Genomic DNA, 106,169 nt, shown 5'->3' on the forward strand with positions numbered 1-106,169 from the left:
AGATAATGGGTATCTAATGAATCCAGGTGTTCTTTGAAGTGAATATTTGTTACAGAACAAAGAAAGACAACAGTGTGTATATAAAAACGGCAATCACTATCTTAAGCTTGTCGCCCGCTTGTCCGCCGGCACAGCACGGCCCGTTCCGTTAAAATATGGATAGGATTGGAACAATGAAAATGAATGGACAACCGCCCACTACCCCAGCACGGCACAGCCAAGAGCGTCCGCCGCCGGAAAGAATTCCAACTCTCCGATCCTGACCGGCAAATAACGTGCTGTGACGGACTGTCCAAGTGAGCGCGTCGCTGGCCAGCGCTTGCCGGCATCAATTTGTCCAAAAGTGCCTGAGAAGTTTCTTTATTTCTGTTGTGCTATTCCATCAGTTGACAGCACAGTGTCAGACGGTACCTATGAATGGACTAGGAAAAATTGAGTTGCTTGTTTAGGCAGGCTCTAGAATATCCAGAAGTTCTGAAAATATGCCTGGAGTCATTCTGAAATACTAGAAAAATGTCTCCCTGTCTTCCTTCAGATCGTTGAAAAAATTATGAAACTCTCCCAAATTTGCCCTCTTTTGAATAATGGAATGGACCCACAACATTCTTTTTTGTGACTATTTTCTTCTACATTCAATAATGCGGCAACTATAATGACGACTTTTTCGTCAGAATTCCTATGATAGACACGTTTCTGTCACCGTTCGATGTCAAGTGAAATTCCCTTGAAATCGAACAAACAGCACCTTCAGTATACTGGTTGTAGTTGGACAAGTGAGCGATGCTACTACCCGTCGCCATCAGGCGACGGACAGGGCCGTGCTGTACTGTGCCGGACAAGTGGGCGACAAGCTTTATCCGATCTTCGACTTCTGTGGCTAAGCCTCGATCTATTATTAATTAATTTCGAAACGTACACCCGCCAATGCAAATAATTTTTGAAAAGAAAGGAATCAATAACAGTAAAATATAGTTGTCAAGGAAACAAAATAGTGTACTTACTCATTACATCTAGTGTTGGTTATGAACGAAAATGGATCGACTACTTTCTGTGTCGACTATAGAAGGACTTAATGATAATCCAAGGAAAGTTATTTTCACACTTCCTGGAACAAAAGACGAGTTAAACTAAATGTGGGTTGTTCCCAGGAGTGGATTTTATTAGAAGCGTTTCTTTCACCACCGTTTGGATGATGCACTGCTCTTGTAATAGTGGGCTTTGATGGGATTAACGCTCAGTGGCGACTTTCTTGATATATTGATGATATTATATTGAAAACTGAAGATTTGACTGAAATCCGTCAAAGTTTCTGGCTCTAGCTATAAAAGGAAATTTTTCGTTTGTTTGAAGGTGATTGACAATGTTTGAAGGTGATTGACAATGTTTCATGATGAATTTCATAAAATGATTTGAAATCCCTGAAACAACTAAAAAAGAAGAATTGAAAATGAATAGCTGAAAATAACATTTATATTAACCAAAATAAACCTGAAATGAAATAATTGTGGAATAAAATACAAGTAAAAAATAGAACAATTGAATAAATAAAAATAAAGAAATGAAAAAAGAAAATAAAAATAAAAAGTGGAGAGATTTCAAGTCACGTTACTTCACGACGTTTCGATTGTTAGTATCTACAATCGTCTTCGGGTGATGACTGGACTGAGTCCTCCGAGAGATGACTATTTATAGGTCCTTCGAGTACTTTCACTTATCCCCGCTTTGCATTTTCCGCTTCACTGGTTCCGTGGGAGATGACCGTTTTGGTGGGAGTTGGCCATTTTTCGCTTGATGATGGGTTTCCATATATTGCGTATTTCTACGCTGGCTTGGCTGAATACGTTGTTGGACAACATGTATGCGGCTTCCTTGAATTTTCTCCTGAACCAATGTTCCTCTCTGTGCAAGATCTCAGCTTGGGACCACACGATGTTGTGTTGATGGGTCCAAACATGGTCTGCTATTCCTGATTTGCTGGTTTCCCCCCGCTGTGTGTGTTTCTTGTGCTCGGCAATGCGAACATTCAAGGGCCTCTTAGTTTCACCAATATAGGATTTTCCGCACTCACAGGGTTTTCGTGAGGCTGCTACGGATAGTGTTACCGGATCTGAAGCAGGTTCTGATGTTGTACTTGGAACCAATTCTTCTTATCCTCTCCGATAATCCTTTGATGTAGGGAAATGCAAGCACTGGTTGTGACAGCTTCTCTTCCTTGCGAGGCTCCTGCTGTCTTCTAGCCAAAGTCTTTTCTACCATCGCTTTGGAGTAGCCATTTCGTTGAAGATAATTTTTGATGATGTCTAGTTCCTCCTCGAGACCTTCCTTCGTATTACAGAGCCCAAAAGCACGGTCTAATAGAGTCTTGATGATTCCTCTTTTAGTCGATTGATGGTGGTTGGATTCGTGTCTCAGATACTGTCCCGTATGAGTGGGTTTTAGGTATACAGATGTTTCCCACTTAGTGTCGGTCCTCTTCACCAAAACGTCTAAGAATGGCAATTTGTTGTGGATTTCCTTCTCCATTGTGAAATTGATGGAAGGTCTCACGCTGTTGATGTGTTTCAGGAAGGCGTCTAGTTCAGTATTCCCATGGTTCCATATTATGAAGGTGTCGTCAACATATCTCAACCAGATTCAAGGTTTCTTGTGGGCTTCTTCAATGGAGTGGTTTGAAACTCTGGCCATTCCAAGAATTGCATTTACCGGATACCCTGGAGGTGCGGAAAATCCTATATTGGTGAAACTAAGAGGCCATTGAATGTTCGCATTGCCGAGCACAAGAAACACACACAACGAGGGGAAACCAGCAAATCAGGAATAGCAGACCATGTTTGGACCCATCAACACAACATCAAGTGGTCCCAAGCTGAGATCTTGCACAGAGAGGAACATTGGTTTAGGAGAAAATTCAAGGAAGCCGCATACATGTTGTCCAACAATGTATTCAGCCAAGCCAGCGTAGAAATACGCAACATATGGAAACCCATCATCAAGCGAAAAATGGCCAACTCCCGCCAAAACGGTCATCTGCCACGGAACCAGTGAAGCGGAAAATGGAAAGCGGGGATAAGTGAAAGTACTTGAACGACCTATAAATAGTCATCTCTCGGAGGAATCAGTCCAGTCATCACCCGAAGACGATTGTAGATACTAACAATCGAAACGTCGTGAACTAACGTGACTTGAAATCTCTCCACTTTTTATTTTTATTTTCTTTTTTATTTCTTTATTTTTATTTATTCAATTGTTCTATTTTTTACTTGTATTTTATTCCACAATTATTTCATTTCAGGTTTATTTTGGTTAATATAATTGTTATTTTCAGCTATTCATTTTCAATTCTTCTTCTTTAGTTGTTTCAGGGATTTCAAATCATTTTATATAGTAGACAATGGAAGTCCGAACTAGTGAAATTCAGGAAATTTATCATTTGGTGGTCAATCAAATTTTGACTTCGCAACACACCGCTATTTTTGCCGATTCGTAGATGACTTCCTCGAAGAAAAAAACTCTATTGTATTACATTTTTTGTTTTTCTTTTACATAATTTCATCAACTGAGGAACACATTTGTTATATGGCCTTTTGAGGTTCCTTATTTTCTATCAATATAAAAACTACAATTTGTTGCAAAAGCGGCTTTAGTTACTGATCAATGTGATTTTTCTTCTCAAATTATATATGTGTATATATATTTTTTATATCTCGATTTTGGATAACTGTTGTAGACTGAGACTGACAATCACATTCCAAGAGTGCAAACTTGGAAATTGTGATTCAAGACCACTTGTTTCTTCACCAACAGTATTACTTTTGCGAATTTCATGGTGACTGCAGTTAGACCTTGCGCCATAAAGCATGGATGCAGCCAAAAGCCAACTGGGAGGACGAATTACATATAAACAATTCGTTCAGAGATGTATGTGATGTAATATTTCTATTCACCGGCAAGTACAAAAGTTATCAATATTTCATATGCACCATATGCAACTTAAAAAAATCTATCGAAAATGTGCCTATACGTAAATAATTAACAAATAGGTACTAATAGAATCATGTTGAAAGAAGTAGATTGACTACTGAAGTCCTAGAGAATCGATTAGAGATTGTACTTTGGCCACATAAAGTTCCTTGGCTTTATCCTGAGCCAATCCTTTTCTTCCATTCCAGGCATCCCACTTTGCTTTCCCCTTTAGATCTAATAATCCGGGACGATCTGAAAAATTTAAAAAAAAATGTATATGAGAATGGAGCTTCCTATATATATAACGGGTTATTTTTGCTTACATGAGAATAACAATAATAATATAATATTTTATTTGGCCATTCAATTTGAAATATACAATAATCTTAGTTAACGACAAATAAATATAATTAGTTTCCACAGAAGGATAAACCTGTGCATATTAATATACAATAGATTATAATGAATGAAATATAAAAAAGTTTCTCTCAGTATGAACAAAAAAAAGCAATAGAATATTTTGATATTTCTACTCCTCATGATATATATATATATATATATATATATATATATATATATATATATATATATATATATATATATCGAGTTTTTGAAAAAACACAAAGAAGTTTTTTTAGTATTTGTAAAAGGAAACAAATACAGTTATTGGGTAATTTGCGGTAGTCGTTCAGGAAATTATAATTGAAAATTACATTTTCAAGTTATTCGTTTTTACAGAGAACAGTAAAAATATTGTAACTATTCGGTTTTTTATTTGCAATCTGTTCAAAGAAATAAGATAGGTTATCAATGTCCAAACTATATTAGGTATATAAAAATTGTAGGATATTTTTAGTAGAATTCTTTGAGAAAGTAAAAATCAGAACTGGCATATGAAACCTAAGTCAAAACAGAAAATAGTGTTGAAAAAAACCTGAATTCCACTGGCCCAAAACCCGATGCATGTCCGGCTTCGGCTCGTCGCCCGTATACGCTGTTAAAGGGCGACCAAATCGTTTGCTGAATGACGTTAAAACTTTCGTCAAATAGAGGCAGAGCCCGTTTAAAAATGCTAGTTATTCAAATAATGAGGAAGTTTGAAAATTCTACGAGGCAAATTATTCAAGAAAATTAGCAAATGGGAATCGTACTTCTATGGCTGACAAAATATCAAAATTCACATTCATTTATTTAATCGTTTTACGGTAGATATGAAATTTTCTTTGAAGTTCCATTAAAAAATGGAAGGTAGGTAATTATTATCATGGATACTGTTATTTATTTGCATCAAGTAACGAGTATTCGAAAAATACCCCATATTAAAATTTAGGTTTCAGTGTGAGAACTTGATTTTCTCAGCAGAGATAAGGTTCACCTAATAAATGTCGAGTCCTCTTTAATTATTAGCTACATAAGTTTTGTCTTTGATGATTGTCATTTGTAGGATGGCAGTTTCCCTTCAATTCTCATTGACATGCTCTATAACTCGAAGAATCTGACACAAGATATTTACAGCAAATCTTTCAAAATAGGATATTATGTCTTCGACTGAAACAAATTATCAATTCATATTTGAAATTATCACATAAAACATGAATCGTTTTTATCCGAATCTACTCAAAATGTTATCAGTATGATCATACCAAAAACACTCGAAAAAATATAAAATACACCTGCGATTTGACGGAATTTTCCAGCAGAAAGTAATATCATGAAAGATAAAACTAAGACACATAACATTATCAGTAGTAGTAGTCCAAGGACATATTTATCATTTATAATAATAGCGAATTCTCCATCTCTCTTGTTTTTGTCACTAAAATAAATTTTTATAGAATATAATCTTATGAATCTTATATAATCATATAAATTTATAGAAGGTATGTTTAAGCACCGAAAGTTTAAAACCATAACTCTTTTTGTTTGCTCTTCAGAATCATTTATGAATACGATATGAGTGCATTCAGCAGTAGAATTACTCAATAGTCTACTTGAAACACATTTTATAAACACTGGTTGACCATAAAAGGGCATTAAACATTTCTGAATAAACTTAATTAAAGTATACACGTCATTAAAGGTTCGTTAACTACACCTCATAAACATAGTTCAAAAACTATATTCTATTAAAGTTGATGATTTTCATCCAGGCGTTCAATACAAATACTTCGAAATTTCGAGTTTTGATTTTTTTTCATGTCGTTTCCAATATAAGAAATCCATCCTTTAATCAACCGCTATCTGGAGGTTACTTCGAGCCCAACTGTAGGATTTTGGAATTCAACTGCGTACCGTCCGACCGTGCTAAGAATTGTATGTTGAAAGGTAGGAGCTCGTTAATCCTTAGCTCGCACCAGTTTACACTTCTGAGAGTTGTCTTTCGTACGGGACAACAGCTAGCTAACGGAAAAACAGATTTTTCAACAGATCATGAAAATATGAATACGAGATTCCGTGAAAACAATCTGAAAAAATTTGACTCTCCTTTGCCAAAACCAGTAAGCGATATCTCTGATTCCGACATACTCAGCCAGTCTCGGATATACCTACACCTGGCTTGAACATTCAAAGTTCATTTCTGCCAGTCTTCAAGCATAGCCCACTGACTAATAAGAAAATTTTTTGTCCTAATTCAGAGGAATCGGGCAAATTTCGGATATGCAGTTGGTTAGTACCTCGTCCACTAGATGGAGTGACACTTTTGTTGTTCGTTCTAACTCAAGACGATGAATTAAATACTCTGAAAGAATTTCGATTTTCAATTATGGAATATCACTGACTTTAGGTCGATGACGGTCACTGTCTTGCACTAGCGAGTGGCAAATGAACCCGAAACCGATCTGCAAGTGTCCCGTTCCAAAATTGAGGGTCGACTCTTTCAGTTGTATTGCCAATTGCACGTGCAGGAAATTTTCTGTGAAGATTCCTGTACTGACGCCTGTCGGATATAATCCAACGCCGTTCGTGATATTAGCCAGTGGAGTAGTTGTTTTCTGATAGGCGTCGGTCCATTTAACCTACTGTGTAGGTATATCCGAGACTGGGTTGACAGTTAGAGTTCATTTTTTAGATATATGAAAGCGTTTTCAGAGGGCATTAGTAAAGTGTTCAATTGAAAGAAACCTTCCTAGATCTGGAGAATTGACTACCATAGAAATTTCAGTCATATATCACAAACAAAATTGCTAAATTTGCAACAAGAATAACAATGGTACTAGTGTCCAAAGTAAAACAATACATCACTTGGGGCTAGAACGGCTCCATTTAATTTTTAACACCATACAATATAATATTTGGACATCAGTGTCAATTTTGCGAATCGTATACTGCATCACTCACCGTATCACATAAACGATAATGATTCTCTACCCTCTACCCTCCCAAATGACCGTTAGTGTTCAGCTGTGGCTACCTATTTGATGATCCTTTTCTTCATATGAAGTAATTTTTTATAAACGATATTTCAGTACTTTCAATGTGTTTCTTAAGAATGAACTATCATCTCGAAGGATCCAATAATGCAATATTACCTATTTCGAAGGAACGAGTCCCAGAAGTACCCAGCCTGACCTAGAGATGGCGGTAGTTGATTGAAGAATATTAGAAAGTACACAATTAATAAAGCATATCTATTAAGTTTGAAGACGCTGCGTTGTTTAGTATTTGTTTGGCAGCCATCAGTAGTGAAAGTTTAAGGTGAATTTATGAAAATGGAGAAAATTGGTCATCGTTATGTGGTACAACACTTTTATTTGAAAGGCCTCAATATAAAAGCCGAACTGGATTCTACTCTGGGTGTTTCTGCTCCTTCGTTTACAACAGTAAAATATTGGGTAGCAGAATTTGAATGAGTCCGTACGAGCTTCCAAGACGAGCATCGCAGTGGTCGACCAAAGTAGGTGACGACTCCAGAAACAGTGAAGATAATCCACAAATCGATACTGGATGATTGTCGACCGAAAGTGCGCGAGCTAGCAGACTCAGTAGGCATTTCAAAAAGAGCGGTACATCGTATATTTTCTGAAAATTTGTTCCAAGTGAGTGTTCATCGAAGTTTTACAGCAACAAAGCAGAATTCTTACGTCGTTTCATAACCATGAATGAAACATGGGTCCATCATTTTACACCCGAGACAAAAGAAACTACAATACAATAAACTAAAAAGTTTACTGTATAAGTTTGAAAATGTCCGTGTAGGATGGAACTGCAGTAACGTTAGTTACAAATAAAAGTGGTAAAAAACATAGAAATTTTCATTTCTCTTTTCATAACGAATTAAACTTTGAATTGCTACTTCATTCACCCTATTCGCTACATTTAGCCCCCATGGATTTTTTTATGCTCCCAAACTTGAAAAAATTGCTCAGTGGGCAAAGATTTTCCAACGATGAAGAAGTAATGTCGGCAATTTTTGGCTATTTTGAGGTGCAAGACAGTTCTTATAAAAACGGTATCGAACTCATTGAACGTCGTTGGGAAAAGTGTATAGAGCTGCAAGGAGATTATGTTGAGAAATAAATACATTTTTTTCAAAACTTTAGTGTTTTCTTTTTTGTTCTGGGTACTTCTGGGACTACCCTCGTAAATGAGTTGAATGTAACAGACAAGTCAATAGATGTATCTGTCGACAAGCAGAGTTTTAATTTGAATACTTAAATAAAAACAAAATCAATTAGTACACTCTAATCCATTGAAGTAAATACATTGAGAAAAAAAAAATAATCAGGAAATAAAATACGTTACTGTACCTATACATTTTTATTGTCCTATAGCAGTTGATCATTCTTTTAATGTACAGGATTCTTATTGTTGGGAATATTCATACAATTGTTTTGATATTCTTTTTTACTCTCCTTACACGAATTTGTTTTATAAGTAGTTCATTTTGTCAAGTTCGACAAAAAACAGTCTATTTATTAACGTAAAATTCATACATATGCATCTGAATTACAACAGTTCTCACCTGTATTCACGTCTCCAACGGTAGCTTGCTTAAATAGTCCATAGATTTCCAATAAATCTTGATCAGAGGGTTTCGACTTCAACTTTTTTATATCTTCTACTGCCTTTTGAAATTTCTGAAAACAAGATTGATACAATGATAAATGAAGAGCTTTCAGTGATAGGCAAGTATATATATATATATATATATATATATATATATATATATATATATATATATATATATATATATATATGTATAAGCGAGGGTTGCTATTATTAGGTTGACACAAAAGTTTTGCCAATTTAAAGTTATGTTTTTTTCTAGCTCCACATCTCAATAAATATTTATTTTACTGTGTCGTATGGTCAGAAAGCTCGAAAAATGGATGCCCCACGATTTAAACGATCGACAGAAATTGTCACGTTTCTTCTTTGGTTTTGCGCAACCAAAACGATCTTTTTTTGGATCGGATCATCACGTGTGATGAAAAGTGGATCATATACGACAACAGGAGACGTTCTGTTACTGCAACTGTATGGTGGTGATTCGTTATAACTTTCTGCAAGCGGGATAAACCATCACAGCAGAGTCTTATTGTGATTGAATCGACGACATATACATAAAAATGCGTTAGCAGCAGCCGGCACTGGTCAACAGAAAAGGTCCGATCCTGCTCCACGGCATCGCCCGTCCCCACGTTTCACAAATCACTGTCCGAAAATTAAACGACCTGAGAGCCGAAGTTCTGTCTCACCCACCATACTCCCCAGACTTCTAGCCAACTGACTACCATCTTTTCAAGCACTTCGATCATTTTCTCAGCGGTAGAACCTTCGTCAATCAGAACTAGGCAAAAACGCCCATCGTCGACTTCTTCGAATCCCAAGCACTCAATTTTTATGCTCACGGAATTAATCGACTTGTGTTACGTGATACAAATGGAGCGTATTTCGATTATTAAATTGAATAAGTATTCACTGAAATATTACAGTTTGAAGTAGACTCATAAAAACGGACAAAACTTCTGAAACAACCTAATATATCTCCAAAATAATAAAAAATGGAGTTGGTAGTTTATATCAGATTTTCAACACGAAATATTTTTATTGTGATAATCTTTTTGAACCGGTCCAAGCAATTTTTTTCCAATTCCATTGATTCGAGAATGAATAGCCACGATTAGGACGTTCAGAGTTGATCGAAACAGTATTATCCATACTAAGTAAACCGGTTTTGTAATGAATCAAAGATACATGAAAACTTTTTACTGTTAGAAAATCTAGGAAAACCCAGGAACTGAAGTCCACGCTAACAAACTTTTGGGCAGCAGTTGGTTCCAAATGAAAATGACATCGGATATATTTCAGTGGCATAAATTATGTGTGAAACTACACTTTACGTTTCCATCATTGAAGTTGAAGCTAATTACAAAGCCAAAAAGCTGATCTATCCTAAAAAGATTCCCCTTTCAATTCAAATGGGATTTCTATGTCTCTTCCGGTGACATAAAGTCGTTATGGAAAAAATGAGTGATTCTTCTTGTAATATGATGTATCCAAAACGGTGCTGTTGAATTGATAAGACAAGTGTCTTGTCCCTAAACTTTGAAGTACACCATTGAGAATGATAGTGTATCATGTATGTGATATTCTATTTAATTACTTTTTTGTTGTTTCGAGACAATGTTTCCTTTTGTGTATGCTTTACATGTCTTTCAAGATAGTTTTTATTGTAGTTATTTTTTATCTGCCTTTCTTTGGGAGTTTCCCATATTTATTATTCAATGATGGAGAAGCAGAAAGTCAAACACCTTGTTTTCCCAAAAAACTGATCTCTCATAAAAATATTATCTTTTCAATTCACTGTAACGGGTGATTTTTTAGAGGTATAGGATTTGATTTTCAAAACAACACAAAAAAATTGAAAAAACTGATGAAATCTTTATTGGAATCGATATAACGATCCATATTATTTAATGTTTGAAGATGATTTCATGTAAATGTTGTCCGCGGCTCCGCTTTAGATGGTCCATGCGTAAGGTCCAATTTCGGCACACTCTCTCTAACATATCAACCGGTATTTCACGTATATGCTTCAATATTGGCTTCCAGAGCGTCAGTCGTTGCTGGTTTATCCCTGAAGATATGAGCCTTAACATGACCCCACAAAAAATAATCAAAAGGCGTTAAATCACACGATATAGGCGGCCAATTGACGGGCCCCAAACGTGAGATAAACTGCTCACCGAAGGCTGCTCTTAATTGGGCCAATATTTCGCGTGCCGTGTGGCATGTGACACCGTCTTGTTGAAACCACATGTCAGGCATGTCCAATTCTTCCATTTTGGGCAACAATAAATCGTCAATCATCACACGGTAGCGCTCGTCATTCACAGTAACGTTCCGGCCATTGTCATATTTGAAGAAGTACGGCCCGATGATGCCACCGACCCATAATCCACACCAAACAGTGACTTTTTCGGGATGCATCGGTAGCTCTTACAATGCTTGTCGTTGGTCTTCACTCCAGATGCGGCAATTTTGCTTGTTAAAGTATCAGAAATGAGCCTCGTCGCTGAACACAATTTTTCGATAAAAATGTGGAACTTTCTCCAACTTTGCCAGCGCCCATTCACCAAATGTAAGACGTTGTGGGAGGTCGTGTGGCTTCAATTTTTGCACCAGCTGTATCTTATCAGGTCCTACACCCAGATCCTTTCGCAAAATTTTCCACGTAGTGGAGTAACAGAGGCCAAATTGCTGCGAACGGCGGCGAATCGACATTTCACGGTCATCACGAACACTGGCGGATACAGCCGCAATATTTTCTTCGGTCCTCACTCTACGTATGCGTGTTGGTGGTTTAATGTCCAATAATGTAAACTGGGTTCGAAATTTAGTCACAAGCTTCCAAATAGCTCCCTCAGTAGGCCGACGAAACTGCCCATAAATTGGAAGGAGTGCACGATGCACTTTCTTCACAGAGCATGAATTTTGATAATAAAATTCAATAATTTGCAAGCGTTGTTCATTCGTCCATTCATGGTTAAATTATAGACCAAACTGAACCAGTTTGACAATGACACAAGACACGAGTCACGCGTGATCTGTCAAAAACAGTGTTGCCAAAAAGATACCAGCAAAAAAATCACTCATTATATCATGTATTCACTTCTCATTGTCAGCTTGCATTGAAAAACATTGTTGATTGAAGCTCCGGGAAAAAAATCAGAATAAAATAATTCCAATTCGTTGGATACAATTCACAAGAATAGTTTAGAGCTCGGAATATTACGTATTCATGTAGTTAAGTAATAATTATTAGATTGATGCATAAAAAAGTAAAATTAGATCGAAAAAAAAATTACTTGAAGCTAATTAAAAAAGGTTATGTCATTTCGTAGTTCTCATTTATGATTTACCAAAAGATACCAAATTTCGAATAAAGCAATTAGTCACCCTTAATTTAAAGGAATATTGTGTCGCACCACATCCAGATTCTTGCCCGATTTCAACGGAATTGAATATCTTTATACAGATCATTATTATAAATAATCTCTAGTATTACAAATGGGAAATCATTTTACATCGCGAGAAAAATGTTGTATTTCTAGTCTTTTTACTTGAAAAAATACTAGAATGAAAATAAGTTAGTTTGATGTTAAAAATATTACACAATAAATTTCAATGCATATAGTTTTCTACTATAGATTACCCTTCAAACTGCCAATTCCCTATCATAGTAAATTACTATGCCTATCGAAAAACAATGGGTTTATGGAAGTTGTCAACAGTTTTACGTGTACAAATGGAACATTTCTTACTAGCATTTATGTTTGAAACTTCGTTCTGTATTATTATGTAGATACATCCATTGTTATTCGATACAGTCTGAATCAGGCGGTGAATTTAAAGAAGGAGAAATCGGAAGAATACTTACCTCTTCCAACGACATCTTTATCTGAAAATAAAAACAGATTAATTTAGTTAAATTGTATTACGAGTCGGTGAAAATTATGACATTTTACATTCGTTGATGAAAAATATGCTCCTCTCTGTACTCCAGAGAACCAGAACCAGAAAAATTGTGAAATTATACACAGAGTTACACGAAACTATCTGTGTAGCTTTTCAAAGTGAATTTAAGACATTGTAAGCAAAAAAACGAACTCTCTGAATACGAGTTGCTAGAAAAATATCAAAATTATTTCTTTAACGAAATGAAGTTTGCGTTGATCTGTTTTATAACCACATATGGCTAATATTGCTTTTTTGCAGTTCAGCGGAATATTTTTGCACTTCTTTATGTTGGACGTAAAATGATTTTCAAATTAAGTTCCTTAGATAAGTATAATATTTGGTTGTTTTCTGGTGTGTGTGTTCTGGTGTTAACTCCAATTCAATTTCCTATGTTTTCGTAATGTATAGTTCACAAATTATTCATTAAAGTTTTACAATAACTGGCAGAACAATATTTAGCTGTTATTTAGCTCTTTCACATTTTTTTCCTAGGATTTGACTTACAGACGTAATTATTACCAATCTAAAGACATAATGCCAGAGTTTGAAAGATTTTATACACTGAACAATTTATTACACTCAAAAAACGTCATTAGTCTTTTGAGAAAATAGTTTTTGTGATTATATGAAAAATTTAAAATTGGCACTTAGCTTCTTTGTGAAGTTGATTCTTCATATGAAAATCGCCGACATTGACGTCTCGTTTGGCATATTCATAAATCAATATATTTTCATATAAAAATAGTGATATTTCTTTCGTATCATCATTCCTACATGAGTAAAAAATGTAAATTGTTATCAAATAATGATCATGATTGTTTGACAAGTTCCATAAATGACACAATTGTGTCATTTATGGTTACCAAGTAACTTGGTAACCATCAATCAGAACTTAATTCTGTAACGAGTATTTGAAAGACAAGAATTATATATTTTTTGTATTGAAATGAATGAGATCACTTATTTGAACATAACATTAACTTACTTTCAAACATACTTTCAAAAATCAGAAATCACTGTGATGGTATTCAGACTCTGGCTATTATTTCAAAAAAGAAAAAAAAAGTATTTTGACAAAGAAATGTATCCGCACTATTATCACAGAGGCAACAGTATTTTGACAGTTTTTACATTATGAAACATTAAAACTATTTTAGGTAAAATCAATGTCGTTATTCGCCAAATTTTGTCATAATGAAAAGACAGTTATGCTAATGAGCCTTTTTTCTGAGAATAGTACAGCGGACGTGTCATGAGAGGCAGCACTAGTAGAAGGAACAAACATTAACTATTCCCATGTAAAACAGTGTTATTTACGTATTATTAATTTATTATTCTATTAAAAATATAAAACTGATATTAAAAATTATTTTGTGCTAGTATAATGCCAACAAAGCATTGCTGTTTTGTGAATTGTACGTCGTATAATCGATATCCGGAAGAAAACGTGTTTTTTATACCATTTATAAAACCTCATATTAATGAGGTTAGATGTTAGAAATGGATACATGCTTCGAGGAGAGTGGTGCAAAAAATAAATAAATATTCATATGTATGCTCTAAACATGAAATGAATAGTAAATTTTTCATAGTTAATTACCATTGATTTAAATGAGATATAACCTCAATCGTTTATTAAATCATATTCATTTATTATATTTCATTAAATTTATTTCATTTCCATCTATATTTGATTCATATTTCACTCGGAAATAAATCTGAAATTCATAATTATTTTTAATTTCATTTATTACAATTTGAATCTACCGCTACTCTTTTACTAGAGTCTGTATACTAACCTGTCTATCAATTCACTTTTTTCCAGTTACTTTTAAATTACGGCATGCAAGCCAACGTTTTAATGTTACAACATTGTTATCCTTTACAGTTGCAAATTTTAGTTTTGCTCCAGGAACATCTTCTTCTGTTTAAAACATTCGTTTTTAATTGTACTACCATATGTTTATATGAGGATTAGGCAGTGTTTGTCCCTACCGAACTACTAGCGCTGCTAGTGAGTGATTTTTCGTACTTCAGGAAAAAGGTTCATTGAAAATGTAATTTTCATTGAAACTTAACGATACGGTCAACATTGCTGTGTTTCCATAACAAACTAAAGTTCCTAGTAGATAGGCGATGAAAGTTAATTTCAGTATAGATTTGTTTATTACATTCATGTACAATTAATGTATGTTGTGTCTATTTTGATATTATACAAGGTTCTTCTGATTATTCCTTGACTTGTAAATAAAAAATTTATTTCAATGTTTTGTTTCTTTTGTTTGTTCATGTTATCAGTTCTGCAACTACAGTTTCGGCCGATATTTGTGTAACAATAAAGGTGATTTTTACAGAAAATCAAGTATTATTGTTAGCGATAATTGCTCCAAGTTGTTGGCTACTATTCTGATTTCATATCAGCACTCAAGCCTTCAATTTCACAGCCAGGCAATTCACATTCAATAGGAAATGAAAAATAAAAGGGAAAACTGGGACATCTATCGTAGAATAAATCCAAAACGAACACAGAACTGCATTACTCTTCTCGACGCGCTTGTCACCAACCAAGTTAGTGTCTTCAAGATGTGAAGGAAACTGATGATGAATATTGCAGTTCTGGACTAAAAAAGAACCTTAAAAATGATCAAAATTCTGAAAAATATAATCCATTATTCCTCATTGATTAAGTAATAGATAACAATTATATTTCTGATGATATTTTATTTCAATTCTGTTTGGTGCTGATTTCTGAATATTAAATATATATTTTTTAATGGAAATTGTCAAAAAAAAATTGAACCATCAAAAACCAGCCCTGTGAAATACTTCACATTTTCTCTCTCGATATTACGTTCAATCAAAGCAAAAAAAAAGTATTAACAATATTAGAACTTTAATAAGTTATTAACAAAAATGGGCGATTTAAAAATAAATAAATGGAAGGGCAATGTTCCAAATTTCTTAAAAAGTTGTCTGTTGAAACAATAAAGGTTCAAAATGAACCTGGTAATACGTTATCAATTGAGGTAAACAGAAAATCAAAGAAATTATGAAAAAGCACATTATAAACAAAATGATTCAGTTAACTAATCGTCTGCAGGTGCCGGTGTTGTTAACTTTTATAGCAAATTATTTCAGTAAAATGAAAAACAGTTGCCAAAGAACCAATAATAATCATATATTACCATCTTCAAAATAACATATTAGATAAGCAAATTACAAATAGACTTGGTAAGTCTTCCAATAAAACTATTCCAAATGTGAATTAATATGCTAATTTGCAACGTTGTCTAGACACGTTTTGATTGGTCTAATATTCAAATTTGCCGGTGAATTTCGAAATGAAAAACCTAATCTACTACTGATAATGTAATATTTCGAAAGATAATACTGATTCAATATTTACGACCGCTCCAATGTCAATAGATAACCTCAAAATAAAACCTGTCGGAAACGATATTGAAAGTTGTTAACATCATTGTTATCATTATCGCAATATCTTTAATGAAAAGCTGGTAGGAGAATGAGTGGATCAACTGAATCAGTTTTTTGATATATGAGGTGATTATGTCACTAATAAATGCCTATATATTCCCTGGAATACGGGAGTTTTGACTTCTACAGTTCTCATTCTAATGTTCTCATGAATATTTCAGGAGTTTTTGGTGGTAGGATCAATAAATTTATACAATATTTTTTTCTCGCCATAATTTACCGGGCAAACAAAATCATTGTTCACGGCGCGATTCATTTGTTTCTGGGATAAGAAACTGTAAATTCGAAACAAACGTATGGTTCCTTGAGTCCTATATCTAATGAAATCACAATTGCAAATTATTTCGCAGTGTGCAATTATTTCGTTGTCACCCGATATAGGTAGTGATTACGATTGGGGTCGTAAATAAAATATTTATTGGGCACTCATGAAGAAAATCGTACGTGGTCAAATGTTTGATTTATCCAAACCTCCCAGAAATTTTCGAATAATATATATATATATATATATATATATATATATATATATATATATATATATATATATATATATATATATATATATATTATATTTAAATTTATCAACCACATTATAGACACTAAAGGCCACTTAATACCACAGGGGCAAGAATTTTTATTCAATCGTTTTTTGAAAAGTGAATCAAATAATTCGTTTACATATTTTTCAACTATTTTATTAATTTTGTTTTTGATTTTATTATACGTACTTTTTTCTAAGACTGAACCGGTAATTTCCACAATATAAACATTTCTTCAGATATCTTTACACACTGTTGATGTGTAGACTTATATATTTATTAGCCTTGCAATTTAATAAGCATTGCAAATACATTATTACGTAAACTCATTTTAATGAATACTGTAAAAACTCAACGGCTTCGAAGATCATTGAAGGTTAACGTCGTTTAGAAAAATACTGAATATGCGGTACACCGAGAAATTAGAGAAAATAAACTAGACTAAACTTTACATAACACAACCTTTGTATTTTTATGTGAATAACATTTCCTCAGCTCCACTCATCAATATCGTGATGTGAAAACTAATAAAATGGTTTGAAAAGATCCAATTTCAGTTAGAAATTCTTGTTGAGTGATAATCAAAAGCTAACCTCGATTCTCCCGCAAATATACATATGTTTTTTCAATATAGACACTGGTAATTGTGCTTTATGACACCGTCGAAACCCCAATTTCCCTGGTAATTTTGCTGCCCTCTCAATTTATAATCATAAACACCTTTATTTTGACTGTACAGTTAGGTTAGGTTCTGGAAGCCAAAATGGCGCCAAGAAAATAACTTTCTGGGCGCCATTTTGGGGGTGAATAAATAAAAAAAATCCATGTCCCTTTTCTAAGGTCGTAAAAGATCGACGAATAAAATCCACAAATATAAACCTTCTCTAGGATACCTTTAGAATTCCAATTTATGCTCGTTGGTCTGATGATGACTCAAATGACAGTGATCTGTAAGAAGGCCTCTTAGACATCGTAGCTCATCTCTACTGTAGTACAACAACTGTTTGGTATCAAGCTTCGAAGGGTGAATAAGCGCCTTGGAGTGAGCCAATTCTGAAAGTTTCTGCCAGAAGTCCAATAATATTCTTGTCATCTAGGTGTTCAATGTTTGTTTGGCAAAGCCTAAAGCGATGCCAATGAAGCTGCTTGCAGCATCCTCCTGTGCAAGGGAGGCAGCAGCCTCATTGCCTTCCAGGCCAGTATGGCCAGGAATCCAGACAATCATCACATAAATCCAATAGATTTGTTTGGGACCTAAACCCCAAGTTTTACCACAAATTCTTCGACATGTCCGTAGGGACAGTCTGGCTTTGTATAAAACTTTTTCCAGTGAGTTTTCCAGATGAGTTTTTCACCAAGGACAATGCCAAGATATTCCACCTCCGTTCCCTCAGGCATCAACTGTGAAAACAACGTCCAACGTGCTTTGGAAGATATTACAAGCTACCCTTCCCGACGTGGAACTTGCCAAGATGACCTGGTCATCTGCATAAGCTTGCAGATCTACTTTTCTTCCGAACCAAATATTTCGTTTATATATTTCACAACTATTTTATTAATTTTGTTTTTGATTTTATTATACTTTTTTCTGAGACTGAACCGGTAATTTCCATAGTATAAAAATTTCTTCAGATATCCTTAGACACTGTTGACGTGTATATATATATATTCATTAGCCATGCAATTTGATAAACATAGCAAATACATTATTGCGTAAACTCATTTTAATAAATACTGTAAAAACTCAACGGATTCGAAGATCACTTGAAGGTTAAGGTCGTTTAGAAAAATACTGAATATGGGGTACACTAATCAATTAGAGAAAATAAACTAGACTAAACTTTACATAACACAACCTTTGTATTTTTATGTGAATAACATTTCCTCAGCTCCACTCATCAATATCGTGATGTGAAAACTAATAAAATGGTTTGAAAAGATCCAATTTCAGTTAGAAATTCTTGTTGAGTGTTCCGGTTAGGTTCTGGAAGCCAAAATGGCGCCAAGGAAATAACTTTCTGGGCGCCATTTTGGGGGTGAATAAATAAAAAAAATCCATGTCCCTTTTCTAAGGTCGTAAAAGATCGACGAATAAAATCCACTAATATAAACCTTCTCTAGGATGCCTTTGGAATTCCAATTTATGCTCGTTATTTTTTTTAAAGTAAAGTGCACTTGAAGACTTACGAGTTTAGCCCTATAGTTCTGGTCGGATTCAGATTTATGACTGCAAAATGACCAATTCAAAAAAGTCTACCAAACCTGATATTTTGGCAAGGCTATCTACAAAGAAACTGAATCTGCATTGTAAACACTGTTTCTTTCATCAGTTCGGACTTCCATTGTCTAATATAATATAACAATCGAAGTCCGAACTGATGAAATACAACATTGTCAACCACCTTCAAACAAACTGTTTTTTTTGTTATATCCGAACACGTTTTCCAAGTTTCAACAATATTTCAAGTGTTTAAAAACTTGTACTATTTGTAATGATTTTATCTATTAAACCCCAAAGGTTGAATCTCGCCATTATATTTGGGGAAAATCGGTTCATTTTCGAATAAGTTGTCTAGGTTAATGTTCTTTAATAACTCTTCCAACAGCTACTACAATACTACAAGAACATTCTATCTTGATAGAGGAAATCTTGGGAATGGAGTAGGGGGAAATCTAAATTGTCGAAATTATGTCTACATTATTTTTGGCGTTTCTGTGATATAATTATTTTTAGTATACCGGAATCCTTTGGACACCAAAAAATTAATTTTTATCACTCATACCCACCAAAGTAGGTACTAATAAAACTGGATAACATATTTATGACAATACAAGATTTCCAATTTCGGTACCCTTGATCTTAATATTGTTTACAGCATTTTTTTTAAAGTTCGTAAGCATTCCAAGTACCGCTTTTTTAAAATAATTGTTTCCTTCAAACCGATAAAATTATATAAAATTCTCACAGCGCTCTCAGAGCGGTGCCTGTGCGAAAGTAGCGATTTACATTGGATTTGAATCGCTGGAGATTAAATCCATTTGGAAAAATGTTCTCAGGAAGTGTATCCATATAAACGCCGTTCTCCAAATGAAAGAGTTCTTAAACAGAGAAGTTCGGGGTGTACTGAGTTGAACCTCAAATCGATGAGCAGCCACAGTTCGTCGCGTATACCTATCTGATGTGTAGGTACCGCTCTTGGTGGAATCAAATGTGCCAAGTCACTTGAACACTTCCCGTGAAAGTATCTATAGAAGAGAGACAAATCTATTTCCCTACATCCTTGATACATTTTGAGGTCCTGTGGTATTACTTTCAAAAGAGTGCCTGTATTGGTCTTAGCTTTGAACTAGTCTAATAGTGTTGCCAGTTTGATATTTCCAATTCTAATCAAGTTACACAGTGGTATGGAAATAATGAAATCAGATTTTGGTTTACATTGAATAATAACTACTCGCAATTCAGCTCGACAAGAAAATGATTCAAAGATCAAACATTCCTATCATATATCAACACTTTATGTGCATTATCAGAATCCCAGTGGATTGGAGGTTACTTCAAATATTGTGTTGACACTAATCGCACTGTGGTTCAAATATGAGAAAATCAATAAAACCTTTTTGAAATGGTACAACAGGTAGCTATTTAGTTTGCGGTTAACAGTTACAAGTCATGGCCGGCTATATTCAGATCAGAATGAGAACGGAATGTTATTGTTAGTACGTTTTACTGTAAATAAATGTATACTCACAAGTTCCGAATAACTGAATGTCACACGAAAATAAACGTATTCTCTACAGCACTCAATTCAATGATCTAGGACTACTATGACTCTCCCTGCGACGGTGGACAGTTATAAATTACAGTACCCACTTTACGTTGTTTGAGCGGATTGGTCTATAAAACCAACTGAGAGAATCAAACGGGAGTATGACACGGTCGGATCACGTTGGAGTTGCGACAGCTTTAATCCTTCCTTATTTAAAGGTTAAAATCGTAGTTTGCTGTGTAGCAAACGGTTATCTTCCGTAATTATTGAGCCGAAACGTGCCGAATGGGGGTAATGAATACATTTTTAAAATTCAATGTGTTACGTGCCGATTACTTAAACGAGGAGAAAAGTGTTTCACGAAATTGATTTTAAGTCAAGTAGGTACTGTATATCAAAAATTATAATCGATAAAATGTTTTACCTCTCAATAAAGGAAAAAGAAAAACAAATATGTTTCAGAACAAAAACTAGGTAAATAATGAATTTAATCAATGACGCTATTTTCCAAATGACAAATTAATGAATTATATATAACCATAATAAAGATACATGATGGAACGTGGAGTATCCAAGATGAAAAGTATACGTGTAACTTGTCTTGTAGTTCTTGTCCCAAACTTTATATTGGTCAAACGGTTTGAACTGTCACTTCAGAAGAGTAAAAGAGCGTAAAAGTGGTTTAAAACTCAATCTTTTGGAATTCATAATAAGTTCAAAAACTTGGAACATTTGCTAAATGAATTGAATCATCATAATCTATATCAAGTATTTTATATTTGAGGTCTGGAAATTATAGAAGATACGAAAACGTTCAAATTGGAGCAATTTTTGACAACGCTGGCCCTTCAGCTGCCACAGTTGTTTGAGATATTGTTAGAATGACAATATTGAGTAAGTCACGAGGTATTAGTTGATTCATTAAAAGATAGATGATGGCACTGACATAAAAAATAAGGGGTGGATATATTCTTGAAAAACCATTATTTTTCAGCCTTCCAAATTTCACGGTTCCGACAAATGAGGTACCTATCATAATAGAAAAATTGTAGATAGGCCAAAATCAATTTGTTAAAAAAAATTGTTATTTTCAGATTTTGGAAGATTGAAAATCTATAAATTGTTGACTGTACTATCGTAAACCTTTAACGAACAAAATATTGACTTTTAGGCAAAAGATTTACCTATATAATTCTTAACAAAAAATACATCCTTACATGAAAAATTACTTTTTCAATATTCAAAAAAGATAATTCGATAGAAACAATTTTATTTTATAACCCAAAATTCAATTGAACACTTTTACAAATATAATAAATATAAAGTAATAGATATTCAAATCTAACTTTTCTAATATATTTTGCAAAAATTATTGAAAAACATCAATGAAGGTTCTCAAAAATCTGAATGAAATATTTTTATGTAAAAAAACGAAAATATCTCATGAATAATACTGGAAAATGTGAATTAAAATTTTTAAAGCCAAAAAATATAACAAAAAAAATTGTTCCCAGCCCAGTTTCATTAGGCGGGGAACAATTCCCTTAATTGTCGAATCATCTGAAAATGGAACTTTTAACGGGTGATGATCAACTGTATTGCCAAACGCCAAGCCAAAAATGTGCCAAACTAACAGACTAATTAATATAAAAAAACAAGTATAGATGAGGCACCGGTCAATCTAATAATGACACTGATGTTCTTCAAACATGACTCAACCTCTGACGGATGCACCAAACTCTTACGAAAGTTCGAAATAGATGAACACTTCAATCTAGCATACCACTATTATAATCTTCATGCAGTCATTGTTCACTGTGGTTCTGGCGTTGAATCAGGTCATTATTGGTCAAAGACTAAACAGACTGGTTTAAGTTTAACGATAGTCGTGTCACGAAGTGTTCTGGCGATGTTTTAAATTTATTGGAGCCTCTGGAGACATCCTACATTTTGTTTTATGAAATAAAGAGGACATTGGCAAATCAAAATCTTCAGATGATGTGGTGCTGCAGGTTTTTCTGGGTTTTCCTGCAGCTGAAAAAGCAAATTCGCCACCGGAATCAATGAAGTCGCCCCGGAGCGCCAATTAATTTTTGTTAATTTATAATTTCATGATTTGTAATCTTGTGGTGGAAAACTACTAATTGAAACACAATTCACTTGCCAAAAATATATATTTCACTTCCGTACGTTACAAATGGTATCGATAGAATGAATAACTTTCTCTCCTTTTGTCGTGCCTATGACTCAACTCCCTGATTCCTCTACCACATAAAAACTATAATAGATATGAAAACGAATATATACATCTATTGAGTGGTCGCTTATCATGGGATTTCTAACATTCGGCCATCCTGCATCTTCCTTGTCCTCAAGGTGTTCAATCTGTAACAAAATCAACGGTTTAAAATTGCAGCCATATAAATTTATTCTCCTCGATTTCTGCAGGATTGGATAAGTTTTCCAATGTTTCAGAAATATGAATGTCACGCATAAGTAATAACAATTTCTACAGGACTGTTATCATAAACAGCAGTGTTTTAGAAATTTGTCATCACCCACCATAACAACTTTCTACGGAACTCCTCTTGTAAGAGCGAGTGTTTTAAAAAATTATGATGAACATTTCTACCGGACTGTTCATGTACACTAAGCACATGCACATTGTTTTATAAATGTGTGTTCCCTATTTCTTGATGACCGTTTCTACGGAACTCCTCTTGTAAGAGCGAGTGCTTTAGAAATTTTGTCATCATTCACCATCACAAATTTCTACGGAACTCCTCTTGTAAGAGCGAGTGTTTTAGAAAATAATGATGGATAACCGTTTCTACAGGACTGTGCTGTTGGGCAACCGTGTTTTAGAAACTATAAACGGCTTCATATGTTCTGCTGCTATGACGCCTTCGTAACGTTTGCCTGTTTTACATCTCTCTGATCCAAGATCATCCTTGATTTTGTACCTATCATTTCCTATAACTTCTTGCACCGTGAATGGCCCTTTGATTTTTTCTCTTAGCTTCTTACTACATCCACCACTTTCGAAATTCATTACTTTTACAAGTACTTTATCACCCAGTTGATAGTCAGGTGATCTCATACGTTTTTTGTTACAGTATTCATCTTGTTTCTTTCTATTGTCTTCTAGTCTTTTTCTAACTTCTTCTCTCAGTTTTGTCACATCAATTGCTGGTGTCTCTGTGACATATGATTCACATAACGGTCACCTGTTGCATTTAATTTGATACCGAAAAAGACTTCGGCTGGTGTGCTTCTGATAGTTTTGTTCACTGTACTATTAATACCAAGTTGAATTCTATCGATATTTCTATCCCACTTATCGGACTCGATATTTGCTCCACTTGCCGCCACCGCATCAAGTATGGTTTTATTAAAACGCTCCACCTGACCATTAGCTTTAGGCATAACTATAGCCGTATGATAGTGACGTATCCCCTTTTCAGTGCCCAATTTTACCACAAATATGACACTCATATTTTGTCTTCGTTTGAGATTTATTTTGCGATTTACTTTGGAATTTAGTTACGGTGGAACTGCGAGAATTTGTTTCATAATTTAAAATAGACTCGCTAGTACTTGCACCATCGTGCGTTCGATCTTTCAAATAATTAGCCAATAAATTTAATTTATTGATACCGATAGCTTTCACTGAGGAGATTATTGTTTCATTGCCAATTGCACCCAAAATAAGAAAAATTTTGTCTGTTTCTGAAAAGGCTGCCTTGAGTTTATTTATTTTTGCAAGGTGATCAAAATAGAAAGAATAGAGAGATTCTCCGTAATGAGGTTTATGGTAAGCTATGTCCATAAACAAAACGTACGTATTTCGATCAGCTTGAAATATCCCATTAAGTAATTTCTTCCATTTTGACCATGAAAATTTTGCCAATCCAATTTCATCTTTAATGAAATCATGGTACCAACTTTCAGCAATAACTTTCAGTTTATTAAGGGCTTGAAATTCAATACTATTTTCATCCCACCCGTAGCACTCAGCATGCTCTTCAATAATAGTTAATCACTCGGAAATATTTTCCTTGCTAGGGTCAAAATCTGGTATTACTTTTGCTAGGACGTTACTGGTATTCCTTTCACGTAAATAATGATGTGCAGTATTCACCCCGAATTCAACCAATTGTTTTTCAGATAGTCTTATTCTTTTGAATCCCCTCGAATGTCTCGACTTTCTGGAGCCTCGGGATGATTATTTTGCAGTTTTTCCTCCACGACTTCTTTGGCGATTTTCTCTAGATTTGAAGCTTCGTTTCCGTTTGTTTTTCAGCATGATCACACACTTAACAAATTTACTCGATGATGCAAAAAACGTGTACGCGATGTTTAACCCCACTTCTGAGTTGTTCGAAAACTAACAATTGAAACACAATTCACTTCCCAAAAATATATATTTCACTTCCGTACGTTACAAATGGTATCGATAGAATGAACAACTTTCTCTCCTTTTGTCGTGCCTATGACTCAACTTCCTGATTCCTCTACCCTACCACATAAAAACTGTAATAAATATGAAAACGAATATATACATCTATTGAGTGGTCGCTTATCATGGGATTTCTAACACTTGTGAAAAGTGCCTATTTCATTTATTATCAATGTAGCTCTCATTATTTTTAAACCTTCCAATGACTAGAATCTTCAGATTCCATAGATGAGTAATTGAAATCAGGTCGGAATATCCCTGATACAAAATGGAAGTCCATAAGATACTTGTCAATGGACTTGAAAGGGACGACCAATAGACCGATCCCTGTTATTGTTGAAATAAAATAGTTCGGTTCCGCAAAATTTATCACATTGAAATTTCCGTAATTAGCACAGTATCGAATTTATGCAACCAAAATGCCACACACTGAATATCTGGCTTCTCTTCCTCTAGACACAGAATATCTAATATACTAATATGTACTTCATATTTCAGAGCAATATTTTGTTCTGCGCTCCCGATGATTCACTGCTTCAGATGGCAGATGCCATTTGAAATTAATGTCATTTTTATGTTGAGGTTTTTCATATGCCCATTTGAATATTTTTCTGACTGATTGTTATATAACTTCATTGTCTAATCATAGTTCACTCTGTATTGTCTGTAACATGTTACTCAAAGTTATTTATTTTTGCTAAGGTTTAATTTATAATGATAAAACTTTATATTTTGTGTCATGGAAAATTAAATATTCGGTTACTACTCTATCATCAGATAATATATCTAATATTGAACGAAAGTAATTTTTCGTGGAGGAAGTCAGAGTTTTTATTGACCTTCTTTGGGTATTTTCACCTTCCACAATCTGAAAAACATGAAAATTATAGAAAACTTGATACCTACACATGTAGAAATAGAAAACTTTTCAGTTCTCCCCGAAAAGTTCTTGCGTAAATTCATAGTATTTTTCAAGAGGAAAAATGTTATAGTTAATTTTCTGATTGATTCGGCCGTTACGTAATGAAAGGTGTATTTTCATGAATTACACCTTTCATATTAGCCTCCGAAACGTTAATAAGTTTCGGAGACTAATATTTGCCTCCTTCTGGATCAAATCTAAATATAATAACAGTTTTTCTCTGCTTATTATCTCTTTGTTTCTGAAATTCCTCCACAATTGTGAAAACTACTTTGATTTTTTTTTGTGAAAATTATTTGAAGTTTCCCATTACAATTTTCATATTTTTCAAAATGTGGAAGGTGAAAATACCCAAAGAAGGTCGATAAAATATATATAATGAGTCAAAATATGAACGGACTTCCCTAAAACGCTATCTAACATAACTGTCTGACTGTATTAACCGCGTGATCCAAGTTGTCCTCAAACTTGACAAATCCTTCCAGGAAGGAAAAAGCACTGCTGATCAATAATTTTTTTCTGCAGCAAATTTATAGCACTATTATTTCAGGGGAGGCATAGGCAGTGGTATTCTGTGATTTTAGTAAAAACTTTTGATTATGTACATCACATAATAGTGCTGGAAAAACTCTACCACAAACAATATGTGACGTCCACAGTTGTTTTTGAATTTACACTTATAAGTGTAAATTTACTGTTACAACTGTGAATTTTCAAAATCACAGTTGTAAGTGTAAATGAGAACAACGCAGTCTCATCACATCTCAACTTTGCACTCTACAATCTGGCACATGTACCCTCATCTAGCAAAAAATATATAAATTTAAATACGTGATATGTTTTTGAAGTTCCAGTTGCATTAGTTGAATCTAACTTCTGTTAGATTGGCTTTGTTCACAGGTTAATTTTTGTTTCATTAAAAATTATTTACCAAATAAATTTGCAATGAATGTAACGTCCTGACATCTATTATATCAAGTATAAAGCGTATTCGCAAGGAATTTGATGACTAAAGACGCTGATCATATTTACAATCATAAAACTGGACTTTGTACTACTAAAGTTCAATGAGTTATTATAATCGTAAATCGTAACTTTATCAACACTTGTTAGTGTGAAGTGTAAAGAAATAATATACATTTTTGTGGCCTTCTACGCTTTCGTTCCTATATGCACATAAAGCACAGAACTTAAAGTTTATGAAATCTGTCAGTACTCAGTTATTCTGCGGCATAAATACATTTTTGGTGTCGATATTCCTGTTTGCCGTTTTATAACGTGCAAGCATAAATTAAAAAAGTGTTAATAAACATTGCTTAAGTGTTTTTAAATAAAAAGTGCTCCCATTCACGGCGGTTTGAGGCCGGGTGGACCGGATCCCACGTGAGAGTGCTAAAGTGGAATAATTATATAATACCTATTTCCATTCACGCCGGTTGGAGGCCGGAGTGGACCGGATGTCTACGTGAGAGTAGGATTGCAACCAATAATCTTTTATGGAGAAGATGATAATTTTATATATATGTATATGTTCGTCGATGAGTAAAAGTTAATAAGAAATTTAAATAAAAAATATATAATAAAAAGAGCACTGGTCATAATAGCGCCATCTGGAAGCTGGGACCATAATTAAGCAGAAGAAGAAGATATTCCTGTTTAACAGGATATTTGTGTTCTGTGAATGTTTTTTGACATGTTTACGGAATTATTTTCCTAGTTGGTGTTTTTTTGTCGTGTAGCTAACAGGAGTTCAGTGAATTTATGACTTATGCTAGGTAGGTGGTGAGAGTAGGGACAGTTATTATATCTTGTGAACAATAACATTTAAAACTTTTGTGATATACTGATTTTGGATTTTAGTGATTTGTGCTTCCGTTTGGAATCACTCATTATATGATAATGTTATGGCAGTGCTATGAATGGAAACATTGACAATTGAAAAATATTATTGTGTTGTAACTCCACCAGTAGCGTAACGTTTTTTTTCGGATAACTTTCATTCCATTACAGGTGAGTTGAAGTTGCAATTGAGTGCTATTTGTTCCATCGTTTCTCAAACTTCAAATCTGGACGGTATCTTTCAAAATTACAAGTGGGCAATTTAAATTCCAATATCAATTAAACACATGTTTTGATCCATACTCATAGATAAAATATAGGTACGTTCTTATGTGAAGCTTTCTAAAATGAAATTTACTCTTCAGGCTTTGTATATTTCACTAGGTTCATGAAAATCAATGACCCGACCTTGAATTGATATAGTGGGTTCGTTCCTGAACTCCCGTTGAAAACTGGCTACAGTATACTATGTTTTTTTCTACCTACACCTAATATTAAAATAACGTTGGAAAGTGGGTACTCGTAAGTGGGCGTGAGATTTTTATTTTATGTTCTAATATATAAAATTTTGCTTGAATGCATTTATAAAAAATGTTGAATTAGATTTTTAAAATTTCGTTTGCAAAAACAGTTCTGATTTATGATTCCAAAATGATTTACCAATATAAAACTGAGCAAAAACTACAGTTCATGAACTAGGTGGGTATGTTGTTATTTATTGTTAGACCTGTGAATCATTTAGTAGTAAGGCACCAGCTTGATCAATATTTAATTGATTTATATTAGTTTATTGTGGTTTCAGGGACACATTTGCTCAACATGAATTCAATTTAAATGATACCCAACCTATTGTTAATGAAGGAAATTCACATAATTAGATTGATTTAATACATCCATTTGGCACCTGTTGAGTCAGTTATTTGAAAACTATATGCTGTTTTAGATTTCGTATTGCTGTGTAAATTTTATCTTTAGAAATTTCTATTGAAATGTCTCATGTCACATTTAATTGAAGAAGTATTGTTGCATACCCTCATCGTTCAATATTCCAACAAGTTCTCAACCTGTGTCACTAAATGATAATTTATTGATGACAGCAATTGAAGTCAATCATCAGTAGACAAATATTTACTGATCTGTCATCAACAAAGTGCAAGCTCAAGAACACAAAATTCTTCCTATATACATCAGTATTTTAATATTTTTATTTTCGCAGGGCTCTTCTTCAAAGCTGGGTTATAAAGATCCATCAGGTGGCACCAAAATGGACTATTACAGAGTCCTTGACGTGCCCAAAACTGCAACTACAGCTGAAATTAAAAAAGCGTGAGTATAAATGATTGCTTTCAAATCTTGATGGTGAATGTTTCTAATAAGGCGGTCTTTTTGTTGAGTTTTGTTCAATATGAAAATTTTCAAAGAGTTGTCATGATGATATCCTAAAATATTGAACTGGAAACCCCACTTTTTACGAAAGGTTTTCGCTTCAAAAATAAAAATGAAGTTAAACTGTATAATGTAATGGTTTTTTGAAGAAAATTTACTTGATTTTCAGTAATTTGAACTATTCATAATTTATTTTCTCATGAAAGTTGCTCATTTATTTTCTGTTACTGAACAGATATATGTGAAACCATGATGCAGACTCTACAATTCTTGTTTATCTATTATTGGTATTAGTTTATAATTTCATGAAATGCTCCCTTGAGCTGATTACAATATGTGTGTAGAAACTTCAGTTTGTGCTTAGTAATTTTATGTAAATACTTTTCCCACAAAGTAGTACTCTTTCCGAGTTTCCTTAAATCACAAAGTCCTTCTTCATCTTTTGATGATCGCAACTTGGTTTGGGTTCCCCGCAGTTCTTCTACTTATTTTTCACCAGAATTTCCAATTCTGCAAGTAGGACTATTGATTTTTTTTATTCATAATAAGTTTCCTTGACACCAGTTATCCATTTTTATGCTTTAGTAATTTTTGTCATGACTTTCCCAACAGAGAGTATTGTTTTATATCTGCTGTTATACAGGGGTGAGTGGAATTTGAGTCGATGCAAGGGATCTCAAAATTGGTGAGAGTCAACTTTGCCGCCTTTTATTCGTCTCTGTAACATTTACCATTTTTGAGATACCCGTGCATCAATTTGAATCTAACTCACTCGGTATAGCTGCCATTTATAAAAAATGAAAATTTAATTACAAATAATAAGCTTTTTAGGATTCTTTTACATGTTTTTTGAGTTCTGCTATTGAACTTCTTCAAGACAAATATTACTTGAATATTTCTAGAACATGGCCTCCTGTAACTCAGTAACTGAGCTTTTTTAATATAAATTCATTTATTTATATATTTACAGCATTGCCTATTTTTTACAAAATAATTAACAAATACAAACATATGTAAGTATTGTAACCATAATATATAACTATCAGGTAGATGTAAGGAGGAAATATTAAAAAAAAGAAAGGCAAAAATAAACCAATCAATTACAATCTATTTGGTCTTTTTAAATGATTCCAAAGGAGAATTGAAAAGTTCTAAATCTAAACTATATCCATCCAACAAAAAAGCAACCTAAATAATAATAGATGTGTGATCAAAGCATGATCACCACGCACATTTGTATCTATTGGGTGAAATTAACAAGCCTGCTTACGCTGGCTAATTAGATTCAACTGCAATCGACTGGAGGAATTCATTGTTACAGTGTCGGAGTGGTCAGTTACGTTTTAATGTCTGTGGTATTTACATCTATGGTATTTTGAAGTTTGAAATTTTTTAAATGTTATGTACAGTTACGGCCGAAGAAACTGCTAGTTTGTGTCCCTACATTCCACCTATCAAAGTATTCCTATACCCAGCCGCATATTATAAAAAAAATATGTACAAGCAGCCTTGCCTGGGAGATTACTTGCACTATAGATGATAATGTTTTGGAGAACTGTTGCTAGGTTGGACAGAGGATACATTGTATGTGTTTACAAGTCTCAAAATTATAGACTTATTCTGGCCATAGTTGGTATGGTAAAAAAGTATTTGTGGATTTCTGTCATTCTTATTCTCTTTGTTATTACTCGTATAAGGGGAATTGATCTGATTCCAATCTTCTACGAGCCAGAGTCTTCAAATTAAGAATGTCCAATAATTTTATGGTTATATTCACCAATGTGATATCCCAGTTTATATGTAGAGTACCTCAAAAACTTGTTTTGAACACTTTCAAGCGAATCAATATTCACATTATACGAAGAACACCAAATTGTGTGAACTTATTCGATTATTCAGATGAAGGTTTCCAAAAGTAAATCAAAATAAATGATGCCAGTACTTATTTGTTTTTCACAAAACCACATTTTTTTTAATATTGAAATGTTTATATTATTGAATTCTGTGAGGTAATGAAAATACCATTTGAATCAGTTTTATGAATCCTAGTTATATTTGAATATTTTCCGAAGTAGTCATCCGTTTTATTTTTTGCCACTTCAGAGACATGTTTTTCAGTCTCTATTAAATACTTCATTATTATTTACTATTGAGAAGTCATTAAATTTTAGCATAATTTTCACTTAATATGAACTCATCAGACACTTCCCATATTTGTCTGATATGAGTGGAAGCTAAGTTTATATTATTAGTAATATTGTATTGTCTTTATTATCCCAAGAAACATTTAATGTTTATGAATAGGAATTAACTAAATTAAGTAAAGATACAAATCCAACAAAATAATGAAATATTGAACAAGAAAACACGAAGTAAAATAATAATATGAATAAACAGTCAAGTGTGAAATTATTCAGATATAATATAAAAATATTCAGATCATTCTGGCTATATGAAAAATAATTTTTTATTTAATTTATTGAATAATTCTTCAGTTGATTTTTAAATTTTGGAGCAGTTTTAGTTTTTTTATTTCTTCAGGAATTCTATCATGTATTATAATTCCATCAGGATAAATTGATTACTATTCAAAATTAGATTTGAAATTACTAACTGAAAACTATTTTGGTTGAATTTTGTATACACTATTCTTTTTTTTTGTTCTTATTTATATTCAGTTTTTTATAATCCTCATAGTTTATAAGCTACTTCCATGAATGCATTTTTCTTAAATTAGTTTTGATCTGCCAGAATTCTACTGTGTTTTAAATTATGCACAATAAATGACTTTCAACAAACTATGATTCCTTGATTAATGGTTATTATTTTTCCCAATTAGCGATTTCGAAATTTTTGGAATATATATTGAAAACTCTCCTTTACAAGGAAATTTAGTTCTCAAAATCATGATGGCTGGAACTACTATCAAAAATCACGAGAAAAAAAAACAGTTTATGTTGTAGTAAACTGATACTTTGATGTGATCGCCAACTAAACTACCTCACACAAAAACTTTCTTCAATAGAAAAAACAAGCAGAAACGAATGTGTACATAATATGCTTCACTTACTGGCTGCAAGTACCAGGCTTATAAAGGAAAGTAGTGCTCACGCTCAAGCGAAGCTTTTGGGAAGTTTTCACCTGTAACACTAATGTATGTCTAAACATATATTACTTGTGCAAATAAAATATGCCTGTCAGTCTTCCTTGCCAGTGCAACTTTCACATACTTCAAGGTTTAGATTTCCTAGTTTGTTTGTAAGTTGTGCTATGATTATGCTTGGGATCTGGTAGATATGCTTTTGATAATCTGTCGGATGTATAATTAGTTGTAGCATCACATGCAATGCTGTTCTTGTATACATCTCGATTTTCAAGATGACTTCTATCGATTAGCCTTGGTGATAATGATGAAATTGTTCTTTGCCGTTTGTAGGTGTGTGTATGTTTTGACTTCGGAATATTCTCCCACTTTCATGTTTTGTGGTTGCTCCGTTGCCTTTTTTTCTCTGGTAATATTTTTTATTTCTGATCCAAAGCAGTTTTTTTGCTAAGCAGAAACCTACATTTTGACTGCTAGGTGATGTATTTATTATATAGGTTCTTGCTTTGTTAGTGTGTGTGCTACATGGATTTCTTTTGATAATTAGATTTAGGAAAGGAAGTTGTCTCTTTTCTTCTACTTCAGAGGTAAATTGAATGCAAGCTGTTCATATTTTATGAAAAATGGTTCATACTAGTTATTGCTAACAACTTCATTCATGTGGACTTCAGTTTTTGGGTTCCCCAGATTTTCATCGTTTCAGGAAAAGTAAATATAGGTTGAGTGACACTTACCATGATACATTAGCGAAAACCGTATCAGAATTGGTTAAGCCATTTATTTACGCTCAAAAGCACAGATGAACAGACAAAAAACTACAAATTATTATTTTAGAGTTTCATTGCATGAATAATGATCCCCAATAATAGTTTTTCTCAAATATCTTCCATTTACAGCCGATAATCAGTTATACTTTTATTATACGAATTGATGAACTTATGCCTTAATTTGTTTTTCGAAAAATAAGATATTGAAGTTTTTGTTATAAAATAAATGAATAGAAGATTTAAATTGTTAAATGCTTCATTTTTTTTGTGATTAATTCACTATCGGTATTTTTTCAAGAATTTCATCTCAAGTGTTGAATTTAATAATCAATGTTAACTTGATTATTCCAAGAAAATATAATACAACTTGCTGAAAAGTTTATTACACCAAGATTTGGGTTTCTTGATAAGAATTTCTCAGTTCCCCCACTGCAATCAATTTACACTAAATATCAAGAAAATTAAAACCCTGGTTGTCACAAGGGGATAAATATAAATAGACTGTAGAATGTAGATTTGCTTAAAAGGTCATAACTGGTGACGAATCATGGGTATATGGTTATGACATCGAAACCAAAGTCCAATCGTTCTAATGGAAAATCCCAGAAGAACCAAGACAAAAAAAGCAAGCCAAGTTCAATCAAATGTCAAGGTTTTGCTCAATTAACGTGGCACAGTGCATCTGGAGTTCTTGCCACACGGTCGTATGGTCAATAATAAGTATTATCTTTAAGTTATGCGCCGCCTGCGAGAATCAATACGAAGAAAACGTCCGCTATTGTGGAAAAACACTTCAAGCTCGCAACACAGTAACCACCGTATTCACCAGATTTGGCCCCCTGCGACTATGTTTGAAGAGACCCATGAAAGGACGGCGTTTTGCGACGATTGAGGAGATGAAAACCGAATCGCTGAGAGAGTTCAAGGACATACCAAAGAATGCATATCATAATTGCTTCGAGGATTGGTAAAAACGCTGGTACAAGTGTATTATATCTGAGCGAGACTACTTTGAAGGGCATAATAGAAATTGATGGATGAATAAATATTTTTGGAGAAAAACGAAAATTCACCTAATTTTCTTTCGGTCGGTAGCCAGGCGGTTCGACGTGGGTGTTTTGTTCACTCACTCGAATTGACTGCTGTGTTGTTCGGTGGTTCAAGCCGCAGGCAGAACGATCAATTTTCACTTGCTATCGTCCAACCCGTGTTAGGAATCACACGTTAAAAGGTAAGAACTCGTTAATTCTTAGCTCGCACAAGTTTCGACTTCTGTGGGTTGTCGTTCGCAGGGGTGCGACAGCTGGTTAATGGAAAAACATATTTTTTTTAACAGAAATGATTAATATTTACACAGTTTTCACTGAAATGCTGATTCACATTTATATTTTTGTTCATATTTTTGTTAATATTTGTATTTTTTTGTAATGTGCTCAAGCGATTGTTTAACGTAGAATAATGATTATATTTGCCATTTATATTTTTAGAAAATCGATGAGAACTTTGACTTAGTCAAACAAAGTTGCTTTTGGTTTGTCAAATGTCTTACAAATATCTCGGAATATCGAATTTGTCTTTATTGTATCTCTCATATGAATTTAGCAAGGCAATAAGTTAAAAAGGGCGACATTGAGTTCAACATAGCACATGAGCCCGACAGACCAGTTCTAAATTTAACTCTAACCTATCTACATAAATAAACAACATTTATTCCTGAATGAAACAATATTGATCGAAGAATACTTTATGGATCTGAGTATCTAAGCATATCAAACATGCATGAATGAAAATTGAACCAATTTACATGAATAATAAATTTCACTATACAGAAATTCTCATGTGGATCAAATATTGTCAACCACCTTCAAATAAATATTCGAACTTCAGAATCATATATATTATTATTTTTATAAACATATAATGACGAATAACTTAACACTTAACAATCAGTCATCTGAATTGTTTTGATTATGAGAACATAATCTGCCCATGAGTAAACACAATACATCTGTTTTTGGTTTCAACTCATTGAACTTAATTCATCTAAGATGTTTTGAATCATTTTTTTGTCACAATTCTATTTTGTACACTGATGTAATTAATATCCTGTGCGATAAAGTTATTCATTATTACTTTGAAGAAACATACTCTTTACACATTTAGTTATTTCAACTAACTAATTCTACACTTGATTTCTACCTATAAAATTGTCAGCAAATGTTTATAAAGAATTATACCTACAAATTAATAATAGACAAATATAAAAAAATCAATATGAACCAGATAAATATTTCTATTAATGATGAAAATATAAAAGTGAATAATACTGTAAAATACTTAGGGTTTCAACTGGACTGCAATTTCAATTCTTTTTCAATGCATACATAAAAAAAATTCGAAAAAACTATATTTTTACTCTAGAATTTCAAAGCATCTGTCTTTAAACACAAAGATATTAGTCTATAAAACAATTATACAACCACACTTTGATTATTGTGCTTCGATTTTATACTCTTTCAATTTGTACCTACAAAAACTACAAATAGAGGAATGAGAATTATATTGAGAGGAAACCGATATACTCCCATAATTACAATGTTAATAACCCTAAATTGGCTTTCGGTATCCCAGAGACTTTTATACCAGACAATGATATTTGTGCATAAAATTGTTAATGATTTAACTGGAACATGTCTTAAAAAATATATTTGTTTTAATTATGATATTCACAAATATTACACTAGACATCATCTTGACATACATATACATAGAACTAATACCAAAATCAGTATGAACTCAGTATATGTCAAAGGTTTTGATACATACAACAAATCGCCTCATTCAATTAAATCAGCTTCAACTTTAAAAAGGTTTTAAACTGATCTATTGCATCAAATTTATAACAAATGTAACTGAAGGTATTACTAATAAGGTGATAAATCATGATCTTTGGAATATTAATCAATTAATTGTTAGTTATAATTTTGTTATTGTATATTAGGAATTAATCCTACTTACCAAATAAATGTTACTATATTATTATTATTATTAATGAAAACATTAAAGTATACATCTTTAAATACTCGTATATATTTTTATAAAGTACTAGCTTTTACCCGAGGCTCCGCTCGCATTTATGTCATTAAATAAATGTCAGTACAATGTAAATGAATCAATATGAGAACTATATTTTAATGCTTGGCTGGGATTATTAATTTTTAAAAATTATTACATATGATGAAGTTTCGAAAATTTAAAATATGCTTTATTGAATTGAATTGCAATAACAAATGTTGAAATATATCTCAGTTGCTGATGGTATATTACGGGCAAGTGGAGAGTCGTATGCGCGATGGTGTTTGTTTCTGGGGATATCAACCACGTCTAAAGAAGTTATCATTGCACAAAAAAAATTATCAACTGCATCATGAATGTGCCTAGTACCAAGAGCTGTGAAAGTTTTTTCAGCAAAAATGAAATCTTAACAATTCCATCTTTATATAAGAATATACATCAAAAATATTCATTTTTGAATTGTGTTTCTATATTTTCAAGAATAGAGATAGTTTTGTGAAGAATTCTGATATACATCAAGTAAATACTCGTTCTCAAAATCACTTCCATATACCGATTTTGTAAAAGTAGAGTACATGTCTGCTCTACGGCTAATGATGGCTTACGTGCATTTAATAAATTACCAAATGAATTGAAAAACTGTTCTTCGTTATTGACTTTCAGAAAGCAACTCAAAAAATTACTTGTTACAAGATGTTTTTATTCAACAGATGAATTCTTTTTAGAAGATATCTCATAAGAATATTGTCATTAATGTTTCTGTTATATTTCACATATATAACATTTTTATATGTTTAGAATTTTTAACGGTGGGTCTTTGTCGCGGTCACTCTTGCTGGTATTGTGCTGTTCAATTTTTTCAAACCATTCGCTTCAAGCATTGTATCTAAGTTTTCCTTTTGAACATTATTTGTTAAAAAGTCAATATTTAGATCTCTCATTGTATAGCATTTTTTGTTTCCATTATTTATGAGTTCCAGTTTTTCTTCCAGAGAATTGATAAACATTTCAAGATTATAATCTGTTGGTCGGTATATCCCACACAGAATTAAGTTTACTTTCTCTATATGAATGAATAATATTGAGCAATTATCTTCTTGTCTAGGTATTTCTCTGTAGTTGTCTCTAATCAAGATTTCAACTCCTCCTCATCGTTTGTCTCTGCTAACAAATATAGCTTAATATCCTGGTATATTATAAAATTTTTCATCAGCTGGTTTTAGCCAGGATTCACTTATAATCACAGTATCAGGATGAACAGAATTGTTGATCAGTATTTCTAGCTCTTCCATTTTATTTTTTATTGACCCTGTGTTCAGATACAAAACAGTAAAGTTTTTATTGTCCCCATTATTGTTTACATATTCCTTAATGTTATTATAAAAACTAGTCCTTGGTTTGAGTATTTCTGCCATTTTAATTGAGTTTACATATATCATCCTCACTATTTATGCAAATTACTGGTGCATTCTCATCCTTTCTAATGAGAACTTTTCCATCTTTGGTCCATAAAAACTTGTACTCCTTCTCTCTCTCTCATACTTGTATGCCATATTGAACAGTTTTCTGTTGCGAGTTGTCAACTGTTCATTAATGAATATTTTGATTTTTGCTTCGGTATTATTCTTGTTCGTTTTTAAAATTGCAGAATCAAGGCTGCGTTTCTTTCTATTTGCTAGGACTTAACGTTTTATTTCACAGTGTGAAAAATTTGCAAGAAGTATGTTTCCTTTTCTTGTTTTCTTTATGTAACACCCTGTTATATCTTCGTTTTTTAGTTAACATTCTAATAAGTCATTAGCGATTTCCTTCATTACTTTCATAGAATTAGATTCTGCCTGTGTCCCATGGATTTCCAGGTTACAGGCATATTCTTTACACTTCAGATAATTAACCCTATCATCCAATTGTGTTGTTATTTGTTTCAGATAACTGTTTTCTTTTCGAAGCTCTCTAACCTCTTGTAGCACTTTTTTATTTATTATTATTATTTTTCTTATTCAATACGACATATTTTATTGTAGTGTTGTAGAAAAAGTAAATGTGGTAGCGAAACATGTGATATTTTGAAAATAAAGTTTGTGCAGATCAAATCTATTCCGGTATAGTTTGTGAAATTACTATGGATCTTCAAGTAACGGCCAAGTCAATCAGGAAAATATTTGATCTCAGTCTTTGCCTCCCTCCCGATCTTCTCAAATGAAATTATCTTTATTTCTGATTGTTATTTTTAAAGCTTACCTGTCGGTGGAAAAAATTCACTAATTATATTTGATTTCAGGTATCGAAAATTGGCATTGAAATGGCATCCAGATAAAAATCCTGATAATATGGATGACGCAACTAAAAGGTTCAAAGAAATTTCTGAAGCTTATGAAGTATTATCAGATGGTAAGTTCATATATTTTTATCATATTTATCATATTTGATTGCAAGCAAATGATGGTAAGGATAAATCTTGACTCCAAAGGTAAGGAGTTTTGTACAAAAATGGGGAAACTGATCCATTACAAAAATTCAAGCAAAGGCAGAATACTTTTTGGCATAATCTATTCAATATATCTGAAAAATGGACAGATATCATACACTGAAAAAGGACTCGTGCCAGCAAATTGTATCTAATGTACGACATATAAAAAATAGAAATATGCTTTGAACTTGAAAGTTTCTTATTTTCGAGGACATAAGAAAAAAGTATCATGTAATAGTATAATACAGAAGTATTCAAACTCCTCTCTCTGCATGGGGATCTTGTTAAATTGCGGCAAAGTTGCCTATTGAAATGTAGTGCTTTCGAAAGACTATTAGAATATATTTGTAGAACTTTTCCACAGATTTGGGTTACCCTCAACTATGAAATTTTATATAATGCAATGCAATGTTTATTAAAATTCAATTTTTCCCAATATTCAATTAAGCTTTGGCTGTAAATGGATTTGTCTTTTTCAATTTGAAGCTCATACAAAGTTCTTGTATGAACTTTGCTCAGAAAATTCACCAAGATAAGAGAAAATAGCAAAATTGAATATTTAATTTTATTTCTTTGGTATCTTCGAAAGGACGAAAATGACTTATCAGAATTCTGTAATTTCGTCTATCAGGATTAGAGGAGAATGAGATCAACACAAGCAAATTTATAATTTCAAAGTTGTGTTTTGAATATCTTCTCTCGCAAGTATGCCTTGAGTAATATGTTCTCAAACGTCAAACTTAGTAATTGAAGTGGCTTTTCGTTTTGAAATATTTATCCATTTATATATAGTCTTCATCAAGAAATAAGAATGACAACAGAAAATCATTACTTGATAACAAAATGAGAGTGATTAGAAACTTGAATAGCTGAATGTCATATCAGTAATCATTACATTGTTTGATTGTTGTCATACTTTAATGAAATTATTTTCAAACTCATTCCAATGTTTCAGCCCTAGTACTTTCAATACTTCTTAATTTATATTTTCTCTTAGATTTCAAATCAGTTGAGTTTTTTGAACATTCACACGAACATACTAAATTTATTGCTGATGTAACAATTGAAAATATCATTCTTTGGATATTTGTTTGATAATTAAATTGAGACCTGGAAAAATATTTCGTTAAATTCATGGGAATCGAATATTACGTATTCCAACATCAGACAGCACTGATAGGTGGTCTACTCAGTGGTACTAAGCTGAAACATGAATGCATTGTTGGACTGTATAAGTAAAAAAAATCTGTGGAAATATGTTTTTTTGTTAACCAGCTGTGTAAGTATGTACATCTCTCCTTATGAAGACACCATCTATGGGAAGGCAATTTTTCGTTTGACAGTATTGACAATTTGAAAGAAGTTTACCTTTTTCTACAACTATTCTTGAAGATGGTATGTGCTGGTGCTGCCCACCCGGCATCACCCAGTGAGATACCATCGCAACGGCTTGGGCAGCGTGAGGTTGCTTTGGAGCTAACGTTTCGTTGCTGTGCCGCTGTTTCCGGTTTCAAGGGTGGGAAAATAAGGAAAAATGCATAATGGCGCTACCCTAAGGTCAAAATACTCCGGAGGTAAAATAGCTCCCCAATCGGATTTCCGGGTGGGGGCTGATTCAAGGGCATCATCCTGCAGAAGTTTTTCGAAAACCACTATTTCTGACAGTCAGCAGGGTCTTTCTAACATCAGTCCACACAGGGAAATAGCATGGTAACTGTAGTGGCTAAGAGGCCCACTAGCAACTTCAAAATCGATTTCTGCAAGATCAGAGGACTGAACTCAAAAATATAAACTCAATGCACCAACATCTGCAATCAAATAGTCCTCATATTCTTCGTACACTCGTAGAAACCAAAGTCATTGCTTCAACAAACCCCGTCAATTTTCTATATCCCGGCTATGATTTCCACTCTCGATTCAGACGAAACTTTGGAATATCTCTTTTTATCAGAAGCGATCTTTCCTGTCAACGAGAGGAAATGCTGCAACCCCGAAACTTTGATGTTATGTGGTTCAAAATAATATCACAGAAGATCACAAAATTCGTATGCTACGTTTATCGACCACCTAGCAATACACAATAAAGGGCACTATTCTATTCACTTGCAAACACCATTGACTTTCTGCAAATCAATCATCCCAATGCCGAAATTTCCATATTCGGTCAATGTCCACAAAATCGAATGGCTCAAATGGAGAATGATGGAGAATATGCTAGTCTTCTGGATCTATACCTAACAACCAATCTAGAAATTTACACAGTCACCGTAAGGTCTCCATTGGGATCTTTTAACCACAAACTCATTTCAGGGTTGAGTGAATTACCGACAAATGTTGGGGAACAATCTAAGCTGCGCAAAGTTTGGCATTACAGATCAGCTGGGGGTTGAAATGGACATCAATATGTCTTGGCACAATCATGTCGCTGGAATTGCGAAGGTTGCTTCTCAGAAGCTTGAAACACTGTTCCGAACTAGAAAACTGTACACACCTCAGCAACTTTTGATGCTTTATAAAACTCACATCATACCTTCTGGAGTATTGTTCTCATGTATGGAGCTCTACACCCAAATATACCCTGAAGTTGCTGGATTCCATCCAGAAAAGAGCCATTCGCCTGATTGAAGACGCGAACATCACTTGCATCCGTGATAGTCTGGAAAATCGAAGAAAGGTTAGAAATGTGTCTCTCTTCTATAGATACTTTCAAGAGAAGTGTTCAAGTGACTTGGCACATTTGATTCCACCAAGAGCGGTACATATCAGAAATATGCGACGGACTGTGGCTGCTCATCGTTTGGAGGTTCAACTCAGTACACCACGAACTTCACTGTTTAGGAACTATTTCATGTGGAGAACTGCGTTTATGTGGAATAAACTTCCTGACAACGTTTTTCCAAATGAATTTGATCTCCAGCGATTCAAATCCAATGTGAATCGCTACTTTCGCACAGGCACCGCTCTGAGAGTGCCTTAAGGAATTTCCTGTAGTGCTTGTGTTTTGTCCTTAAAAAAAAAACATATTCTACAATAAGTTTTTTTACCTTTCAACTCATTCGATTGGGATTTCATAAATTCCAGTAAATCGGTTTTTTACGTGTTTACAAGAAAACAATATTTTTATCCATGGGCATCTGCATTTCTAGGGAAATTACAAAGAATCAATAAATCGATGTAGTGTTATTCAAATTTGAAAAAAGTTTTAATTCCACAATTTCTCGTAGATTCTAAACGCAAAATATACGACAGCCGGTGCAACCGAAGCAATCCGACGAAGTCATCTAGGTCTCACAGAAATCATTTCGACTACAACCCCTTCTCACAGCGATATTTTGGTATAAATCAATGTAGTATTTCTACGAGTGTGTTTGCTTGTTGATAACATTGTTCGCAATAATAACAAAGTTCCATTAACCCAGAAAGCGCTAATACAATGTGCCTTTCAGATAACCTACGGAGAAGAAAAATAGTAGGTCGTGCTTTTTTGTAATATATTGGATTTTGTTCAATTCTAACGTGCATGTGTGTTTTGATTGTTCAGTTTTTAATTTTGACAGCGATTGTGAAATTCTTCGTCATCAAAATGAAATGTACACCAGAAAAAGATTTCAAGAAAATATTTACTTTGTGGTATTTCCAATCGTATTTAAGCTTTTTTTGGATCAACTCAATTATTTTTAAGTAATATAGTTTTTAGTTCCTTTTTCGAATACTACAATATAACCCATATGAGATGAAATGTCTACTATACAATTGATGAACTTCGTGTTCTAATTTCTTTGAATTTCATATATTTTGTGAGTGGTAACTAGTCATACATGTTTTAAAACACTGTACATGTCAGTTGAATTGATTAAAACAAAAGTAAAGAGATTCATATATAAGTGACTTACATAATGGATTATAAATACACGTTGAACTGAATAAGAAAAATTGTTTTTTGTATAATTCGATATTCATATAAAAGTATTTTTTTCAAAAGTATTTTTTCTTTCGTGTAATTCAATATTTATATGAAAGTAGTTGTTTCGAGAGGGCTTTTTCTTCCAGTTTGTGTGAAATTTACTACTTTTCATGATCTTTTTAAAGAGTTTATCCTTAAATTAATTGCTTTCTTCCTTTCTTTGGAAGATTGACCCCAATTTCGATAAGGTAAAATTAGAACATTTCTTAAGCATTACTTTCTTCATGACTCCAACAACTCCACTCGAGATAAAAGAGACAATACATAAAGTGTGTTCTAAAGAAGCCGCTGAAATTGATGAGATAAATGGTAAGTGCTTGAGAGCTGTTAGTGACACAGTATGTTATTCTTTGTGTCACATAATCAATGAATCATTCAGTACAGGAAAATATCCTGACAAATTGAAAGTTTCAAAGTCAGTACCGATATATAAGACGAAAGGTTACAGGGAAGACATCAACTACAGGAATGTATGCTTACAAACTCAACTAGCAAAAATAATCGATTATTGCTTCAATTTCCGTCTAGGAAATTTCTTGAAAAATAATAAATTATTGATTAATTAATCAGCTGTGAACGAACTATGTATATGATTTATTCTAACTTGAATACTAAGGAATATCCTATTGCACTATATTTTGATCTCAGTAGAACATTCGATACTGTAAATCATGAGCTTCTATTTCAAAAATTAAACCGTATTGGAGTTTGTGGAGTAGCGAATTTACACTTCCTATTTACAAAATAGAAGTCAGATTGTCATGATGAATTCATTCAAATCAAATTCAACCAATGTTTCTATGGGTGTACCACAAGGTTCAATCCTTGGTCCACTGCTTTTTATCATATTTATTAATGACATGATTTTATCATGTGGTTCCCCGCAAAAAAACCATAATTTATGCCGACGATACAAATCATATGATATCACAAGATTATCTGGACCAAATCATTCATCTGAGTAATTTATGCGCTGAGGAATTCTTTCAAATGTGCCTGAATAATGGATTGATTTTAAATGCTTCCAAAACATTCTTCATGGTTTTTCAACAAAAAAATGTCAGCTGTGACGCAAGCCCTCTTGTTAAAGTAAATCATAGGTCAATTGAGCAAGTATCAAACATAAAATTTCTGGGTGTAACAATTGATGAGAAACTGATATGGAGAACTCTGGTAGGAAAATTGAGTAGTATCAATTTTATTATCAGACAACTGAAGGACACTGTATCTACAGAGGTTCTCATATATTATATATATATATATATATATATATATATATATATATATATATATATATTCAGATTTCATATATATATATATATATATATATATATATATATATATATATATATATATACATCCCGATATCAATATGGCATCCATACATTGAATGCGCTGATAGGGCGTCCATCATAATTTGAAGAATTTACCGAATATATTTCATGGTAAGTACTAGAAAACTGATTTCTGTAGGCTGGCATGACATTTTTACCACCATAAAAAAATTGAGTTCACTATTGATTCGATAGTAGAGCGTCCGTCCGTCAAACATTCATAAGAACTCCTCAGTATACACCATCATCAGACATCTGATTGATAATAGGGAGTCCAATAAGTATATTTTCATACATGAAATAGATTATTGGGAATCCTTACAACGTTGCCAATATTTACCGCATTAAATGTAGGCAGCAAGTGGGTTTTAATTTCTTCACATCTGTTTTTCAACAAGCGTTGTGCCAACGACAAATTGCGTATGGATTTCAGGTAGCCGGTATGTATTTCATTTTTACATAGGTACCAAGTGATATTGACTGATCATGAAAAGTTTATTCCATAACGAAATTTTCAATATCATTCGATAATTTTTGTCTTGGTTGGCATATTTCCATTTTAACACTGTATGATATTTAAGCGAGCCGAATATAATGATAGGAGAAGTGAAACCGACACATGCATGGTGTGATTATTGAAAGTTCAACTTTAATTACAAAAAGTTCATTGTATATTTCCATTAGAAAACAGCAAGAATTCAAAGTATTCAAACTAGTTGAAGACGCCAAAATGACAGACGATAGGATAAATAATATGAATTACCAAAGAATGTAAATATTCACGGCCGTAGATGACAGTGTAAAATCTGTTTTCAGCGTTTGCGTGGTTTGCAGGTTTTTATGCCTGACGTTTCGTCTACTACTGCGGTATACATTATCAGAGGCGATGTGGTAACGGTTGCAAAGCCCGAGTTCGTGGTCGAGTTGTTGTTCCCGTTAACTGAGTTATTGAGCATTGAAAAATTTGGTTGTTGAAAATTGGACGTGCCTGAGTGTTTTGTTGAGCACAGTCATATTTACTCAGTGTCATATTTATTCCATTTGGCTGATACACACTACACAGGATAGCCATCTAGAAGGCATCAAGACCTGTCAAGATTCATTTCCGTGTATGGTATACGATTTTTCGAGTCATGCATTTTTCAATATTTCTTTAAGGACTGACCTAAATATTTTTTAATTTTTTCTAGAGTTTTTCGTTTTTAATACGCTTTTATTAGGTCGACCTGTATGTATGTATGTAACTATGTAGTCAAATCTAAGAAAACTAATTTAACCATCTTTTAAAGATCGTAGCGTTATGAAAATTGGCAGTTTTATGTGATTTTGATGACAATATGGTAGGTACTCTGGAGCTGATCTGATGATGGAGCCGGAAGATAGGCACTAGGATTCCATGATGAAATATCGTATCATAGTCGTGTTTGGTCTTGTAATGAACGTGAATCTCTTTTTATCAATGTGCTCCACAAGATCACATTATAAAAGTTCAAAAACATTATATTTTGTTCATTATGATTTTTTTTAGTAACATAACATATTGTTTTAATTTTTCTATATATTTATCATTATATCCTGTTTCTGTATCAAATAAAGACATTCGGTAAGTTGAACAAACTGTTTTAGCGCAATTTGTTTATAAATTGTGTATGACCGTATGGGAATTCAAAAAATTTTTATCTTCATAATATGATATTCAGAAAAAAATACGATTTTTAATTGTTTATGAACGTTTTTTTATATATCTCGAATGTTCAAATGATTATTCGGAGAATGTTTTCTATTTTGAAAATCATAATTGACATTTCTCTACAAATTGACAGAAACATTTTTCATAATTAATTTTATCATTTATTACCAAAACAATTTATTATTAACTCATTCTTAACCGTCAGAGTTAGTATCTGAGTTTGATACGTAGAATGCCTGAATCAGTTTTCGATATACTGGATGGTTAGTATTTTGTTGATCAACAATCATGCCGTACTCGAAGTTGAAATTGTCATCATCCCAACAACATCGGATGCACTCATCACTGTTTTTCTACTGCTTTAAGTTTTACTGCAGTTAGATACCTACTATGCAACTACAATGAACTAGTTTCAGTAATTCTAAACCTGCCAATGATTATGGTGTTTTCATGGGCAAAAACAGAGTCTCTGTTTTTTCTCATCCCCAATCTGTAGCTGTTGAAAGATTGTTAAGCTATGTTTGAACTTGACTAATCTGATCAAGAAGTGCTTTTTTCCGAACTTTCTTCAGCAGTCTCCGAAAATTATGGTTGAGGTGTCATTCGATTCGGAATAGCGTCTAGAAAGTTTTTGAAAACGGACGACTTCCGAAAATGAAAATAGCAAAAGTTATAAACAATTTAGAGAATAATAAAGAATGGATTTAATTTTTTGAAAATATTTCTAAAACTAATTGAGATTTTCAAAATCGAAAATTCGAAAATAGGAAGAAATTTCCTATAAAAAAGTTTCAACTCCCGGAACTGTAGGACCAATATATATAATTTTCCCGAAGCCCTGAAAATGAGCTCGAAATCGGCTGTCTGGCCGCGCGTGAGCCGTGCCTGTTTGGGCCATTTTTACTAAAAAAAATTTCAGCATTTAAAATATATAAATTAAGGAATGAAAGAATTCAGGCATATACTCAAATGATAAATGAACAATAATCTGTCGGTAAAAAATGTTTATTGCAGTTATTCGATTTATTACGCTATTGTTAATTAACAATTTTCTATCGCTCGATCATCAACAAATCAGAAGTTAGATGAACATATTTCTTTAAAATTTTCATCACTCATTGTTTAAAAATTTATTATAAACAAATGCATTGTTTATAACATGATTGAATTTTTTTTGGATCTTAATTTTTGATAAAAATCATGATTTTTTTCAATTGTCTCTTGAAGAAATTTTTACAATGCAAAAAAACGCATTTGTTGAGTAACAATTTTTTTACCACCAATTAATAATATTAAGAAACCAATTTTTTAAAATAATTATTCATCTTGTTTTTAATTCGGAACAAAAACAATTTAATTTTTAAAATTCTCCATTGTGTATTGAATAAACAATTTGTTATAAACAAATGAATGTTTTCATTTCATTTTTGTTCCAGTTGCAATTGATGAATGAAAAAAACCATGCATTTTTTTATTCACTCCATTTTTATCGAATTTATAACAAAGTTTTAAACAATAAGTGATGAAATAAAAAAAATATTTTTATGTAGCTTCTGATTTGAAAAAAAAATATACTAATAATAATAATCAAAAAAAATTGTTCTTCGATTATTTAATAAACTTTTTAATTCAAAAATGCAGTAAATGGTTAATAAATAACTGAAAAATAATAATTTTTCAATATTTTGGAAGTAAATCAATTCCTAACCGTTATAATCATAACTCTATGGAAGGAAAAAAATTCCACACTTTTAGTTTGAAAAATATCACACTTGCAATAATGATAATCGAGTGATAAAAAATTGTTAATTAACAATAGCATAATAAATCTAATAATTGCATTAAAAATTTTTTACCGACAGATTACTGTTAATTTATCTTTTGAGTATATGACTGAATTTTTTCATTCCTCAATTTATATATTTTATATGCTATAAATTTTTTTTTGTAAAATTAACCTAAACACGCACGGCCTACACGCGGCTAAACACACGATTTAGAGCTCTATTTCAGAGCTCCGGGAAAATTATAAATATTGGTCCTACAGTTCCGGTAGTCAGGACTTTTCGATAGGAAATTTCTTCCTCTTTTCGAATTTTTTTTTTTCGATTTTGAAAATTCCAATTAGTTTTTGAGATATTTCCAAAAAACTGGACCCATTTTTTATTTTTCACTAAATTGTTTATAACTTTCGCAATTTTCATTTCCGAAAGTCATTCCGAAACATTGGCAAATGTTTCTCTGAAAATAGCTCAGCATTCTTGGATTATTCTTTCCTTCAGTGGCTTTATTGAATCAGATTGCGTCGTCTTTAAAACAACCTATTTTAAGTAAGTGGCCCAGAGGAAAAAATCTAGAGGAGATAGATCCAGGGATGTGAGAGGCCATTCAGTAGAATCTCTTCTTCCAATACATTGATCAGCATAATTATTATCTAACCATTGAATAACTGGAACTACAAAATAATAAGGTTCCCCATTCTGTTGAAAATGTAATACATTTTCTTTCAAAGATAAATTGCCGTGTATGTCTCTGTGATTCTCTAATTCATGAACTATCCGAGGTTCGATAGATCTTTCTAGCATGTGATCATACATTTCGCCATTTACATTTTCTTCTATATACAGTGTGTAACAACGAAAACCTAACAGAGCCGTTTTTGAATATAAAAAGTAAGATTTTCAAAAAAGCTCGGACACGTCGATTTCTAATTGAAGGGGGACACCTTTCAGACTAATCAGATTTTTTGTAGTACGCACCCCCTCAGAGAGGTGCGTCCGACGACCTTTATTTAGATGGGGAAAGTAGGTCGAGTGGCACCTTGTTTTAAAGGTCTTTCGAATACCTTCACAACTCTGTTAAAAGAAAATTTTTGTAACGATTAGTTTTCGAGATAATTTGAAGTTAAAATTGCCATGTTGATAATACATTAGACAGACCACTCGGTAACTTGTATGCCTAAATAAAAAAAATTTTAAGCAGTTCTTCTTATCAATTTTTTGTTAAATAACAACGTTCGATTGTTTTGTTGAAACGGGTCGTGTATTGTTATTTGTTTAAACATTTCTTTCACTACTGCCGAAAGGGTTTCAGTTATTGCTTCATTTTTTGGCAACGACCAAAATGCTAATAAAACATCAATTTTATTTAACGAGCAAAAACCTGGTAAACACCTAAGCAGAAATCACGTTCTGGATTTGGTCACAAAATTCAGGGAGACAGGTTCGGTTTTAAATGAAAAAAGTGATGTTCAGAGAAGGGTAGTGAATGACGATAATGCGATTGTAGTGTTTGGTCAAGTCATCGCCAATCCCAGGTTAAGTACCAGAGGTTTATCCGCAATGGCAGGAATAAGCCATATGATCGCATGGAGAATCCTTAAAAACCACAAATACCATCCTTACAAAATTAAACTTGTTCGTGAACTCAATGAGGATGATTTTGACCGAAGACAGGAGTTTTGTGAGGGCATGAGTGAAATATTAATGCAAAATCCCGAACTGCTTTATAACATCTGTTATTCGGACGAAAGCTCATTTTATTCAAATGGTTGCGTGAACCGTTACAATTGCCGTTATTGGTCGGATGAAAACCCAAGACAATACGCAGAAATACATACCCAACATCCCCAAAAGTTGAATATCTGGGCCGGAATATTAGGCAATCATATTATAGGTTCATTTTTCATTGATGGAAATTCAACCGGTGATTCTTATTAACAACTTCTTGAAGAGGCAATTCAACCTTCATAAGTAGGTGCCACTCAATTTACCTAAAATGTAATGGTGGTAACCAACCCCATCCCCCGGAGAAATCTCCTCGTAATAAACAAATAATTCGACATCAAATGGACACGTATTAGCAGGTTGTCATAAAAAGCAAAAATTTATTTTTTTTATGAGAGTTCTGAACGTAACTTGCACCTTAAAAACAATTTGATTTATTTTAAAAAGAGTTGAACTCAATGCAAATACCTTTAAAACTTCAAATTATCTCGAAAACTAATCGTCACAAAAATTTTCTGTTGACAGAGTAGTAAAGGTATTCGAAAGACCTCTAAAACAAGGTGCCACTCTCCTTCCCTATCTATCCCTATCTATTATCGAGACGAATAAAAAAAAATAGAAGAGGCGTAAAATATTCAAGTCTTAATATTAATGCTACGATGGTAAAAATCATGTTTTTGAAAATTTACTAAATTAATAATAGAAAATAAAATTTATTCTGAATGAATTCTTTTATTTGATGAACCAAAACTTACTGCATCGAATGTAGCTTTGAAGAGTACCATTGAAGAGCATATCTTAAGAGCTTTCAGATAATGTATCACAAGTAGGTGGTTGCCTTTCAAAAATATGAAGTTGTGGTGGCTGGGGGCAAGGGTGTGAGAGAAAAAACAAGTTAGTCATCACATCATTTGTTTCTCCCTTTGTATTATGAAAGTTGTTTTCAGCGATTTCTTATATTTTATTTGGTTGCTCAGAGATAGACCTTGTAAGTTTTCAAATTGTCACCCTGTGTATGAAACCGGCGCCGACCTACAAACATACCAAATCAACGATATTTCTAACAAATCATTGAGACTTCCCTCTCGCAAAAACTATTGCATTGTTGTCAGTTATATGGACGCCTCATAATCGCTCACATGTATGAAAAATATACGGCACAAGTATACGCGTACCTCCCGAGCGCCACCAAAATAAAAAAGACTCAACTAGAATATACGCCAATACATATAATTTTGACAATGAAATTGATAAATAGGCGCCCATCTGAAATTTTGTCAGATGGAAGATAGGGAACCTCTGAACTGCCTGGCATGGTGAAACAATTCGGCGTCCATATATGGACGCCTCATTGAAACCGGACGCCCGATTGATAGAAAATTGTAAATGTACGGAAGCTCTATTGATAGTTGGATATATATATATATATATATATATATATATATATATATATATATATATATATATATATATATATAGGCAAACCGCGGACACGTGTTTCTGGCTATTGGCCTCATCAGCGCAGTGTAGCCAAGTGCAGAGATGGCAACACTTGGTTGCCAAAATCGAGAAAACAGTACAAACGAACGGAGTCACCAACAGGAGCCTACCGCACATTTGTGATTTCAGTTAGGAGACCTAGAATTTCTAGGATATCCTAACATCACCACGGAGGCAGCTACAGCTACCTGCGTGATTTCTGGGGTCCAGAAACACGTGTCCGCGGTTTGCCAATAATTTTTCTTGAGTGCTGCTTGAGTGAATAAATTATCTGTATCTGATTCCCACCAGATGTGACATCATCGACGAAATTATTTCAAAGAGGAAATAGAATGTTTTCAAACAAATTCAAATAATTTCATGCCTAAATTTGACTTATGTTACTATCGGACTTAAAACCAAAGCTAAAGTCTAATTTCATGTTCGTCTGTTCTAAAAAAAAACGGTCGTGAATAAGTCGTTATATTTTTGGGAAGATTATTATTCAGAAAAGTCTATTAAAAACAATTAGTTTGAATGGGGCGAGCGGGCATGTGCGGCCCTGGCAATCAACTGAAGGCATGTTTGTATTTGTTTTGAAATATGTAGTTGACAATGTTTCTTGTTATGAAAGCTAAGAGACGATAAATGAATGATGTGTTCAATTTTATTTGGCTGCAGTTTAAATTTTTCTAAATAGCAAGTGATTTTGCTGTTATTTCTTATCGTGTGATTAAAAATTGTAATGATTCTGTATACTGATAAATATCATTCATTCAGCTCTTTTCGTATTTCTAAAAATATGTAGTCCTACAATGAACATAGTCATGTATGATCTCACTGGCCAGTGGGAAATAAATGAATGTTCTTAATGAGTATGGGAAAGATACAGAAAAATGATAGTTTTTATCAAATATCGAAAACAACAATTTATCATCTGATTAAACCACAGAAATATAGACTAATTATCTGGAGCACAATTCATTTAGATGAAGATGACTCATTAATCTTTGTTTACTTTCATTACACATCATGTAAGTTCAATTTGTTAATTTTAATCAGATTGTGTATCAATTTTTTTTCGTCTCGTTTTCATACAAAAATTACATAAGTTGATATTATATATCATGTGTTAGTTGAAAAAATAGAATAGGTTTTTCATAACACAAAGAAAACCAATCCAGTAAAATAAACTGCAAAAAAGTTTTCGAAAATTATAATTGCAGTTTGAAGAGTGCAGAATGAGTTTAACAGAAATTTTGTAGATAATGATCTTTGGGAAAAATATTGAAATTTCCTCTATTTTTTCAAATGAACTAAAATTATTATAACTACAAGAAGATCCAATAATGTTTGTGAATACTGTGAAAACTGTCTTAATAGTCACACCTCTAGAAATATCAATATCCAAGAAATAAATTCAACCGATTTTGGGGGCCTATTTGGGGGTCAAAGTATCCATCATTAAGGTCAGGCATTTCATTACAATGGATCCCGTAAAAGGAAACTTCCAAAATAAACTATAAAGGTTACTAATGGAACTTGAAAAGATTTTAGACAACAAAATAAATGACAATTCATTCGTTTGTATAAGTCACGGTCGTCACTATTCTTTAGTTTAAAAACCTTTTAAAAAATCAGACGCCAAACTGGTTCGTCGTTTGGTTCAGGTCAAATGAATCCAAATTACTTTTAATTGAGAAATGTATGAATTATTCCGTTATAAATAGTAATTACGTCCTTATATTAATTATTTTATGACAGAGGAAACGAGAAACTTGAAACTTCGATAATAGTTTTTATTTGACTGATTCCCAGTGGAAGCAGATGACTAATGTATTGTGAAAATCTATGTGAGATGTTATTGAGCAATATTCAGATGACTAAGTTATTAGATCTTATCCAAACAATTAACTGATTCAGTATTTTTTGAACTACATCTTTATATAAATATTTATATCATTGCGTTATCTTTTTTATTCCTAATAATTCGCGATTCCAAGGACAAATTATAATGAAAATAAGAAGTGTGTAAGGTAAATAATTCATCAACATCGAGATATAATTTGTATAGGGTGTCTGCCAGATACTCTACTGACAAATTTGTAGGGGCCATATACTGAAGTAACTATTCAATATTACAACGTTAAAAATGAAAACAACAATAAAACTTAATTGGCGCTCCGGGGCGACTTCATTGATTCCACTGGCGCATTTGCTTTTTCAGCTGCAGGAAAACCCGGAAAAACCTGCAGCACCACATCATCTGAAGTATATGAAAAATTAAAAATATAAAACTTGCGTCTGGATACGAAGTGCTATCGTTGAATCAACAGGTTTTTACCAAGATACACTAGCCCCTCAATTGGATCTCCAGGTGGGAACTGATTCGAGTCTCCCATTTCTGCAGGGGTGCTTGGAAAACCACAATTTTTGACGTCCTGTAAAATTTCTCTGCCCACACTACGACTTCGTTTCCCGATTTAAATATCACCTTGGAATTTGTCTCTTTGTCGTGACCGCTTTTATCAACGAGAGGAAACACTAAAACCTCAAAACTTTAATGTCATATAATCTAAGATAACAATATTAAATCACTTAATTTATGTGAAAGCTATTTTCTGGGTTTTTTGGCGGGGTGTGCAGATTTTTATTACTGGCGTTTCTTCTACTACTGCGGCAGACATCAGAAGCGATGTGGTAAGGTCGCAGTGCCCGAGTTGTTGTTTTATATTATTATTAGTGGGCATGGCATGGATTTGTTTCTCCTAATTGGATTACCTGAGCTTGTTTGTGTGCCGCTAAGGACAGGTCGCCAGATCTTATTAATGTTCATTGCCTCTTCTTTTTTATTGAAATTATTCTTGTGTTTTTGAATTTCCATTGCCTCTCTATATATTCTTGAATAGTAATTTTGTGTTCTATTGAGTAATACTGTATCTTCAAATGAGATAATGTTAGTGCTTCCTTTGTCGAGAGCATGTTAGGCTACAGTTGATTTGTGGATTTATCCAAGTTCTCTGGAGCACTTAGCTAGTTTAAGACTTTGTCTGATAGTTTTTGTTGGCCTAAATTATGATTTTATGTAGTGTTTCTCTAAGATTCTCCCAATCCGGTCTGTAACATTTCCAACATATAGAAGGAAAGCTTTTCCCTTGACCATCATAGCTGGAGTTACTTTGGTGGTCTCCCTCCTAGGTCTTGTGGCCTGCTCGAATTTTCCTACGCTGTACCCATTCCCTTTGAAGCCATTTTTCAAGTGATTTAGTTCCTGAGGACCTGAGAGTCTTTTTTGCACAGAAACAAGATTCTTTATGTAAATTGAACTTTCATAAAATATTCATGAAATAAATATGTTTTATTATAAAATAGTTAAATCTTTCGACAAGCTTACATATCATATGAACTGTATAATATTGAAAATTGATGGGTTTGATTCAACTTGAAGATCATTTTCTTTTTTGTAGAGCTGATAAAGGAAAGCTTATACTTGAAAATGTTTAATAAATCTTTGTTATTTTATGTGCTTCATTACTTTTGAGTTTCTCACTTTCACTGTGAAAAATAATCAAGGTAACATTTTTTTTTTTTCAGAGAAAAAGAGGCGAGTGTATGACCAATATGGAAAAGATGGTTTATTGAATGGTAACAGTCGTGGACGAAGCAGACATGAAGACGACTTTGACTTTGGCGGTTTCGGATTCTTTTCCTTCAGAGACCCAGAGGATGTTTTCAGAGAATTTTTCGGCGCCTCAGTATTTGATCTTCTTGGTAAGTGAATGAAACACACACACACACACACACACACACATACATACAAGCCCATAGGCATGCATCCCCACATCAAACTATTACATACAGGTACTAAATAACAGAACAAAGTGGTCAGGGAATTCAACTTGATAAAAATGCTGAAAATGCTGTATTATATGTTTTTTTGTATTATTTTGCTGGTAGTTTACTTTTTTGTATTTGCTGTCAATATTATATCGCTAAAAATTATAACAATTCTTGTTGTTTTTGCACGTTAGTTTCAAATTGATTCATCTCAATAAAAGAAAAAGTTAAACCTCCTGGAACTACACAAGCATTTCAAAGTAAACTCTTTGTTCTTCCCTGAAATTCCACTTTCCTATTTCAATATTTAATGTAAACATAGCAGTGCATTAGTATTGATGAACTCTTTTATCTAGACCCGCATGGAAGAGATCGAAGACGACACCACAGACACTCCCATCCCCAAAACGCTCTTAGCAACGCATCTTTATTCGGTCCGTTTGGCCTGCAGATTGGTGGAGGCCTCATGGATGACTTTTTCAATACTGGACATTCAGGTGGATTCACTTCATTCAGTTCTCTCAACGCCTCATTCAATGGTGGAACTCCTGGCAATGCCAATGTAAAGAGAACGTCTACTTCTACCAGATTCGTAAATGGCAAGAAGATTACTACGAAAAAGTAAGTTTGATAATTTATTGTATTCCAATTTATTAATTATTAACTTCTGTTTTTATCTATATCATACATTTTCAATTCCAATGAGGGATAAACTGAAAATCTAATATAGATGAATCTTTCACCATTGGAGACTGAAAACTATTAGAAGTAATTCATAAAAAATGCAAAAGGGGCAATCACTCAAGTGTATCACAAACAGTTGATACACTAAAAGAAGAAAAATGTTTTGAGGAAACTAACAACAAATTGTCAATAACCTGTTCTAAAGTCGGATACAGTATGATATAAAAATAACAAAAACAACAATTTGTTCGCATCTTCAAAACAAACTAACACGTTTCAAAAGGCAGGTATATTTCATGTTTAAGCAGAAAATCTATGATCATAGATTATTTCAACTAAGTTTAGACATCGTGAGGGTTTCCTGTGCTTTTTTACTTTGTTCATTCAGTTACTGGAGCCTATGCAGAATCCGTTAGTTATGTTGATATTAAATAGATGGCAGCATGTTTAGGTTTGAAGTGCCGGATTGTTTTTTGTTATTGATCTTCATTTTGTTATTTTGTGTTGTCATGTCAGCTTCACAGCTTTTTAACTTCATTGCTAACGATGTTTTCAGTTTTGTTGATATAATATATATTATTGATTTGTTGATAACCTAATTCTATTTGATTAGAGATTAGAAATCCATTTTCACAACCAACACATCATCAAAATATTACGAGATATTCAATCATGATGGTGAAATATATCACACAGAAATGCATTTGGATACTTAAATTGGTACAAATTGATATGATTAGTGCCTAATCTTTGCTGTCTTTAATTGATCAGTGTCCAAAAATATCAATAAAAGTTTCGATACCTAGATCTTTTATTTTGTTGGTTCTCAAGCAGATAATATGTTAAATTGCTGCCTTGTGCATGCGTTGTATGTGTTTCTACTGAAACGTTGTATCTGTTCACCAAAATTAGCATTTTATAGTACATTGCAGCCACTTTGGATCAGAAATAATTCTTTACTGAAGCTTAGTGAATGCTCCTGAACTAAAAAAATGTTTGAAAGCAAAGTTTGGGTGAAGTAGTCCACTCTGTCCTCATTATCACATAATCATACTTAATTGATTGACAAAAAAATTGTACCACCAATTTCGATAATAAACGAGCCTCCCAAAGACGATCTGTTACATCAACTGCAGAAGAAAATTTGTCTTGTCTTTCGTTGCAGCTTCAATTGCAAAGGAATGGGGTAAAAAAGTCATAAACTCTTTTTCAGTGCTTCATTTGTCATAGACATTATTGATAGATTTTCAAAAATATGCTATGACAATTAGGAAATAACAAGTTTTGAGGAGATAGCAAATCTCTGTTCAATCAGTTTTTTGTAGATGCTCCAAAACGGGTAATATATGAAATACCACAATCATTTTGAATTTCGAATACAATCTCTCTTCAATGATAGTTCTCCCAATTACAGAAAACAAGTGTTTTAGAAACTTGGAAATAGTAGATGAAGAAGAATATTTTGAAATCTTATATCAGGGAAAAAACTCAGCTCCAGGGCATGACTATATCACAAGAAACATGTTGAGAAAGCTGAATTATGAGATTCACAAGTAGGTATATCATAAAAAGCTATGAATTTTGCCTTAAAACTCATTATGTACCTGACAATTGGAAAATGGGCACAATAATTACAATTCCCAAACCAAACAAGGATCACTCCCTTACAGACAGTTATCGTCCGATTACTCTCCTGTCTGTAATTGGCAAAAACTTTGAAAAACTTTTACGAAACCTTTTACTCCAACTGCTTAATGATAAAATTCCAAGCTATCAGTTTGGATATAGACAAGGAAGATCTACTATACATCCTCTAACGATTCTCACAAACAACATTGAAACAACCAAGCTGAACAACAACAAAATGGCAGCGATCTTTCTGGATATGAACAAAGCATTCGGCACAAAGTTCTTTTATTCAAACTGCATCAACTGGGTTGTCCTAACTATCTAGTACATACAATTAGGAATCTGCTAATTGACAGGAAACGGAGAGTTAAAATATTGAGTAGTTTTTCAGACGAATTTATCCCAGAACGGAGAGTTCCACAGGGTTCACCGCTCTCACCATTATTATATAATATTATATAACTTATACAGCTCTGATGTTTATCATCACCAACAAGGCAATATCAACCATTTCAGGCATGAAGCATATATTCTCCAGTATGCAAATGACACCGCTCTAATTGCGCTCGATCAAACGCTAGACAAAGTTATTAACAATTTGGAACATCTTGCAACAATAACAAATAACTGGTTCAATAAATGGAGGCTCCAGCCAAACCCATCTAAGTCTCAGTTCATCATATTTAATCATCGAAATTCCGCAGCTTCTCCAACAATCAACGTTTTCCAACACATCTTACATGCCAAATCGACAGTTGATTACTTAGGTGTTACGCTTGATTCCAGACTAAATTTCAACAGCCATGTCAATAACAAAAAAAAAGAAAGTGATTGCAAGAGCCGCACATTTCACAAGTTTGACAAACCCGGGAGCAGGTGCAAACATATCAACAGCAAGCCGAATATATGAATTAATCTGTCGTCCACTCATTGAATACTCGCACCCACTGTTTCTCAATATCAAACAAAGGGCCTTGAAAATATTTAAAGTATCTGAAACAACGGCTATAAGGAAAATAACAATACCAACCAACCAACAATAATACCAACTCACTGGTATTATCCCTATCGGGAAAAGACTACCGTCACTTACTCAGAAGTTTGCTAGAAAAGATGACAATGTAGAAATCATTAGAAAGTATGCTGTGACAAGAAATCCCCATGCAAGAGTACGACATCGACACCCAACATAAACACTGTTAGAAAAATTAACGCAACTTTATCAATGAAATTGTTTTGTTTGGATAATTCGTGTAATATTTGATCTTTCCTATAACGAATCATGCCGAGATACTTTCATACGGAACAATATCCCTACTTTAACTAGTATATATCTTATGAAAATCCTAATGTATGTCAAAACAAACATCAATTACTTTGAGAAAGTCGGAGATATTTCAAAGTATGCCACTAGAAATTCTAAAAATTTGCGACTGGGCAGGGTTAATCACGCATTCTTTAAAAAAACTGGAATCTACAGAGGATGTTCTTATTTCAACTTGCTTCCTCACAATATTAAATGTTCGTCCATAATAATCTTCAAAAAAGAACTGAGAAAGATTATGAACAAAGGTTGCTTCTACAATATACAAGAATTTGAAAATTATTTAAAAACTATAAATAGTAGTACATAACCAATAAATAAACCTTGTTGGCATCATTAGTGGGTATAATTGTTTACCTGCCCTCTAGTTTTGTGTAAGGTCAGTTGGTATATTGTAATGTTATCTGGATCTGTATCTTAATTGCGATTTTCAGTTATACATAACTCACATCTGTGTATACTAACACACAAATAGTGTATCGGTGTACACAGTGTATTAGTATATACATGGATTTTATCTCCAGTATACTAAGTTTGTATCTGTTGTATGCTATTTAATTGTACACAATTCATATTTTATGTAATTTCCATAAGCTTACCTTGGTTTATATCTCGGCCTTAACCATGTCCTCGGAAAATGGAATTCCTTTTTGTCCTAACCAATTCTGCATGTCTGCTTTTCAGGTGGTCATAGTTGGCAGCTGTTTAACTAATCGGCTGTGATAAGAAGCGTTATTCATTACTATTACCGAATTTGGCTCGACTCGTGAAAGAAGGGATTCAAACCATCCTTCAAAGCGTTGGGCGTCCATGTCTTCGTGATAATCCCCCGTTTTTTTGGATAAAAAAAATTAGTGCACTATCGTCTAAAAAGCCACTCTTGTTACCTATATGGGCGACAATTAGTCGTTGCCCTTTACCTGTTGGTCCGCGTAACCCTGTTGATAAACCGTCCACAAATGCTTGACGATAACTAGTTACAGTAGTATCTTGCCAGATCTTAGATACTGTGTGACCAGCATTCACCCACGTTTCGTCCAGATAATAAATATTTTTGTGAGCAGAACGTATTTCTCTAATAGAGCGAAGGTATCTACGTCGCCATGAGACTATATCTTCTCTTTCAATTAAGACAGACTTACGGTATCGTTTGGCATATATAAATTTTAAATCTTCTTTTATTATTTTCCTTAACTTCTCTTTGCTCATTTTTAGAATGAGATCATTATCCATTCATTCTCAAAAAAAAAGAATGAATGGTATAGCGTACAAAGTTTTTCTGGTACTTGACCAATTCAATTTTTTTTTACCACGACAATGTACTTTTGGAGCTTGCACAATCCCAGTCACCTTTTTTTCACGTACAATGCGTTCAATTGTTGACACGGATATGTCCGTTAAAAATGAACTACAGCTTCCACTGTACGGAGTGTATTTTTTAAATTTTCGTACACTCTACAGACAATCTGTTTTTCTTCTAACGACATAAACTTCTGCTTTCTTTGTACATTACTTGGACCTGCTACGGCATCCATCTTGATACTATAAAAATAATAAAATTCAATCATAGTATTCAGCTATTTGTCAGTTGTTTACTTACCTCAAAAACTATTTTAAAGTTAATGTATTCTGAAAAACACTTTATTGTGAGATTTTCACTAGAACAGATTAACAAATCTGCAACACGTGTTTCGCTGCACAGTAGCTTTTTCAAGCGTGTTCACTAACAAACTGAATTCTACATACATGGTGATTTATATATACTTTTTGAAATATTACTATCTACCTAGAAACTAATAATATTCTAGGAACTAATCAATGATAGTTATACCTGAGTTTTACGAACATTTATACCTGAGTTTAATGACTAGGTCAACTAATTATCTCACAATAAACTGTGAATGTGATGAAAATCTATGATAATGTATTTTGAAAAACAAATATCGGTTAACTCTATCTTATATTTCAAAGTTAATAAACATAACAGTCTATTTAATAAATATAATAAAATATATTTAATAAATACAAAACAAAGTCACCTTCACAAGAAACAGAATACACTACGCCTATGCAGATAAGGACGCTTGATAATGAAGAAACCGAATGACTATTTATGGCATTTTAAGGACTCAAATATAATAGACCTGCGAAGTGTTGACCAGTTTACTGATGTTTCCAAAGTATTTAACGAACTGGTCTACCTATTCGCTCGTACATCCTATCGATATTCTGAAGCTATCTTGTTACGGGGGGAAAATTTTATGGAATCATCTTAGTTTTCAATTATTTACAATGGCGATGCATAGACAATAAAAATGACCCTGGTAAGAATTTAGTTCTAACATTTAACATTGTTGCTGTTACCTCTCAGTTCAATTTGTATATGAGTTACCTTCAGTTGAAAATTGTTATACTATAGTAATATGATGAAAATTTTTAATATCAATCTTTTTCATATAAGATGTCTCCAAAAGGTGTTGAAACATTAATATACTAAAAAAAATATTTTACTAAAATGGAATGTCTTTCATATTGTCGTGGGTAATGTCTTCTTCAGCAAACAGATTATCTATTTAACAGAAAAGTGTTTTCATGCAATGATGAATGCAAATCAAAAATAGGTGTTCGGAGACTTATTTGATAGGTTGAAACTCTACCACTCTGCTACTTCTTTTTCACAATAACATCCATAATTAATCAAAGAGGCCTTGCAAGAATCTCTATACTACTCAAAATATATCACTCCGTCTCTAATGGAATTAGAATGTATAACAGCATATCTGCAAATTTTCTGGAAGAAACTCGACCTTATGTTCCGAAATTATATTTATTGAATGGACTTCTCTTATACTGTGTAGGAATTTCTGTCACAACATACTGTGTATGTACATATATATTTGTGTGTATTTTTATATGAGTGTAGACAAATATATACTTTAACTTAAAATATAACGTGCTTTATACCCTGGGGTCTTTTAAATCAAGTACTCTTTATGTTTCTTATTGACTCATTTCTTGATCTGGTACTATACCAATCATATAATTGTAATAATAATTTTTTTTTCAGGGTTTATGAAAATGGACGAGAAACTGTTTTGTCTTACGAAAACGATGTTCTGAAATCAAAGACTGTGAATGGAATTTCTCAGAGTTTAACATACAGTTAAATACCACTGATTATATATAATTTTGTCCCTCTGTTAGCCTAATTGTAGTACTTACTCCCTTCAGAAACATTATAAATGTGATTTGATGTATTGTAGACCATTTCCAGGCTGGGCACACACAAAAATCCCATATATTTTGACTACTTGCAGTTTATTCAAGTTAAATTCGGAGAGATGACATGATCATAATTCAATCGCAGGAAATTACAATCCCCGCTTTTATCACAAAATTATCATACCTAATGTTAACAACACATTTGCCAATAAAATGCTAAATAAAGCTCATAATTTCATTACAATTTGCCAACATTCACTCAGTTACCTTGTAAATTGTATGCAGCATGATTTTATTTACTGTCGTGTTGCAGACAAGCATTTCATTTGTTTACTTTTACAAAAGTTCTAGTAATGATGGTTCAAGATGTACAAAACTGGAGCCATATTTATTTTCAAATGAAATTTCTTTCTGCAACAAAAATATCACGGTCTTACCGTGTTCAATAATGTATTTTAGATGTTGAGATTATGGAATTGTAACCAATATTTTGCTCAAATACAAAAAGCCAAATATACAAATGCCCTAATGCCATATTATATTGAGAGTAGCTTTCCATGTTTGATGATCTTTCTTATTTAAATGTTGCTATAGGACAAGTGATAACAGTATTTGTACAACTGCACGTGAGTCTTTCCGCTTGTATAAACATGTTTGTAAGAGAGAATTTGATGTATTGCACGTTTTCATTAGTTATTTTGTTTATTTGAATTCAAAATATTTCCTGGAAAAATTTGCTCAGAATGGTATTTTTGTTTTTGGATTTCTATTACATACTGAGAGTATTGAAGACATGAGGTACTGCACGTTAGTCTTTCCTCTTGTATAAACATGTTTGTAAGAGAGAATTTTATGTGTTGCACAACTTGTTCATCAGTTATTTTGTTTATTTGAATTCAAATTGTTTTTCTGGAAAATTTTGCTCAGAATGGCTTTTTTGTTTTTGGATTTCTATTACATACTGAGACTATTAAAACATGAGGCACTGAACGTGAGTCTTTCTGCTTGTATAAACATGTTTGTAAGAGAGAATTTGATGTGTTGGACAACTTCTTCATTAGTTATTTTGTTTATTTAAATTCAAATTATTTCCTGGAAAAATTTGCTCCGAATGGCTTTTTTGTTTTTGGATTTCTATTACATACTGAGAGTACTAAAGACAAGGCACTGCACGTGAGTCTTTCCTCTTGTATAAACATGTTTGTAAGAGATTATTATATGTGTTGCACAATTTGTTCATCAGTTATTTTGTTTATTAGAATTCAAATTGTTTCCTGGAAAAATTTGCTCAGAATGGCTTTTTAGTTTTTGGATTTCTATTACATCGTAAGAGTTTTGACATGAGGCACTGGATCAAGGAGAGGTGGTTGATTGATTGTGTTTCATTTACTTTCACTTCACAACCAGCTTTTAGTATCGGAGCTGTGATATTGACAAGTTTAAAATCGTTTTTGTGCTTGTTATCAATAACACAAAATGGTTATTAATAGTTGGGGACAGGCACAAAATCAAATTTCAAGTATTGTCAAACCTTGAATGTGAACTTCTTTTCATTGGGTAGTATACCAATTGGGTTTTTCTGAACAAAATTGTTATACATATTTTCCCATTCAGTGGCTCCTGTCTTTCATTTTCAAGTTCATTGTAGGTGTAAAATTTTTCCTTTTCAAATCCAACAAATTGGGTGGATATATTGGCAAAGAACTACCAATTTTAACTTTGTTGCTCTATCCGGTGCTCATAATAACTGAAATGGAAATAAAGATTATTAAACTGCATTAGCTTATTATTTTTACATTTATTTTTATTTAAGTTATTAAATTCATTATGATTTATAATTTTTAAGTTGTAATAAAAGTTGAAGAATTATTATTTTCCTTTCATTTCTTTCCCTGGCAGAGACAAATCAATGGTTGTCTATTTTCTGTTTTTCCTTAGTTTTTTAGTATTTTGCAATAGTGAATATCTTTTTTTAGAATCAATAAAAAAGCAATATTCCTACAGGGATGTATATGAAGACAATTCGAATAGAGTTTAAATCACCAAAAACCGCATGGGAGCTAACACCCAGTTCTTACGTCATCCCACGTATCGTTTGTGATGGGTCAGGGTCCTCAAATCCTCGTCTTGGACTACTGTAGGTCGCAAACCAACGTCGAACAGAGCGTTCATTAACACTATCATTGCTAAATACCTGGTTAATTTTTCGGGCTCTTTCGGCAGCGCTTCGTAGAGAAAAATTGACCGATAATAGCATAATGACATCATATAGTAATAAGCTGAAGAAAGGCATAAAATTAAATGAATAGCATCAATGTATGTATTAAAAAATTCCTTTTCAATCAGTATATACCATGACACAGTAATACATATTTATTGAGCTACAAAAACACTGACATTAAAACAGACAAAACAACCTAAAACCTTCTGAAAGAATTACAATCAACATTGATAGAGATCTTTTCTGTAACTGGTGAACAAATAACTAATTGTCATTACATAAACCAAGTGGAAAGGATGTCTTTCCCAATAAATTTCTTTCCTGGACACATTTGTTTTTATAAGTATCTAAAAATCTGTGGAAGATGCGATATTTTCAATTTGTACCTAGTGTCCCGAAGATTATCTAGAGAGCTTACGCCTTTTGTTACCTATTGCAGTTTTTTTAAACAACAGGAATTTTAGACAGATCGTATTTAATAGTAAATCATGCATGGGAAAGAAAGGTTTTGGCTTTCTACTTCTCCATCTTCATATAAAAAATGTGGGAATCTCCCGAAGGAAGGAAAAGAGCAATACATTTCTGGTTTGTGTCTGAAAGTTATTTATTTGCACAATGTGGGAACACATCTTTGTGAAGAGTTTATTTCGAAAGGTATTGCTTTCTCCCTTCTTTTGGAAGATTCCTACATTTTTTTGTATAGATGGAGAAGTAGAAAGCCAGAACCTTTCCCAAAGTGCATTTCAATGTTTATAGGAAAGTTTGTGTTCGAAAGTTACTTCTTTACATGAACTACACATATTTGTATAAAGTTTATTTTGAAATTAATTGCTTTCTTCCCTTCTATGGAAGACTTCCACACTTTTTATGTATAGAGATGGAGAATTAGAAAGCCCAAACCTTTCTTTAACGAAAATTGATCCCTCATAAAAATATAGACCTTTCAATTTATAAAACAATATCCCAACTACAATTGAAAAATGATTGCAGTAGTACAAACCTAAAGGTTAAACTTTTAAAATCAAATTCATGTAATTTTCTTATTACACGTGAGGTGTAGTTTTTGAAATTCATATAATTATAATTGTAACCATTAAACACACTAAAATGGAAAAAGCTAGCTTATACTGAAAAATATTACAGTTCTGACATCTAAAATATAACCTCATACTAACTAACTTTCAATGTGGAAACACCTAGTTGGGTATTTCCCAGTGTAAACTGCTCACCCCAGTTTACATTGTTCAGAGATTTTCTAAAAGCATTGTAGGAGATGCAAAAGTTCTTACCATTATGTCTTAGGTTCACAATATATGGAATAGATGGACGGCAATATTTGTATCTACATAGGAGTAGTAGTTTATTTAACCATATGATGTAGTTAATACATAAAAGTTGATGAATATAAAAAAATACGAAAAATTAAAGTTCACATATATAAGCAGACTATAATGTTTAGGAAAATGATATAAATAGAATTAAGACATACACAAGTTTTTAATCAAAATGCATTATGACATACACAAAATTAAGACATATTTTAGATGGACGAATAAAATTAACAATTCAGCGAATCATTTCTTTTTATGGCAACATATCTGTTCGTGTTCTTGAATATCTTTAACAAATCCTATAATTTCACAACCCTTCAATCTGTTAATACAGGATAAAATTGCATTTTCAGCAAAATGTTCTAACGAATCATTTCTCAATTTGATATTTTGACATCTGCTAGACAGGCATCGCTTGTTGTTGGACCTGCAGTCGCTGCAAACGCTGTGGCCTGATGAACAAAGAAAAATTGGTGGACTCATGATGTTTCCACAAATTTGGCATTCTAGAACACGATGCTCGTAGTTGGTGTCTTGTTCGCCTTTCTTTTCATTTTTTACATTGACAGAAATTATGATTCTATCCAGCGACTGCCCAAGGAAAATTCTCAAATCATTTTTTTTCACCACAGTATCTATCTGTCTGAAAATTTTTGAAGTTATTGATGCGAAATAATCCGCATGATGCGTATTTTGACATGTGGCGATCCAACATTTTTTGCATTCACTGTGTACGAAAAATGGAACAACACTCTTATTATACAAAGTAACACATGAAGACGTACTTTTCAGACTAACTTCAAATACAAAATCTGAGTTTTTACCAAGAGAATAAACACCGATAGCGAGACATTCAGTGTTTTGAAAAATAGCCAGAACGAACGAATTGTGACCAACTGTGATAAAATGAGTGGAAGTTCTTTTTTCAATTTCATCCAAGTTCCATAGTTGTGGCGAAAATCTTAGTGAGTCATGTGACGAAGTCAAATGGGCTTGTACTGAATCTGCTTTCAATCTATTCTTAGGACAAAATGGGCATTCAACTAGCAGTTTAGGACAAACTTCTTCATGCTCCGAAACCTTTCCCCATTCCATTCTTTCCTGACAGTCCTTATACATACATGGAAATATAGCACCAGTTACAAATCTTTCATAAAGTTCCGCTCTTCTACCTAAGTCAGATTTTAGAAAGATACACCGACCGCATCTGTAAGCATCATGTTCCTTTGTGTAGTATATCGGTGGAACTGAGAGATAATTTTTACAATTCTCGCATTTGAAATCTTCAATTTTCTCTCTAGTTATCGTTACAGCTTTCATATTTTCAATGCCAAACTACTGAAAAATCAAAATAAGTAGAAAACTTCTAAACTACACTTGATATTTGAACTAACCACGATGTGAACACAAAGAAAATTTGTTCTACTAATTACTCTGAATTTGTTATCTAAAATTTATATATCATTTTACATGAACTTTTTTTTATTTTTATTATCAGAGATAAGGTGAAAATTATCGTCGATAGATTTTGCATAATTCATTTCTAATAAAGAGAACAAAGGAAAATTATTCATATTGATTAGTGATTGTGGGTTTTACAGAAATTAGCAAACTAAACTCTGAGATTAATTCTACTTTTATAAAGGGTTGAAAAAGGAGAATAACATCCGTTTTTTGCGAACACCGGTATCTCGGTGCCTCTTAGGCCATGAAAGAAGCTTCCTGTAAATGAGGATTATCAAATTTTAGAACACGAGTTGTATCAACTCTAGAGGAAAAACGGCTATCTTTGAAGCGCATACGGCAGTGGCGATTCTAAGCATAAAATTCACTCTGAATGAAATGAATTTATTATTACAGGTTGTTTTCATTTTCTATGATGAACAAGCCAAAACGTTTTTTTTACCAAAAAAACTAATCTCATCTTAAAAATTCTTTTTTCAGTTCAAACATATATCTCATTGCCTAAGTGTAATTCTCACTTCTGTGCTTGAAGAAAGCTCTACTTACTCCACCTTAAAACAGAGTGAATATACAGGGCTATTCAAATTCGTTTCTGTACATGGGGATCTCGTAAACGATAAGTGATAGAGTGTCGGTTAAACTGTGGCAAAGTTGCGTATTTCAGAGACATATTCAATGATGTAAAGAAATTGAATATAACTCTTTTGGTTCTGGAGATATACAGGAAAAACCAAAAATCCCAAATTATTTTTTTGCCTATATCTTCTTTATTCGCAGACATATTAAAAATTTGTCCACATTTTGCTATTGACACTTAATGTGGGCTCTCAGAATATATCCATGAATCTTTTATACAGGGTGTCATCTGACTTGGGCCACCCCCATCTTCAAATTTTTAAATACGGACCTGTATTTTTGTTGTAGTTTTTGGATCGTAGATGTTTACTTCATACTGAGAAATTAAATTAAATTTTATATTTCGGGATGTTTCGGTAATATTCGATTATAATTGTGTGAATTATTCTCTTTTAAATTACGGCCCTGGAAATTGGTTGACTGAGTTGAATAAAAACACAATAGCAACTTTCACGTCTCCCTATGTACCGTAGAGTTTTTTTCATTTTTAGGTACCTATTCATATTTTTTCCATTGCTCTGAGCGTTTTTTACAATGAACTTCAAAAAAGAAAACTTTTTATGATTATTTGAAACATATCTACATCAAAAATATATTATATGTGTCGAATTTAGAAACATCAAAGTCAAAGCCTCTATTATGATAAGAATTAATTTTTTTTAATATCTCCAATTTTTCGAAAAAGAATGATAAGTTATGATACATCAATCAAAAGGTAAAAACTTTCTCAACGGCATATTGTTAGTCAGGTAAATGCACAACTTTGCCCCAATTTAACCATCTTCGTATCTCTCATGATATCCGAGATCACAATGGTGAGGATCAAATTTGAAACACCCTGTATAAACATATCAAAAATAGATTTCAGAAATGAACTTGAGTGAAAATGTTATCGAAATTATTCTAAAATGGAAATCGATCAAGTTCTTTGAATTATAAGGTGGTGTTCTACCTTGTGCAGTTGCAGAATGTAGCAATATTTGGTTCGATCGATGACCTATTTATTTTGTGGAAATTTATATTGAATAACAAAAGTTCTTCACTCTATCCTATATGTAACAATATATCTGTAGCTGAGAAAATATAAGAAGAAATTTGATTGAATTTATACATATGAAAAAAGTCCTCGGATCCGAAATTTTTTTTCAGGGGGACATATTTTACACATTGATTTCAACCCCTTAGCAGTAGCAGCATACTTTCCATCTTTTGAAAGGACAATAAATTGACTTTGAAATGACTCTTCGTTTCTTGAATTTGAACTGCGGGTTTTCGAGAAATATTTTATTGAATAGTGATGACCTGTTACCTCCACACAATATTGGTACTACCAGTATTTTGATATTGTGAAGAATAACGCGGGTGTTATTTCTTGGTGTTCTTTAGTGAGGAGGTACCGTTAATCTTCTAAGAGTTCAGGCTGGATCGTAAATTTCTCCACAAATTTCTTCATATGTTGTATTGATCTCATTGAAAATTATATAAATTATCATAATAGCTGATTTAGCAAACGTTATGCCATATAAATTATTTCTATAGGGTATCAAAGTTGATGCCAAATAAAGAAAAATCTTCAAAAAAATTATCTTCTCAAGTTTTGGGACACGTCCCTGAAGACGCCAATTTTGTTGATGTAACATTGAGAAATTCAAAAGCATAGTTTCATCATTGCTGTGTTTATAACCTGAAAATAGAGCAGGAGCATGTGTGTATTTTCGATACCTTTCAAACAATACCATAGTTTCAGTAAAGCCAAATTTATCTTGAAATATATTTATTTCACTTGTTGGATTAACAAAAACATTTATAAAAAGTATAAAATCATATATATCATCAAGTTAAAATACGTAGGAATATATATTTGCACATGTTTCATCTATTTACATCTCGTGTAACAATATGCACATGTCATTGGGTCATCAAGTCATTCTGCAGTTATACGTGAACGCCAAGAAGTGATCAACGCTATGTATCGAGGAAGATCTTTTCGACATTTATATACACGTTCGGAGGTCAGTCTCAAATCCTAATTTTGACATATCGAATCACAATCAATCATCATAGCCTTCTCTATCTGCTGAACTTTTAGAAAGATACCACTTTTCTTTGAAAATCTTCTGTTTATGTGTCACAGGAACATGCTGAGACTGTTTTCCTTCAATACCCTCCTGGTCGGAGTCTTTGGAATATTTGTAGGATTTATACCGCATGCTTTGTTTCTTGGCAGAGCCTCTAGGGTGCTTTTTTTCTGGGTACTCGTATCTACTACCATAGATGATCTCATCTTTTTTGCCGGATTTATAAAACTTTTTAGGGTACTTATTTACTTTTGTGACATGCCTTGTCGATCCTCTATTGCTATCGTCTTCATCATCATCCTCTATATCATCATGATCTCTCAAAGAAAGATGGTGGTCCTCATCGTCATCGTCAAATGAGTATCTTTCACGTTCCGGACCCTCATAGTTATCAGAGTCATCCTCATGTTGGTAGTACTCTTCATTCTCTTCATTATTTTCCTCCTTATCTTCTTCCTCTTTATTTTCTTCAACTGGTTTTTCTTCTTCCCTATGTTCTGGTTTCTTTTGCTGTCTTCCAGTATTTGGCGGGGCAGTAGAAGGGATATTGATGGGCTGTTGTTGACTTTTTGGAGGGGGTTGGAATCTACTTTGAGTTAATAAAGGATGAGCTGATGGAGGTACTAAGTTCTGTCTAGGTACTCCAGGGTGATTGTAATTTACTATTGGTTGCCTTTGAGGAAATTGTTGACTGGAGTGGTAAAAAGTTTGTGGATTTTGAAAATGCGGAGTATTTGGATCGTAAATGAATCTGCCGTTCACGTAAATGTATTTCTTTGGTCCAGCATACTGGGGTTGAACGTTGTACAGAGGATGTAGTTTAAAGCTGTTAAAGGGCTGGAGGTTGTTTTGCACGAGATGACCGTGTTGCACAGGAGTGACTATTGTTTCTGATCCTACAACACTAGGGGCGTTGTTTTGAAGAATAGGTTTATATGCTGGTACAGTTACACCTGGGTTGTAGTTATTCTGGCTCATGACAGTGGCAGCGGTGTTTTGTAAGAGAGGCTTATATGCTGGTGCAGCCAACTCTTGGTTAAAGTTATTCGAGGCCACGACATTAGAGGCGCTATTCTGTAAAAAAGGTTTGTGTGCAGCTCCTCCTAACATGTGATTGAAGTTATTCTGGCTCAAGACGCTAGGTGAGCTGCTATGTAGAAATGGCTTGTACCCTTGTCCTGCTATGTCTTGATTGAAACTACTGGTGCTCACAACGTTGGGGGCATTGTTGTGGAGGAAGGGTTTGTACGCTTGCCCTGACAACTCTTGGTTGAAGTTTTGCCCAGGTTGAAAGAGTTGCTTCAACTGAACACTGGGACCTGCGTTTGTTGGTGACTGATCAAATTCATTCAAAACTTGTTCAGTAGACACCTTCACCAATGAACTGGGTTCCTCAATTATTGATGCTGGCCTCACGTTGGGAAAGTAAACGTTTGCGTTTCGAAGTACCAAGGAGTGTTTATCGGGGTTCAGCCATACTATATTGGATTCGCCGTAATTTTGGATATCGCCTGATAAGTTTCTTTTTGTTTTGTTTTTGGCCTCTGTGATGTTCGACCCTTCCACGATCCAAAGTGAAGATAACACAAATATAATCTGGAAACAAAGGAGAGTGCTGATTACATAATTTCTTGATGTTGATATGAGTATTGATAAGCCAATATTGCGTTCATCCTCGTTGAAAATTAAATCATTGTTGATGTGTGCATGTTTAGAAACAACACATTCAAATATTTCATGAAATCTGAATTTGCTGTTTGTTTAAAAATAGTTTGAATGCTAAATACTATTTATTATTTTGCTTTTATTACTATGGTTTTATATTAATAATTATTAATTTTGTTTGGATAAAAACTTTTGACACGAGAACAAAACCTTTTTTTACTTTCTAATTCTTCTTCAATATATAGAAAATGAAGAACTAACGAAGGAAAGGTTAAGTAAATGAATCGATAAAAATATAATATTATTATGTTATTATATAGGTTGGACACACAAAAAATACCGAAAACCAATATCATTGAGAGAATTTATTGTGATGTTCTGTTTTGCAAATGAAATGTCTATATTCTTTCTTCTTATCATTCGAATGATTGTCCGCAGATGTACCTAATCCATGTGTTACAAGATAAATCACCTGATAGCGAAAGGCTTCAATATATTGATAGGTAGAATTTGGAACCTCTGGATTCTATTGAAAACATTTTTCTCAGACCAGAAAAAAATAGTGTCTTTCAAAACGTGTTTCGCTTACCAAGTTAGCATCATCAGGAGATAACTAAGACCCTTGGTCATCTCCTGCTAAAGCTCTTAATCCTAACCCTTGGTTAGCGAAACATGCGCAGAGAGTTGTTTCATAAATTCAAAAGTGGAGACCTACACAAATCTGTTTGTTCATTAAGGGTTCTATATTTTGAGTTTTAATTGATTTATTGATTTCCATGGCTTCCAACAAATTCATTTTCCTTCCTTCACTACATGTATGCCAGACCGGGAGAAATTTCGAAGTAAGACTCCGTGAACACATCGTTTAGACAAAAAATATTCTGTGTACGAACCTCTACAAGAAACAAACCACAAAATAAGTAAGGAAAATCTCAAAATCTTACATACATGTAGTAAAGGAAGGAAAATGAATTTGTTGGAAGCCATGGAAATCAATAAATCAATTAAAAACTCAAAATATAGAACCCTTAACGAACAGTGCATTCATAGTGAAGGTTGATCAAGATATTCAATTTCTAATGAAATAAAAGAATAAAAAATATCAAAATAGAGTTTCGACACTGACTTGAATAAAAACCCAGCGGAAAAATTAACAGCATTTTCTTAATTTTATTTCATATAATGAAGCAGTTCTTCAGTGAAAGCAACGTATTTGGGTAATTTTTGATAGGCAATTAAATAAATTAAACCAACAAGCAGGGAAGTGCAGTCAAAACCAAATGCATATTTGGAATGCTCAGATTGAAAATGTATATAAAAGTAACACAGAATGGTTTAAACGATGGGTGAAAAAATGTACAGACCCGATGAAAAAAAGTGAAATAAGATAGAAACACTTATGTAGGAAGTAGGAATCCCAGTCACAAGAAATAATGAAATTAAACAGCTAATACAAATAAATAATAATAAATAGAAAAACCAACAAAGTTGAATTCTAGAGGAAACAGATTCCTCATTGAAAGGATATAAGATAGATATGAGCAAGTGGTGAAATGTAAGACCGACTGGGGCAAGGGAAAATAAGGCGCAAAATAAAGGTTCATACCGTAGATAGGATCTTATTTTGTCAACAATAATTGCTAGTTTATTCAAACTAAAGAAAACGTCTCGTGAAATATTTTTTTTTAGAAAATAATGAAGTACTTACAATTGACGACTTCATGCTCTTTATGCAAAGATCTAGTTTTTACTGATGAAAGTTCAGATTCTTAGTCGACTTATATATACTTTCCCTGCTGTGATCTGTTGGGAAGGAAGTGCATTATAATTTTTTCAATATGAATATTTTAAACGAATTTTTCCCAGTTAGGTGAACACAAAAAAGGTGAATGTGATTGAATTAGTTGCCAACGAAATTAGAATGAATTTATTTGATAGCATTTCTGCGGTTGTCACACTTTTTGATTTCCACTTGGTGTTTGTTTATTTCACGCTTCAACTGCTTATGTCCGCTGAAACTGAGGGTCAAACACTTTAAGGTGCCCGCGAAATGGAATACAAGTGCACTTTTTTTCCGTTCCGTTATTTCATTTAGGAAAATAGCAACTTTGCTTCGTCTTGAAATTGCATCGCATTGTAACAAGAAATGAACTTTTTTAAATCATCAAACTACGGTTTGGTACGCCAATTCAGAGCGATTTTTATTTTTTATGAACCACGATTTCCCGTTTCGAAAATTAATTGTTATTGGAGGTTTGTGAAATTACATCATTCTTGGTAACGTCTTGTAGGTACATAATTTTTGGAGTTGAAATATGTAGCTCTGTTGTGCCAGCGACGCAAAGTACTGAGTTCCTATAGAACGTTCCTCAATAAATAAGGGAAAGATAATAAAGAGTTAATTAGGTGATCATTAGATATTTATAGTAAACCTATATTCCATAATTGCTATGGGGCTCATGGACCTGAAAACCACCATGACTGATGTACTGGGTTCTTATAGTACGTTTCTCAATAAATATAAGGGCAAGAGAATAAAGTGTCAATTAGGTGCTCACTAGATATTTATAGTAAACCTAGATTCCATAATGCCTATCAAGCTTATGGATCTGAAAACCACTATGACTGATGGACCGAGTTCTTATAGTACGTTCCTCAATAAATAAGGGCAAGAGAATAATTAGGTACTATGGAGCTTATGGACCCGATAACCACCATAGACCCGATAACCATCATTTGATTCAACATAAGAAGTGTGAGATTTTATCTTAAACAGACTAAAGAGAAGATTTAGAATTTTTATTTTTTTACTATAATAATAGCAAATATTTATCCTCGCAGGTTTTCAGAGCTTCATACATCTTCATCTGTTAGGTCGACAAAAAAGGATCAGAGCTTCTTTAATGAGAATTGAACTGCCGACAAGAACAGAAGCTTCAAAATTTTATTCAAAATCATTTTCGTAGTTCTACTGAAAGAAAACGAAAAAAAAAAAACAGGTTTTTCGTGTTATTTAAAAAGAACACTATAAATTCAGTGACCTCCATAAAGAGTTTACATATCGAGCTGCACTTCTGAAAGAATTTTTGTAACATTCTAAAAAAAAATTCTATATGGTAAGCGAAAGACTGTTTTTATTGGATCACTCCATTCATATAGACGAACCAGTTAAAAGTCATCTTGCAAACGCCCATTTTTTTTGTAAAAATGAGGATCAATTCTTGACATTTTCATAGAAATAGATTATTTTCAGCTTTCTCAGACGTTCACTAACGAAATGAATCAGATACCAATCCAATAAAGAACATCAACCACGGAAATTTTTAGTTCAGGTGTTCATCGAACACCTGAGTTCATGGAATTCACCTGGAACACCTGAGTTCATGAAAATCTAATGAGTACCTGATTAGCACTTTATTCTCTTGCCCTTATTGATTGAGGAACGTACTGTAAGAACTCAGTACATCAGTCAGTCATGGTGGTTTTCAGGTTCATGAGCCCCATAGTAATTATGGAATCTAGGTTTACTACAAATAACTAATGAGCACCTAATTAGCACTTTATTTTCTTACCATTATTTATTGAGAAACGTACTATAAAAACTCAGTACATCAGTCATGGTGGCTTTCAGGTCCATGAGTCCTATGGGCATTATAGAATCTAGGTTTACTATGAATGTCTAGTGAGCACTTAATTAGCACTTTATTTTGATTGTCTATGTATGAGTTTACGAGCATTTCAAGACTTGATTGTATATTGTTAATTTTTTTTCTCAAATCAGGTATCCCGAATTTTTTTTCCGCTTATTCACGGTCGTTTTTATCTTAATTTCTTGCAAGCACCTAATTAGCACCTTATTACCACGCTTAGTTCATACCTGATTGAGCATTCGTCCTCGTTTTCGAAAGACCTGATTCTTAGATCTGTCGTTTAGCTTTTGTTTATTATTCACAAAATTTTACGATCCTCACCATTTAGCACCTAATAGTGTTTCCTCAACATTCATTATTTAATTATTATTTTCATTGCGTTGTTAGCATTACATAATGCTAGCAACGCAACTTTGAGTATTGAGTTGCGGTGTAAGTTACAGAGTACCTAGTTTTTGACTTCGGTACCTAAAAAGCGCCTAAAAAGTACCTAATTATGGCATTTTTAAATGCGATTTCCGTATTTTGCGTCGCTGGCGTAACACAGCTAAAATATGTTTTTCTAGAAAACTAGAAATTTTGCTTGGGATATTAGAAAAATAGAAAGAGTTGATTAGAATATTATTTCAAACCCATAAACTGAGTTTAATAACAAAATTTGAATTGTTTGCAAAGATCAGTGGCAGTGACAGACATAAGACGAATCTCTATCTGCAGTCGATGTCGAAGCTTGTCTTTGCAACTGACCGCTTTGAAATGCCTCACTTATCTTTTATATTCGAGGATTTTATTTTCTGTCTTCAAAACAATGAACATTTTTTCTTTAAAAATGCTGATTACAAGTTACATTTTACATTACATTACAAGTTACATTATATGATTTTCTTTACTTTTCATTATTATCGTTAAAAAAATTGTGCAACCAAAAAAACTGCAAAAAAGGCATTTAATAATTGACTATTCATTTCTGTCAGTAAATATCAAAATCAAGGAAACATTTTTTGTACGTTTTCATACTACTTTTTTCTATTCTGAAAAAGTATATTATTTTTTTATTTGTTTATTTGATTTTCAATTTGAATTGAGCAAATTAATTTTCACACAGTATTTTCATTAGTAAACCGACAATTATAAATAATAATTTTTTTTTCAAAATACAAAACAGCAGTAAAAATAATAAATTTACCAAAAAAAACGTTCTTTGATATTTATAATAATTATTAACAGTGTTTTATGTAATAATTTTTTGAGCTTTCATTTTTAATCATTATTTAATTATCAGATTCCCAAAAAATCCAATTATGTAATGTACAATGCATTTGTTTATAACAATTTTTCAACAATAACGGTGAATAATTAAAAAAAACTCAATAATCGGAAAAAAATAATTTAATGCTTTACACAGGCTTTTTTAACATATTTGATTTTTCATAAATAAATTGAAAGTTTTTCACTTTTTTCTACAAAAATTACCCCTAAAGAATACTTCCAAGGAAGAAAAAAACTGCAGGCTTTTATTTTGGAAATCATCAAAGTTTTTATGTGAGCCTGAAACCTGAAAAAAATTGTTGATGTACAATAAAGCACAATTAGGAGAAAAATTACGATAAGAATTTTTCGCCAAACCATTTTTATTCTTTCATTCCTTGGTATTATCATATTTAATGAATTAAAATATATACCATGGAATGGCCGATACTTGATGAAAATCCATGACGTATTCGTAATTCATTCAAGTAACATTTAATTGTGAGATTTTCACTGAACATTACTCCGTATGTGATATTAGGATTCGAATGACTTTCTTGAACTAGACTACTTACTAGGCAGTTGCCTTGGCCTGGGCCTCTTAGTGTAGGTAGATATTAAGAAAAGTAATTAGATTATATAAACGGTAAAGGTCAGTCATTTTTATTTCATTGCGTTAAGTTCTAGAATCAATAATGACAAATTTTAAACAGTATCATTTTACGAAAAAAACTTATGTGCCGCCTTTTATCGGACTCGTTAATCGTTTCCAAAATAACAAACGTTTCCTGAACTATAACAAATGCAGCCGAAACTGTAAAGGACACATTTGTATATCTGAAGTAATTTTAAATGAAATTTTCCTATTTTCATCGATTTTGTCTATATATTGAAGGTAGATAAAAATTGTATTTAACTGTTTTTTACGGAGAAATTACTTTTCCATTTTTCGATTTTTTCCAATAACTAATGGGATCCAGGTTATGAAGGACGACAGAGTTACCAAAAGGTTATTGTTGATTCTGAACAATTCTCCATTTCAAAATAAGTATCTGTTGATGACTGATGGCCATGGTATACCTAATGTTCATCGTAATACAAAAACTCAAGTAGAAGATGAATGTACGGTGTGAACCTTTCAAAATAGAAACACCCTAATGAATTTTATATATTTCAATCGATTGAAATCATTATTGTTTCTTCAGGTTGACATAGAAGTCTACTGAAACATCAAATTTCACAAATGAGTCTTCAATTTCATGGCCAACTTTTATTAAGTATTTTTTAATGATGAAAATCGAAAAAAAAACATTTGCATTTTTTTTCATCTGGCCACACGTAGTTGTGGAATTATTAATGTTAAAATTACATAGAAAAGCTTTCGTCATTGAAAAAATTATAAGGGAATCAAATTTGAAAACTATGCCCTTCCTTTTTTGACAGCAACATCAATTTCGCAAGCTTCCTACAATTTCAATTGAATGAATTATCGTACACACTCGATGAACTCTTCTTTGCAGAAACAACAAATTTGTATTTGCAGTTATATGGTTTTTTTATACATAAGAGTTGACTGAATCAACTCGACATGGTAGTGAATTAATTGGATGACCACTTAGATCACCGGACCTAACAATCCTCGTTTTTTTATAGTTTCTGATCTTGAACATAATGTCTATAAATAATGACCAATGGAATCGAGTGGTACTATATGCTCAAGAAAACATAAAAAATGTTCGTAAGCGATGCGATATGTTGAATGCATTGGATTGAATGGTGGTTTTGTGAAGGCCACAAAAGTTTAAATTGTTTTCAATTTCATGACTGAGGAGGCCATTAAATTACATCCGTTCCTTCAGTCCCACATTTTTCCATATTCAATATTGTGCGTGATAGGTCGTAATTGAAATTTTCGTTGAATTGAAACTCTACATATCTTTTTTCCAACCAACAAAGACAAAAACTCTATCTGGACACTTGTACGATTCTGTCTCCATTGCGTTCATTTATTTCAATAGTTATCAAGTACATACAATTTCATGATCGTACAGATTTTAGTAATAATTAATTTGAAAGTCATTCAAATTAGTTGGATCAAACAATCAGTTTTACAATTCAACGTTTTTTTGCTCTAGTGAAAGTTTTTAAATGGAAGGAAAGATCAATAATTTTTGTTCCGCCGTACAAAGTTAACAATGGTAAATGAAAATTAAATATCAAAAGACAACACAAGAGCTCTTCATTGAACATATGGGTAACCTATCCATTCTGGCTTTCTAAGCAAAATCTTTTTCCAGATTTGCGTGGTATTGTCAAAACATACCTAACAGAAAAAGTGGTTTTGGTCAAGTCATTTTGATTATTGGAAAAAAACCGTAGAAGAATCTGATACACTTTGAAGTGAAATTGAGCCTCTGAAACAAAGTAGCGGGATTAAAATGGGGTAGAAAATGCGTAGTAGTATTTGTCATACTTTTTTATATTGAATATTTATTCAGGGCTGCTATAACAACATTGAATTTTTTTTAATAAAAGTATGCAAAACGTAAAACACCATGCCGTTGAATATGACACTCAAGTGCATGAATGACGTAATGCCAAAATGTGGATCTCTGTATCATTTTTCAGTTGTCAGAGTAAGTGTTCTCTCTTCAATGCCCAGTCCACATTATAACGTCACTGATTATCAGTGAAATGTATACCAACGTAGTATAATATAGTTTACTGCTGATTATCTCAGTCCATAATATGAACTGACCATTAAAGAGAGAACATCGACTCCAACAACTGAAAAAAGATGAAAAGATTCACGTCTTGGAACTTACGTTACGCATACACTTAACGTTAGATACCACGTTGCGATGTTTTACTTGTTAAACATTTCCATTGTGAAAATTTTGGGATTCGATTTATCACACAGTGCTGTGTCGCAGTGCCTAAGACGTTGTGTGATCCGCATGTGGAATATATGTACAAATGATGTTAAGACCAGTCCGTATTTTCATTATCAAGTATATGTCATATCCATACCTATGATTATACTTTATTTTGTAATTTCGTGATAAGGTGAAGTTTATTACTGAATAATAAATGTTTGTTTTAAAATGTCTATATAACTCTCTCTCTCTCTCTGTTTAAGTTTTCTTGGCCTTTGCTTCCGTATGGCGCATTTATCCAAAATGTCCATATAGTAAAAATACTTTATTATATGGACTTTCTCTCCGACGACAAAATGGAGTGGAGCGGAGTGAAGTTCAAAAGTGAGGTATAGTTGAAATAATTGTCATGATTGCATAAATACCTGGATCTGCATAAATGGCTGAATGTCGACTAATTCGATGAGGTCGTCAGTTCTATATGAATTTTGAGAAATGTTAGTTTGAGTGAAAGAAAAAATTAGAAGATCTCCCGATGAGGAGGCGACTATTGTATAATTATTCATTAATTTTTTTTAAACGGAAAAAAGTATGAAATAATAAATAGGGTGGCAGCACTGCGTAAAGCAAGACCGCTGCGCCCCCCGACGAAGCTACTGTTAATTAACAGGAGGAGATTGGTCAAATGCGCCCGAGTGGGAAGGAACGGTCATTAAAAAAGTAATGACAAAAGGAGAGAAGGTTTTATTATATTATGACAACTATTTCATAAGGTTTTGAAAAATGGAAGAGGATAACAAAAATTCAGTTATAACTCTGGAAGATTTTCCATTCATTTGTCGAATTTGTTGTTTGAGGCGAAATGATTTAAGACCATTTGAAGAAGTAGATTGTTTGATTGCACTATTCCATACTATTATGAATATAGATGTAAGTTCATTCATATCATTCCTTTAAACTAGCGGGTATCCCAAACAGTTAAAAGATGGGGAAATGAAGTTTTTCCTTCTCATCATAAAATTTCACTACATTTTGACAGCCTTGATCCCCTCAAAAAAGTATGATGGTGATGTACTTTCTTTACAGTAATCTAATTAAATGAATATTACTGGAGTTTTTTCCCAACACCAAAGCGTTATTTTAACACCTCGACACGTGTTTCGATCACCAAGTGATCATCTTCAAGAGAAAGATCAATCTGATCTCCCTCTGACAATTTACTGACATCAATGTCAGTAAATTGAAAAATTAAAGAAATTTCCAATAACACCATATCTCAAGTGAGATTGGTTCTTTAATTATTTTATGTCCAGTCATTTATTTATTTATTTACAGCAATGCCTATTTTTTACAAAATAGTTAACAAGTTCACACATATGTATTCAACAGTAATCTAAGTTAGGTTTAAGGCCACCTAAATGCAATATTCTGAAAAAGTGACATTCTGATTGTTTCAGAAATTCAAAATTGTTAAAATATACAGATTGTTCCTTCAAAATTCCAAAACTTGACCCATTCTTGTAAAATATTCCTAAATTTTTGTTGTACCTACTGTTAGCTACATATCAACTATGAATATGACTAAATGGTTTTATTGATTTGGACTAATATTTTTGAAGGTTTGCTCAACAGTTGAATATCCAAAAAATGTGTGCGATGAATGTGCCAGTAAACTGGAAAATATATCACTTTTGGTAAACACTTCAAAGGATAATGACACGAAGATGAAAGAAACCTGGATGACACAAAAAGAAATGGAAGAAAATTTAACAGCTAGAACAAACGAAAATTGTGAAAAGGATATTATTCATAATGAGGAATCTCAAGTATGTCGAATTTGCTTGTCTAAAAAATGCTTAACACCGTTTGAAGAGAAGAAACTTCTGGCGAACCTATTTATAGATCTCACAGAACTTGATGTGAGTTTATATCTGATTTTTGTTTCATGTAGAAAAATGTTATATAGTCCTTTTTTAGGTCTCGAGGAGTAGCATATGCAACAAATGTATTGACAAGCTAGAAGACATATTAATTTTCATCAGTTTTTCACTGTGTAATGACAAGAATCTCAAAAACGCTCTTGGTACTGACTTACTAAAATGCGAGGAGCAACAATTTCTCAAAGTAATTGACCGAAATGAAACGATAAATGACGATATATTCGGAAATAATGAATGTTCTCTTGAGAGCAAAGTGAAATATGAAAGTATAGATATCAAGGAGGAAATTATTGATTGTGAACTTGCATCTTCCATGAAAACTTTCCAAAATGATCTATGTAAAAAACGATTTGAATGTCATTTGTGCAAATATAGCTGTAATCGGAAAAGTGATTTGGTAAACCATATTCGTACTCACACTGGAGAAAGGCCTTTTGAATGCCATTTCTGTAATAAACGTTTCACTATAAAAACCCAGTTAAAACAACATATGTTGAATCACACTGGAGAGAAACGATTAGAATGTCATTTGTGTAAATATAGCTGTATTCGGAAAAACGATTTGTCAAAGCATTTGCGCATTCACACCGGAGAAAGACCCTTCGAATGTCATTTGTGTGTAAAGCGTTACACTACGAAAAGCCATTTAACACAACATATGTTTCAACACAATGCAGTAAAGCCATTCGTATGTCATTTGTGTGAATATAGCTGCATTCGAAAAAGCGATTTGAAAAGGCATTTTCGCACTCACAGTGGAGAAAGACCTTTCAAATGTGATTTGTGTGAGAAAAGCTTCACTATAAAAAGCCAATTAAAAGAACATATCTTTCAACACACCGGAGAAAAAAAATTCGAATGTGAATTGTGTAAATATAGCTGTGTTCGAAAAAGCCATTTAAAAAAGCATTTACGCACTCACACTGGAGAAAGGCCTTTCGAATGTCGTTTGTGTAAAAAATGTTTCGTAACAAAAAGCCATTTAAATCAACATATGTTTCATCATACTGGAGAAAAACGATTCGAATGTGAGTTGTGTAAATATAGCTGTACTCGGAAAAGTGATTTGGAGAAGCATTCTCGCTATCACACTGGAGAAAGGCCTTTTGAATGTAATTTGTGTAAAAAACGTTTTAATATAAAAAACCATTTGAAACTGCATATGTTTCAACACTCTGGAGAAAAACCATTCGAATGTCATTTGTGTCAAAAACGTTTCACACAAAAGTGCCATTTGACACGACATATGCAAACGCACACTGGAGAAAAGCCATTCAAATGTCATTTATGCAAATATAGCTGTGCACAAAAAGACCATTTTGAAAATCATTGGCGTACTCATACTGGAGAAAAGTTATTGAATATCTAAAGTAGAATTTTATTGAACCATTTTACATAAAAGTACATTTATGGCAGGTCACAGTACATGAAAAAATATTGAAATAAAAGTAAAGATGTTGCACACATAAATACAAGTCATAAATAAAATAACACATTGAAATAATTATTGGCTGATCAAATAATAATTTGCTGATGAAATATATAATAATAATAATTTATTTTTGCCAATTGGGTACAAATGTACATATGGGAAGTCAATCAAAAACAAAAAGCATACTATAAACACTAATTAGACTTATTAGAAAAAGAACGAAAGAACATTAAATTATCGTCCAGGTATTCTTGTTGACTATAGTAACATTTTTAAATAAGCAAAGATTTTACGCGGTTACAGAACACATTTTCAGATTTCAAAGTTTTAATGGAAATCTGTCCTGATGATGCTAACTTGGTGTGGAAAAGTGTGTTCAAAATATTAATTTCATGTCAGAGATTCTAATTCCACTTTACTAATTTAAAAAAATATAAATAATTATTATAATAAATTAAGAGTTCTGAAATTATGACAAGCATACATGCAGAGACGAACTCCAAGTATAGTTCTTGAAAATTATGATTTTGCCCGGTGCTCGACCACATTACCAAATCATTTGTTTTTTTCACAGTTATGACTTTTTTTGTAAAAATCTTGTATCTAGCATAAATGTTGAACTGAATTCATCTCTAGAATCTGAATTGTTAATAAAGACACTGGAAAAACCAAATGTTTTTAATTGTTATTTTTTATACACTGTGTTCACGATAAGGAAGGTCATACAAGTGCCAATTATTCTGCAAAATAAGAGCAACAAAGACTCTTCAAGTCTTAAAAAAATATTGAGAGTGACGAAACATTCATCAACAATAAGTTTAATATATGGCTATTCTGCTAAAATATCTGTAGTCTGGTAAAACAGTCAAATTGAATATATTTCCGAGGTGTAGGCGAACAATACCGAATTCTTGCCTCTCATGTAAGATCTACGATTTTGTAGGTACGTGTGGCAGATATCTGACAGAAAAACAAGTAATATGCTCTGCCTGCAAATGATGGTTTTTTTGAAATATTTGTTAATAACTAGAATTGTCGAATTCGTGTTTTGGCTCAACCGTCTCCATCTCGAATGATGTAAAAAAAATGTCAAAGAAACTTTCAATACTGTTTCATATTTGTTTCATCGATTTTTGTAGCCACTGTATTACAATATACATGTGTATGCCGACCTATATCTCCGAATAAATATCCTTAATATTTGTGTAGTCTCAAAAAAGTAGAAACCAATATCTTAGAACTCAAAGATACAAGATACACATATAAGTGAATGCCCATGCATTTCAGGGATTTTGTATAAATTGGGAAGAACTGTTCAGAAGTCAATTTTTATAGAACATAAATATTTGTTTACGGTGTTTTTTGGCAAATAAAAATTGGGGAGAAAAATTTATGAAAAAACTGAAATTTACAGACTATGATAGGAGAAAAATATTTTGTAGATGGCTACCAACAAATAAATTCCCTTCTAATTAGATCTACGAATTTCTCAGAGAGATTTTTAGTTCATGTTTGGCTTGTGTTAGACACCAAGATCATAGTTCCCTACTTTTTTGAGACATTTTAATGGGGAAATTATATTTGGAATTTTTGTCGAAGACTAGTTGAGTTGAAAGATTTTCCTTTGAATATTATGAGAAAATATCTGTATTTCCAACATGGTCGAGCTCCGCCACATCGCAGAACTATTTGCAGAGATTTTCTCAATACGACTATGCCAGGGCGATGTGAAGAAAACAATGGTCCTAATAAATGGCCACAATGTTCACCTGACTTGACCCTTCTGGACTTTTCATTGTGGGGCTTCATTGAAGAGAAGGTATTCGTCTCAACTTTTGGCAATATTGATGAACTGAAGGAAACCACAAAGAGGGCTTGCATGGCTATAACTCCACAAATGCTAGAAAATTGCCTCTTTTCGTAACCTCTCTTATACACTTTTCCTATTATTGTACATTAGCGCCGGAAAATGCGTACCTGTATCTGGAGAATGGGATAAGTCTGTTTAAAATCTGTTAACATGAATAACGAGTTACTCAAAACCATGTTTATCAAATGAAGATATTAATGAAGAAAAATTAATATCCATCTCCGAAAGTTATATAATTGGTAGTGATAATGGGCCTTCACAGAATTTAATGATATATCTTTTATTGAAATGCCGATAGACCTTAATATTAAAATAAATATTTCAAATACATATATCAATTAACTTTTCTTAAGAAGTTTAACACCCTGTTGTGTCAACAATTTTTAGGCAAACTGTTAAATAGGTATACCTCTGAAAACACCTTTTTGTAATTTTTCAAAAGATTGGGAAATAATTTGGGAGATTAAAACAGAACTAATGAACCTTTTTCCTGAAGTACGAAAAATCACTCACTAGCAGCGCTAGTAGTTCGGTAGGGACAAACACTGCCTAATCCTCATATAAACATATGGTAAAGTACAATTAAAAACGAATGTTTTAAACAGAAGAAGATGTTCCTGGAGCAAAACTAAAATTTGCAACTGTAAAGGATAACAATGTTGTAACATTAAAACGTTGGCTTGCATGCCAAAATTTAAAAGTAACTGGAAATAAAGTTAATTAATGTACAAATTACTATACAGACTATAGTAAAAGAGTAGCGGTAGATTCAAATTGTAATAAAAGAAATTTAAAATAATTATGAATTTCAGATTTATTTCCGAGTGAAATATGAATCAAATATAGATGTTAATGAAATAAATTTAATTAAACATAATAAATGAATATAGTTTAATAAACGATTGAGGTTATATCTCATTCTAATCAATGGTAATTAACTATGAAAAGTTTACTATTCATTTCATGTTTAGAGCATATATATGAATATTTATTTATTTTTTGCACTGTTAGATCCACTCTTCTCGAAGCATGTATCCATTTCTTACATCTAACTTGGTATAAAAAACACGTTTTTTCCGGATATCGATTATCCGACGTACAATTCGCAAAACAGCAATGCTTTGTTGACATTATACTAGCACAAAATAACTTTTTATATCAGATTTACATTTTTGAATAATAAATTAATATTACGTAAATAACACTGTTTTACACGTGAATAGTTTATGTTTGTCCCTACTACTAGTGCTGCCTCTCGTGACACGTTCGCTGTACTATTCTCAGGGAAAAGGCTCAATATTGAATATCCCACAAAACCGTTTTGTTTACGTAAAACGTAAAAATGTGGAACTTATATGCACCCCTCTTTCTGACGTTCGTACGTCCATGATACATTTTCAATTGCTCATCATGATTTATCCATTTTCACGCACAGAATCATAGAGAAATACGATATAAACTTAAAGTTCTGTTGTCGGATCTTTTAAATTGACCTTGTTTCTAATTGCGTTTTCCATTGATGAAATTAGTGGTACCTATACTCGTGTCGTACTGAAACTACACAAATTATATCAAATTCCAATATTGGTGTAGTCCCAATGGATCGTAAATTTTGGCGCATGTCACCCAACAATATTACTACTAGGAAATATCATGATCTATTCTACTGGCTACTGGAATCCAAAATACTATTATTATTCGTCAATTATTTTAAAGTGACAGATTGACAGAAATAGTTGTTAATTTAATCTGAATAATTATTTTGGAAACAGATAAATCAACTATCACGTTGCAGTTCTGACCTGAAAATAATACAAGCTCATTTAAGCTTTCAAGGAATACTTTGCAACTGAGGCCTCTGAAGTTGAAGGTCTACCTCTGTGAGCTAGATTTTCCGAATAGAAAATGCCTTACTAGAAGTTATCAACCGAAAGCTGTTTTCCTCTCTTTTCTGATATTTTGTCAATAATGAAATTTTTTTTTACCAATTTCTACTGAAAGATTCATAATTTGTATTTTCTCTTCAACGTCTTCGTCCAGCCAAGACTGAAGTCGCTTGACCCAGGATTCTTTTATATACGAACCTTGGCACGAGCTCGTGCTGATAAAATATGCACCTATTGCATAATGGTTTTCCAATGGAACATGTAAACTGACACTCGTATTAACAATGGAACGTAAAATACTATGAACTTGATTGGAACTGGTATTACCAAAGAAAACCGCTCTGATAAAGTGAAGTTCTGTTAGCTCTGAGTTGAGTGAAATTGAAATTATTTTTTTGTGTAAGTAATTTCGCAAATTATCTTTTTTATAAATATAGTTTGGAATGTGAAAGGGGTGTCATTTTCTGCTAAGAGCAAGTGCTGTTGTTTGAAAATAATGTAAACGATCAGACTGTCTTTCAAAAATTAAAAGTCAACAGATCACTTTTGGCAATAAAAAATCAACAAATATGACATTATCTTTTAGACAGTTTTTTGTATAATTTCGATTCATCTATTTCATTTAATAAACGTCTTTATGAAACATTTCTTTAAGACTCGCTATCCAATTATTTTGCTTTAATAGCGTTTTTGTTACATTGTGTTGGCATAAATGAATGTCAAAAATACAAAGATAGTTATTTTGATAATTATGTATTTCCACCGAAAGACAAACATGAAATCACTATTTTCAAAGATAGGTTTCAAATTTATACCGCTTAGAATAATGATTTACATTATACTACACAATAACTATTATAATAGTGTGTTCGAGTGTACAATATGTCCATTCAATTTGAAATTCGGAATTCTATCAATTTCTTCACGATAAATGTGGTATTGCTTTTAGGTTTACTTTGACAGAAACCCTTTGGGCTCGGAATCTTTAGTAGTCCTGCACACACAATTGTTTTCAGACGCCATATTATTAATTTCGTGGAAGTGAAACTATAAGTACAGTGTGTTTATACCTAAATTTTACCAAAACTAAAAGTGTGTCAATATTTTGAGAAGTTTACAAAAATTCCAGATCAAATATGAAGATTATCATATGGATAAGGTAAAGTTTTCTATTAACTTACAACTTAGCAATCTTAAATAGGTACAACTTTGACTGAATACTTTCATGAAATACAAATACTTATACTTTTTGATATTTCGAATAAACAGTTTTGAATGGTAATACTTTATTGATAACCTCCTTGTAATTTAAAATATCCTTATTAATCTGTTAGAGTGTCTCAAATTGTAACGTTTTCGAACTATGTGTCTGTTGGTCAGGGGCGTATCCAGGATTTTTCAAAATCAAAAATAGGAGAATGAACTCTTTTTGGTGTTATAATTATCCAGTAATACTAGGTGACTGTGCGGAAATCGCGTCGATAGACACTAAGTAAAGTATAAAAAAGTAATGAAAATTTGGCAGTATAACAATAATGTTTTCACTTGATAAAAGAGAAGGCCTTTGGTGTTGTATTGTTGGCAATCCTATAATAACAAATGTAAACAGTTCACTTCTAGCACCATTTTAAAAAATTAAAAATATTCATTCGTAGTTCATTCGTAGTTTGACATTATTTTTGACAGTTAACAAGGAATCGAATGATGACAGCTGACGAGCTAATCATGTGCGTTAAAATTGTACCTGGTCCGGAGCACTATCGGTTTTACCGGAAGAAGTTTGAACTTGGTTGTTTTAATAGGAACACCCTATATTTTATTACAGATTCATATTCTTTGTCGAATTATAAATCTATATTATTCTTATTTTAGACAATCTGATGTGACTCTTGTTGTATCCACCGGGTTGAGGAACTTGCATAAAGATGCCGAATACGTAATACTGTTTACTCTTGTTCGTTTCACTATTTTATTCATACTACTCGGTAACAAATAATACCAATGATGAATAAATAAGTGCGTTGCCAAGATGTACAAAAACAACTCTATGTCAGAAAAAAGTATAGGCATTTGAAAAATTATAGTTTCAGTATGAAATTGAATTTATCACCACCAAAGAGAATACAGAATTGGAAGAAATTTCTTATGTTTATTATTTTGCCAATAATAAAATACTATCTGCAGACTCGAAAAAGAAATTTCAACAGTAACTCAAAACGATGAGTTGCCGAAAAAGATTTGCACATTCACTGAAAGGAGATATGGCCTCAAACGGTAAAAAAATATAACCTTTTGAGATTCAAGAAAATCAACGGTAAAATAATGATATGTAATGCTATGGTTCAAGTTGTTCATTTTAGAAAATCAACGTAAAATTGCTGCTACAGTTACACTCTTTTCATCTAGGAACTGTGAAAACGAAAATTTTGACTTGTTCTCATGTGAACCATTAACCATTAAATTTTCTTTCTATGGTGACCTCAAATACATAAAGAAATCCAATTTATGATGAAATTATGTAGTAACTGCATTGGTTAAAGAGATACGCAAACGACAACACAAAAAACACACTTAATGTGAGATTTCCACTTGAAAGTACAAAATCATGACACGTGTTTCACTATACAATAACATCTTCGGGCGTGACAATACTACCTGAGATTATCCAAAGGACTCTTGGTATCGACTTCATATTGACTATATGAGTCCTTTCTTAATCTAAGTAATTATTCCATCAATTGTATCGGATAAAACAATTGAGTCTTTAAAAATATATTCGCTCCATTTGGGTTACCTAAAGTTGTTATTTCGGGTAATACCACTTATTTTGCCAGAGTTTCAAATGGAAGAGCAGAAGAACATTTACCAAAACTTTGTGAAAAATAATTGAGATTTAAACTTGCCATTAAATAACTTCTTTTTATTGATTCACCTGGAAAAGTAATAAAAAATCAGATTAATCAGAAAAAAACTCATTCGGGATTATTCGGGTAATATAAAAAAACCTATTGAATCACCAACATATTTCTGAATTGGGTAGGATATGAAATCGACATTCAACCAAATCATTGAGTAATCTTTCATTTCTCATTCATTTCTAGAATTAGATAATCTGGACAAAGCTTTTGATTCAAATTCAAATTTTGTTGATGGTTCGAACCTTAAATCAATAGTAAATGAAGAAAACATTGTCTGAACAAACGGTGTTTCAAATATGTTGCTTGTGTTGTTTAAAATATGTTTTTTCCGTTAACCAGCTATCGCACCCCCACGAATGACAACGCTCAGAAGTCGAAACTTGTACGAGCTAAGGACTAACGAGGTCTTACCTTTTAACGTGTGATTCCTAACACGGGTTGGACGATAGCAAGTGAAAATCGAGCGTTCAGCCTTCGGCTTGAACCATCGACTCACGCAGCTTTAGTTGTGAGGAGTTTGTATTTGAGGAAAAACCAACTAGGTCAACTTACTAGCTGAGGGGAAAGGTGTGATCTTATGTCATTATTGTATAAACTAGAATAAGGTATCGATATTTCTGTGAACTGTCAATGTCATGTTATGTACATCGGAAAAAAAAATACAGAACTTTTGTAATATGATTTGTCAATTCATCCCTGAAACATCACAACCCCGCAGGCAACAATCCAAATAATAGAATTTCTAACAGCGCCATAGGTCTCATCAGTGGTACTAGGTTGAACCACAAATGCATTCCCACACTCAACTGTCATTAACGGACAAGCCTGAGCAAGTAGAGTTGATGACACATGGCGAAGACGCCATCTATGGACGCTTCGGGCAGCCTCGCCAATCTTTGATATTCGAGGATTGAGTTATATATTGATCCCATAGATGGCTTCTTCGTAAGGGGAGATTTTCCGTCGTGTACCCTGTACTTCAAAAAGTTAATACCTCCAAGACATACAGAGTGTTCCAAATTAAGTCGGCACCATTGCCAACTCCGTTATTATTGATGCTACGAATCCGGTTGAATCTAGGAGCATTTTTAATGGCCTTCTCAATGCGGAAAACAAAAAAAAGACAGTCACGTTTCCAAAATATTTCATTAAATGATATTCTCTTTTGAATGGAACATCCAATAGTTTATCATGCATTTCGATTCGTAAAAACATTCCCAACAACAAAGCTCATATCACCTCTCTTACTAAAGTTCAAAAATGAACGACATATGTGAAAATATTTATTCATTTCAGCAGTACAAAAAAGTTCTTTGTTTTGGCGAATAAAGACCTATAAAAGTGCCTTAGTTTAGTTTTTTATTTTCATTTCTCTTCAAGTTTCAGTTTCAGAAATATCGATTCGCGGTGACAGTAACTATTTATTCAAATACGAAATTCTTCTTTCGTATAGAAATGATGAAATATGGGAAAATATGGAAACAAAACATTTGAAATGGAAGATTTATAAAAAATGAATGAAATTATTTATTTCAAATAATGAACTAATCTCATGTAAATGAGTATCTCATAGTTAAAAAAAAAACAAATTTTAATGAATCCAGAAATGGAAATATGACGATATCATAAGGAATGCTAGTGTATTCCTAAACATATTACGAACTCCAGAATATTTCTCAGAAACTGAGAATAGTAAAATTGAGATTAATTCAACTCGAATATCGAGAAATAAACAGTAATTTCTGTGGAAAATGCTTTTCCTTCAAAAAACGATCCACACGTAATTGCTTTTGAACAATTCATCAGTATATGTATTACAGAAAAATTGTTCCAGGTTTACACATAAATATGGATGACGTATTCAAAGTTCCACAACCTCCCGGACGCAAGCCCCGCTTGATTAGACCATTAACAGAGTCTAGTCAAAATTTACCAAAACATAAAACAGAGCCAGAACTACAGGCTCAGCCTTTTTCAAAAATACCAATACGATCTGCATACCAAAAGCCAAAACGACTCCACAGATCTTACCAATTATCTGAAACGTCTCTGATTCCAGAACCAGATTCCATAGAACCCGACCCTCCATTTATAAAAGCTGACTCGCAGAATATACAAGTGGATCCTTCGACTATAAAAGTATTTCCAAGCGATACAAAGTTGGAACCTACCACACAGACAGTAACAGAAGTAGCAAAACCTTCAGCAACCAAAGTAGTACCCCTTTTAGCTCTGAAACCTGGCACGTCTGTTTTGATTTCTAAATCAGGTCAATCCACTCCACGTATAATAAGAGGAATTCCTGCTTCAACCGTAAAAACTGCGGGGTCCTCCAGTTCAATGTTGAACGCAAGACCAGGAACTCCCTCATCTTCGACTTCGGAATCTTCTACACAGCTGAAACCAGGAACTTCATTATTGAAATCAAAACTCACGTGCACATCAAAACTGACAAGAATATCTCCTACTTCGATGCTGAAACCAAGAATTGTACCAATGAAACCTGAAACGACTCCCTCGATCAGAACCCATTCTTCTTCAATTGTGAAAACAGGATCTTCGACTTCATTTTCAAATGCAAGTTCTTCATCTCTGTCTATGACGCCAGAAAAAATTCATAGTTTTTTAAATATGGAACCTTCTTCAACTGTGCATACCCAACCTTCAACTGCCTATATGAATCTTCCCTCTATTATTCCTCTGAAATCAGTATCTTCAATATTTTCTGAAAATACTGATCTAGAAGATTCAACCTTAGCTAAAAAAGTAGCACCTTCCACTTTGACCGGGGAGGTAGCATCTTCTATATCGGTTGAAAATGTACAAATTTCCACTTCTGCTGAGAAAGCAGAACCTTCTCAAGTTCTGAAAGAAGGTTTTGCATCTCTTCCCCCTTCTTCAGGACTTGTTATTCTAGCCAATCAGGCAGCAGCTGTAGCTCAAGCAGAAGAAGAAGCTAGGAAAGTTTCTATTGTAACTTCAGTCAAAAGGAAAAGATCGGGAAAACCACTTGATTTAGCGATGATGGGAAAAGGAAAAGGAAACTTGAGGCCTTCGAGTATAAAAAGAGGGTATGTAAAATCCGGACCACCACCTTCAGCAGGAAGAGTTCCACCAATTCTGAGAGTATTTCCTTCAGCGGAAAAATCAAAACCGTCAATGTCTTCTGATACTGTGCTACCTGGATCCACAATTAGAAAAACAGAAAAAAATGCTGAAATCTTAACCATAGCTACGTTCATACATAAGGTCAAGAATGGTGAAGGAACTCCTGAAGTTCTTAATCCCGACTTGGACGAAGTTCGTGAGACTACTCTAGACATTTTCAATGAGCTCATAGAGAAAACATTCGGTGAGCAAATATTTATTCCTACTTTTTCATAGTTTTATCGAATTTTTCTTTGAAATATATTGTTTATCGCAATATTTTCGTTAAGTAGAAAACATGGGAAAACTGACTAATAGAGTTGGTGTCATAGATTATACCTAAAATAATCATCTCCTGATGATGCCAATTTGATTAGCTAACGTGGGTTGAGGGAGACTAAATCGAGGACACATTAATTAACAATAGCGTAAGTATGCAAGCTGGTCCAAATCAACTAAGCAATCGGCTGGCGGAATTCATTCAGGTATATCGCTACAGGGTCGGAGTGCTGAGTTACGTTTTAACGCCTGTGATATGTACCTACATGTATGTACAGTATTTTAGAGTTTGAAATTTTCAAAATGACGAGTAGTGATACGGCTGAAGAAACTGCTAATTTGTGTCCGTACACTCCACCAAAAAAAATTCCTATACCCAGCCGCATATATTATTGAAAAAAATCGTTCGTTCCTTAGTACGACTCTGTACAAGAATGCCTTGTCTGGGAGATCACTAGCGTGACATGTGTGTCAAATGCAATTCAGCAAGTTCCATCTCTGAGATTGGGTCTTTCTACTTCAGCTAATTCTATATGTATTGGTTTTACCTTATAACTTATTGTATTTGAATTGTATTGTAATTTGAGTTATATCCCTGTTCTGTAGTTAGGTGTAACCTCAGAGTAATAAAAAATATATAGAGATGCCCTCCCTATACAAACACAACAGATTTGTAGACAATCAAGATATCCATCTCTCTCACAGTAGAATGTGGACAAGGGGACTGAGGGTAGTGATGGAATTGATGGAATAGACAATAGAGAGGCCTTTTCTATCTTTACATTGAAGGCAGCATAACTTTGTTTACGGAAAGTAAGTTGGACCATAAAACAGTGGCGGTCGGTTTAGTTGATTACCGGAGGGATATTATATATTTATAAAATAAATCATAAATCGTTATTATATATTTATAAAATAAATGTATTCTGTTCAAATAGTTCCTACAGGAAATCTGATTTATTATTAATGATTATGGAAATGAGGTCAGTTTTTCTACCACCTACTAGATTTTTATTTATGTATGGCTTTATGGTAGAAAAACTGGCTTCATTTCCATAATCATTAATAAATAATAAATGAAATTTCCTGTAGGAACTATTCGAATAGAATACGTTTTCACCTGAAATGATTTATTTTATAAATATATAATATCCCTCCGATTATCAACTAAACCAACCGCCACTGTCTCATGAAGTTCAAATGTTAACAAACTCTCCATAACCTCTCACTACCCGCCACCCCCCTCGCCAATTAGTTGTACAGAAAAGGATAGTACCATAAACACATTGGTATAGGCACCGTACAGGCATGGAAACTCTATGTCTTATTATTACTCTGAGCCTAATCCTCTGGACTGGATCCAGAGACGTGCGGAAAATATGTTAAGAAATTTAGAAGTATCTATAAATAATATTTTCAGTTACAACGATTTTATTATTTTATTCAACTTCAAATCGTTTGGGTCAGTTTGGAACTACTTCCAGTAATCGACTTCAATTTGACAGGTGTTCATTTGGGTGACAACGCATTGAATTTTTAATAAAAAAAAACAAGACGATGGACAAGTTTTGTGAATCAATTTCAGATTGAAATTAATATGTAGGGATTTTTGATAATGAGATTATGCATGTTTTCGCAAAAAATCAATATGGCGGACGAGTTTGTGATTTATGGTACGAGAGTCTATGCAAAATTGGTATTTAGGGGTTTTTGTAGTTGGAGATTATTATTTCTTTATGAAAATTAAAGATGGCGGACTAATTTTGTAATTTATGGTCAGATTTTATCCAGAATTAGAATATAAAAGGCTTGTAAGGTCGGAGATTATGAATTTTGGGTTGCAATTCAAGATGAGTTTTGTGATTTATGATCCAATTCTAGTCAAAATACCAAATCAAGGGGTTTTTGGGTCGAGAAATTGTGAATTGTTTGTAAAAAGTAAATAATTCAAGATCGAGAACGAATTTTGTGATCAACTGTCTGTTAAATTGTATGTAGAGGTTTTTGGGGTCAATTATAATTTTTCTAAATTGGAAAAATAGAAGATGTATAGGACCATTATTGTAATGCTACTGAAGGGGTGTCAGAAATAACTAATTTCTTGACAAATGTCAATAATTCATAAGTGCGTACGAATTTTGTGATGTACATATAGATAAAGAAATCTCTTTGAATCCGTTTTTTTCCGTCAATCAGCTGTCGCCCTCATACGAACGAGAACTCTCAGAAGTTTAGAAACTTGAGCTGAGGACTAACGAGGTCTTACCTTTTAACGTGTGATTCCTAACACGGATAGATAGTTCAGCTAGATTGAATATTAGTGACTGGGGGTTCCAGAATATTAATAAAACCCTTTTTATACAAGACTTTTCTCGAATGCCCTAAACAAACAATACAAATGAAAAAATTTTTAATAATATAAAAAAAATATTATGAACAACAATAATTTACAAATCATAATACGTACACACGTACATAACAATGAAATAATAAGCCCAAAATTAACATATATATCCTATTGACTGGCTCTCCAGTTCGAATATTTAAAAATAATTTCTTATGGCACATCTACAATACAAAATTTCAGCCTCCGAAAATATAGCGTACGGAGAAACAGTGATGAAAAGGTAATTTTCATATGTAAACGCACTCCTTTTACTTCCCGGGGCGCCCCAGTTAGAATATTTGAAAATCCTTTCTTAGTGCGTATCTAAGACCCAAAAAGCACCTATATATCAAATTTTAGCTTCCTAGGACTTACCAGTACATCTTTATACTATGTCAGTACGGAGAAACAGAGATGAATGAATGAATGTTAATAAGTGACTTTCACATTCATAAGTTTAGATAAATTGTGTAATGTATAAACTGACTAGTTTGATTCAATTTATACTTTATTTCTTTCATTCAGAACATTTGAATGAAATTTTCTTTTTAAAAATGTTTTTTCACTATAATTTTGCTGGACATATTCCGTAGTCAAATAATATTATTTGAATCATCAATAAAGAATGTTGGAGAAACAGAGATTATTTTTTCAAAACCGCTTTAAAAACACCGATAAAATAAAAACAAGGACACTGAAATTGTAAATCAATTTGACTTCCAACCCCGGTCTCCCCTAAACAATAATTGAAACTATCGAATATGGCTAATTGACTATTTAAACTGTCTTAAATTGTTTATTGAACCTTCGATTATGAAATAAAAATAGTCTGTGTACCTTCAGCGTCTATAAGTATTGCAAACAAATAATATAAAGGGTGATCAGAAAGTTGATGTAATTTCGGATATAATTTGGAAGTACGAAAGCTTCTCAAAAACACTTTTAAATGAAATATTGAATTTTCAGAATTGGAGGAACTGAAAGAACAACACGAAGAGTTGAAAAACAAATACAAACGTCTCGAATGGGACTATTACAAATTGACCGGTACAAACATTGATCTTTCAACATACAATACTAATTTAAATCAGGTGAATACACGGCTGACTGAACAACTGGAGAGCCTAGCGAGCGAACTTCGAACCTACGAGATTAAATGCAAAAAGTTTGAAATGAAAGATAAAGAAAACAATAAGAAATTAAAGAGACTCCAACGCATCGAGAAAGAATACTCTGACTTGAAAGTGCGTTACGATTTACTTAGCTGCAATTGTAACGAGATGATTAAAGAGATTCAACATTGGAAGTCTGAACTCAAAGAATTACAGGATGAAAAAAGTTTTCTGCAACAAGAAGTTATCGGAGGCCAATTATTACGGCGCACATTGCACAACACCGTTCAGGAGTTGAAAGGAAACATTCAAGTTTACTGCAGAATACGAGCACCAAGCAACGGAGAACACGATAGACCCAGGTTCGGTATTGGATTCCCGAATCAGAACAGCTTGGAAATGCAAAAAACGAAAGCTGGAAAACCAACTGATCCCGTTAAAGTGATGTTTACTTTTGACAAGGTCCTCCGTCCCGTGGCCAATCAGGCAGAATGCTTTCAAGAACTCGTGCAGTTTGTACAGTCGGCATTGGATGGTTTTGATGTCTGTATTTTAGCATACGGACAAACTGGATCAGGAAAAACTTACACTTTGCAGGGCCGTGATGAGTTAGAACATACTGGTAAGATTTTTTTCAAGTTTATGTTTGTTACTACTCTGAATACAGAACGAACCAATCTAAGAAATTGAAATTGATTTTAATAAGTTGCAAGCTAAAACTATGTTCCTTTTTTTATTGATTTCAAAATGCCATCAGAATTGAATTGGAAAATATAACTTGGAATAATATCTACCTGAGAAATTAGAAAACTTAACAAAATGAAGAAAATAAATTGAACTTAAAACTCATTTCCTGAAGACACCAACTTGGTTGGTGAAACGCTCCTCGAGAAGAGTGTTTCTGCTACTTGGGAAAAGTGCTTGTTTTCGATTTATTCTACTCCAGAAGTTTCAGTTTTACCTTGTATTAGGTTTAAGATATATGGAAGAACGAATGAAATAAATGGAATGTTTGAATTATTGAAAATACTAAAAATAGTCGAACCGAAAAGTCGGAAGTAATGTCAAAAAATGAGAAAGGAATTTGTTATTGTTACTTTAAAAAGCTGGTGGAAGAGACTTTGTCTAGAAGATAACAAGAGGCTCGCTAGGAGGAGAGCCCTTCACAACCAGTGCTATTCCTTCTTTACGTCAGAAGACTGTGGGAGAGATGAATTGGGTCCAAGTACAATATTAGAACCTGCTTCAGATATGGATTCGTCATCCAAGATACCAAAGGCGGACTGCGATTCCAATAATTGGAATCGGATACCCTGCGAGGGCGGAGAATCATACATTAGTGAAACTTAGAGGCTATTGAAAGTACGCGTTGACGAGAACATAAAAAACATTCTTCGAAGAGAAACCAGCAAAGCATTAACATAACATCCAGTGGCTCGAAGCTAATGTCGACAGGGAAGTTCAAACTTGTAACATTCACTAAGTTGTTAACGAATTAGCATATACGACTGACTTGGATATTAGTCTAGAACGGATGACTTCGAAATAAGGAAACTACCGAACCTAGATTTGGCTGCAGAAAGCCTGACTTGAAATGAACATTGTTTCATAGTTAACCGGAGATCTAACAGGAATGTCCCCTGGTGGAATAAAGATCAGGATCATATGAGACAACGAACTAGAAAAGCCTTCAAAAATGCAAGGAAATCGGTAGTGTGGCATCGATATTAAAGGTCCCTGAATGAATATAATAAAGGCCTGGAGAAATCTAAGAGGAACTCTTGGAGATCAAACAGACTCAAATATGTGCCAGATTCTATAAACTAGTGTCAAACGAACAAATGAGCATATAAATTCAAAAAAACAAGAAGAGATACTTCAAGAAAGCTTCTACGGGTGCACTGTTCAGAAATTACAAATCTAACACCAGAGTCCTGGACGTATTCAGAACTGGAGGCTCCCAAAATAGCGTCCACGGAGAATTGGCTGGTGGCGAAGAAAGTGGTAGATTTGGAGAAGAATAAATTGGCAAGTTCATCTTGCAAACAAAATGAGTTAATCAATATTTTCTAAGACAGCCAGGATGCACTTGGGCACTAATGAACCCAAAATGATATCGAGACTGATGTAGAAATGCTGTGAATAACTGGAAAAACTGACGGATTGGAATGGATTGACTCTAACCTGGCAGCTAAAACTCTAAGGTATCATAGACAACGAAAAATTTGATGAATGTGCTGAACACGAATCATAATCTCCATATGTAGACCCTGAACCAGCTATGCGGATACCAAAATCTTAGGTATGGAACCAGATTGGAGATTGGGTCTAAGTATAAGAAATACAAAGTGTTCTGAGAAGAGAAAGGTAGATTTGTTTAAACAAAACAGAGCTCGACGATTACGTGAGTACTCACTGAACACTGTCCATTGGGAGGAAACCTGAACAAAATAAGGCTGTATAACGAAAGTTTCAACTCTAAAAAATGTAACGACTCCTCATATTTTATAGGAATGTGAGGCACTGGATTACAGGAGGCAATCCTGTAATCTAGTATTATGTTCAAAAAAGTATGATAGATATCCAACAAGGAACCTGTACAAACTAGTATAAGAAACCAGAGATGCAATGAGGCTCAGTGTTTTCTGAAAACTTGGAAGATATGGTAAAGTCAGCCGGCTCCCAAGAACAGCAAAAAAAGTTGCAAATCAACTTGATGATTTTTGAAGTGGATTTAGTGGCTCAATCACTTTGAGTTTAATAACGAATGATTTTGTCGACTCAGTTGTGTTGATATTGCTTTATTACTCCCGTACCTTCGACAAATTAAATTAGTGAATGTTGTTGCCAGTTTTACAATACATCAATTATGGAATATAGCCGATAGGCTATACCTGGATAAAGCCACATAACTGTTTTTCCAATTATACTTATTCTGAAAAAGAGAGGTCTTATCGAGGTTCTTGCATTGCAGTTGGGATTGTAGGCCGCCGTTTGTTTAGATGTCTCTTAACTTTTCGGCGACATAAGTGGTTATCATTATCAGGAACAAAACCGGCTAAATGTTGACCAACTCGAATTCCATTACTTTACTATAGTTTTTTTTTGGAACTTTGTTTCATTCCGCCAACTTCTATTTTCATTTTATTTTTATTTTTTACAGGTTTTATGTTCAGGGCCGTGACCTTTATGTTCAAAACGATCGAATACTTGCGTACATTCGAATGGTCATATGAAGTAAAAGCCAGTTTCATAGAAATTTTTGGTGAAAGGATTAGAGATTTACTAGATCCCAATATGAATGAAAATCCTCCTCTCGAAATTCAAGTTGATGAAGGAACAGGTCTATCAATCGAAAACTTGAAAATTCTACCAGTCGAGTCTTTCGACGCCTTCGCGGAACTGATGAATGAAGCAGAAAGAAATCGTGTTGCCAGTGCGGCCAACTTCAGTGAACGTTGTGCCAAATCGCATGCAATATACAAAGTTTCTTTAACTGGTACCAATAAGGAGTGTAACGGCTCTTACGTAGGTTCTTTGACGTTAGTTGACTTGGCTGGTTCTGAATTGTCCAAAACTGGATCTAACGAATGGTTGGAGGACAGTGCCGCCAGTCTTCCCGTGTTGGGAAACGTGCTGGTCAGCATATACAATAAGGACAAACTCATTCCATTTAAAAGTTCAAAACTGACTTGTTTGCTCCAATTCACTTTGGGGGGCAGTTCTAAAACTTTGTTGATGGTGCATGTATCACCCTTTGAAGAAAATTATCAAGAGAGTTTGAAAACTTTACGCTTCGCTTCGAAAATCAAGGAGGTGAGACCTGTGATAAAACGTGTTAAAGCTCTGCCATCTCCTCAGCAGGCTTCTACCTCTTCTGGTCACCACTCCTAAGCAATGGTTAATGTGAACAAAGATCTCAATTCGTACCCGTTATATACTAGTCGAAGAGATTGCACCAAAAAATTAATTTTAGTCTGAAGTCTCATTTGCTGATTTGATAATCAAATATTTATTGAGAATATTCATAATAGATAATAGATAATAATCTGTTTTGCTGTGATATAATTGTTTCCTAAATAATTTAGGAAAGTTGTTGTTCAAAACGTTCTCCCAAGGCCATATGGAAGGTATATGAACTAGTCTTCGGTACTGAAAACGATTCCTTTCGTAAGAGACCCATCAGATTTGAATCCCAGAGGTGACGAATTTGAAGAATATATTTTAGGCAACTTTAAATGAAAAAAAAAATGGTAGTGAATCGGAATCAAATCTGGAGAGGCATTTACAATTTCAGTTCTTTAGTGTTTTTGAAAAAGAATGTTATAAAATCTAATATTAACCTTACTTTTATTATGAAATGTTCATTATAACAGATATTCTAACTACGCATGCGCGTTATTTGTATCATACAATCATAAACTACAAAGTCAACTCGACCTTGTTTACCTTTATCGCAGGTTGACTTTTGCTGATTACGAACACCTTGTATGATATATTTACTTCAAATCATAAACAAATCATGGATAACACATTCGTTACTTTTAGAATTTTGACAAATTGTCAGCGTGTGCAAGTACAAAAACAATTTACTGTTTCACTACGAATAGTTGATTTTTCATTTCTCGGGTGCATTTGGCACAGAATACTTACATGTTCTGTGATTTTGATGTATATAATGCTCTACTGAAAATCAATAGCTCATTTCAGTTCAAAGGGTAAGGGAGCCAGGCTCCAACCTGAATAAAATCAAGATGGCTTCCACCAATAGCTCATCTTTCATAATGAAATCTGTAGTGAAAATGAAGGTAAAAGGTTATGTTTCATGAATCCATTTTGGTCAACAATAAATACAATACCTAAATAAAAAAAAACTGAAATCGTGTGCAAACAAGTTATCTAAAACCAGCTGCCCGCCTATAACTAACGGAAATTTTTCGGAAAACTTTACAGAACTACCAACTGGTTTCCATAACAGAAGTTGAATACTGTACCTATAGGTGAACTTCCTAGCTTGGTCCTCTAGATGTGCAGATGAACGAATAAAGTATATAGTCCGTAAAACAATTCTAATTGTCATAACTAATTTTCGAGTAGAGGTTGAGTTTATACAGTATAGTGGGTTTATTCTTTAATTTAAAAAAATAATTACTATTATCATAACATAATTTGTTCAATTACCTATCTACTCCAAGATATGTTTTCATTCAATTCCAACCGACACAAATTCAATTTTTGGCAAGTCATGATCTTTTGTATTAAATTCCTCTATTTCATATATTTCGTGCCTTGATTTAAGTATTTTCATTAGGTCGTACAGTTGTTACCTTTCCGAAATTGCAATATCAGACGGTTACCTATACATTTAACCCGTAAGAATTCTTAAAAAACGGAGAAACAAAATGTGAACATCTCACATTTTGTTGTGAGACGTGGCTATACCTATACACTATTAATGCATATTTGACAGCATGACAGCCAAAACATTTTTATTAGTATTCTGTAGTAAAACATGAGCTTGCTGTTTTGTGAACTACCATGTGAAAATCTTACAACGAAGTGCTTTTAAATGTGTTTATCATATAGAAACCATTTTTTTTGCAACTACCTACTACGTGGTAGGAAATCATAACGAAGAAAAGAGAAATGAAACTTTCTATGTTTTTACCACTTTTATAAAAGTGGTGAAAACATAGAAAGTTCCATTTCTCTTTTCTTCATTTATAAAAGTGGTAAAAAACATAGAAAGTTCCATTTCTCTTTTCTTCATTATGATATATTATTCATTAGGTATTTAGCATTTTTTGAAACTATATGATATTATACTTCGACTTTGACTTTGTAATCGAGTTCGACAAAACTTTATTGAAAGTTTGAGGTAAGGTACATATTTTTTTTTGGTTTAATCTATTATTTTAAGTCTCCTTAGCGCTTTGAGGAATATGAAATTGTGCTGCATATGAACTGAAACTGGAATATAGTAACCACACATACTATAATCTGTCAAAATCCAATAACTACCATTATTTTTCGAATATAGCGTAACAGTTTTATATATGATGTGACAATTGATTGTTCATTTCAATAAATTATTAATAACTCTTTTGTTGATTTTATTCTGCGATATATTCACGAAGTGATATTATTTCACTCATCGAACAAAATGACTGATTTTAGTACAAAAAACTCTGAAGTGCCCATACATTTTTGTTTGTTCAATAAGGATAAATACGTATTATATTTTCAGAGTATTTGTTTTGTTTGATGAAAATTAGAAATTCCGAAAGCGTTTCCAGGCATTCGTTTTATCTATTATGTGCATTGCTTAAACAATGTTACAACAGGTATGATGACAGTAAGTAAAAACCACTATAATGATGTATTTTTTTAATGAAACCTTATTAACAGGCATTTATTGTATTATTATGTGCGAGATAATAATATTTTGATAAAATAAAACTACAAAATACGGCAACCCGCATTGATATTCAGAACGCCAATCAGAGTGAATTACGTCACATTAGAGTAAACAAACGAACATGACATCTTGTATATTTCAACAGTCATACTCGACGCTAGTTTTTTCTGATTTTCTTTACGACTTAATATTGCTTACAGTGACTGTTTCCTTTTGTTGTGTTGTTAAATTAATAGGAAAATAACGTGAGCCATGGAACCATGATCAACAAAGGCAAACAGCGATAATGTGCCTAGAATCGACTTGTTGTTATTTGAAGAGTTTCTGGCATCTGGCATACTGGAAGAGTTTCTGGCAATTATGAAAATTTAAATCCGAGGGTTATTGAAAACATAAAATTGGCAGATTTTAACATCCGAAGCCTTAAGATAAGTATTGTATAATTTCTTTTAGTTCTTTTTTTGATAGGCAAAATTATAGAATACGACAAGTTACAACATTTTTCTTTGTGAAAAATATTTTGAATTTACGCAATAACTTATCGGGGTAAACTAAGAAGTTTGCCCTTTCTACAGGTGTATGAAGTTCTTCATTACAATTTTCATATTTTTCAGATTGTGGAAGGTGAAAATACCCAAAGAAGGTCGATAGAAAATGATATATAAACTAAGATACTTGCCAGACATGAACATCTTTCATCGTAGGGTTCCCACCACTTTCCAGCTACGTGACCCCAAGGAACTCTAATTGAAACCTCTTTGAATTCTTTTCGATTTGTTGAATACATTTTGTATTCCATCGAAATTTCTTATGAGAATCATCGTTCAACTTGTTTATTTTTTTACCACCGGAAAGTATATATGAATTGTAAATGGTGTTGTTATTTGAGGATGACAGATATAACCTTTGGCACTGCAAACGAATTTCTTGTGTATTTCGAAAAAAAATTAAACAATTTGCATTAATTTGCAGCTTGCCAGATATACCAGTTTCACTCATTGTGTTTTTTATTCAAGACTTCTTGCAGTGTTATGGATGGGTATTGATACGTGAAATCGGTAATTCCGGAAAGTGCAATATATACAGGGTAAGTTAGACAGTTGAAAAAATCCACTCTATTTCACTGTTGTTCCTGCCAGAAAAAAATTGTAACAGATCACACTAACTGATTTATCTTCCAAAGTGACGTATTAAAATTGGCAGGAGACGTGTCAAATTGATCTTCAATCATCGGTTTTTATACGTTAATTCTCAGTTGATACACCAACCATGGGCGCCAGCAGCGGGGTGCAAATGCACCTCCTGTCCGGAAAGAAAGTGCTTAGAAAAAATTACATATTTTTTTACCCGACTGAACCAGCGGGAGGGTAAAGCTTTTCGAGTGTAGTATATTTGCATATATGTATGTTTGTATGTATGTATATATGTATGTTTGAAAGTGGTTGACAATGTTTCATGTTGAATTTTACCGGTTCGGACTTCCATTGTCTAATATATGACTCGAATCTTCCTAAAAATACGAAGAATAGCTAAAATATCATTTATATTTGAGTAATAGAGCGTGAAATGAAAATACAATAAAACGAATAAACTAATCAAGATAAAAGATGAACAGTGGTGGCGCTAGAGCTTAATTTAATTTGGGAAAGTACATTCAACGATGACCGTGATGTTGCTAGAAAAAGGGTTTATGAAATAAAGGAAATATCCGAAGTTAAACAATGTTTCATGCTGAAAACACTTTATTGTGAGATTTTCACTACACAGTTTTACAAAAACGCAACACGTGTTTCGCCATACAATGGCTTCCTCGGGCGTGTCTTACTAACTCAACTAATAAGACACGCTCGAGGAAGCCATTGTAGGGCGAAACACGTGTTGCGTTTTTGTGAAACTGTCTAGTAAAAATCTCTCAATAAAGTGTTTTTAGAATACGTTAGTTATGGATTTTCATGAAATATAGGCCGATTCCATCATAAAAATTTTTCATTCTTCATGAAACACTTTTTTTTTACTTATGTACAACACGATTGAAAATAAAAAAAAACACTCAAAAGTAATAAAAAAATATCATGTCCAGGTTGCCGCATTAAAACCCCAGTCAAATTCACTGACCCTGCGGCTATTTACTCATTGAGACCTTTAAAATGAGCCCAAAAAGGTCACGTCTGCTGCAGCTAAGTTCCCGAGGAGTTAGTTCCTTGCAGAAGATTCTGGTTGCAGCATCAAGTCAAAGTAAAAATAGTATTGTCCGTAAGTACTCTTGGAAATACGAATTTTTATTTAGCTATGAGGTAAATCAAAAAACCGTATCAAAACCGGTATACTAGTAGATAGGTATAGGAACTACAGTGTCACAGACTGACACGCATATACACAAGTCAAACTGGTAACACCATAAAAGAATAAATTAAAGAAACAACAATTTTCTACTTTTGGTTTTACTGAACTCCCTAATTATTGATTCGTGATTTATCTTTGATGCTATATTTGCTTCAATGGAAAAACTTCCAAAGCTGAAAGTTTTTTTTGACCCATTGTATTTCTTAAATAATTTTTCATTAGTTTTAATTTTGGAAAGCTACTTTTAGCGGAAGGCCTTACAGGTATTGTTGATAAAATTCAATCGACAATTTGAACATTTGGGTGAGTTTCTTTTACTGCTCTCACTTCCTGCAAGGAAGTGATTTGCTGCTCAAATCAAATCAAAATATACTTTATTCTCCCAAGATTTGCATCTTATTGACAAAGTCCAAGAAATACAATGTTAAATATAGAAAAAGTATTAAAGAAGTATAAATGTAGATATAAAAAAAAACTAAAAATGTATATATAAAATACCACCATTTACTTATAAAGTAATAGTACAAAGAATAAATTGCTGATATATTGTTAAAAGTATTCGCTAAAATACTCTTCCAAACTATAATAGGGTATATCAACAAGTAGGTTCTTCCCCGCCTTTTTGAAATGAATGTTGCTTAGATTTGCAAATCTTATTTCTAGTGGTAAATGATTGAACATTATAGTATATGGAATCCTTGATCAAATTCGAAGTTGGGATGGGAAGTAAATTTGACAGTTTTTCAGCAGGAAGGTATTTGTTCTTCTGGATTTTTTAAACTTGTTTAAGTCATAGAGAAAACCAAAATTTTCAATCGTATTCAAAAAACACTATATTGTGAGATTTTTACTACACGATTTTACAAAAACGCAACACGTGTTTCGCCAAACAATTGGCTTCTTCGAGCGTGTTTTTTGAATACGTTAGTTAAGGATTTTCATCAAGTATCGGCCAATTCCATCATATACAAAATTTTCAAAGTGTTGATTTAAAGACAAATCTCGAATCCATATTGCTAATCACAGAATGATTCATGGTAATAAAAAAAATTGTTTCATACCGGTTTTTGACTGAAGGTTGATAGCGGCATTCATAATCAAACATCTTTTTGTTTTTGGATATCCTTTTACTAGTAAAATCTTTGGGCAAATCATAATTGCTTTCCTCAATAAACTGCTGAGCGTCAGACAATAATTTTTCGTAAGCAATTTGTCGATATTCTTTGTTCAAGAGTAATGCTTAAATAGACTTGTACAGATTGCCATAATTTGCTTATGGTATTGACACGCGTTAATAATTTTATAATATATAATATAGTTTATCAGAAAAAGAAATATAATTACGAATTTTTCCTTCAAATGATTTCGTGCGCCGAAGAGTGGAATATCTTTGGGTTGAGAATTTTCTAATGTATTAATTATAAAAAAAATCATGGCGTGTACTTTTGGAATCCATTAAAAAAGAATTTTCGGCTTTGAGGACGTGGCATTGCGAGGCCGTGGGCGTTGGCCCACGCTCACGCCGCCACTGAAGATGAAAATAACCACAGAATAGGTAATTAGAAAAAAAGAATTCAAATCAAGTTACTTCACGAAGTTTCCGACTTATCCACAATCATCTTCGGATAATGACTGTCATAACCCTCTGCTTGGCAGCTGAAAACAGTTTCTAGGTTCAAATTCAGTTACCGTTTATGTTTTCGCCTATTTTGTGACTTTCAACTGTCAGTTCACGCACAGAAACTGTCAATTGACGCATCAAAATTGACAGTTGGCGTACCATAACGGAGAATTAACGAATAAAATCCTACTATTGAAGATAATTTTGACACGTCTTTTGTCAGTATTGAT

The 106,169-nt window shown here is 33.0% G+C and overlaps 7 protein-coding genes across 13 annotated transcripts; 3 read left to right on the forward strand and 4 right to left on the reverse strand.

Annotated features, from left to right (window-relative positions):
• Nucleotides 1-3,909: 3,909 nt before the first annotated feature.
• On the reverse strand, nt 3,910-20,859 carry LOC111517679 (putative acyl-CoA-binding protein). Its single transcript, XM_074172480.1, has 4 exons — nt 20,711-20,859; nt 12,848-12,868; nt 8,927-9,041; nt 3,910-4,215 (listed from the first exon to the last, which is right to left on the reverse strand). Exons 2-4 carry the CDS (start codon nt 12,860-12,862, stop codon nt 4,076-4,078), a joined length of 270 nt encoding a protein of 89 aa, XP_074028581.1. The 5' UTR covers nt 12,863-12,868; nt 20,711-20,859; the 3' UTR covers nt 3,910-4,075.
• A 2,699-nt stretch (nt 20,860-23,558) lies between these two features.
• LOC141481231 (uncharacterized) lies at nt 23,559-24,223 on the reverse strand. The gene is made up of 2 exons (XM_074172435.1): nt 23,977-24,223; nt 23,559-23,926 (listed from the first exon to the last, which is right to left on the reverse strand). The coding sequence occupies exons 1-2, from the start codon at nt 24,221-24,223 to the stop codon at nt 23,559-23,561; spliced, it is 615 nt and encodes a 204-aa protein (XP_074028536.1).
• Nucleotides 24,224-27,761: 3,538 nt separating this feature from the next.
• Nucleotides 27,762-63,287, forward strand: mrj (DnaJ heat shock protein family (Hsp40) member B6 mrj). 4 transcript variants are annotated; one of them, XM_023173892.2, is made up of 8 exons: nt 27,762-27,884; nt 27,970-28,119; nt 29,165-29,274; nt 38,561-38,670; nt 41,974-42,084; nt 54,317-54,493; nt 54,916-55,180; nt 61,264-63,287. In XM_023173892.2, the coding sequence occupies exons 3-8, from the start codon at nt 29,213-29,215 to the stop codon at nt 61,361-61,363; spliced, it is 825 nt and encodes a 274-aa protein (XP_023029660.1). In that variant the 5' UTR covers nt 27,762-27,884; nt 27,970-28,119; nt 29,165-29,212; the 3' UTR covers nt 61,364-63,287. The 4 variants fall into 4 exon arrangements, with proteins under 4 accessions (XP_023029660.1, XP_023029665.1, XP_023029662.1 ...); XM_023173894.2 differs by lacking the exons at nt 27,762-27,884; nt 27,970-28,119 and adding an exon at nt 28,133-28,268; XM_023173895.2 differs by lacking the exons at nt 27,762-27,884; nt 27,970-28,119 and adding an exon at nt 28,504-28,647.
• Nucleotides 63,288-65,117: 1,830 nt separating this feature from the next.
• Nucleotides 65,118-66,453, reverse strand: LOC141481243 (uncharacterized). The gene is made up of 2 exons (XM_074172481.1): nt 66,365-66,453; nt 65,118-66,308 (listed from the first exon to the last, which is right to left on the reverse strand). The coding sequence occupies exon 2, from the start codon at nt 66,288-66,290 to the stop codon at nt 65,214-65,216; it is 1,077 nt and encodes a 358-aa protein (XP_074028582.1). The 5' UTR covers nt 66,291-66,308; nt 66,365-66,453; the 3' UTR covers nt 65,118-65,213.
• Nucleotides 66,454-68,833: 2,380 nt separating this feature from the next.
• On the reverse strand, nt 68,834-72,666 carry LOC111517661 (uncharacterized). Its single transcript, XM_023173866.2, has 2 exons — nt 72,522-72,666; nt 68,834-70,744 (listed from the first exon to the last, which is right to left on the reverse strand). The coding sequence occupies exons 1-2, from the start codon at nt 72,534-72,536 to the stop codon at nt 69,122-69,124; spliced, it is 1,638 nt and encodes a 545-aa protein (XP_023029634.2). The 5' UTR covers nt 72,537-72,666; the 3' UTR covers nt 68,834-69,121.
• A 6,573-nt stretch (nt 72,667-79,239) lies between these two features.
• On the forward strand, nt 79,240-82,632 carry LOC111517681 (uncharacterized). Of its 2 annotated transcripts, none has more exons than XM_074172482.1 (3): nt 79,240-79,517; nt 80,207-80,506; nt 80,554-80,693. In XM_074172482.1, the coding sequence occupies exons 1-3, from the start codon at nt 79,371-79,373 to the stop codon at nt 80,605-80,607; spliced, it is 501 nt and encodes a 166-aa protein (XP_074028583.1). In that variant the 5' UTR covers nt 79,240-79,370; the 3' UTR covers nt 80,608-80,693. The 2 variants fall into 2 exon arrangements, with proteins under 2 accessions (XP_074028583.1, XP_023029667.2); XM_023173899.2 differs by having other exon boundaries at nt 79,245-79,517; nt 80,565-82,632.
• Nucleotides 82,633-86,022: 3,390 nt separating this feature from the next.
• Nucleotides 86,023-101,659, forward strand: LOC111517682 (uncharacterized). 3 transcript variants are annotated; one of them, XM_074172483.1, is made up of 5 exons: nt 86,025-86,114; nt 86,665-86,874; nt 90,468-91,985; nt 95,412-96,179; nt 98,721-101,659. In XM_074172483.1, exons 3-5 carry the CDS (start codon nt 90,482-90,484, stop codon nt 99,449-99,451), a joined length of 3,003 nt encoding a protein of 1,000 aa, XP_074028584.1. In that variant the 5' UTR covers nt 86,025-86,114; nt 86,665-86,874; nt 90,468-90,481; the 3' UTR covers nt 99,452-101,659. The 3 variants fall into 3 exon arrangements, with proteins under 3 accessions (XP_074028586.1, XP_074028584.1, XP_074028585.1); XM_074172485.1 differs by lacking the exon at nt 86,665-86,874 and having other exon boundaries at nt 86,023-86,114; XM_074172484.1 differs by lacking the exon at nt 86,025-86,114 and having other exon boundaries at nt 86,505-86,874.
• Nucleotides 101,660-106,169: the final 4,510 nt, after the last annotated feature.

Source organism: Leptinotarsa decemlineata, unplaced genomic scaffold, assembly GCF_025532065.1.
Source record: "Leptinotarsa decemlineata unplaced genomic scaffold, Ldec_3_MD MMD2_tig00000133_RagTag_RagTag, whole genome shotgun sequence".
NCBI lineage: Eukaryota > Metazoa > Arthropoda > Insecta > Coleoptera > Chrysomelidae > Leptinotarsa > Leptinotarsa decemlineata.

What these genes read in the sequence shown, in the direction of transcription:
- LOC111517679 (XM_074172480.1), bottom strand. An exon ending in CGTTGGAGACGTGAATACAG is followed by an intron (nt 4,216 to 8,926) that starts GTGAGAACTGTT and finishes TAAATTTTTCAG; the next exon opens with ATCGTCCCGGATTATTAGAT.
- LOC141481231 (XM_074172435.1), bottom strand. Translation starts at nt 24,223, where the DNA reads ATGAGTGTCATATTTGTGGTAAAATTGGGCACTGAAAAGGGGATACGT. An exon ending in ACCAGCCGAAGTCTTTTTCG is followed by an intron (nt 23,927 to 23,976) that starts GTATCAAATTAA and finishes CATATGTCACAG; the next exon opens with AGACACCAGCAATTGATGTG.
- mrj (XM_023173892.2), top strand. Translation starts at nt 29,213, where the DNA reads ATGGACTATTACAGAGTCCTTGACGTGCCCAAAACTGCAACTACAGCT. An exon ending in ACAGCTGAAATTAAAAAAGC is followed by an intron (nt 29,275 to 38,560) that starts GTGAGTATAAAT and finishes ATTTGATTTCAG; the next exon opens with GTATCGAAAATTGGCATTGA. An exon ending in TTATGAAGTATTATCAGATG is followed by an intron (nt 38,671 to 41,973) that starts GTAAGTTCATAT and finishes AATTTCTCGTAG; the next exon opens with ATTCTAAACGCAAAATATAC.
- LOC141481243 (XM_074172481.1), bottom strand. Translation starts at nt 66,290, where the DNA reads ATGAAAGCTGTAACGATAACTAGAGAGAAAATTGAAGATTTCAAATGC.
- LOC111517681 (XM_023173899.2), top strand. Translation starts at nt 79,371, where the DNA reads ATGGAAGAGGATAACAAAAATTCAGTTATAACTCTGGAAGATTTTCCA. An exon ending in ATACTATTATGAATATAGAT is followed by an intron (nt 79,518 to 80,206) that starts GTAAGTTCATTC and finishes ATATTTTTGAAG; the next exon opens with GTTTGCTCAACAGTTGAATA. An exon ending in TAGATCTCACAGAACTTGAT is followed by an intron (nt 80,507 to 80,564) that starts GTGAGTTTATAT and finishes GTCCTTTTTTAG; the next exon opens with GTCTCGAGGAGTAGCATATG.
- LOC111517682 (XM_074172485.1), top strand. Translation starts at nt 90,482, where the DNA reads ATGGATGACGTATTCAAAGTTCCACAACCTCCCGGACGCAAGCCCCGC. An exon ending in GCTCATAGAGAAAACATTCG is followed by an intron (nt 91,986 to 95,411) that starts GTGAGCAAATAT and finishes TTGAATTTTCAG; the next exon opens with AATTGGAGGAACTGAAAGAA. An exon ending in TGATGAGTTAGAACATACTG is followed by an intron (nt 96,180 to 98,720) that starts GTAAGATTTTTT and finishes TATTTTTTACAG; the next exon opens with GTTTTATGTTCAGGGCCGTG.